The 144,179-nt window shown below is 42.2% G+C and overlaps 1 protein-coding gene across 1 annotated transcript; it reads left to right on the plus strand.

Annotated features, from left to right (window-relative positions):
* Positions 1 to 23,470: 23,470 nt before the first annotated feature.
* On the plus strand, positions 23,471 to 117,057 carry FOXO1 (forkhead box O1). The gene is made up of 3 exons (XM_066380967.1): positions 23,471 to 24,533; positions 113,254 to 114,609; positions 115,061 to 117,057. The coding sequence occupies exons 1-2, from the start codon at positions 23,901 to 23,903 to the stop codon at positions 114,589 to 114,591; spliced, it is 1,971 nt and encodes a 656-aa protein (XP_066237064.1). The 5' UTR covers positions 23,471 to 23,900; the 3' UTR covers positions 114,592 to 114,609; positions 115,061 to 117,057.
* The last annotated feature ends 27,122 nt before the right edge of the window (positions 117,058 to 144,179 follow it).

Genomic DNA, 144,179 nt, shown 5'->3' on the forward strand with positions numbered 1-144,179 from the left:
CAAAGTGCCACATCTGGCTTGCGAGCCATAGGTTCCCAATCCCTGCTAGCAGATGGATTTGGGTGAGACTTTGGCTCTTAAATTAGTACTTTATTTTCTTAATTGCTTTTCTGAGTAAAGGCCCCTTTTGTCTCTCAACGGAATGTTAAAAATCTAACCTAACCTTTGAAAAAACATAACTGATCCTTTAGTCAGTGTATTAGTGTCCCAGGGCTGCCACAACAAAATACCACAGACTAGATAGTTCAAACAACAAAAATTAGTTTCCTCACAGCTGTGGAGGCTAGAAGTCCAAGATCAAGGTGTCAGCAGGATTTTTTTTCCCCCCTGAGGTCTCTCTTCTTGGTTGGCAGCTGGCTACCTTCTTGATGGGTTCTGACACTATCTTTCCTCTCTGTATGTACTCTTGCCCTTGGTACCTCCATTCTTTACAATTTCCTTTTATCAGGACACCAGTGAGATTGGATTAGGGCCCACCCTAATCTTACTCCCCCTATTTTAACTTAATCACATCTTTAAAGACCCTATTTCCAAACACAGTCACATTCTGTGGTTCTGGGAATTCAATACATGAATTTGGTAGTGGGGGGGGGGGGTGCACATTTCAGTCCCTAAAAGTCAAGCCCCTTAGTCAAAAAAATCTAGATGTTGCCTGACCTGTGGTGGCGCAGGGGATAAAGCACGACCTGGAACGCTGAGGTTGCTGGTTTGAAACCCCGAGTTTGCCTGGTCAAGGCACATATGGGAGTTGATGCTTCCTGCTCCTCCTCCCGCTTCTCTCTCTCTCTCTCTCTCTCTCTCTTTCTTTCCCTTCTCCAAAATGAATACATGAATTTTTTTTTTTTTTTTTTTTTTTTTTTTTTTTTACAGGGACAGAGAGAGTCAGAGAGAGGGATAGGCAGGGACAGACAGACAGGAACGGAGAGAGATGAGAAGCATCAATCATCAGTTTTTCGTTGCAAGCCCTTAGTTGTTCATTGATTACTTTCTCATATGTGCCTTGACCATGGGCCTTCAGCAGACTGAGTAACCCTTCGCTTGAGCCAGCGACCTTGGGTCCAAGCTGGTGAGCTTTTGCTCAAACCAGATGAGCCCGTGCTCAAGCTGGTGACCTCGGGGTCTCGAACCTGGGTCCTCCGCATTTCAGTCCGATGCTCTATCCACTGCACCACCACCTGGTCAGGCAATACATGAAATCTTAAAAGAAAAAATCTAGATGCACTAACATCAAAGAAAATGCAACAGGTACCATTTCAAGGGAGAGGCTAAGAGCTTGGGAACAGTCTGATGGTGCGTACTAGCGGGAGTGCCCTCATATGACTGGGTGTGTATGGGTATCAAAGTACACTCAGGATTTTAAATTGAGTAAGATCTTGTGATTTTAAGATTTCCTCTAGTTTCTCTCTCCTGCTGTTGTCCTCAGCTGTCTACAAAAAGGGGGAACTGAAGGGAAGTGAGTGCGGGCTGAGGAATTACTCCAGGACCACCGACGTCCCCCCACCTGGGACTAACTCAGGAACGGTTTGTGAATCTCTGGGAAACCAAAGGGAGCATTTTACTCATTATGATTACTTTAATGATTTCTCTATTATGACCCATTTAAAAATATTTTTTACCATTATGACTGCTTTTCTGATCATAAAGAAAAGGAATTTATCAGCAAAGTTAGCTAAGAAGATCCTTGGTAATAAAAAAAACTTTTCCACTTTTAAATGTTTTTTGGTAACATTTATGTTATAAATTCTTACCTTGACTGTGTAATTTTAGCAACTTCTTTTTTTTTTTAATTTCAGGTCCTCCTGACTTATAATTTAAGAGGTTTCTATAGTTCTTATCAATTTTGTTAGTGACTAAATTTGTTGCAAATTTTAATTGGGCTGTGAAAATAAGGTGAATCTATGATATTTTCATAAAATCCTGGTGTGTAAACATAGAAACATGAGGGCATGTGCACCAAAGTGTGTCTGTGCGTGCAGACACACACACACACACACACACACACACACACACACACACACACACACACACAAACAAATGGACACATGGTTTTACAGTACAACTGCCAAGAATAACTAATCTAGGAATGACCATAGAATCTGATAATACACGTGGTTTCATGTATAAATAATTTATCTACACAAACAGACATGAATCTTTTTTAAATTATTTTTTATTTATTATTTATTTTTAGATTTTATTTATTCATTTTAGAGAGAGGAGACAGAGAGAGAAGGGAGGGAGGAGCAGGAAGCATCAACTCCCATATGTGCCTTCACCAGGGAAGCCCGGGGTTTCGAACCAGCGACCTCAGTGTTCCAGGTCGATGCTTTTACCCACTGCGCCACCACAGGTCAGGCAGACATGAATCTTTTAAAAAAAAAAAAAAAAAAGAGTTTTTTATTTGCCTGACCAGGTGGTGATGCAGTGCATAAAACATCAGACTGGGATGCGGAGGACCCAGGTTCAAAACCCTGAGGTCACCCGCTTGAGTGTGGGCTCATCCAGCTTGAGCGCAGGCTCACCAGCTTGAGCATAGGCTCAACAGCTTGAGCGTGAGGTCGTTGGCCTGAGCATGGGATCATAGATGTTACTCAATGGTGGCTAGCTTGAGCCCAAAGGTCATCTGGCTTAAGCGAGGGGTCACTTGCTCTGCTGTAGCCCCTGGTCAAGGCACATATAAGAGCAACTAATGAACAACTAAGGAGCCTCAACAAAGAATTAATGCTTCTCATGGCTTTCCCTTCCTGTCTATCTGTCCCTATCTGTTCGTCTCTCTGACTCTTATCTCTGTCTCTGTCAAAAAAAAAAAAAAAGGTTTTTTATGTATTGGTTTTAAAAAGAGAGAGGAAGGAAGGGAGAAAGAGAGAGAAACATCGGTTTGCTGTTCCACTTATTTATGCATTCATTTGTTGATTCTTGTAGGTGCTCTGACCAGAATGGAACCCACAACTTTGGCAAATCAGGACGATACTCTACCAACTGAGCTATCTGGCCAGGTCCAGACATAAATTCTTTTTAATTTCAAAAGTGAATATTAAAATTAAGCTTTAGCCTCCTTCCTAAATTAATGTTTAAGTCATTTTTCTTTTTTTTAAAAAAAACCAAACCTACAAAACAATAGATCCAGGATTTAGAAGTCATTATATTCTAATTATCTTTAAATGGAATACTTATTGTTGTTTCTATTGTCTGTATGTTTTGCATTGTTTTTAATTTTTTGTAGAACTTTGTGTTTTCTCTTCATAAGGAAGTCACTTGTCTCCAATTTTTATGTTTTTGGAAGGCAACACATAACTCTTGTAAGACATGTTGGGGTGTCTGAGTGGGTTTAGTTCTTAAGAATTTCACCCAAAAGAAGAATCACAGAAAAACCAAAGAATACATTGTATCAATTCTCTTTTGCAATTGTTTTAGAGAAATTTGCTCTCTTGTTAAAAAGTTGTTGTGCTGCTTTCTATGATAACATTATCTGTTAAATTGAAGCTGTCAGTAACATCATTAGCTAAACTCCCCAAATGAGTAAGCTAACTTTATTTTTAACTGCTTTTTAATTGTCTCCTGAGACTATCAAGAATAATATAGTATAAGAGCATTTTTAAAGCCGTTAGAGCAAAGTTTTGGTCTATCAAACCATATAAAAACTTGGGCCAAAGGTTCAGAATTCTCAAGTCATTTCCATGTGTTTTTCTTTTAAAACTCAGCCGTAGGGCATGGATAGGTAGTAAAAATTCCTGAGCTTGAGACTTTTCCTAAATTCTTGCTATGACATTCCATGCATATTATACACATTATCTCTGTGAATTCACAAAGAATCAATCACTTGGATTTGGCAAATAATGTGCATAATACCCACACAGGAAGGAGCCCTAGCAGCATTTTGAATAATCAGGTATTTAGAAATCAGATATACCTAAGTTAAAGTAGGTCTTTTTTTTTTTAATTTTTTTACAGAGACAGAGAGAGTCAGAGAGAGGGATAGACAGGTACAGACAGACAGGAACAGAGAGATGAGAAGCATCAACCATTAGTTGTTTGTTGCGCATTGCAACACCTTAGTTGTTCATTGATTGCTTCCTCATATGTGCCTTGACCGCGGGCCTTCAGCAGACCAAGTAAACCTTTGCTCGAGGCAGTGACCCTGGGTCCAAGCTGGTGAGCTTTTTGCTCAAACCAGATGAGCCCGCGCTCAAGCTGGCAACCTTGGGGTCTCAAACTTGGGTCCTCGGCATCCCAGTCCGACGCTCTATCCACTGCGCCACCGCCTGGTCAGGCAAAGTAGGTCTTATAGTAACAAAAAACCTACCCAAGAGGTTGTACCCGTGTCAAACAATAAGTAATTCATCCCTGATTTCAAAGCACTTTAAGACATTATTTTAATCCTTTCAAAACCTCTTCGAGGAATGTAGGTGGCAAGTCGTACCAAGATAAAATTCAGAACTCAGAATAAATTGAATACCGCTTAGGGAATAAAAAAGCTTCTAGCTGATCACGCTTTGCTGGTGTCCTGACTGTCCTGTAAGATAGATCCACTGGTGATTGTACTCTTACAATATTTTGAAGGTAGAGCTCATATCGTGGCATACTGGTTAAAATTGCTACCATAATCTGTCAGAAAGCCACTGTCATCCAGGACCTTCTGTTCATGCGAGTCTTGGCTGGAGACAACTGAGAGATGACATAGGGTGGGCTTACACACCCAGGTGAAGGCGTCCGACTCTTCTCCTCCGCCCTTTTGCCAGGCCTGTCAGGCTTCTGATAGGACTGTGTCTGCAATGAAAAGTGAAAAATCAGCCCTGGCCGGTTGGCTCAGTGGTAGAGTGTCGGCCTAGCGTGCGGAGGACCCGGGTTCGATTCCCGGCCAGAGCACACAGGAGAAGCGCCCATTTGCTTCTCCACCCCTCCGCCGTGCTTTCTTCTCTGTCTCTCTCTTCCCCTCCCGCAGCCAAGGCTCCATTGGAGCAAAGATGGCCCGGGCGCTGGGGATGGCTCTGTGGCCTCTGCCTCAGGCGCTGGAGTGGCTCTGGTCGCAACATGGCGACGCCCAGGATGGGCAGAGCATCGCCCCCTGGTGGGCAGAGCATCGCCCCTGGTGGGCATGCCCGGTGGATCCCGGTCGGGCGCATGCGGGAGTCTGTCTGACTGTCTCTCCCTGTTTCCAGCTTCAGAAAAATGAAAAAATAAATAAATAAATAAATAAATAAATAAATAAATAAATAAATAAAAGTGAAAAATCAAATTTAGTATCAAATATATTGGTGTTAAAGAAGAGAGAGAGCCTGACCAGGCGGTGGCACAGTTGATAGAGCATCGGATTGGGATGCCGAGGACCCAGGTTCAAGACCCCGAGGTCGCCAGCTTGAGCGCAGGCCCATCTGGTTTGAGCAAAACCTCACCAGCTTGGACCCAAGGTCGCCGGCTCGAGCAAGGGGTTACTCGGTCTGCTGAAGGCCCATGGTCAAGGCATAAATGAGAAAGCAATCAATGAACAACTAAGATGTCGCAATGCACAACGAAAAACTAATGATTGATGCTTCTCATCTCTCCATTCCTGTCTGTCTATCCCTGTCTATCTCTCTCTCTGACTCTCTCTCTGTATCTGTAAAAAAAAAAAGAAGAAGAAGAAGAAGAAGAGAGAGAGTAGATTTGGGTGATTAACTGATTTTACTTGGTTATCACACAAAAGTTAGCATTAATCCTCAACATCTGCTTGTTGCAGTGGGGAAAATGAAAACAGCACCAGGTGTTAGACCGGTGGGTTCAGACCAGACCTTGCTTCAGCAACCTTGGTGCTTGAGTTCTGGCTGGGAAAGAATTCAGAGCCAAGACTCAAACTACAGTATAAGAGAAAGTTTATTTAGAAAGTCACAGAGGTAGAAGAAATGGGCTTTAGGAAACAAGTTACAGGGGAAATAGAAGGGTCCCTGGAGCTTAAGAAAAAGGAGCATAAAGGTAATGGGTCTGGGGGTGGGGGAGGAAGGGCAAGGGTAAGGGGTAAGCAGGCATGTGTGCTCCAGGAGGGAGAGTCTGCTGGCGCCTAGGTCCTACGGGCTTTTAAGGGTGGAGATTTAAGGAAGAACCCAGGGGTAGGTCTCAATAGCATATTCATTAGCTCTCCAGGTGTGTCCTTTCAGGGTCGTGACCTCCACTGAAGGGTTGGCACCAGGGCAGGAGGTGCTTGGTCAGTGCAGCCGGTCCTGAGACCCCTGGAGTTGCTTGTCTGTCCTCGCTGCCTTCCTGGGCCTGGAGCTGAAACACAACCAAGGCCGGGCCTACCATCCTTGCTTTGGTGACCTTCTGTACCTGACCCATCATCCTTGCTCTGCTCATGTCTGTCTAACTGCCTATCACATGCTGACTCTCATATCAACTGGGTGCATTGGATAACATTCATTAAATGTCCAATAAAACTAGGACATCTCCTGGAAATGGGAAAACACCAAGGAGTGACTTTCCTTTCATGATTCACTGGTAATTTAAATTGTTCCTGGCTGAAAGAAAGGTAAGTAGCCATAGGTAAGCTCTTCTGACTAATACTGGCCTCTAGTCTATGGTTTGCAAAGAGGCTGCCTATTCTTTGATGTGAGGTTGAAGATGAAAGAACATAGCCTAAACTCTTGGATGAAGGTAGTTTTATCCGTGTTTTTTTCATGAAAACTGGGGTCATTCCGACAGCAAATTTTTCTAAAGATGCTTTAAAAATATTTCTGATGTCTTATGTTCATGTGGAGGGGTCACTTTCCAAGTCACTTTGTGGTAGACTTCAAAAAGGCGAGGAGCCTGACCAGGCAGTGGCGCAGTGGATAGAGTGTCGGACTGGGATGCAGAGGACCCAGGTTCAAAACCCCAAGGTTGCCAGCTTAAGAATGGGCTCATCTGGTTTGAGCAAAAAGCTCACCAGCTTGGACCCAAGGTCGCTGGCTCGAGCAAGGGATTACTTGGTCTGCTGAAGGCCCGTGGTCAAGGCACATATGAGAAGGCAATCAATGAAAAACTAAGGTATCACAAAGAAAAACTGATGATTGATGCTTCTCATCTCTCTCCGTTCCTGTGTGTCTATCCCTTTCTCTGATTCTCTCTCTCTGTCCCTGTTTAAAAAAAAAAAAAGGCGAGGAGCATGAGGGTTTTGTTTCTTTTGTAATTTTTTTGTGTGGCAGAGACAGAGAGAGTCAGAGAGAGTCAGAGAGAGGGACAGATAGGGACAGACAGACAGGAAGGGAGAGAGATGAGAAGCATCAATTCTTCATTGTGGCTCCTTAGTTGTTCATTGATTGATTTCTCATATGTGCCTTGACCGTGGGGCTCCAGCAGACCGAGTGACCCCTTGCTCGAGCCAGCGACCTTGGGTTCAAGCTGGTGAGCTTTGCTCAAACCAGATGAGCCCGTGCTCAAGCTGGCGGGCGATCTCAGGTCTCGAACCTGGGTCCTCCGCATCCCAGTCTGATGCTCTATCCACTGTGCTACCGCCTGGTCAGGCTGTTTGTAATTTTGTTTATTGTCTCTTGAAAGTAAACCTTCCTTATAGCTTGGACCAATCATCAGCAACTTCAGTAATAGAGCTGGATTAGAAAGTGATGAATAAGGCGCCTCGTGTGAACTGTAAACTTATTCATTTGTGTAAGGTCGGTGGGTAATGAGGAAAGGTCAAGCCTGGGAACTTTGGCTAGGACTGCCCACAACCAAGCGCGCCAAAAGAAACTTCCAGGAGTCCTTTGGAAAAGAGCGACACCTCCGTCAGCCAGTGAGATTTCACCACGTCATATTAGCTCAACCACCCTAGAGACCCTTTAAATATCTCTCACGCGAGTCGCCCCTTGCGACTTGCCTAGCCTCTGTCCCGGGGCTAGGGAACCTCGTCGGGCAGGAAGCGCTCTGTACTCGATAAAGCCTTTTATTATTCCATACTTTGTGGCTCCAGCCTTTCCCTTCCTTTTTTCTCAGTGGGGGGGAAAAATACCTTACATTTTGGTGCTGAAACCCCCCCCCCCCCCGGGACCGCTCCTCTTCCTCATCCCCTCCGAGAAAGAACCAGGATCTCTGACCTTCCACCCACTTCGGCACACGGTGCGGTAAGTCCCCTTTTCTGCTGAGACTCCCTGTCTGGAAACCGTAGCTGTGTCAGGGACCTCTTTCCGTTCTGAGTGCGTGTGTGCCCGTGGAGACGTCCCAAACACATCCACTTTACCTATCCGTCCGTGGCCAGAGCTTGAGATTTGGGATGCCAGTTCTCAATTCTAACCACTCTGAGGACTGAGGGCGGCTGTGGGGGCACAGGAATCTCCCTCCCTAAAGAAGAAGAAAATGTTCTTCTTCTCCGCTATGGCCAGGCCACAGAACCCACTGAATTAGCCTCCTGAAGGGACTTTCGGTTTTAAAACCCTCACCAACTTAACTATCGCCAAAAAAGCTGGGAGCTGGTTGGAGATCCCTTACATTCACGGCTTCTAGTTATTTATGTGCCCGTCCTTAATCTCTGTGCCCTTTTTCTGGCCAGAGAAACCTCACCTAAAACCTCCACTCTTGATCTTTCCTTCTCCACAGACTCCCAACTCTCTCCCCCTCCTGCTTGACCCCCGGGGGCACCCCTCTCTCGGGACTTCTCTCTGGTCCTTCTGCAGACCTCTTTCACTTGGGTCTCTTCCCTCCGAGAGCCCCCTCCCCTCCCTTCGTGGATCCTGTTTCTTTTTTTTTTTTTTTTAGTTTTTTTTTTTTTTTTTTTCATTTTTCTGAAGCTGGAAACAGGGAGAGACAGTCAGACAGACTCCCGCATGCGCCCGACCGGGATCCACCCGGCACGCCCACCATGGGGCGACGCTCTGCCCACCAGGGGGCGATGCTCTGCCCATCCTGGGCGTCGCCATGTTGCGACCAGAGCCACTCTAGCGCCTGGGGCAGAGGCCACAGAGCCATCCCCAGCGCCCGGGCCATCTTTGCTCCAATGGAGCCTTGGCTGCGGGAGGGGAAGAGAGAGACAGAGAGGAAAGCGCGGCGGAGGGGTGGAGAAGCAAATGGGCGCTTCTCCTGTGTGCCCTGGCTGGGAATCGAACCCGGGTCCTCCGCACGCTAGGCCGACGCTCTACCGCTGAGCCAACCGGCCAGGGCTGGATCCTGTTTCTTATTCACCACTACCAACCAGTCTCTCTTTCTCCTCCCCTGCTGGCCAGGAGCCCCTCCCTTCTCCACTGTGTTCTTAAGCCCCTCCTCTGTTAGGCCATTCTCCACCTACTATTGGCTCTTACACTGGTTTGCAGGACCCCAAGGCCTAACCCCAATTTTCTTGCAGGAAGTTCTGGTCCTGTCTTGCCTTTGGCTCTGGCGTTTCTGGCAGAATCTGGGTGCCGGGCTCCCCATGAGCCCCACTCCTCTTATTCCCAACCCCCAAACCACTATCTGAAACCTGTGAACACAGCATTTAAAGGTTTTAATGGTCCCAACTAGTAGAAACAGTCCAAGGCTGTTCGCCAGGCCCGCATGCAGCAGAAGGTACCGCTCCAAACCCAAACTCTTGTGGCAGCCCTGAGGCCGGCAGAGCAACAGCAGCAAGGCACAGGAAGTGCCCAACCCAAGTCCACACTGCAAAGAGGAATCCCACCAGCAGCTTGCTTTAAGTGTGGCAAGCAGGGTCACTGTCCCGGTAGGCTACCCACTGAGCCCTGCCCTGACTGCAAGCAGTCTGGTCACTGGCGGAGCGATTGCCCCTTTGGGCAACAGGCTTTTCCTCAGTGCCTCTATGTGGAGGACAAGCCACCTGAATGGGAGGCCAATCCAGCCAGGTGGGCATATTGCTCAAACTCCTGGGTCATGGCCTGGACTCGGAGAACCCAGGGTATGCTGCAACTAGTGGGTAAGTCCATCTCATTTCTTGTGGACACGGGGGCTACCTTCTCTGTTTTGCCATCACACTCTGGACCTCTAGTTCCCTCATGGGTCTCGGTTATGGGAATGGTTGGGATACCCCTTCTTTTCCCCTTTTTACACCACTCCTGACATGTAGTTTTGCCTCGAGCTTGCTTCCATACAGGACCATTGGCAGTCGGAACCACTGGACTCCATCCATTTCCAGCTTACCAAAAGGCTGGACCCTACAAACCCCCCTATTACTCCTCTTTTTAAAAAAATCCTTACAGGACTACATCTGCGAAGTTTCTCAACTCATGGTCAAACAGATGTTCCTCCTGACACCCCTCAAAGCCACCACCTTCTGATCTCCCCCTCCCCATGATGCCCCTAATCAGCAGGAAGTAGCCAGATGAATAAACGGTGCCCCTATTCTATTTAACACAAAAGGTCAGAATGTAAGGTCGGTGGATAATGGGGAAAGGTCAGGCCTGGGAACTTTGGCGAGGACCGCCCACAACCAAGCGCATCAAAAGAAACTTCCCAGGAGCCCTTTGGGAAAGAGCGACACCTATCATCTGGTGATATTTCACCTGTCATATTAGCTCAACCACCCTAGGGACCCTTTAAATATCTCTCACACGGGTCACCTCTTGCGACTTGCCTAGCCTCTGTCCCCAGGGCTAGGGAACCTCATTGGGTGGGAAGCGCTCTGTACTCAATAAAGCCTTTTATTATTTCACACTTCATGGCTCCGGCCCCTCCCTTCCTTCTTACTTGGTGGGGAAAAATACCTTACAATTTGTTCTAACCTAACTCCAAGCTTCTGAAACTCAGATGAGAAAAAGCTTTTTTAGATAAAAACCCAATCCTAATCACTGTCTTTGATGGGGATAGAGCTTAATAAAGCTGTTGAACTTGACTGGATGTGCCAGTAAAGAAAGTTTTGGAAAGATGTTGGTTGAATAAGTTTGTAAATATGATATATATGTTTGCTCGCTTATAGTTTGCATTGGGTGTAGGGGACAGGTTGTAAGCAGGCAGGGTCGTTATAGCCTAAGGCTTAGTGTTTTTTTTTTTTTTTTCCTAAGGCTTAGTTTTAAGACTAAGCCTTTCCACCCTAAGTGACTTTGTATCAGAGACTTCCTTGTTTGTTTGTATACTGGATTAAAGGTTTTGATTTCTACACTATAAAATGGGGCAGAGGAGCCCATGCTGGAAGAGAGCAGAGAAAGGCCACGTGGAAGAGAGGAGAAGCAGCCAAGATGGTGGAGTGCTGAAGGAGAAGCCAGTTTGTGTAGAGAGGAGATGAGGAACAGAGGTGAATAAGGCTGGTGAGGTAGAAACCTTTGATTCTAGGAAACTCAGATACGTCAGTGGCTTTGGGAGCCCTGAATAGAAAGAGAAGTGTTTTCCCATTGTGTATATTTCTTGCCTGCCAGGTACAAGCTAGGATTAAAGCCAATGGCTCACCAATTCTTGGCTCCATTGTTTCATTACCGTCTGTCCGAATCAAATTCGAACCTGCATGGGCCAGTTGGCTGTGATGGTGGCCATGGCTACTGGCCATACAAAAGAGTTCCAGATAAGCCAACCATTCTGTTGTAGAAGGGCAGGTTGCTCTTTTGATGTAAGGCAGGGGTCTCAAACTCAACTCAGCATGTGGGCCACAGAGCAAGATCACAGCCGTTCGGCAGGCCGAACTAGGTCTACAAAAGGCAACTGTTACGCAACACTTTTCAGTGTCACAAAATGACCAGAAACTGTAGTTCGCATCACAACTGCTGTTAACTAAGCTAATATCTAGCTAGGATGCTAGAGAAATGAAAAATACAAGTAGGCCCCTAGGCTTACTTAATTTTATCCAAAATATTTTGAACTTCGTGGATTAGTCTGCGGGCCGCACAAAATTGTTTGGCGGGCCGCATGCGGCCCGCGGGCCGCGAGTTTGAGACCCCTGGTGTAAGGTCTGAAGCTGCCAATTCAAACAAGCCAAAACTGCTAATGACTTGAAATCCCCTACATCCTTTGTAATACAAATGCAAATATCAGCATTATTGTTGTTATTTATATTCTACCTCTAGGCGTCTTTCATTAACATAAACTAAAGTGGTTTCAGGCAGAGCTCATTGCTGAAAATGATTCCCCTCCCTATACCCCCCAAAAGTACAAGTACCAATTATCTGGAAAAAAAAATTGAGTCATCAAATTCTGTATGTTTAATTTCTAGTCCTCTAGAAAAATCCCAACATTTAATGTAGGCTGAAAGTATGATGCTAAAGAGGAGATGAGCTCTGGCTTTTGAGAATGGTAGCTTCATAATGATTGTACTTAGATAAGCTTCTAAGATAAGACCTTAGGTAAGTTTCTTAGTACTTTGTACCTCAGTTTCAATTTCTGTAAAATGTGAATCATAATAACTCCTATATTTTGGGTAGTTTTGAGGACTGATTTAGATGATAACCATTAAGTGCTTGTTTACTGTTGAAAAAGAGTCACTTTTATTAACAGTGGGGCATAAAAAACTTTTATGTGTATATTCTGATTCCGTGTAAAAAATAATTTATGGCCTGACCAGGCAGTGGCGTAGCAGAGCGACCGAAGGACTGGGATGCGGAGGACCCAGGTTTGAGACCCTGAGGTCGCCATCTTGAGAGTGGGTACATCTGATTTAAGCAAGGCTCACCAGCTTGAGCCCAAGGTTGCTGGCTCGAGCAATGGGTCACTTAGTTTGCTTTAGCCCCCTGGTCAAGGCACATATGATAAAGCAATCAATGAACAACTAAGGTGCCACAATGAAGAATTGATGCTTCTCATCTCTCTCCCTTCTTGTCTGTCTGTCCCTCTCTCTGACTCTCCTCTGTCTCTGTCACACACACAAAAAAGTAATAATAATTTATCGTTTAGAACTGAAAACAGATATATACCTATATTTATCAATGTACACATTGTCTTGTTTCAGATGATATATAAATATGGAAAACAGGAGGAAGAGCTCACCAAGCTTAGTCTTGGATTGTGGAAAGTTTTTCTAGGTTGGAATCTTTTAGAGTGCAGGCGTGCAATGTAGCTGTCAAATGTTCTGTTTTCAGCTTGCTGTTCAAACACAAAATTATTTAAAGGTACAAGAAAAATAAAATTTTCCTCCAGCACGGTGTTACTGATCAGCTAGTTAGTAATTTCATTTTAAAAATGTTAAACCTTAGAATGTGTCAGTGTGTTTTAAAGTTTTTTTAACCACAAACTAGAAACCTGGTATCATGGAGAAATAACTCTCTGTTCATCTCTGTTGACTCTCTAGCACAGACGACTTTGCATATGGGTGAGCCCTGTGAGTCAGACATATCTGACATTTGATAAACTCTTACCTCCTGTTTCTACAGCGTAAATGACCCAGCCAGTGACTAGAGCTAACTATTAAAAACACATGTACTCTAACTACACAGTCATTACCTCTTATTATTGATTTTTATCGACAAATGACAAACAACATGGTTAGTTACTATACAATGCTAACAGTTTCTTCTTCCTTCATTCTTTCATTACTGGACTCTTAGGGATTTGTTTATAATCACATTTGACTCCCTTTCCCTGTTATAATGTTATGAAAATACAGTGTTTTGATTTGAAAAAACAAAACAAACCTGATTATTGTACAATAGCATTTAATTTTTTTTTCTTTCAGCAATTGATTCTTACTGCTTAACTTGAACATTCATACATATTAGTTTTCCTTTCTGCTAAAAAAATGCACTACCATCTGTGTTCTACATGACAGCATTTTAAAATTTAATACATATGTCCCCCTTTCTTGGAAGCATGTTAACAGCTTTAATATGACATGAAACAGACATAAAATAGTGAAAACACGTTGTGCTTCAAGCATGAGTGGAAAATTCAGATTTGTGACATTCTGAGAATTTGAGATTTCACAAGCCACCCATTAATTTTGTGGCAATTCTCTAAGTCCTTTATGTTAGAAAAATCTTAATTGTAATATGTTTATAGTTTGGGTTATTTTACTGTCCCAAAGGTAAAGACCTAGTACTATTTAAATTAGGTTGGATTTCCTCAAATAATCTGAAAACTTCCGGTTAGAAAAGGTAATGTAGAAAGCAATGCAATAGAAGGCAGAAGGTTTTGGTGAATGAATTCCACGAGGTCCAAAATTCTAATCCCTGCACCTCACTCACTGTAGAACCTTGGGCAAACCACTTACTTTCTCAGTGTGTCTATTTATTTACCTGTAAAATGAGGGGTTTTTGTTAGACCAATAATGATTACTTGTAAGTCTGTCACTCAGGTACCACTACTGTTAACATTTTCAGCTGAGAGTAGCATCCCACAAGCTTTTAAATACCGTATCCACCAGCATTGTTGCAATTTCATTACAAATGCTTTGTCCACTTTATTTCAATAGATTAAATTTTTTTATTTATTGATTTGAGAGAGAGAAGAAGAAGGGGGAGAAAAAGAGACATTGGTTTATTGTTCCACCCATCTATGCCTTCACTGGTTGATTCTCACCTACCTGGACTGGGGATCAAATCCACAACCTTGGCCTACCTGCTTGATACTCCAGCTGAGCCACCTGGCCAGGGTTGTCCACTTTATTTTAGATGACTACATACGATTCTACCTTACAGATAAACCATTCTTTATTTGACCATTCTCTATTTTTTGGTCATTTATATGATCTCCAAATATATGTTAGACTTCTCATAGAGACCCAGGTGGTTTCACTAACCCTGAAAGTGAAGGAAGAGTTGACTGAAGCTGAGATTGGCTCTTCATAACAAAACTGCAATGATTGAATATCTGGTTCATAACTTGCCTGGGGCTTCTCCCCAGCTACAGATTAGTAAGCATTATCCTTATTTGTCATAGACCAATAATATGATGTAGCCTGTGTCTTTTGTCCATTTGGAGCAAGATCATCCCAACTCCAAGGCTTGGTGGCCAGAGTTCACACTCCAAATCCCTGGGGATGGCACACTTATTTACATCTTATTATTATTTCAAGATGATTATGTAACAATACTTGAATATTTTTTCCTGCTTTAGCAGTCCTTGTATCCTTCAAATACATTTTTTGGTGTGTAATTGCTAAAAAAAATATTTCAGTATGCATTACTGATCATTTAAGAGCAACACAGTCTTAATTTTGACATCAAATATCATATAAAGAAAAGAATAATTGATAAACTCTAGGAATTTACTATCAAAACAATATACTCTAAGATGTATGACATCTGGCATATAATAGTAGGCACTCTCTATATATTTGCTGAATTAACAACAAAGGAAATTATCCCTCAAGAAGAATGAAGGACTTCTTCAGATATTACCGTAGCACTTAATATGCCAGCTTTCAGGACATAGGTTTAAGAACCTAAATGTTGGGCTGATAAAATATATTATGCCCACTTTGTTAAAGATGGCGCTGCTCATGTGGAAGCCCATCGCCCAGGTGATTACTTGGGATGGACGTGGTTATGTTAATATGTGTTGGGGGAGGACTTTCACACCAAAAGGTTTTATAAGGAAGAGAGATCACATTGTTCCGAGAGAAGAGTGATTATGTTCTAGGAGGAGCCCATGCTGTAGGAGAGCAGAGAAAGGCCACGTGGAAGAGGCCAGGAGAAGCAGCCAAGATGGTGGAGTGCTAAAGAAGAAGCCAGTTTGTGCAGAGAGAAGGAGGTGTGAAACAGAGGTGAATAAGGCTGGTGAGGTTAGAAACCTTAGATTCTAGGAAACTCGGATAAGTCAGTAGCTTTGTGAGCACTGAATGAGTGGGTTTTAGAGCCCAGTGTGTGTTTTTACTTGCCCGCCGAGTTCAAGCTAGGATTAAAGGTAATGGTCCACCAGTTCTCGGCTCCATTGTTTCATTACCGTCTGTCCGAATCTAATGCAAACCTGCATGGGCCAGGCTGCGGTGATGGTGGCTATGGCTACTGGCTTTACACTAAAGCTGTGTTTTTTCAGATTATTATTTTTCTTTCTTTCTTTTTTAGCAAGGGAGAGAGATGAGAAGCATCAACTTGTAGTTGCAGCACTTTATTTGTTCTTTGATTGCTTCTTATACATTTCTTGACCAGGGGCTCCAGACAGGCCAGGGACCCCTTGCTCGAGCCAGCGGCCTTGGGCTTCAAGCCAGCAACTTTTGGGCTCAAATCAGCGACCATGGGATCATGGGAACATGTTGATGCCACACTCAAGCTGGCGACCATGTGCTCAAGCTGGTGACCTCGGGGTTTCAAACCTGGATCCTCAAGTGTTCCAGATCAATGTCTATCCACTGTACCACCACCAGTCAGGAAGATTATTATTTTCTTTGTGCATACTGAAGAAAGGCTGTTTTAGGTTGATAGCAGTACCTTTTACTAATTCAGACAAAATACTGGAAATGAGCAGTTTTAGGGAAAAGGGAATGTGAAGTATGATTCTGTGTCATAACTGAAAAATAAGCATTCAGGCTTTTCACTTACTCATTAAACTTGATTTAAATCATCGTGTGTGTGTGTGTGTGTGTGTGTGTGTGTGTGTGTGACAGAGACAGAGAAAGAGACAGATAGGAACAGATAGGCAGAAAGGGAGAGGTGAGAAGCATCAATCCTTCGTTGCGGCTCCTTAGTCTCCTTAGTTGTTCATTGGTTGCTTTCTCATATATGCTTTGATGGGGAAGAGGGGCTGCAGCAGAGCAAGTGACCCCTTGCTCAAGCCAGTAACCTTGGGCTCAAGCCAGCAACCATGGGTCATGTCTATGGTCCCACGCTTAAGCCAGCAGTCCCACGCTCAAGCTGGTGAGCCTGTGTTCAAGTGGGATGAGCTGACCTTGGGGTTTTCAAACCTGGGTCCTCCACATCCCAGTCCAATGCTCTATCCACTGCGCCACTGCCTAGTCAGGCTAAATTACCTATTTTGATGAGTAAGAACTTAAACCAGGGATTGGTGTATGGCATTTTGATAGTGAGGGGTAAATGTAGAAATTTCAGCCTGGGTATTAATCAAAGGGAACCACCTCTGTCTCCCTGAAAAGAATAATACAATAATTACTCTGAAAACCAGGCAGAGAAAAGAATGCCTTACTTAAGGTGGTGTGGTGGGTAAGGCATTGACCTGGAACACGGAGGTCGCTGGTTTGAAACCCCAGGCTTAACTGGTCAAGGCATATGAGAAGCAACCGTGAGTTGATTCTCCCCTCTGCCCCCACTTTTTCTTTCTCCTCTCTCTAAAATTAATAAATAAAATCTTTTTTTTTTTTTTTGTATTTTTCTGAAGCTGGAAACGGGGAGAGACAGTCAGACAGACTCCCGCATGAGCCCGACCGGGATCCACCCGGCACGCCCACCAGGGGCGACGCTCTGCCCACCAGGGGGCGATGCTCTGCCCCTCCGGGGCGTCGCTCTGCCACGACCAGAGCCACTCTAGCGCCTGGGGCAGAGGCCAAGGAGCCATCCGCAGCGCCCCGGGCCATCTTTGCTCCAATGGAGCCTTGGCTGCGGGAGGGGAAGAGAGAGACAGAGAGGAAGGGGGTGGGGGGTGGAGAAGCAAATGGGCGCTTCTCCTATGTGCCCTGGCCGGGAATCGAACCTGGGACTTCTGCACGCCAGGCCGAGGCTCTACCGCTGAGCCAACTGGCCAGGGCCATAAAATCTTTTAATTTTTTTTTTTTTTATTAAATTTAATGCAGTGACATTGATAAATCAGGGTACATATGTTGAGAGAAAATATCTCTAGATTATTTTGACATTTGATTGTGCTGTATACCCCTCCCGCAAAGTTAAATTGTCTTCTGTCACCTTCTGTCTGGTTTTCTTTGTGCCCCTCCCCTCCCCTAACCCCTCTCTCCTTCTTCACCCCATCCCCCCTCCCCCAACCCCCCACCCCTGTTGCCATCACATTCTTGTTCATGTCTCTGAGTCTCATTTTTATGTCCCTTCTATGTATGGATTCATCTTAGTTTTTTTTTCTGATTTACTTATTTCACTCCGTATAATGTTGTCAAGGTCCATCCATGTTATTGTAAATGATCCGATGTCATCATTTCTTATGGCTGAGTAGTATTCCATAGTATATATGTACCAAAGCTTTTTAATCCACTCGTCCTCTGACGGACACTTGGGCTGTTTCCAGATCTTCGCAATTGTGAACAATGCTGCCACAAACATGCGGGTGCATTTCTCCTTTTCAAGCCGTTCTATGGTGTCCTTGGAGTATATTCCTAAAAGTGGGATAGCTGGGTCAAAAGGCAGTTCGATTTTCAGTTTTTTGAGGAATCTCCATACTGTTTTCCACAGTGGCTGCACCAGTCTGCATTCCCACCAGCAGTGCAGGAGAGTTCCCTTTTCTCCACATCCTCGCCAGCACTTATTCTGTGTTGTTTTGTTGATAAGCGCCATTCTGACTGGTGTGAGGTGATATCTCATTGTGGTTTTAATTTGCATTTCTCTAATGATTAGTGATATTGAGCATTTTTTCATATGCCTATTGGCCATCTGTATGTCCTCTTTGGAGAAGTGTCTATTCATCTCTTTTGCCCATTTTTGGATTGGGTTGTTTGTCTTCCTGGTGTTGAGTTTTACAAGTTCTTTATAAATTTTGGTTATTAACCCCTTATCAGACGTATTGTCAAATATGTTCTCCCATTGTGTAGTTTGTCTTTTTATTCTGTTCTTGTTGTCTTTAGCTGTGCAAAAGCTTTTTAGTTTGATATAGTCCCATTTGTTTATCCTGTCTTTTATTTCACTTCCCCATGGAGATAAATCAGCAAATATATTGCTCTGAGAGATGTCCGAGAGCTTACTGCCTATGTTTTCTTCTAAGATGCTTATGGTTTCACGGCCTACATTCAAGTCTTTTATCCATTTTGAGTTTATTTTTGTGAGTGGTGTAAGCTGGTGATCTAGTTTCATTTTTTTGCAGGTAGCTGTCCAATTTTCCCAACACCATTTGTTAAAGAGGCAGTCTTTACTCCATTGTATTTCCTTACCTCCTTTGTCAAATATCAGTTGTCCACAGAACTGTGGGTTTATTTCTGGGTTCTCTGTTCTGTTCCATTGATCTATATGCCTGTTCTTATGCAAGTACCAGGCTGTTTTGAGTACAATGGCCTTGTAGTATAACTTGATATCAGGAAGTGTGATACCTCCCACTTTATTCTTCTTTTTTAAGATTGCTGAGGCTATTCGTGTTCTCTTTTGGTTCCATATAAATTTTTGGAATATGTGTTCTATATCTTTGAAGTATGTCATTGGTATTTTAATTGGTATTGCATTGAATTTATAGATTGCTTTGGGTAATATAGACATTTTAATGATGTTTATTCTTCCTAACCATGAGCACGGTATATGCTTCCACTTGTTTGTATCTTCCTTAAGAAAAAACACCATATTAATTTGTGAGATGGCTTCTGTGAGAATAAATTTCCTTTTTCATTTTAATTGTCCTTATCTGACAGGAAACATTTTTCTCCTCAGTTTGGCAATGGTTTACCAACTAATAATTGATAACCATTAGTAAAAGCCTTCAAAGCAAACAGCTACCACAAAAAATACTAAAGAAGAAAAGAAATGAACTTCTTTTAAAAGTAGAACTAGTGTCAACCTAAATACTTTGGTAATCTTCAAAGAGAGAAAACGTTTACATTTTTTACTAAAAAAATCCACTTCTTTTGTAATCTTTTTTCTTTCTTTATCTTTCTATCACCATCATTTTGTGTCTGCTTTTTAAATCTTTTAAATCAAAACAATTCCAGTTAGTGCAGAGCACAGTTTAATTAAAATTAGTAAAATCTTGGAGAGTAACACATAGCAAAGTTATTTTTCTTTATTGATTTTAGAGGAAGAGAGAAAAGGAGAAAGAGAGAGAGAAACATTGATCTGTTTTTCCACTTATTTATGTGTTCATCTGTTTATTATTTATTTATTTATTATTTTTTTACAGAGAGAGAGAATCAGAGAGAGGGATAGACAGAGACAGACAGGAACAGAGAGATGAGAAGTTTCAATCATTAGTTTTTCCTTGCGTGTTGCAACACCTTAGTTATTCATTGATTGCTTTCTCATATGTGCCTTGACCGTGGGGCTACAGCAGACCGAGTAACTCCTTGCTTGAGCCAGAGACCTTGGGTCCAAGCTGGTGAGCTTTGCTCAAACCAGATGAGCCCACACTCAAGCTGGCAACCTCGGGGTCTCGAACCTGGGTCCTCCGCATCCCAGTCCGACGCTCTATCCACTGCACCACCGCCTGGTCAGGCTATTTGTTTATTTTTGTATGTGCCTTGACCAGGATCAAACCCACAACTTTGGCATGTCGGTACAATGTTCTAACCAACTGAGCTACCAGGCCAGGGCCATAACACAGTGTTTTATAGTGGTTATTCATATAATGAGATTACAGAGTATAACTTTACATCTGTGAATTGAGATTATTGATGAGAAAGCAAGAAAACAGAGTGCTAGCCCTGGCCTTGGGCCATATGGTCTTGGACAAATCAGTTAGTCTCTTTGTGCCTCAACTTTCAGATTCTGTGGGTGTAGCCGAAAAGAAAGTTTAGCTTGCCCTGGCCAGGTAGCTCAGTTGGTTAGAGGGTTGTCCTGACATGCCAAGGTTTCAAGTTCATCCCCATCAGGGCACATATGAGAATCAACCAATGAATGCATAAATAGGTGGGACAACAGAGCGATGTCTCTCTCTCTCAACTCAATCAATCAATCAATCAATCAAGAAAAAGGAGAAAGTCTAGCCCTGGCTAGAAAGCTCAGTTGGTTGGAGCATCATTCTGATGTGCAAAGGTAGTTGGTTCTATCCTCAGTCAGTGCACATACAAAAATCAACCAATGTATGCATAAATAAGTTGAACAGATCAGCGCTTTTGTCTGTCTGTCTTTTTCTAAAATCAATAAATAAAAAATAAAAAAAAGAAAGTTTAGCTTAATACAACCCTTATGGAGGGCAATTTTGGCGGCAGTCTTCAAATTTAAAAGTGCTAATCCAGTGACTGCTTTTCCAGAAATTCTTCCTATTGATATACTTGGACAGATGCAAACTGAGTTATATGAGGTTATTCATTACAGAATAGCTTATGGTAGCTAAAGATTGGAAACAAGTATGCTACAGTTCACCTGCTTCCTACAGTTCAGTAAATTGATACATACACCACTTACAGTAGGCAGCTATAAACACCTTTTAACATATATTTTTAGTATTTTGAACCATGTGTTAGGGACATTGGCCCTGTAGGTACTCTGTGTCTGTTTCAAGTCAAAATTTACAGAAGAGAAAAGTAAAGCAAGCGGTGACAAACAAAAAAACAATTAGGCAGGATGGCACAGAATAATTCAAGGATCTGGGCAGTCCGTCAGAAAACTCCCTTAACCAAACCCTCACCCGATTGAGGCCCTGAAAAACCGTAATTTAAATGAAGGCATGGCCAAATTTGCAGCTGGCTTTGGTTGCCAAGAATGACCCACTAGAGCACCGCCTATTTGTAGGGTGCGGCCATCTGGATCCTGCTTCTGCCTCTGCAGAACTTAATTGGAAGGTTGAGGGTAGCAGCAGTTTGACTTGGAGACCTTCCTTTAAGCTCATCATCATAGTTACTGAGGTCCCCTAGCGGCTGGCAGAGGAGGCCTTTAAGTTCAAAATTGATAACCAACGTCAAGAGACCACAAGAGGAAGAGGGTGTGAACCAACGCTATCCTCAATCCACCCGGCTCACAACCATACCCCCCCCCCCCAACACCAGTAGGAAGCTGTTGTGATAATGGATTATAATTATATACGGGTGTATACTAGGGAAATGACAGTGCGAATGTAGAGGAAGAAATAAATCTCTTAAATCTCCAAACTTTGGCAAAAGAGGCCTAATTTCCTTAAGATGCCATTTTTTCAATTGTAGTTACCTGTAAGAAAAAGTTTTCCTTCCTTCCTTCCTTCCTTCCTTCCTTCCTTCCTTCCTTCCTTCCTTCCTTCCTTCCTTCCTTCCTCCCTCCCTCCCTCCCTCCCTCCCTCCCTCCCTCCCTCCCTCCCTCCCTCCCTCCCTCCCTCCCTCCCTCCCTCCCTCCCTCCCTCCCTCCCTTCCTTCCTTCTGAATAGGGAGCTGTCATTTTGGACAAGATATTTAAAACTCTACTGTCAATCTTTCATTCTAAGAGATCCCATCCCTCTGAAAGGAAATGCCTTCCATATTTCTCCTAAAAAAGCAAAGCAAAACAAAACAAAAACTCGAAAACTGTTTCTTTTGCTCCCTAAGACACAAGGGCCATTGTCTTTCACTGTTTGGCCCCACTGATCTCGACTGGACGTCCTGAACCTGGAGCCCAGTTGGGGAAAGGTGGGGTGGGGTGAGTGGGTTGATTGACGCACGTGGCAAGCAGCCTATATTACGATCGGGGGGTGGGGCAGGGTTGTGTGCCCCAAGGCTCTTGAATTTTTACTAGTCAACACCTCATCACTTCTAGTCTAAATAGCAAAGAAATTACAATCAAACAGTTAAATTTAATTAGGGGTAAGTAATAAAGTGACAAGTTTCTAACTAAACGCGCTCCTTTTCTCCCCGCCGTCCCTAGACCAACTCTCTGAACAGCCCGAGGTTCCCGCCCAGGAGTGGAGGTTCCTACAGAGGGAATGAGGTCTAGGATGCCTTTGGGACTGTCTGTGCGTGTGAAATAAGACTATATTCGCCCTTTCCCCTGATTTCTGGCCGTTTAGGTCAAGAATAGAATGAGTAAACCTGGCTGGTGGGTGCTGGGCCGGACGACTGGCCCCGCACTAGACCGAACCGCAGAGACTCAGCTAACGGGTGCGGACAGGTGGGTTCCGGGCACGGGAGTGGTGGGAGGGTGCTAGACAAGTGGGCTTGAACATTACAACCCCGGCGCCGGGGGGCGTGCGCGGCCCATTAGGGGCGGGAGGACTTGACAGATCGCGGAGAAAAAAACTCCCAAAACACCAAAACAAAATCTACGGCTGCCCCACGTTTCTTTGCAAAGAAATCGTGGGTGGAGCTCAGAGCTGGGCGATTGAGAATTCCGCAAGGCCTCCTCCGCCCGCCCGCCCGCCCACCCAGGGCCCCGGAGCGCAGCGTGTCCCCCCGTCCCCGGCTGGGTCGGGAAAGGAGGTCGAGGTTAGGCGAGCGACTCGTTCTTCTGGTGCTTCCCGAGTACACTCGGCTTTGCACCTTAGTAGTAAACAAAGTGTCGCTGTCGCCTACACGCTCGTTTGCCTCCTAGCAATCAAACACTGAGAGAGCGAGAGACTCACAGAAACACTTGAGAATTATCAGAAAATCATAACAGATCCAGAGAGAGAGAAGAGGGGGGGGGAGAGAGAGAGAGAGAGAGAGAGGAGCGAGGGAGGGAGGGAGAAAGAGAGGGAGAGAGGGAGGAACGGAGGGAGGGAGGGAGAGAGGGAAGGAGAGAGAGAGAGAGAGAGAGAGAGAGAGAGAGAGAGAGAGAGAGAGAGAGAGAGAGAGAGAGAGAGAGAAACACCCCACTGCTCCCCACCAACCCACTGCCGCCTCCCGGTGGAAAACCGGCCCCCACCCAGGCCAGTGTCCACTGGCTGCCCGGGCGGCGGTGCCACGCGCTCATTGGCTTCTTGGGCTGTCAGTCAGGGGTGGGCCGGCGCGCGCGCCGCCGCGGGCGGGGGGTGGCGGCAGATCCCGTAAGTCGGGCGGCCGCGTAGTAGCTGCAACCTCCGCTCCCGCAGCCACATTCAACAGGCAGCAGCGCCGTGGTTGCGCCGCGGAGGAGAGCGAGCGGCCCGCGCGCGGCGTCTGTCAGTCCTCCGGTCCGCGGCGCCGGTGCTTCCTGGGCCCGGCGACCCTGGCCTGCCGTCCCGTCGGTGCAGCGGACCCACAGGAGTCTAGATGTTGAAGGACTGGTGAAGTTAAGTTCTGGGCTCGCGCTTCCACTTTGCCGCTCCCTCCCGGTTTCCGTCTGCTCGCGGTACCGACCTCGTCCCCAGTCTCGGACGGGTCTTCGCGCCCTCTCCCCCGTGGCCCCCAGTGCTGCGCTCTACTTCTTAGCTTTCTCGCGGCTGGGGGAGGGGCGGGGGTCACCATGGCCGAAGCGCCCCAGGTGGTGGAAATTGACCCGGACTTCGAGCCGCTGCCGCGGCCGCGTTCGTGCACCTGGCCACTGCCCAGGCCGGAGTTTAGCCAGTCCAACTCGGCCACTTCCAGCCCGGCGCCGTCGGGCGGCGGGGCCGGGAACCCCGACACCGCCGCGGGCCTGCCCTCGGCGACCGCTGTCAACGCCGACTTCATGAGCAACCTGAGCCTGCTGGAGGAGAGCGGGGACTTCCAGCAGGCGCCCGGCTCTGTGGCGGCGGCCGCGGCGGCGGCCGCGGTGGCGGCGGCAGCTGCCGCCACCGGGGGGCTGTGCGGGGACTTCCAGAGCCCGGAGGGGGGCTGCCTGCACCAGGCGCCGCCGCAGCCCCCGCCTCCCGGACCGCTGTCGCAGCACCCACCCGTGCCCCCCGCCGCTGCCGGGCCGCTCACTGGGCAGCCCCGCAAGAGCAGCTCGTCCCGCCGCAACGCGTGGGGCAACCTGTCCTACGCCGATCTTATCACCAAGGCCATCGAGAGTTCGGCGGAGAAGCGTCTCACGCTGTCGCAGATCTACGAATGGATGGTCAAGAGTGTGCCCTACTTCAAGGATAAGGGCGACAGCAACAGCTCGGCGGGCTGGAAGGTGAGTAGCCTCGGGGCGCACGGCCGGACCAGAGAGGGGACGCGGGGACCCCTATCTGCGCCTGAGGTCGCGGTGGGTCAGATAAGTGGCGGCAAGTTTGCTTGTCCTGAAAGTGCAGGGCACACGTGCAGGGAGCGGGCGGGAATTGGCAAATGTGGGTCGTGGGCTTGCCCGGGATCGGTTGCGGGGACGAGAGTTGGAGTGTGACCGGGAACGGGCTTCTTTAAAGGTAGTGAAAAAAGTACGCCAAGAGGTGGCCATCAGAGCAGGCAGAAAAGTTCGTCAGTGAAAGAAGGGGTTCTCTGGGAGCTCCTCCGTCACCCACGGCCCTCGCGGACTTCCGCAGCTGCTCCTTAACCTCCAGAATCTCGGGGGTGAGGGTGCTCTTCTCCGCCCCACGGCGCGCGACCTCCCAGCCTTGGGGGCGCCGGGAGCCGTTTCCGCCGCGCTAGGCAGGTACGGGCTCTGCAGGGGGCATCGGAGCCCCGCCAGCAAGGATTTAGGCTTGCAGGTGGAGGGCATAGATAGGGCGCGAGTTTGTCTGTGGGGGTTGGCCGCGCAGTTTTTGGTGGCTGGTGTGCATTTTGCATTGTTTTGATTTTAACTGAAGGGGCTTTGAGTGCAGGAAACCCGGCGCGCCGAGCCCGAGGTCCGAGGTAGCGCATCTGACACGTGCAGTGGGGTGGCCACGGCCTGTAGAGCTGTGGCGCCGGCTGGCGTGGGGAGAGCTAAAGTTCAAGTGTGACCCTTGCGGGTGGAGGCGGGAGCTGGCGACAGCGAAGGAGGGGCTGAGGGTGCAGGAAGCGAGTGCCTTTAAAGGGCCAGCGCGGCTTTCGGCCCGGCCGCGGAACAGTGCGGCGGGCATTTCTCTACGCGAAGAAGTACTTGGACACTTGGCCTCGGCCATGGTCCCAGGCCTTTAATTAGGCATGGATAAGCTCCACTGGGTGTCCCGGGCTGGGAACGTGTGTACCTTCTCTGTCGTTTTGCCACCTCAGTGTTAACACGGAGCACGGAGGTACAGATCCGAGGACCTCATACTGACTGTACAGCATAATAAAGATAATCATAATTTATATGTACAGTTTAATCTTTGCTGCGCAATTGTTACATCACGGTTGTTTTACATACAGTCATCCCTTGGTTATTGTGTGTCAAAAAGGTTAAGCTATTCACATCGTGATGAAGAACCTGGAGAAGGAAACAGGACTTTTTATTTTTTCCAAACTGTTTTGACGTTATTACTTGTAACCCCATACTAGGCATCCATGCAATTTACCAAGTGTTTCAAAAAGGTGAAGTGGCTCCTTAGTAGGTTTACAGTTGTACTTGAAACACCGAGTTTATTGTTGTATTCTTATTAATGTATTATTTTTCATATGAGCAACTGTAAATACTTTTTCCTCACCCTGTTATCTTTTAAGGTCACAAAGTGAGGATTGTCTGCCAAACCTAGTTTTACTTAACATTTGAGTTTAACTATTTACTTGCTTATCTATGAATCTTACTTGAGCTTTGATAAAGCATTTACCATTTAAAAAAAAGTCTTTTTTGCCATTTAAGGTACAGGTTGTAGTTACACTGTTCTTTTACTCTTCTTTGGAAATGGCTACAACCTATTAAACTTGCTGCTGTGCTTTTCTTGAGCAAAGTTTTGGGATGATTTTTAGTTTAGCCTTTCAAATGGTAAGTTAGGGTACAATTAAACTAATTTAAGTAATAGAACTTAAACTTTTAAGATTAATGGTTTAAAAATAGATAATAAAGCTAAATCATCCCTCAACCATTTTGTTATTTTTCCCAAGTGCAATTATAATTTGATTATTTTTTTAAATTAAAATTTTTTTATTTTCTAGATTTTTTATTTATTTATTTAGTGACAGGAGAGAGCGAGAAAGAGAGAGAGAGAAAGAGAGAAGGAGGGAGGAGCAGGAAGCATCAACTCCCATATGTGCCTTGACTAGGCAAGTCGAGGGTTTCAAACTGGCCACCTCAGTGTTCCAAGTCGATGCTGCGCCACCACAGGCCAGGCTGATTATTGTTTTTAAATTGATTTACCAGAGCTAGCAGATCTATTAAGTGGTAGGATTATCTGTCTAAACTTGGAGGCCCAATGGCAGCTCCCAGTAGAAACCTAGTGGGGCGTCGGGAGGGAACAGCTGCCATTCTCAAGTGAGTCAATGTTTCAGGTGAAATGAAGAGTCAGTTGAGCCCTGGTGGGATAGCTTGGTTGGTCTTCCTTCCTCCTCCTCCTCCTTTCTCTCTTAAATCAATCAATAAAGTAAAATAAAAAAAAATGTCAGTTTGTGCAAATCAGATTACAGCAAGTGCATTTTCACTTTGAGTAAAAGGGTATTTTAAGAAGAAAAGAAACAACATGAAATGTTCTAACTCATATCTTGTTTTCTGGTTAGAGTTTTCATAAAAATGAGTTACTTGTTAAAACAAAATTTCACTCAGATCTGAAAGACTCTTCTGTTTTAAAGATTCTGAAAACGGAGAACTTCAGTTCTAAAATGCAAATCCAACCAAAAAACTTAACAGTTTTATGTTTTAGGACTGAGGAGAGGCTGCTTTGGAACACTTAAGTATTTCCTGTGATTTACTACTGGGAATTAGAGACTGAATCTTTAATTAAATATAGTTTCTTGTGCTTTTTACTTCCTACGGCCTGCCTGAGAATTTGAAAGTTATTTGCATGGACAGAGTAGTTGGAAAGCTGTTAGCTTAAAAACTTCTAGTTTCTTAAATACTGGTTATCTTTTGGGGACATACTGGTACCTTTTGTATTTGTAGGGATGGTACCTTAAATTTACACTTGTTTAGCATTGGCTAAGACTGTCGTAAGGTTACACACCACAAAGTAGAAGCTAAGACTTGGAAAACCTGGGATCTTTTAAACCATGTGCAGTATTTATAAATAGTGAAACTTCATTTCCATGACCTGTTTTTTTTTTTTCACATAGAAAGCTTTCTAGAGTTTGGGAGTATTGTGAGTTCTGCCCCCCCCCCCCCCCCCCCAATAAATGGCAGTTTTGAGTTGACTCTTATTTTTTGTTTTTTATATTATTTGGAACTCTTAGTTTAAAAGAATGCTTCAAATAAGGCTCAACACATGTTTAAAAAGATGTAAATTTAGCTTTTCCGTCGTTTGGGTTTTTAAGCTGTAGGTGAGTAATTTAATTAGCCACAGAGATTCCCTGGCAGAAGATGGCTGCTTTCTTGTTGCAGTCACATTTGACTAAAAGAATCCTGGTGAGGCTAACGTCTAGTTTGTTACTGAAATTACCTTAAGGAAAACCTTTTTTACAGTCCGGTGAAATTTGTAATATGTGCCTTTGAAGGGAGCATGAGGAAAAAGAATTAAAATTGGGTAATGGGATTATGCAGCCAAGCATATCTTATTTGCTAAAGGCTGAAAATTGTGTGGAACTGATGCGAACATGTCTTAGGATGAGATATTTTGTTCAGAAATTCTAAATTAGGTGCCAAGTATAAATGCCTTAATTGAGACTCATAAGAACTTTATTTTTATTGCACTTTTTTTTTTTTTGGCAAACCCTTGGGGAGATGTGGTGGGAGGGGTGGCTTCTATTTTTGAAGGATACCTAGCCTTTTTTTTTTTTCTTTTTAATGTGGCAAACTTTTGAATATTGGAAAAGAATCTTATGTAACTTTTAAAAAGGTTAAAGTTGGTGGAGACCTGAAAATTACTGAAATGCATCAGACACAAATATTGCTAGGTATCATGCGCTCCTTGCCCAGGGAATCTGAGCAGACTTTTGAAAGGAAGAAGAGGGGAAATAATACTGATTGGCTAGTTAGAATTCCTAATAGGCTGGAAATATTTTTCCTGTCCTTGTGCTTGCTCTTCATTCAAGCTCCCAAATTGCATTCCTGCATGACTTTAAGAGAGCAGCTGTCTGTATTTGCATGGAATTTCTTTGGGAAGCCTGAACTATTTGTATTTTTCTGGAACACTCTGCCCTTGGAAACTACCCAGTGCCCTGGCTTCATGGGAATTTACTGGGTCATGGTGTTTTTTTATTTTTATTTTTTAATTTTTTAAAATAGATTTTGGAGAGAGAGGAAGCGAGAGAGAGACAGATAGAGGGCCACAGAGAGACCAGAGTACTGATCTGTTTTTGTATGTACCCTGAGTGGGGATTGAACCTGCAATCTTTGTGCATCAGGACAATGCCCCAACCAAAAGAGCTATCTGGCCAGGGCAGCCTTTTGTTTTTGTTTTGGTCTCTGTGTGTGCCATAACTTTGCTTCCTGGAATACTCTTGGAAAGGCAACATAAACCCTATGGTTATTGGAGAGCAAAGCAGTCTGCAAATGTAAGGAGCATCAATGAGCACAGAGTGGATTCAGTCCTGCTTCTTTGCAGATCAGGATTTGCTTTGGACTTCATAGGTACAACTTGCAGACTTACCCAAAATCCCCTGGGGCCTCCCTGGGTCAGATAACCATCTTTTTTTTTTCTGTGCTTACAAAATTCTGAAGTTGGTGTGGTGGTTCTCAATTATGAAACAGTGAGGACCAGATGAACTTAAAAAAAATGATTATTTTGGTGTCTAAAGGATGCAGGTTTGTATTCTAATGGATATACAAATCTATTATAGTGTGGAAGAATTCTCCCTTTTTGCTAATTTCTGATAAGGACTAAGAAAACATCAGTGGCACAGAAATTCTTTGCAGAGAATTTGTGGTCTTCAAAGGAACATGAAATAATAGAATACATTTTTATATGCTGGTGATTTCATAATGGTTCAACCTTATAGTAAAATTCTTTTTTTCACTGGCATTTTTACTCCCAGCTCAATCTAATTATGGTTTATCAACCTATCTATGGGTAAAGCACTCTAAATACTGAGTCTTCAGTTGAGTTATCTTTGCCACATGAGAGGCATTTGGGCCACCTTCCTTATTTAAATTTCCTTTTCATCAATTATATAGCTTTGATATAAGCTAAAGAAAATAAAAAGTTTTGCTGTTAAGCCAAGTAAAATTAGAATGCTAAATCTGTAACACCTTTTCAGTTTATTATTTAGTGAATTTTCACTTAAATGCATTATTTAAGGACAAAATTCAACATATCCTTTATTTCAAGCTGTATTCATTACAGAAAAAAAAAAAAAATACAGTGAGACAGAACTGTGTGCTGGGCTTCTGTAGTCCCAAAGTCTGTGTTTGGATGATTGCCGAAGCCGCACTCTTTATGGTCAGTAAATCATGAAGGCTGGCATTGATGGGGCTGAGTCTTCCTCTTTCTCATTTTCTATTGATGATCCCCTTTGTAGAGATATTTTCTTTTCTTGGACTCTATTACATTGTACTGTCCTGATCCTTACCCATCATTCTGACTTCTCTAATTGGTTTACTCATGATTTCCCCCTCTGTGCTCATCATGAGTATACCTTGGGGTTAGTTGTGGTCTTTTCCTCTGGTTCTCTTCTAGATGACTTACCCCTCTACTGTTCTGTGTCTCCAACTAAAGGCCATAAATGTCCCACTTTCACCTCAAATTCAACATGTGTAAACCCAAGCACACTGTATTTCCTGTTCCTCTTAGATGAGGTTCCTGTCTTGAGTTCTCAGATTTGGTTAATGGTCTGCTTAGCTCTTCCCTAGTTTTCAAACCTGGATGTTATCTTCAGCACTCCGTTCTTACTGGTTCAGTGCCTGCTAGTCTGCTAACTCTTCTTTCTTCAAGTTTTTCGAGACTTTCACATTCTAGCCTATAACCATTCCCCTAAATTAGCTCTTAATTCAGGCTTAGACCATCCTGTTCTGGGTCTTCTGTGCTTCTACTGGAAATTCCATAAATTTTGCTTAGTTTTCAAGGCTTAAGTTCCACCAACTTTTATTCTTGGCTGTGCTGGAAGGCATTTTTGCATTCCCTGAGTTAATGCTTGGTAAACTCTTAATTCATACTGCTGTGTATTATAATTTAACTTAAATTCCTGCATGTTTTAGTGTCTCAGTTACATTATAAATGTATGGTTGGGGGAAATTTTTTTCTTGAAACATGGGCTTTTATATTTCAGCTTCCTGTGTGTTCTACATGAGCATAATGTCTATTGTGTGAGAATAAGTCTATTAATATAACTAAAGAACAGCAATTATGTTTTCAGAGGATGGTCAAAATATATTTTTCCCATTTGTTGAATGATGATTGTGTATAAGATATATCAGATGCATTTGAATAACAAAAATTATTCAAACTTGTACCCTTTAGGGAGATTAGTTGTGACATGTAAGTAACTATGAATCAAGCAAGATAGAAAGAGTTTAAGTGCCTTCGAGAAAAACGGAGTTCTGTGTTGGCCATTGAGATGGGCCTTGAAAATGAAATGTTATTCTCCCAAGATTTTATTATACAATATTTTATACATTCAGCAAAGTTGATAGAATTTTACATTGAACACCCATATACCTACCACCTAGTTTTGCTACTACCATTTTGTTGTACTTGCTTTATCATAAATCTGTCCACGGGCACATCCATCTTTCTACCCATCAGTCCATCTTACTTTAAAAAATTTAATGTTACTGACTTGAGAGAGAGTAAAAAGATCTGTTCCTGTATGTGTCCTGATCAGGGATTGAACTGGCAACCTTTGTGCTTGGGGATGGTGCTTTAACCAACCAAGCTATCTGGCTGAGGCAGTTCATCTTATTTTTTAAATTTATTTTTGGAATGAATGGACTGGCATTCATAAAGACATGAAAACAGAAAATGTCAGTTTCTCTGAGTGATGGATGCATTAAATACAGAAAATTTGAAAAGTACAGGTAGGAGAGTCTTGTCAGACTGAATTTGGAATTTATTATGAAAGTAGTATTGTGGGTGGTATAAGACCACATTTTCCTATGAAATTATCTGTTTTTGTAATAGAAGAAGTAAAAATAGGATTACATTTTAGTTTTTTAAATGCAGCTTCTTAGGAACACTCATGTGCAAACATAGAGGCCCATGAAATGCAATCTAAAGCCAGTAGTATACTGAATTTTTAAAAAAATTATTTTTCAATTTCAGTTTACATTCAATATTATTTGGTAGTATACTGCATTTGATTTAAACTGACTTATAGAATTTGGTAATACATGGAACAGATTATGTAATAATATGAATAGTAGGCATTTACAAAATATTTGACGTTTTGCTTAGTTCTTTAAGATTAACTTTCATGCTCTGGGAGTGAATGATTCACACAAAGAAATCACTATTGAATATAATTGTGTTTTTTTTTTTAAATAGAAATGAGAATTCCTGAGATTGAAGTTAGTTAACAATCTCAAAATATAGTCAGGGCAGTTGTGAGAGAAAGTTATATTGACTTAAGGTGCTTTAAAATTTAAATTACCAATTTTAATATTGCATTAGGTAAATGTTAGATATCATTGATATATAATAGATCTTTACCCACTAACCCAAGTATGGGAATAAAGAAGATTATAATGAGATGTTCCATTGGATCCAGAGGAGGCTAAATTTGGGTGGGCTGAATCCAAAATTGATGCCAAGCAGCCCTGGCAAAACCGAATGTATTCAGAGTACTTTGAGAGGGTCTGACTAGGTTATGGTGATGGGTTTATGCAGTAAAAACTAGTATTGTGGTATGTCAAAAGACACAAATACAGATTTATGAAAACTTATTAACTATTTTGGAAATAACAAGTATTGAAGAAATGTAGAAGGCTAGTTTACTATCAGACTGTATTTTATTTAAGACAGATGGTGGGGTTGGGGGACAGTGGAACAAAAGTAGACCGAATAGCTCACTACTGTACGGTTTTATTAAGCTATCCTCTTTGTGGACAAAATACATTCCTAAGCACACTTGTGTCATGATGTCAAGGTAAGTAAACTAGTCAAACCTACTAGAAAGTAGTGTGGAATGTGCGAATCTAATTTTTTTACCATTATTGTTTGGAGATAGAGTGAAGTTCAAAATTGCAGCTTGTCATTGCTCTTCATTCCATAAGTAGAGAGAAAGGTAAAACATCATCCTTCAACTTATATCTCATTTTGGTTCTGATATCGAAGGGGAGATGTTTAAGGTCTTGTCTCCCTTTAGGAGGAGGCGAGGCAGAGGTCAATTTGTAGATCTTTGGGAGGACAGATTATTTCTATCAAGGTAACTTGTCCCTACTGACAGTCCCATGAGTTTAATTCTTAGGGACAGTGGATGGTACATTTGTCTTCTCAGAAGAGAATGCCACTTACAAAGCATGTGGCTCATTGGTCTGCACTGTGGCACCTGTGACTTGGCTCCCGGGTCACCTGCAGTAAGCTCTGTTCCTCTTACACACCCCTGCAAGCTGGAGGTGCTATTTTTATTTATTTATTGATTGATTTTAAAGAGAGAGGAAAGAGAGGAGAGGGAGTTTAGTTAGTTGCTTCAATTTAGTAGCTTCCCTTTAGTAGCTCCCTGATTGCTTGTCATATGAGCCTTGACCAGGCAAGCCCAGGGTTTTGGAGGGGGGGGACGGGGGGGGGGACGGGGGACACTTCAGTGTTCCAGATCCACACTTTATCCACTGGGCGGCCACGGAACAGGCTGGAGGCTGCTACATTTTTTTAGTGTGACTCAGTTTCAACATCTCTGGATCTTTGAGACCTAAAAGGAAAATATTTTTTTTAGCATTTTCTTTCCAGATAATATTTGTTGTCTTAATTACAGTGTCGTTCTTTGTGTGATTTAAGTTACAGAACTGGTCTTAATACTAAACCCCATGATCCTAAAGTCTTCAACGCTGCCCCACTCATCTGATGAAAGCAAAGCTGTGAAGAGTAAGGGGGAGGGGAAGATTTGAGTAAGCATCAGAGTTGAGAAAACCTGTTTTTCTGTTTACAACCATGATCCTGAAGTTGTTACAGAGTTGTTGCCTTTCCACTGTTTACAACCATGATCCTGAAGTTGTTACAGAGTTGTTGCCTTTCCACTGCTGGTGAGGGGCCTCCCTATTGTTTGTTGACTTAAACATTTGAAAGTAACTAAGGGAACCTGACATCAGGAAGGGGGAAGGCTCAGTAGTTGCATTAAAAAGAAATTTTTTTAAAATGTTTATTTTACTGATGATTAGGGAGAGAGCAGGAGACATCTGTGCCCTGACCAGGGTTGAACTGGCAACTTCTGTGCAGGGCTCAGTGATTGCATTTTGTAACTGCAGTAAAAAAAAAGTCTCCAAGAGCGTGATGATAACCCTCTAAGTCTTATTTGGACTCTAGCCAGGAGGAGGAAGTTGGGAGAACCAGTTTGGATTACGTGGGAAGATAAGGAAGATCTTGTTATTAGCTTGTTATTTCTTCAGTAGTTTTATCTGAGGCGTGGAAGCACTTAGTTTTGCCTCTTCAGTTTCCCGGCACCAAACAGTTTTCCTTTTTTAATCTAGAAAATTAGCACATTCGTCCACCAGTACCTTGTCCCAGAAGCCTGTGTAAAGTGGATTGAGGGAAGATCAGTCTTGCCTGAGTGAGAAATCCCTGCAGACGGAATGGGAGGCAGGGTCTTGATCTTTGCAGAGGTGGTGAGCCTAAGGGAAAAGAGAAAAGGGCTTACCTGTCATTTTGCGTCTGATAAGAAATGCATTTGCGTTTCAAATCCGTTTGGAGAGAGAAGTGATAATTGGGTTACGTAATTCCTAGGTTTGGAAATGTGCCCTTCAAAGCTTGAAAACAAAATAACCACATAAATATCTGGGAATGGTCTATACAAGTAAATATCAAATACTTCAGACTGGTTGTGTGGAAGCAAGGTTAAAGTGGTCTGCATACGGTTTAACTAGAGACTCTTATTTTGGCAGATTCTTGAGGTAGTGACCCTCAAATGTGGATTTTATTGCACTATTTTGACGGGAAAGGGCTATTTTCCAGCTATTCTCATGTAATTTTAAGTGTAGGATTGCATTAAGATAAATACATCAAGACAGGTGCATTCACTCACCACAGTTTGTATCAGAGATGATATAGCTTCTTGTCTCTGTGAGGCTTAATTTGCAGAATCACTAATTTGTCACACTAGTGAGGGTTCAGTGTCAAGTTTCAGCCAGTGGTTCTGTAATTTGAATAGAAGAGAAGCCCAGCTACTGTAAGGTAAGCATTGCATCACCTCTCTGCCGCAGGGATCTCCTTCTCTAAAGGAGGTTGAGGGGGAGGTAGCAGGGGGAACTTGAAGTTGTGCGCTCAGCAGCAAGCTGGGTGTATTTCACTAAACTTTTCCTAAACCTTTTCTCTGGATACAAGCCATCATGAAATTTACATACAATGAATGTGAAAACTTCCTTTGGACCAGCCTACTTTTATATAATGTGTGACTGAAGTCTCTCCTTTCTTCAGTCTTTGAGAATTTAACTTTCTTCTTGGTGGCTCATTATGACATTTGCATACATTGAATGTGAAAGATTCTTATACTCTTATTCTGTTTCCTGTGTGCCAAGGTGGTTTTTTGAACCCTTTTTAAATTCATGCAATAGAATTATGTAGTGCTTAGATTTCTACTTATATATATAATACATATACTATAATACATTAATATAGTTATGTGTATTTGTATTAACATCCAGGCTTTGATATTATAATGTAACATTGATTTTAAACGCAATATTTGATGGTTTTTACATTTTAGAAGAGGTCACCAAAGTGGTTTTTGTTGCTATTTTTGTTCTGAAGTACTTTGGATAATTTAAAAATTAACACTAAAGAAACTTATTAGGGTTAAAAATTTCTGTAATAAGGTGTGTCTCGATTGGTGGTTCTGTCATGAATCCTTCTCCAGCTGTGATCCCATTGCTCTGTAGTTAGGCCTGTAATACTGTACTCCTGTATTTCTGGGATGTTTCTTTAAGGTGCTTTACATTTCTTTAAGTTACATTTTAACACCTTTGATAATGACTGAGAACACAGTAAAGAAAATAAATAAAAGGAAAGCAGAATTGAGATAATTAAAAAAAGAAGTTAAAAACAATATTGGCTGTAAAGCCAGTAGCCACGGCCACCATCACAGCCGCCTGGCTTGTGCAGGTTTGCATTTGATTCGGACAGATGGTAATGAAACAATGGAACCAAGAACTGGTGGGCCATTAGCTTTAATCCTAGTTCGCACCTGGGAGGCGAGAAATACACACAGTGGGAAAACACTTCCCTTCCATTCAGGACTCTCAAAGCCACTGACTTATCTGAATTTCCTAGAATCAAAGGTTTCTACCTCACCAGCCCCTCTGTTCCTCATCTCCTCTCTGTTCAAACTCTACCCAAACTGGCTTCTCCTTCAGCACTCTGCCATCTTGGCTGCTTCTCCTCTCCAATGCTAATTTCAGGAACTGAGCGAGAAAACTCCTGGTCTGCCCCATTTTATAGTGTAGAAATCAAAACCTTTAAACCAATATACAAATAAGGAAGTCTCTGATACAAAGTCACTTATCTGAGACATAAATGGGATTCCTCATAAGAGTGCACCACCCCACATCATGCAGCAGTCAAGGGTATGGGGAATGTGAGGTCGGTAGATAATGGGGAAAGGTCAGGCCCAGGAACTTTGGCAAGGACCGCCCACAACCGAGCACGCCAAAAGAAACTTCCCAGGAGCCCTTTGGAAAAAAGCAACTGTCTGTCAGCCAATGAGATTTCACCACCTCATATTAACTTGACCACCCTAGGGACCCTTTAAATCTCTCTCACACAGGTCACTCCTTGCGACTTGCCTAGCCTCTGTTTCCAAGGCTAGGGAACCTCCTCAGGCGGATGCCCGCTGTACTCAATAAAGCCTTTTATTATTACACGGGTTGGGGCTCCGGCCCCTTCCTTCCTTCTTTCTCGGAGGGGAAAAATACCTTACAGGGAAAAAAGCTTAGTTTTGAAAAGATCTTAGAATTAAAAGGGTGGAAAAGGCTTAGTCTTAAAACTAAGCCTTAGGCTATAATGACTTTGCTGGCTCACAGTCTGTCCCCCACACCCAATGCAAACTATAAGTGAGCAAACATATATCATATTTACAAAGTTATTTGACCGACATCGGCACAGACTTCCAGAATTACATTGCCCACTGTTTAGTGTTGAAGGACTAGCTCCCCACTGTCTGTCTCTCCCTTTCAGAGATGGCCCTTGTTCATGATCTGAATTTCTCACTGTGGTGGCTAACTCAGGAGTAAATATTTTTAAAGCACTCTGTTCAGATTAGTTGAGTTTCGCGACCTTTAATAAGTAGTTTGAATATTGAAGTTCGTGTCATTGCATTTCTTAGTGCGATTGCTTTATTTTAAGCTAAAGGAGGTGAATATGTGGGAGATACAGAATAAAACAATTTTATATTGATATACAGTTGTAGCCCACATTTATGTTGAGTACTTTTTCCCTCCACAAATGATGGGCAGGTGAATATTTGAAGTTAATTCTAGTATTCATTACTTTTTTTTTATTGACATGTGTGAGAGAGAAAGAGAAACGTCAATTTGTCGATACGTTTATTTATGCACTCATTGGTTGATTCTTGCATGTCCCTTGACCGGGATCAAACCTGCAACTGTGGTTTATCAGGACAGTGCTCTAACCAACTGAGCTACTGGGCCTTATAAATTATATTTCTAAGAAAGAATTTAAAAGTAAATAGTGTGCCAAGTGATCCTATTTAACAATGTAAGCGATCTGGGTGAAATCAGATGTTGAATGTATTCATAGAAAGACCCTACTTAATTTCTTTTGTGATGAGATTGTGGTGTCATTTTAATTAAAGACAAGCTGTTTGTTGATGGCTATGGCTTTTAGATTAACCATGACTTCCACCTGTGCTTATATAAAAGGCAAGGAGAGAAAAGGAAAGCACATTAACTCAAGGAAGTCCTGAGCTGAGACCTATTCTACTGCTATTGACAACCCAAGGTCCTCACTTAAGCCTCATTTACACTCCCCGCCCTCATTTGTGTTTCAAACAACTTTTTTAAAAATTGAATTTATCAGGGTGACACTGGTTAACACAGTTCTACAGGTTCCAGGTGCCTAATTCTACAGCACCTCTCTACAGCGTGTTGTGTGCTTCCCACCTCCCACCCTCCCCCACACCTCCCTGCCCCCCATCGAGTCTTTGTCCATCACCATTTATCCCCCCACACCCTCCTCTACTCCTCCACTCCTAATAATATTTCAGATTCTAAGATAATGAATGCATCTGAAGGATTCCTTCTGTGACTAATTCTGTGATCCTTAACTGTCAGTACACCTCTGGGATTCAAAATGGAGATTTCCTCCACCCCCTTTAGTTACCTTCCTTATTAAATTTATTTGTTTGTTTCAGTGACTCACTTAAAAAAACCCAGATGTTGAATTTTATTAAGCAAACTGTGAACTGCCTTTTTTGCACAAAAGTGCACCACTTTTGGTGAGGTGTTCCTGCTGTCTTGTTACTTTGGCCTGAAACAAGTCAGCAGCCACCTTCCTGCAGGGCCTGCACAGGGCACATCACATCAGGATCTCACTGATCAGAGCATGACGACTTGCTAGACTATGTTTATTGTGCAAATGAACTTGAATGTCACTAGGACAGCCTGTGTAGACCTAAAAACTTTTGAATTTTAACGCCCCTTCCATGTTTTTTATTAGGTTATAGTTTTTGGATTTATCATTACTTATTCTGACTATAAATATGTTAATAGTATTTTTGTTTGGCCAATTATGGGGCATGATCTTTGACATCTTGCTTGGCTCTGCCCAGGAATTTGACAGCCTTCAATTTAAATGGAATCCCCTTGTTTTGTTTCCTGTAATAGTGTGGGGAATACACATTTGGCTGTTTGTACCAGAGGTGGAGGAAGACAGGAAACAAGTAAAATTGGAACACACAAAGAGGGCATTAATTATTTCTGCTGGGTGTGGTTTAATTGGCATGCTTTTTATAGGAGTCTGATTGCTTCTCAGCCTTTTGGCTAAGATATCAAGTGTTATAAGAGTCTGAGCCTTCAAGAGTGCAGAAAACTAAGAAAATGCTGTAATACTTAGTTTTTTTAAATCTGAACTTAGTTTTTTGACTAACTTGACATTTTAGGGCCTTTGAACTGTTTGCCTTTACGTACACATGGTAGAAAGAACTAAACTCCCTTCATGTCTTTTTGTGATGACCTTCCCCAGTCCTCTAAGTGTGCATCAGCCGCTCAGAGAGCTGCAAAAGGTACCACATTTGCACTATGACGGAAAAGAGGAATTTGCTGCTAATGACTAGAAGTTTTATATGGGTGATTATGTTTCCTGAATGTAATCAGAACCACCATAAAAAAAATTAACCCTTTTGCATTGTTGTGAAATTCAAATATCTGAAGTTTGATGTAGAGCAAAATCTTAAAGCCAGTCTTATAGTATTTCCTTTTTAAAAGTCACAAAAGTCAGCTTTCACTTTAACTGCTTTAAATAGAAATCATAATCCCTTTCCCCCCTTCCCTTCAACCAGTCATTAACAGACTTGCTTTTTGTTCATTGGTTTTTTTCATTTCGCATCTAAGGCTAATACCCAGAGTACATTAGTTAAAAATGTAGGCTTGTAGTCTTTTCTGTTCTCAGTTATCTACTAAATGAAGACTGTCAGATGTAGCCTTCTGCATTTTTGAGGGTATACATCTGAATGGCATCTATTATAAGGTCACTTTATTCTGATCATCTTCTATACCCCTCTGTACTTTTTCAACTCCTCCTTTGCTTTTTCCTTCTAATTTTTAGCACCCTCATTTAAAATAGTTGATTTGAATAAGTTTCTCCCACCTATTAATGTAAATTAGGTGAAAAGTTCCTTTAAAGGTCCTTCATTGTTGGCTCTCCTTTATCACAACCCTGTTGTGTTTACTGCTGCTATTGGGAATGGTCACTGAATTACTAATAGATCTAATCCCATTCAGAAGTATTTACAAGTAGAAGATTTACTGTCTGACAAGCTGTCTGTATAGGAGTTATCTTAAAATGTTGGCATTCCCCTTTAGTTCTTGGGTTTTGGCTCAAGGCTAAGTTTATTTGTGTAAAAGAATGGTGTGAAGAATTGTGGAGTAAACACGTTGTAAAACTACCACTTGATATAGGAACCATTTGGGTGTTTTGAGACACTACTACATCTCACACTGCTGAATGTTGATTATTTTTTTTTATTGAATTTATTTAAGATGACATGGGTTAATAGGATTATATATAGGTTTCAGGTATACAGTCCTATAATACATTATCTGTGTATTGTGTTGCAGTGGTTTTCAACCTTTTGTACATTTAGGGACCAGTGAAAATAGAATTGTTTCCGGGACTGCTAAGGCAGTAATCACCCTGAGCATAAGCGAATTCGACTAAAATCCTTGGGTCTATAATCTTCATGTAACTTTACGGTGATTAACTCTTTTTGGGACCAGGATGAAATTTCTGGTGGACCAGTCCACAGACCAGTGGTTGAAAAACACTTGTATTATTACTGTGTTCCCTATACCCAGTTCAAGTCTTCTTCCATGACCATTTATCCCCCTCTTTAACCTTTTCTACATCTTCACAAAAGTTTATTTCTATATTGAGCCTGTGTGTTCACCTATTATTCCTTCCCTCCCACATAACCAGCTTGTTTCTGGTTCTAGATTTAGGAACTATATTGAATTAGTTTATTTTCAGGTACATGAAACAAACTCCCATCATTGTTCTTTTCCCAGGTAACCAGTCCTAACACCTTAATGAGTCCTTCAGAAGACTTAGTTTCCTGTATGTTGTCAAAACCCAGAACCCCAAAGCAAGTCTGTTTTGGTGGGGAATGGCCAGTGAAGGACACAGTAGGGTTGGTGGTCCAGGGACAGCGTGCTTCTGGTAGGGTTGGATGCTGTGCCACCCTTTGACGTAGAAGAGAGGTGAAAGGATTTGGGACCAGCGTGGCCTGTGTGGAGTGGAAGCAGTGTTTGAGGATGGTGCTACTGTATTTCACACTGGGTATGAACGAGCTACCAGTCCCACATTGAGCAGGCCTGTAAATGGAAGCAACCCTGTGTATTCTATCTAGTCCTTTAAGATAAAAATCTGTAAGTACTGTGTTTGTCTGCCTGTCTTGAAAGATACTTTTGTTAACTTCGGTTTATTGGTAAGTAGGCTGGGAAGTGAAGAAAACAGCTTTTCCTGTGTTGGATCATCTTGATGTATAGATGTAAATTTGCCCTGATCTATGGTGGCACAATGGATCAAGCATCAACCTGGAGCACTGAGGTCGCTGGTTTGAAACCCTGGGCTTGCCTGGTCAAGGCACATATGGGACTTGATGCTTCCTGCTCCTCCTTCCTTCTCTCTCTCTCCTCTCTAAAATGAATAAATAAAGTTTTTTAAACAAGGTGTCAAGCCTGACCTGTGGTGGCGCAGTGGATAAAGCGTCTATCTGGAAATGCTGAGGTTGCCGGTTCGAAACCCTGGGCTTGCCTGGTCAAGGCACATATGGGAGTTGATGCTTCCAGTTCCTCCCCCCTTCTCTCCTCTCTCTCTCTCTCATCTCTAAAATGAATAAATAAAATAAAAATTAAAAAAAAAAAGTGTCAATTTGCACTGAATTGCACTCCCTGATCCATCCCATTTTGTGATCTCTAGTTAACCTACATCTGCCTCTTGGGAGGAGAGAACCATACCAGGGTGCAGAACCAGTAATCACAGCCATATTAGCATTACTATGGTGTGTAATGTCACCAGCTGTTCTCACTGAGCTAAGAAAAAGTGTCTTTGTACTTTCCAGTGGTGAATTTTGAACTCTGTCTCTAGTCATGGTCAGCAAATTCTGCAGCCTTCCTGCTCCATCTCTGTTTAATGTGGAAATTATTAACTTTGAGATTAATGGTGTTGACTGACTTCACATTTTGAAGTTTTAAATTTTAATTTCTGTCTTAGAGAATGTGAAATCATGATCTAGAGTAGTCTGTATTAGTAAAAGACGTTAAAACCAAAGGATGGTATGACTTTGTGCTTTAATAAGGATGAGAGAATGCTGCTAGTCCCTCCTCTCCCCCCATATTTTGGGTGAATAATTTTATAGATGAATAATTTTATAGACATTTTATCTGTTGTTTACATAGATTTGAGCCAGTCAAACCAAGTTTTAGGGAGTTGAGATCTCCAAGGCTAAGGTCTGTACCTCCTATAAACCACTTGGGAAGGGCCCGAGTGAACGCTGAATGTGTAATCGGGCACATTCTTGGGGGCTGTGTGGGATCTCACATCATGAAAGTTTCTCCAGCTCCATCAGCTTTGACTCTTAATTGGTTGTCCTTTCATCCCCCATACCACCTCTCCCTTCCAGTAACTTTTCCCCTTCTGTTGGAGGCAGCAATGTTCCTATTCTGTCAGTCCACAGAAAGCTGTATCTACTTGATTCCCATTGGGGTGAGCTGAGTAGAGAGAGGATAAGGGTCTGTTTTTAATCACAGATTGATGGGGATGTGTTTCAGTTTTCTTCTGTCTTGATTTCCCCACCTGTAATTGTGGTCAGTGATAATTGGCCAGCCAGTGCCAGTTATCTACAAAACTTAAGATCCTTGTTTATTCTCTCAGACCCCTAGAAAGATGCCCCTATCGCATTAGGGTGTTCAGAACTGATGTTGGGGTCATTTCAAAGCTATCAGACTTCTGTACAGCATTTGCTTTTTACAACACCCTCATAAGCCTACCCTAGGCCTGTAATTCTGCAGTGAATATTAGGAGTCCTGGATTCAGTTTCTAGATTGGTAACCTGATAATTCATATTTAGAGAAGTCTTATCACTGCTCTACTAGCTTCTTCATATGTAAAATGAGGTTAATGATACCACTGGAAAGTACTTGTAGGGCAGGTTGAGGTGCTCAGAGCAGGAAGCTGTATAATTATGCCATAATATATGTACATTTTAGTATTAGCCAATGGTAAATACTTGGCCATAAACTTGGACTTAAAATTCAGAGTAGTTGGGAGTCTGGGGCTTTCATTTTTTGTTTATGGGTTATATGGAATATTTTTAAAGTAAAAAACAGATCAAAACCAAAGAAAGAGCCAAAACACCAAACTAGACCAAACTTTTTTTATTAATTCTGCAGCAGGTTTGATAAGGGCATTCTGGAAGACTCGTCTTATATTTAGGAAAAGCTTCTGATGATGTGGAAAAATACCTGACAAAATGAAAGAGTAGAATACAAAATTGTATATAATCTGATTCAGTTGTATGAAGTATTTTTCAATTTCCAGTTATGTGAAATATCTGGAAAGAAATTCTGCAAATATTGGTGGTTGGTTTTTGGATTGTATAAACTTGGATAATTTACTTGTTCTTGATAGTTTGCCTTACTTTTATTAGAAGCACTAAGATTTTTGAAATGAAGTTTGTGGTTTTCTGCCCTCTTCTCCCTGAGAGAATATTGGTTCAAGCCAGTGTTGATTAGTTACACTGTTATACTGTAAAGGGAGGATAAGAGAATTGGAATTAGGCTTGATATGTATTATTTAACTGCATAAGCATATAAGGTAAATATCATTAGTATTCCCGTTTCTTACATGAGGAAACGGGGACACAGTGTTAAATCATTTGCCCAAGGTCACACAGTAAGTAGTGGAACCAAGATGCTAGTGGGTCCTTACTGTATATCTCAGACTCTTTAACCACTTCCCAAGATGCTAGTGGGTTCTTACTGTATATCTCAGACTCTTTAACCACTTCACTTTGCTACATGAGAGAGATGATTATCTTTGGAATCTTGGAGAGAAAATAGGAATTTAAATTTAAGTTGGAAATATGAAGGCAAAATAAAATTAATAGGTTAGATACTCAATTATTAACAGAATCTAAACAATTAATGCACATGTCCACAATCCTAAGACAGAAGCTTTGCTGGCTCATCCAGCTATAGGTAGTTAGACCTTTAAAGATGAAACACTACTTTGATAGTCTTTGGGTTAGTGACTTTTCTTGACCTCTGAGGAGGAATATGTTTGTATTGATGACTAATGAGCAGTTGGGAGAAGTTGACTCAAGTGACCCAGTCATGGCTTACAGTGTGGCAAAAGGGAGTTGCTCTATGTTTTCCTTACCAGAGAAATGGGTGGGCTCTATCTGTTTTACTCTGGGCTCTGTCATTCCTCCACATACTACATAGAAGGAGGAAAAGTACTTGATTTGGACAGGAAGATGGACTCAGCTTGTTGATGCTTTAGGGGCTGACAAATAGAACAAATACTGGCCCCATTTAGACAGAAAAGACTGTGTCCTTGGTGAGCTTAAGCTTCACGAATGCTATTGAGCCCTTATTTAAGGGACAAGGATGAAGTAATGTACTCAAGCTTTCATCCAAATTTTATATGAAGTGCTGTTGTGTTACCATTGGAAATGTCTCCAAAAGGAAACTGAGGCCAAGGGAGGCTATGTAACTTGCTCCAGACCTCCCTCTTGGAATTGGTGGGAGTTTGGGGATGTCAATGCCGCCCTTTTTGCTAGTCCATCAGTTGGCCTGGATAACTCCCAGGATTCCCCTGCTGAGAGAAAGGCTTTGGCTTGGCTTTGAAAGAAGCATGAGGAGAGAAGTGTGGTACAGAGGCAGTGATAGCCCTGGCTTCAGAGGCAGGTATTGCTTGACTTTGGATCTTGCTTCCAAATTTGTTCATCTTCCCCGTCTCCCCATTTTAGATTTTAAAAAATTACGTCGGCGTACAGCAATTCTTTCAACTGCTTTTATATATGTTGCTTGTATGAAGTATGGTACATTAGATTTTTCCTGAACAAGTAGTTCGTAATGGACAGGATTTGTGTCATTTTAGCATGGGATTATGTAGGAGGTTATTAATACTTGTTTTATTAAAGTAATGGACCTAAGTTTACCTAAGTAAGAGGGCTCCTTGGGACAGTGGTGTTTATAACCTGGAGTACTCTTACTAAATCCATTCAGGCTTGTTGAATTTAGCAGAAGTTTGGACAGGTCAACATTAATTACATATAGGTTTTGTCATCGGTAAAATGAGAATAATCCTTTTGGGATTGTTGTGAGGGTTGAAAGATTGGGGTTTACCACATAAGAAGACAAAGTTTATCCCTGTTCTTGGTCCATTTTATCTGCAGAGATTTTTTTCAGATAGAAAGGAGCAAGAAAAGAATTCTAAGTAGTTCTACATTCTTCCTGTGCAAGACTAGGCCAGAGATTCTAGTTGGCTCAGGGACATTTGACAATCTGGGTAACTGTCAGAATTTGGTGGTGGTGGCGGAGTGATTGGTTCCTGGCATCCAGAGGGAAGACCAGGATTGCTGCTGAACATACAGGAATGCTCAAGGTGCACTGCCGACAAAGAATTACCTGACCTCAAATGTCAGTACTGTTAAGGTTGGGAAATCCTGCTCTATGCAAACAAACTAATCCTTTTTTTTCTTATTAAAAAAAAAAATTAAAATTTATTTAGAAATCCCTTGATTTTTTTATCTACTAAATGACTTCACAACTTACAGAGAATTCTTATGCCGTCTGGCCTCAGCCTACCATGAATATAGAGAAGCCTCAGTTGTTCTCATCACTGTCCTAAGAGGGCATGAATTGACTGCCTTCTGAAATCCCAGGTGCCTGGAACTCAGCCCGGCCCAGCCCACTGCAGTCCTACACCTCTATGGAGTGGCTGTTGGCCACGCCCCACTCCTGCTGTGCTTCCTTTCTTCTGCCACGTGACCTCTTGCCTTCTGCTTTGGGAAGATTCCCTCCCAGTTGAATGGGATCTCTGCCTTTCCTTTGATTCCTCATAATGGCTGTAGTTTTTCTCATAGGACTTTGGGATTCTTCTCTCCTGGGACTGCTAGCTCTTGAGGACAGAATTCTTCCCTTTTCTTTCCTGGCCCCAGGAAACACCTAAGTACCTCAGATAATGGGTATTACATAGACATTTAGAAAATAACATGTAACATTTTTCTTGACAAGGATATAAAAACAATTTATTTCATAATTTGTCTTCCTTATATCACTTTGATATTCCTCTGTAGATGATGATGATATTCATGTTCTCATCTAGCTTGACATGTTTTTCTAGAGCAACCTTATAATTGTCCAGGCTTTTAAATCATCTGGTTCACTGTTATCATTGTACTAACCTAAGTTAAATCAGTTCATGATATTTCTAATATTGGAAAGGAAGAGAATCTACCATAGTGTTCCTCTATTCTCTATCACTGGACCATGCTGGCAGAAAAACAAATTTTCAAGAATTAAAAAAACGGTTAAAACACCCACACCCGCACACACATACACACAGTAAAATGGGCAGACATATCATTAAGTAATGGAGGGTGTGTAAAAAGGTATATCACAACTTGGAGATGATCCTAATCTGTGGTGCTTCAAAAATATTTACTCTGATCTTTAGTTAATGTATTTCCCCATGTATAAGATGCACCTTAATTTTGGGGCCTGAAAGTTGGGAAAAAAAAGTATCACACAAGTTATTGAACTCAGGTTTTATTTGTAAAATTCATACAACTCCTCACGCTGTCAAAACTCCCATCCGTTAGCTTGTCTTCATCTGTGTCTGATGACGAATCACTGTCTTCATATAATGCCCCGTCCTCAGTTCCATCTATGGCATTTGAAGTGCCACACTTCTACAACCACTGTATGAGATGCACACAGTTTTTAAAACTCAAATTTTTCCAAAAAAGGTGTGTCTTATACGTAAGGAAGTACGGTAATTTATAGATTAAAAATAAAATTTTTCTGAAATTCGGTAGTATCGGTTATCTGAACCAAAGATTTGATAGTTAATTTCATAAAGTCAGTAGTTGCTGAGGAAGTCAATATTCTAGAGTAGTTAAGAGCTTGGATTGAATTCTGTCTTTTTAAAATTTATTTTTTGACCGAGACTGAGAGAGACAGGGACTGACAGGAAGGGAGAGAGATGAGAAGTCTTCATTGCAGCACTTTAGTTGTTCATTGATTGCTTTCTCATATGTGCCTTAACCTGGGGGCTACAGCAGAGTAAGTGACCCCTTGCTCAAGCCAGCGACCTTGGGCTTCAAGCCAGTGACCCCACGCTCAAGCTGTTGAGCCTGTGCTCAAACCGGATGAGCCTGCTCTCAAGCCAGATGAGCCCGCGCTCAAGCTGGCAACCTCGGGGTTTTGAAACTGTGTCCTCTGCATCCCAGTCAGACATTCTATCCACTGCACCCACTGCTTGGTCAGGCTGAATTCTGTCTTTCATACTTAGCAGCTTTGTCAGTTAGGCAGTCAACCTTACTGTTCTGTAAAAAATGTAAATAGTAGTTCTAAGTTGTAATAATTCAATTAAATATGAAATGTTCTAGTGCAGTGTTTGGCATGTAGGAAGTGTTTTATAAATGGTAGCTATTATTACTTTAGCATAGAACAGAGTATATAAAAGGCAGAAAATATGAGACTGACATTTTTTGAGTTGGTTTAAATTTGATAGCTGGGAAGGGAAAGACTCAGGTCAAGAATGAAGTCCCAACTTGGGCCTTTTGTAAGACTAGACGGACTGCTGTCTAGTTGGGAATTTTATGTCTGATTTTAGAATCTAGACTTCCTTTACTTGTGAGTGAAATTCTTGTCTATACTTGTTTCCTCATTTATAAATTGGGGTAATAATGATTGAGGTTTGCTGTGAGAACTGTATAAGTTAATAATACATATAAATTGCTTAAAGAATAGTGCCTGGCACATAGTCAGTGTTCCAGAAATGCTATTGTTTGTAATTACTGTCCTTTATTCAGCTTATACTTGGTGCTTAGGCTTGTAGGTGTTTCATTCTCACAGCAACCTTTCAAGTACGGTAGCTTCTTCCTAGGAGGAATTGAGAAAACAGATATTTTCAGAACCGATATTTTTCTGAACTTTTATTTTGTTTACTTAATATGGAATTGGGCTGAAAGGGTCTTCTGTAAGCATTTCTAGTGTCTAATACTTCATTTCAGGCAGATAGAAAAATGCCAGATGCCCCGTAACATAAATGATTTATTTGCTTAATTGATTATGACTCATAAACATTGTGAGTTAGATTTAGGGGCTTAGATTTTAGTGAATGATGTTACATTGCTGTCAATTTTTTTTAAAGACATTGAGACCAAAGCCACTTTTCTTAGTAATATACTTAGAGTGACTTATAAATTAATATATTTTCCCCTGCAGCTTCTTAGGTTTATATTCAATTTATTGAACATGGGACTGCTCATTTGTTAATGTCTTAAGTATAGTGAGACAATTATATATGCTTGTATGTATGTGGTTGTATAGACATGAAACAGTTACTTGCTGAGTCTTATGCAAATTAGTCCAGCACAAAGCAAGGCTTTGTTGTGTCATTGGGAAAACTAAGGGGACTTTGCCACTGGCATTTTTATTAGAAAAGTGAAGCTTCTTTAAATTTCACTGTAAAATCACATAGCTGTAGAATATCAAGCCTTGGTATCCTATCACATATCTATTTATCATGTGGGCCAACAGTTTGATGTTCAAGAGCTATTGTCAGGTCCTAGATGGTAAAGGAAATTTAATAACTTCATATCCAACCTTAATAGTGAGTGTTTTACTTGGTATAGGACTTTGTAACTTCTTTTTTACCCTAAGTGCTTGCACAGCCAGGCGTGTCTACTGATCTTTGCCTGATTTGTGTTACTAAGGGAGCTGCTGAGGAAATTGATTATAAGGATAGTTGTGAATTTCTTTGCTGTTCAGAGAGTTACTGTGACTAGGGTATCTAGGTATGGGATGGATAGATAACCATCATATTTTTTCATAATAGCTTAATTGAGATATATTTCACATACCATTCAGTTAACCCGTTTAAAGGATACAATTTGGTGGCTTTTTAATCCACAAAATGATGCAACCATCACCTCAATCAATTTTAGAACATTGTCATCTATTCCCCCCACCCCCCCAAGAAAACTGGAACCATTGCCAGTCACTCCTAATTGCCCCTACCTTCCAGCCCCGGGCCACTAACTAGCCATCTACTTTCTGTCTCTTCATTGTGGTTTTGTTTGCCATTTTTCTGATGGCTGATGATGTTGAGCATCTTTTTGTGGGCTTATCGGTCATTTGTATATTTTTGGAGAAGTACTATTCATATTTTTTACTCAGTGTTCATTTGTGTTGTTTTTATTATTGAGATTTAAGAGGTTTTTATATGTTCTAGATACTAATCACTTACCATAAATGATTTGCAAATAATTTTTCCTCTTCTGTGGGTTTTTTTACTTTCTTGATGTGCTTTTTTTTCCTTTTTTTTTTAAGTTGTAGTTAAAATATATATAAATTTGCCATTTTAACCATTTTTTCCCCATTTTATTTGATTTTAGAGAGAAAGGGGAGAGAGAGGGAAAGAGAAACATTGATTTGTTGCTCCACCCATCCATGTATTCATTGGTAAACATTTTTTTTTTGGTATGTGCCTGGATTGGGTATCAACCCACAATCCTGGCGTATAGTATGGGACAGGGCTTCAACCAACTAAAGTACTCTTTTAAGCTACACACACACAGACACACACACACACACACACACACACACTCTCTCTCTCTCTCTCTCTCTCTCTCTCTCTCTCTAATAGCATTAGGGAACTGTTATCATCCATGTCCAGAATTCTTTTCATCTTGTAAAACTGAAACTGTTTTTGTTGAGCGGTAACCCCGCATACCCTCCTACCTCCAGTCCCTGGGGACCACCATTCTGCTTTCTGTCTCCGAGTTTGGCTGTTCTAGGTACCTCTAGGAGTCATACAGTATTCGCCCTTTTGTGACTGGCCTGTTTTACTTAGCATTCATGTCTTTAAGTAGATAGAGCATTTAGCAGTATTTTCTTCCTTATTAAGGCTAATACTTCATAGTATGTATGTACCACATTTTGTTTATTCATTAATGGATACTTGAGTTGCTTCCAGGTTTTGGCCTCTGTGTATTACTGCTATGACCGTGGATGTAGAAATGGTGGTATTCTTTGATGTACAAAAGTTTACAGTTTTGATGACATCCAGTCTACCTAGTTTTTTCCTTTTGTTGCTTGTACTTTTGGTGTCATGAAACTTGCCTAATCCAGTTTAATGGCATTAGTTGTTACATTTAGGTCTTTGATCCTTTTGAGTTGCTTTTAGCATACACTGTGAGGTCCTTTCCTATTTTGTGGAATGGTAGTTCTAAACATACCTTCTGTTGTTTGGTCTGCTTTAGTTACGCTGTGAAGTTGGAACATCGTCTTTCCCAGGGAGCCCTTGACCTCCGCAGTCTGCGCCCATCTATAGGACCCCAAGTCTGGCCTTTCTTGGCCTCACTGGATTGAGAACTCTGAAGCGAAAACTTTGACGATGATTTTTTTTTTTGTATTTATTTTTCTTTTTCAATTATAATGGCTTCATTCTTTCTCACTTACCCTCTCAACATCATTTACATTAGGCAGAAAATCCCCCTGAGCCTCACTCAGTAAGCCTCTTTGGGAATCAGGAGTCACACCTGTGTGGGGCAACGCCTCTGCCTCTCGCATTCCGCCTCTGCACTGCGGTCCCACGGGGTGCAGGAGGGAATCTGGATGCTGCCCCTTCAGGCACTCGCCTTCCATTGGAGAAGTGTAAAAGATTTAAACAGAGAAGATGACAGGGTGTTGTTGCCCAAGCATGTAGCCTCACAGTTCTTTCCCTGTTGACCACCGCCATCATCAGATGGCAGGCCTTCCCTGGTTTTCCCAGTGTTGACAAGTAAGTTTTGCTTTTTAGTAAGAACAAAACAAAAACAGCTTAGACTGTTTTAAAAGAATCTCCCTGGCATGCATGTGTATAAACTACACGCAGATTTTCTATATAATCAGGGATTCTCAGGGTATTACTTTCCCTTGCTGTTTAAATGAACAATACTTGAATTCCTAGAACAAAATGTCTTGCATTTTGTCAGATCTGGGGATCTTGGTTTTAGCTCATTGCATTTTAAACCCCTTTATATTTTGGAGCTATAGAAGGGTGGAAAGATATGCTTTTAAAAAGTGGTGAGCATTATTTAGTATATTAAAAATAATGTGATGTAACTTAAAGGTCTTAATACACTATGTGTTACTGGGCTTGAGTGCTGAGCATGAGAAAAGCATGAACCCACGTACTTGTTCTTTCTGGAGCCTTCTTGACCACTGGTTGCATCTGCCTTCTAGGTCCTCTGGTTTCAGAATGCTATACACTCACTCCCCTGGCTCTCATTTAATCACTCTAAACCTTACCTCTTTTGCTTCCTCTTAAAGAACCCAGTGCTGGAGAAGGGGCCACATGGAGCCAGGTGCCCCCCAGGGAAACGGGATTCCTTTGGCTCAGGCCCACAACCAAGTATGTGAAAGGAGGGCCTTCATGTATTAATAGGCTGTGAACGGAGTTGTAGGTATTCTGAACCTATCATTATGAGGCCTCTTCAGTGATTATGGTCTAATTGTAGTTAGTACACTGTTGAAGTCAAATATTGAGCGTTCATGGTGTGCAAGGCTGGCACATAAAGACGAGTCTGTCACACTTGGGGACATAGGATAGCATAGGTGATCTTATTCACAAGGTGCTCTTGTGATGAACATGGGAGACTAGAGGCGGCCTCACAGAGGATCTGTAATTGGCGCGGTGTGAGTTCAGGGGAGAGGTGAGTCTTTTAGAGAAGGGGCTGGAGGCGGCTTTGGGGAGTAGGTGAGCTTGTGGAACTTCAGATGTGTGGAGGAAATGACCCTGAACTCTGTATTATTTCAGTTTACAAACCACTCCCACACTTTCTACCTCAGTTAACTTGCATCTTAGTCACCCTGCCAGTTCCCATGAGCATCTTGTCAGTAGGTGGCCAAAATCCCCATTTCACAGATGAGGAACTGGGCTTTTAATTGAGCAGTGATTTGCTAAAGCTGGAATTTGAGTCTAAATTTTATTTATCCCCTTTCCAGGAAGTAATAGTAGAGTTAGCAAAAAAGCAGAAGAAAGACCAGCTCATACAGTACGCTGAGTCTTCAGGGTTGTGGCAGGGAGTGGGGAAGAGTGCAGGCCCCGATGAGAGGGCCTCACAGTTACCGGGTGTGTGGAGACAAGTGGTGAGAGAGTCCACGAAGACGCTTTGAGCATGTGTGTCTTTAAGAAATTGCTTTGTTAAGGTACTGACATACATGAATGACACATATTTAAAGTGCACAGTTTGAAAGATTTGACATTAGGTATGTACTTGTGAAACATTACCACAATCAAGATAATGAACATCCATCGCCATGAAGAGTTTACTTGTGCCCCCTCAAAGGGCTTTGTTTAAAAAAACAAAAACTTCTTTTGAAATATTTTCATCAGATACGCTTAAAGAATAATATGAAGAACTTCTATACAGCCTTTATCCAGATTCACCAGTTTTTAACAATGCCATATATGCTTGCATTCTTATGTATATATATGCATGTGTATGTGTCCGCTGTAATGTTTTCAGTGTGTATTTCCATAAAACAAGAGTCATGTGTATCCATGGTACAGCTATCATTCTGGAAACAGCACTCATACAGCAGTTTTCATTCCATGCTCCATTTTTGCCAGCTCCCCAGCAATGTCCTTAATCGCAACTTGCTTTTTCTCCTGGTCCTGGATTCAGGGCAGAGTTACACAGTGCATTTAAGCTTTACCTTTCATTCATCTTTTTTGATTGGAACAGTTCCTTGGTTTTCATCTTTCATGAAGCTGAGAATTTGGAAGGATACACAGCAGCGGATGGGTGGATGCGATCCGTCTAAGCTTGGGGAAGATGAACAGGTGTGAAAAGAATGGGGGTGGCTGGGAGAGTTGGAGGCAGCGGTTCTTGCTCTGATTACGAGAGGCTTAGGTGTGTGGAGGAAGTACTGACAATTGCTTGGCTGTGTATAGAGCTGGAGAAGTGCAAAGGTGATTGTAGGGTTAGAACACTCATGATCTGGAAAATTAAATAAAGAGGAGCCTGACCTGTGGTGGCGCAGTGGATAAAGCATTAACCTGAAATGCTAAGGTCGCCGGTTCAAAACTGCAGCCGTGTCTGGTCAAGGCACATGTGGGACTTGATGCTTCCTGCTCCTCCCCCCTTCTCTCTCTCTCTCTTTCTTTCTCTCTAAAGATTCATAAATAAAATCTAAGAAAAAAGGAGGGAGGAATAAAGAAAAATTGGCAAGGGCAATTTTATGTCCCCGAGTTGTTTGTGTGCGTGCGTGCATGTATACATATATGTATATATGTGTTTCTTCATTATTACTGGACATTACAACTTTTAGAAAGGTGAAATTATAGAAGCTTTGGATCTGTGGCCAGGTGATGAAGTTCATTGCACGGTTGACAGTGAAGTCATCTCTGAGATCATGTTGATAGCTGGTACCGTTTAACTTTAGATGGAGGAAACTATCTTCTTTTAAAAAATTTTCTCATTAATTTGAAAGGGGGTAAAAGAGGTGGTGGGGGGGGGGAGAGAGAGAAAAAGCATCAACTTCATTGTTCTCTTTGTTGTTCCACTTAGTTGTACACTCATTGGTTGCTTCTCGTATATGCCCTGGTGGGGGATTGAACCCTTGACCTTGGTACACTGGGACAACACTCTATCCACCGAGCCAAGTGGCCAGGGCTGTCCTCTGGCTTTAAAGAATTAAGGCTGATGCTAACTTGGGCAGTCTTGGTGTGCCTAGTTTAGGGAAAGTCATGGGTCATTGTCTGCAAATGAAAGTAGGCATCTTTCCCCAGCTGAATGAGCATACGGAGAGTTTCGTATTGAGATCTGGTTTTGGAGAGGGAGAGGTATGGGTGGGATTTACAACTTTGTTATGTAGCCTAGTTATCATTTCTGTGGGTGCTTAATAGTTCACTAAGTGCATGGAGTTACCCCTCTGTATCTTCCATCTAGTAGATTTCAAGGAAATTTGGAAATCTTCATTGACATTGAATTATTTTTTTATAACCCTTGTGATATAAACAACATTGCGCAAAGTGTAGAGCAGGAGATCTGACAGTTTTAAAAAGTGTTAGGTTTTCCGTTTTCTAAAGTGCTTATCATTTATATTAAACCATTATAATAGCCTAAAATCAGTTATTTTACTTGGTTCCTTTGTCAGTAGTTTTGAGAATATTGTATCCTTTAAAGTTTTCACAGTGTTTTAAGTAGTGGATTAGTTAAGAAGACATCCTGTTATGAGAATGTCTGCTGGGTAGGCTTTTCTTTTTTTCTCTCCTATTGAAGTATTTTCTAAAATAGTCTTAGGTTTTAAAAAAGAGGAGGGTAGTCAAGATGAAATAGGCTTTCTCCTTGGTCCCTGGTCCATGGTCCCTGGTCGGTTATAATTTAAACTTTTTTTTTCATTTTCAGCATCTGTTAAATAGAGATGGTAATCTGTACTGTCCTGGATTGCTTTCGATAGTGTTCATGCTAAGGCCTTTTTTCAAATGAATATAGAAGGTTGTTATCTTTATAATGTACCTATCATGAACTGTGTTTCCTTTAATTTGTACCTAAACTATTTTAAAGAGGTAGTTAGTTGACTATATGAGCTTCCCTCTTTGTGAAAAATTAGACTATCTTTTTAATTGAGTCTAAGCTAATGGAGATTTAAGTAGTATTATAAACTCTGTTTATAGAATTTTCTGTTGGGCCACATATGGAATTTGTGCTCTTATATGGACACTTACTGAACAATAGTCAGAATTTGCTGGATTTCTTGGAAAACGAATTCATTAGAATTGGAGATTATAAGCAGTATAAATTGTTGGTAATCATATTTATTTTATTTAATGGGAAGGAAATCCCTTGAATTATGAGTTTTTGGATGACACATTTAGTACTTAGTCATTAGAACATTTGTGCCATGTCAGAGTAGTTTGAGGTAAAAATAAACACTATCAATATGCCATATTTATGGTCGTCATGGTAATGATTTTCTTTTGGGGGGGGCTTGAATCTAGATTACCATATTTCCCCATGTATAAGACATACCTTAATTTGGGGGCCTGAAATTGAGGGGGGGATGTATTACATAGTTATTAAACTTAAGTTTTACTCATCCTAAAATTCGTACAACCATCCACGGGAAAAATTAAGAAATGCAAATAAAAAATATACAACCACTGTATAAGACGCACCCAGTTTTAGACCCCAAATTTTTTGAAAAAGGGTGCATCTTATACACGGGGAAATACGGTAACTTACTATATTTTGTTCCTTTTAATTTTGTATGGTAATGCCATTGCATTAAAGTTTTAAGCAGTTTTGTCTTTAACAGCACACTTTATCACAGGAAATGGTACTCTTGATTTCTACTCAAATCTATCCAATTAAAACTTTATGGCCCTGGCTTAGTAGATAGAGCATCTGCCCAGTGTGCAGACGTGATCTCCTGTCAGGGCACACAGGAGGGGTGACCATCTGCTTCTCTTTCCCTCCCTCTCCCCCTTCTCCCTCTCTCTTCCCCTCTTGGGAGTCAGTGGCCGGTTGGTCCAGTGTGTCAGCCTTAGGCGCTGAGCCACAGACAGAGGTCTGTCTCACAAAGACAAAAACAAAAACAAAAAACAAACCTTTATATACTACTAGACTTTTTGTTACTTTTTAGTAACATTTGAAAGCATGCTTTGTAATTGGTTGACAAAGAGTTTAAGAATATAAGCTCAAATCCTCAGTGCTGAAACTGATACTGTTAAATTTTCTACCTAATGGATTGCCAGACATATTCTTTGTTACATACATAAATTTTTGTTTTTTAACTTTTCCATTGGAGGATTAGAGGAAAGGTGAATAAATGCAAAGTAAGTGTGTACAGACTCTCAGTGAGATAGTTATTTCCATTACTGAAGCAGTCTCACTGGAATTTATAATAATATGTTTCTTTACACATTTACAAAAAAAAAAGATATTAGATTGAGAGAATGGGTAATTCTGTACACTTTGAAAATTTCCAAAAAAAATTATAGTGCTGTTGATAAACTTTAAAAGGTATTAAACTCATATACAGTGTCTCCCTGCCATGTGCCTAGCTAACCAGCGTTTAATTTATGGTGAGATGGTTACTCTGGTCCTGATTCCCAGACACCTCCTTTAGTCAGGGTACCATTCCCACAACATGAATCAATAGAATTTTATAAGTGATAGGATAAGTGGACAATACCTGGGAAATTATATATTTGGCAATGGTACAATTTTCAGATGTTCTAAAACAAAACATTACTGTAGGTTCTTGTAAATTTTTATAACCCTTCTGTAGTGCAGTATTTCTTAGGAAGTTTATGAGTGATATATTTTGGCAGTAATATTATTTGCTAACAGCTTTGATCTTATGACTGATCTGTTTTTTGTTAATGGCACTGATATAGTAACAATTCCAAAGGTGTACAAGATCTTACAATGGAGACTAGGTCACATCACACCCCGTTTCAGCATCTCCTGCAGAGCAGCAGCTAGTCTTTGTTTCAGTCTCAAGAGATGGGGACCTTCTTGACTAGTTTGTAGAACTAGCTTTCATTTTCTTTACGGGATGTACTCTTGTTTATTAGTATCCTTCTTAAAGTGTGCTGGCAAACAGCTCACCTAGTCTTCTAGCTATGATATGGACAGTTTTGAGCACGGTGGAACTTTTAATTTCCTGTGGTCTGGAGATTGTAATTTGGCTAATGAAGCCTAAGACCCTAATAGCATGTTCACTGTCTCTCTGATGGATCATACAGAACTTGCAGTCAGCAAACATTTTTTTGACTACTTCCAAACATACTTTCCTCAGTTTCCTACGTATTTTTTTTAACCCAGCATTCTGATTTGTCAATGTAATCTTATTTTTTATTTTCTTGCTTTTCTCATTTTGCTTCTTGTCACTGGCAAGTTTGTTGGTCTGCCTCCTCGCTATTCATGTGCTGCACAGAGATATACATACAGAATAAAGAAGGTTTATTAATAATAGCAACAGTAAGAATTCATGCCCTGTGTGATTCCTGCTGTCACTTAGAAGAACCTATATTCATGGAGTAGCCTATCAATGGACTAATATCTTTATGGTTGTGTATATATATATATCTTTTTTTCCTGAGAGAGAGAGAGAGGTGCATCAACTTGTTCCACTTAGTTGTGCCCTTGATTGCTTCTTAGATCATATATGCCCTGACCAAGGCTCCAACCAGCGACCTTGGGGTCAAGCCAGCAACCCAGGCTTGAGTTGGCAAACTCAGTGCTCTGGGATGATGTTCTATCCACTGCACCACTGGCCAGGAAACTATGGTTGTATTTTTGATAGTGGCGAAATGTATTTCAATATAATAGTTGTGTTATTTTTCAAAAGTCAGTTACCCTTTTACCTTTACCTGTATTTTTTGTTTTTTAACTTTTCCATTGGCGGATTAGAGGAAAGGTGAATAAATGCAAATTAAGTTTTGATTTAGTAGTACTCTTAATAAAAGGTATGGTTTCAGCTTAGAATTTGACTGTGTAACTGTGTTACCATTAGCATACCTTAAAGGCATGTAAAATGATTGGTGTAGGCTTAAATCTTTGAATTTAGCTCTGGAGGCAGATAATGCCCTGGGGAGTCTCCTCCTATCTGAAGAAGTTTCTTAATGAGCTCGCTTCTTCCTCCATGCTTACTTATGGCTCTAATAATTCTTCAGGAATGGGCAAAATAGGAGGAAACCAGAAAATAATTTTTGAAAAAAATTGCTGTTTTTAGAGATACAATGAGAGGAAGGGGGGAGAGAGAGAGAGAGAAAAGAGAGAGAGAGAGAAGTAATCATTTGTTTCTTCACTTAGTTGTAGACTCATTGGTTGCTTCCATATGTGCCCTGACCCAGGATTGCACTCACAACCTTGCTGTTATGGGAGGGCACGAACCAGCTAGGACCTGAAAGATAATTTTCAAAGGATTGAAACTTACCAGTAACAGTAATAACAAAGAGCTAACTTTTTTTTAAATCACTTTATATGCTAGGCACGGAGCTGTGTGCTATCTGTGCCCTGTCTTTCATCATCACAACAATCCTGACATACCTCCCTATTAACTCTGTTTTACAGTTGTGGAAGGGGGCTCAAGAAATGGTGGACTTGTGTGGAGTTGGCAGAAGGCTTGGCTAACCTTTGAGATATCTTAGACTTGGGAAAGGCAGATTTGCCCTTGCCAAAGAAGAAAGACACTGCCTGGCTGAGCTGGCGTTGGGGGTGGGGGGTGTATGTTGAGACTTGGCCAGTGCAAGCAATGTTTTTTTATTTTATTTTTAAATAAATACCTCTTCTGTACATCTAGCTCTTTCCACAGCTATGAAATTTGAGGTTTTTATTTTAGAATGAAGGATGTGTCTTTAATGGGATATAGTCTTTTAAGTAAATGTCAAACTCATTAATTAATAAGGAGAAATTATACAGATCTGATGTTTTTTAAGGAGTGGGAAGAACCCTGTTTTGTACTGCTTTCTACTCCTGGAATGCCAATGGAAATAAAAGTCAAGCTTAAGGTGTAGATGAGCTAATGAGATAACTACCTTTCACCGAGTACTTATTTTGTGCTAAATGGGAAGGTATGCCCCATCTATACAAGGTAAGTAATGTAGAAATTAAGGTTTGGATATTTTAGGTAGATAATGTAGTTAATTAAAAATATCAAACTCCATGTCTGTCTTTGAGGCTCTTCCTCTTTTTTTTTTTTTAAAGATTTTATTTATTGATTTACAGGGGTAGGGAGGAGCAGAAATCGTCAACTCCTAGTAGTTGCTTCTCATGTGCCTTGAGCAGGCGAGCCCTGGGTTTCAAACCCGCGACGCCAGCATTCCAGGTCAGCACTTGGTCCACCGCACCACCACAGGTCAGGTTAAACCTCTTAGTTTTACGTTTATTTGACTATTCTCAGATTCGTAACTCTGCTCTTCAATAAAAAGACATTTACTCTTCTTCTGCCTTCATCACCTGACAAAACCTCATTCTATAGTATGAACCCAGCTCCAGCTCTGGGGAGCTTGGAAGAATGAAGAGTGTTCATTTTATCATGAATTGGTATTTATACATGTACGTCTAAAGTTCTTAAGTCTTGGAACTACTCTGGAAAGAATACTGAAAATGCAGATGAGGTAGTTTTGACAGGCATGTCACATGTTAATTTCTGTTTTGCCAACAAAAGAATGAAGCTGAGGTGGTTGATTATTTGTTCAGTGGCCTAAAGTCTGTGTGAGAACTAGATTTCTTCACTTCTTGCTCATTATGATCCTAGGCTTGACACTCGAGAGCTTTTCATTCTCTCCAGAGACTTGAACCTATAATATATCTCATTTGTTCTGCCTGTGTTTGGCATAGGAGGCCCATGCTTTGATTGCTTAGGAACTCTGGAATTAATTAAATCCTGTTTATGCTTTTGCTTTCTTCTTAGTTATGTTTTAACATTGTTAAAATAACTCTTTTTCTCCTCTTTTCAGGTCCTGATCTTTTCCCCTTCTTTCCCCCTCAACTCATTTGATATTTTCCCTTTGTTCCTTCACCCAGATATGAGGTGGTGGGATGGCAGTGGGGTTGTCCTTGAGGCCTGTGTGCTGTGACTCGGTCTGGGCTGGAACTGACTTCCCTGTCTTGCCCTTGGATACCAGGGACCTTTTAATTTTTTTTATTTATTCATTTTAGAGAGAAGAGGGAGAGGCAGAGAGAGAGAGAGAGAGAGAGAGAGAAAGAAAGAAGAGGGGGAGGAGCTGGAAGCATCAACTCCCATATGTGCCTTGACCAGGCAAGCCCAGGGTTTCGAACCGGCGACCTCAGCATTTCCAGGTCGACGCTTTATCCACTGTGCCACCACAGGTCAGGCCACCAGGGACCTTTTATCTGGTCTTCTTTGCTGTCAAAAGAATCTGAACTCTGCTAAGTCGCCTTTCTTGTCTTTTTAGTCATAAACATTCTTAAGACCCTTTCATCTTTTTAATTCCCTTATTCATTAGGGGTAGACTGTTCCTTAAAAATACTGTTTCTCCTCCTATCGTCCTATTTGGATTCTATGCAGGGAACGAATACTTTTGTATAATATCTTAAAGGTCTATTCAGTTATTTATTGCTCACAAAAATTAGGGGATATTTCAAAACGAATATGAAGCGATTAAAAACATTTGTTTTTTTTCTTTCTATTAAACGAGATCATCAGAAAAGCAAACAAGTCAAAGAAAGTTGTTTGATTATGCAAATGAGATGCAAAACCAACTTTTATTTCATTGGTGGAAATGCACAGTACAAAAGGCTGAAAGTACTGGAGTATCTGCACATCCCCTGATCCCCTGATTTTGTGAGCAGTGTTTTCTTGTAAGAAACTGCCACCAATGAGTTGAAGTTGGCCCTCGGGGTTAGTTGCTACTTTTTCCACCTGTTCCCCCATCTAACTGCCACTTAGTGCCAATTTATTCTTTTCATTCCATAGGTCTCCTTTTCAGATCTTACTATTGTGTTTCTTTCCCCTGGCATCTACCCTAATGGAGCATGGAAACAAAGCTTCATCTTCCCCCTGCACTTCAATCTGGTTCTGCCCCCTGTGCTAGCTTCTTTTTATTTTTTAAGTTTTATTTATTGACTTATTAGAGAGAGGAGAGAGAGACAGAGAAAGGGGGTGGGGGAGAAGCGGGAAGCATCAACTCGTAGTAGTTGCTTCTCTTGTATATGCCTTGACCGGACAAGCCCTGAGTTTCAAACCTGCGACCTCAGCATTCCAGGTTGGTGCTCTATCCACTGCGCCACCACAGGTCAGGCTGTGTACTAGCTTGTAACACTTAACCTGTTGTAATAAGTAACATTTCTCTCATAGTTTTGCGGTGCTACCAAGTAATCCCCATTAGGAAATGACCTTTCTGCTGCTCCTACCAGTCACTCTACTGATGGACCTTTTGCACTTCTCCATGTGCATTTTGCTCTTTACTGAGCCTCTTCCAAAATTCTTCCCCCCAGCCTCTTCATAAGACCCACACTGTCTCATCTTCAAGACTCATTTCCCCTGCAGAACTTTCTAGAGGTGCCTGTTTTGACTCGTGTCTTTTTTTAATCAATGTTTCCATCTTTCCTGCATGTTTTCTTCAAATCTCTGCAGAGATCTCTGACAATTTTTTGTTGTGTGTGCAGTATTCTTGTTTCAATACGGGCTACCAGATATTGGTGTTCCATATAAGTACATAGTCCAAATAACTTTAAAACATTTTTTAATTCAGGAAGACCTTTTTCTTTTCCTTTCCCATCCAACATACTACTTAATCAGGAAATTCTGACTTTTCTACCTTTAAAATATATCCAGATTTCTTTCCACCTCTCACCTTCTTGACTGCTGCCCCTGGTCTGAGCTGTACAGTTTCTCCTCAGTTATTAGCCATGTCTTCTAATTGGCTTCCTGCTTTGGCCCATTGCTTCTCTCCAGCCTGTTGCCTGCAGGGCCAGAGATTCTCTGCTGGGAGCCTACCCCCGCTGCCTGGCTCCCTCAATGTAAAGGATGAGGTTGCTCCAGGGGCTTAGGAGGCTGCCTGGTCTGATCCCCGGTCATTTCCCTGATCTCCTTCCCCTCTTTTTCATAATCCTCTGATCACATTGACCTCCTTGCAGGCAAAGCATCCTTCCACCTTAGGGCTTTGGTTATTCTTATTATCATTTGCCTCTGTTTTAAATGCTCTTCTGCAGGTATGTGATTGGCTGACTTCCTTCACCTCACCTCCTTTAAGCATATGTCACTTTTTCATGTGTCCTTCTCTGACTGCTCTGTTGATAGTGTAGCCCTAGCCATCGGCAATATGTCCCACCCACTCACCTCTGCTTTATTTTTCTGCTTGTCATCTCCCCTCTAGAGCATGAGCTCCACAAGGACAAGAATTTTGTCTGGTTTGTCCATTCCTTTGAACCAGGACATAGTAGGTGCTCAGCAAGTGCTTTTTGCATGAATGTATTTTTCTTGTACCTCTGAGTTCACTGTTGCTTTCTGCCTTACTAGGGTGACTCCAGGGGCGGTCATTGGGAACATCCTCCTTTTCTGTCTTATAATGCCTTCTGGAGCTATTGAAATATCTCTTTGTAACTGTGTATTGGTTGGTGTCCTAGACACTTAAAAATGGTCTGCAAGCCTGGATGGAATGAAGTTCTCAGGAGACCCTGTATAACAGAGCGTGTTGAATAACTGCCCTTATTTTGTACAACGTTAAAATCCAGTAGGCTCTACAGGAGGGTCTGAGGTGGGGTCTCTGTGCTGCATAAATTAGTACTCTGCTTTTATCATTTCCTTTGGCTCTTAATTTCTGATTCATGTTTGTCCAAATAGTCTAAATGTTTTCTAAACAGCTGAGGTTGTTGGCAGACTGGCCAGCAGACAACAGGGTTGTTACTATATATGTGCTTTTTCTCCGCAAGGCCTACGGCCTGGGTCTTCCACTAACTGAGTTCTTCCAGCATCATTTTCACTGACGAAAAACCCTCTGTATAAGAATTTGTCCTTCAGTTCTTAGTTTTCTTATTTATTTGCAAAATGAGGTGGACTAACTATAGTTTCAACTCCTTGTACTTTGGGTCTTGATAGCATGTTCAGAGGAGGTCAGTGTGGTACCATCACGTTGTAGGATCGTGCTTTGAAACTGAGGGTCATATTCCTGGCAGCGCTCTTGCCTTTCTGAAGTGGACTCAGCGTCTAGTCGGCACTGATCCTTGTGGTTAGTATATATCCAGCCCCGACATTTTCAGTCACTGAAGGCTGTCGCTGGTGGGGACCGAGCATACAGTAAACAGTTTGACTTTTAGAAGCGTCCTAGCAAGGCCCAGGGAGCTTTCACTTAACCACTGGCTCCAAGTTCGTTCCTTGGGACTTTTCCAACATTTGTCTCTGTGTTGAATTTTGTTCTTATTCCTGAAACAGAGTGGCCACTGAAATCAGGAACTAGAAGTGCTGGAAAATACCTTTGGAAACCACTATGGTAGAGAAGAGGTAACTGCCACTAGTTCAGATGCTGAGTTAGATGCTAGTTTATTTCATTCTCTTTTTTTTCCTCTTAAGGAAGAACTTGTTATACTTTCTCTTCTGTCTGTTAAAGATCTTCACAAGCTCTTAGAAAAATGAGCCATTTTTACCATGAAGGTCCAAGTTGACTTCTTATGAACTGTCCTGCCAACCCTGGCTGCAGGATCCTGACGAACGACCACAGAACTGAGAAAGCGGCTCCCAGCAGTCAGTCAGGTGGTTCTGCTGTGGCCTGAGCTCATGTTTGTTCAAGTGACCTGAAAGTGCTTCCTCTTTGGGGACCTGTTTTAAATGCAGATGCTTACGGCCCACTAAACTCAACCAAGTGAGAAGCAGGAAATTCAAATTCATAGTGCCTGTGACTTGGCCGCACTGCCCACACACGTATCAAGGTCTTAAATCAGAGAGACTACCATATACAGTAACACTCCAGTTGCCGATGGGAGCCGAGTTGCTGTTGCTGTGGGAACTGCCACTTTGAAGTTCTAGACTTTGATGTGACTAGAGTCTCAGACTTAAAGTTCTTCTTTGTGTGGTAACTTCGTTTTCTTTAAACACCAAACTGAAAATAAAAATGGATTTAGATTGGGGAACAGTTGGAGGAGATTGTAAAGGGAGGAGGAGGTCTCTTGCAAACCACATGTAACTATTTAACATCCTTCTGTGTCTAAGGAGGAGAGAGATGACAGGCCACTGACCTTTCACTCTCTCTACTACTTATTTTTTTGAGACAGAGACAGAGAGAGGGACAGATAGGGACAGACAGACAGGAAAGGAGATGAGAAGCATCAATTCTTTGTTGCAGCTCCTTCGTTCATTGATTGCTTTCTCATATGTGTCTTGACTAGTGGCTACAGCAGAGCACCTTGTTCAAGCCAGCGACCTTTGGGCTCAAGCCAGCGACCGTGGGGTCATGTCTATGATCCCACGCTCAAGCCAGCGACCTCGGGGTTTTGAACCTGGGTCCTCTGTGTTCTAGTCCGGTGCTCTTCCCACTGAGCCACTGCCTGGTCAGGCCACTCTCTCTACTGCTAACTGTTCCTCACACAAACCCTGCCGCCAGCACACATGCTGCCCCACAAAAGACTGTGTTTCATTGACCTAGTGATAATTCTGATGGAGAAATAAGAGTTTACATACCTAGGTGTTCTTTTTAACCAGAATCTCAAAGTTCAAATACTTGGGATCATCTAGCAGATTTCTTAAAATTGTGGCTGGTTTTAGTTCATTGGCTTTGTGTTGCTGACAAAAGAAGTATGGGGAAAGGGAAGTAGAGTTTGTGGGTCATTTCCTCTTTAAAAAGTTGCCATTAAGAGTCAAGATCAATTGATATACCAGTAATGGAATTGACTTAAGAAAACTGATGAGAAATTTTTTGCCTGGGACTTTAAAATTTTTTGGCCATTGAAGTTGTAGGGTCAACTCATTTTTCCAAAGAAATCTTCTTAGATGTACTTGAACTTGTGTGTGTGAATGTATGTGTAACACACATACATATATAGGTATCAAGAATTCCTTCCATTTTTTTCCTTAAGATTGAAGGCCTAAGTTATCATCCTGATACTTAATTTCAAAGATGCATGGAGGCCCTAGGACATATTTTTCTTCATAAACAGCACATTCTTTTGATATTTGAGTGTCTGTGCTGTGCTGTGCTGTGCTGTGTGCCTGTTATACTCTGTGTGGTTTGAGCTTTACAGAACCTTACTGGAGAGGTGCTGAAGCCCAGATTTTGTCTGTGAGACTCCAGGTCTCCACTGTACGACAGTGAAGAAACTGAAGATGGCGACTTGGAACTTGAAGTGCAGTGCCTTCTCTGACTGGCCTCTAAGAGCCTAGGATAGATCCTGTCCTTGGTAATGACCTCAGCAGGCAGAATAAAACTTTGCCCCCAGGTTTTAGTTGTTTTTTTTTTTTTTTTAACTGTTGATAACGCTAGAGCTGTGATGGGGGGGGAGGGGGGAGAGGAAGATAGGGCTCTTGAGAGTGCAGCGTTTCTGCTTTTTAAACTCATTAGTACTTGAAAAGGAGAACACCACCACACTAGAATACAACTTCTGTTTGCCGATATGTGTTCTTTCCCCATTAATGCTTAGGGGCACAAGAAGAGTCAAATGAGAAGGGAAATGGGGAGGTAAGTCAGTGGGAACTCCTAGCAGGTTTTATTACCTGTCAGCACTATTATTTCACAGAGATAGGAAAGAAGGATGGCTTTAATTCTCTTCATGTAATAAATCGACAGATTTTTTTTGTCTTTGTATTAAACACCGAGAACCTTATATGCTAAGTTAATTGGTCATATTCTGAAATATATACTGTATGCACCTAATATAGGCTACAGTGATGATGTCTTGTTAAAACAGTTTTTATTTTTAAATGTACAGAATCCACAGTATCACAAATTTGGGTACATTCTGAAGTGGTCTTTAGAACCCGTAAGGTCCCGTAGAATGTATTTAAATAGCAAGAACAAACTGTTCTCTATAACTTCTCACTCATTCTAGTAATTTTATCTGCGGACATGAAGGGTTTTGTAGTCTACGTGCAAGTGTAGATGTCAGTGAATAAGCATTCATTTTTGATGATGTCCCTTTCCCCCTAACTTTTGGTTGAGAGCTTATAATAACTAAGACTTGGAATTCTGGAATATATGTATGTATTTTTGTATAAATATGTTTAGTTTTAGAAAACGTGGCAACTTAACAAAGGACAGTGAAAGATTCTGGCTGTCATTAACAGCATTATCATGTGGTTGACTGTTTAAATAAGCAGTACTTTATCTTGAAGTGAATGTATTTAATTGGTTATCTTGACCTGCCAGGGTGTTTGTTGGTCAAAACCTAATTTTCTTTCTGACTGTTTATATTATTTTTCCTTCTAGATATTTGTGAGGTATTGTTTTTATAGTTTATATTGAAAAACATGCTTTTTCTTTTCAAAGTGGATTATAATACAGAGCTTTGTAAGGAAAAAAAAGTCAAATTAAAATGGTAAGGCAGGATGACTTATTTTTATATTTTCCTGTAAAAACAGCCTCAGTTAAGTGAGCCACAATGAGCTATGATGTATTTCCTCCATCAGGATGGAAAATAAGCCATTTATTATTTCAGGTCTGACTCACAGTGAACCTGCTGACACTGGGATGTTTTAAAATCATAACCATAAGGAGCAGGTTAGGGCAGGGACTTGGAAGCTGGGTTGAGAATTACCTGCTTATTACTGTGTTTTACAGCATGGATGCTTTAGGTTTTCTGGCACAATGTCCTTAACCTCACACATTAAATACCCCCTTGTTGTACAATTATTACTTGCCAGTTTTAGATGGTGCCAAATAGACAGATGCCTCATCATAATTACCACTTTTTAATTCCGCCGTTACAGACATACATGGTCATCTCCTACCCCTTTCCCCAGTGTACTGCTCTTCCTCCCCACACCCAGCAGTTAATAGCAACATGTGGGATTGCAGAGAAAACCAGTTACAGTAAAGGACAGTGGTCAGATTTGTCACACGGTAATAGATGTGCTTTCTTTATCAATACAAGATTAGTAGTGAGTCAACGTAACTTTGAGGTAGTTAACCATCATAAGTAAGTGATATTTTGAATTTTTGACAGCAGCTGTGTTGTGAAGGTGCCCGAGTTCCATTGGTGTGGAGTCACAGGTGTGGCTGACACTGCTACATGGTCGGTTTTCGTAATTGAAAGACATGCTAGGTCCAATGAGAAGTTAGTAAAAATAAAAATGTTTGGCTTTTCCCTTTACCTGAGTTTACTAAATCCCTTTAGTTCTATCCATAGGCTCTAGGTTAAGAACTCTGGGCCTTGAGGGATTTTTTTCCCCCGAAGACTATCTTCAGGCATCAGTTTGGATATATGCAAACACAGTCTTCTCCACAGACAGTGCTATTCTACTGGTTTGGGTTCAAAAACGGGGGAATGTTTGATTTGGTTTTCTCAGTCAAATGCTGGTTAACTGTCTGTAGTCCAAAATGGACAGATCAGCCTTTATATTCCTAAGGAGATAGCACTAACTTGACATCAAAAGATAGATGCCTTCAAACCTGTGTTTTCTGTAGTGTTGCCAAGTGGACTCAAACTAACAGGTATTCACGCATAATTCTGTACATACACCAGGCATATAATACTGATATATGAAACATGGAAATGGCATACTTTCAAAAGGAGTGATATCCTTCTCATTTCATAAGACAGGAGAATAAAGAAAGGGAACGAAGTACCCTTGCCATGGCAAGCAGAGGAAAAAGAAGCCTAGGTTCCCAGTCTGTCCTTCTCCCCTCCAGGTGACGGGATTGCATGTGCTTTTAAAAAACTTTTATGCCACCAGTCTTGCAGTTTTCTTCCATTAACCATTTTATTTCTTTTTTTAAATTGAATTTATTAGGGGTGTTACTGGTTAACATAACTGTACAGGTTTCAGGTGCACAATTATTCAACACATCTTCTGTACACTGTAATGTGTGCCCCCCAACTTGTCCATCCCCATGTCATCAAATGTAATATTATTTCAAGTCTACCGAGCTTAAGAAATTACAGAAGATATTGATAATTAAATCAGAGTAGTTTTTAACATTAAGTTATATGCTAGAATAAGGAATTTGCTAAATTGAAGGATATTTACATTAAGTAGAACTTTAAAAAGATAATAAAATCAGTGTATTTTATTTTTTATTCCAGCTAAGGGTATTTTAAGGCAGTCTATTCCCTGCCTATCTGAAAGATCCATTGTATAAGCTGAAAATGATCTTTAATAAATGAACTATGATTGTGAGAAATCTTACTGCTGTGACGGGAGAAGGTGGCATTTCGTGAGGTGATACTGAAAGGCTTTATTTTTCTCTCACATAATATCTAACTTCAGAATCGGTAAAACACTTAGAGATGACATTTTAATTTGGAGTCATGTTCTTTTTGGGAGATAATTCAAATAAAAGAAGGTCTTGAGGCCCTGGCTGGTTGGCTCAGTGGTAGAGCGTTGGCCTGGCGTGCAGAAGTCCCGGGTTCGATTCCCGGCCAGGGCACACAGGAGAAGCGCCCATCTGCTTCTCCACCCCTCCCCCTCTCCTTCCTCTCTGTCTCTCTCTTCCCCTCCCACAGCTGCAGCCGAGGCTCCATTGGAGCAAAGATGGCCCGGCGCTGGGGATGGCTCCTCGGCCTCTGCCCCAGGCGCTAGAGTGGCTCTGGATGCAACAGAGCAACGCCCCGGAGGGGCAGAGCATCGCCCCCTGGTGGGCAGAGCGTCGCCCCCTGGTGGGCGTGCCGGGTGGATCCCGGTCGGGTGCATGTGGGAGTCTGTCTGACTGTCTCTCCCCGTTTCCAGCTTCAGAAAAAATAAAAAAAAAAAAAAAAAAAAAAAAAAGGTCTTGAGAAATTAGTAAAACAGAAGTGAAAAAGAGTAAGTTTTTGTTTAACAGGGAGCTAACTAATCCTCTGAGGGGATACAATAGTGACAGATGACCAGAAATTAGCACTTTTGACTTGAAGAATAGGACGTCATATTAGTCAGCTTTTGCTGCATAACAACCTCAAAATCTCAGTGGCTTATATCCCTATAAGCATTTGTTTTTTGTTCACATGTACTGCACGAAGTTGCTTGGGGAAGCTCAAGGTTTCTTACTTGGAGGCCCAGCCTGGAAGTTAAGTAGTGATCTGTTCGTCTCATGGTGGTGTCAGATGTGCAAGTTCCTTTTAAGCTCTGTTGGTGTCAGTTCACTAACATATCTCAGTAGCCAAGTCTGCAGTGGAGGGGGGCGGGTAGGAAGTGTACTTCAGCCAGCCAGAGGCCACGGAGATACCTACATGGGAACAGGCAAGACCGACAATTCTATTTACCACAAATGCTGAAAATGTTAGCAGCTGAAGGAAGCATTTGGTAATGAGATTATATGATACTACCTTGTTGCCTTTGGTTTTTCTCATCTCCTCTGTCCCAAGAAGCACGAGCTCAGCATTTCGTATGACTTTGGGCTGAATTGAGCATGTCTTGGGGCACCTTACTTATCAGGTAAGGGGCAAGAGAGAAGGAAAGAGAATGGAGCTGAGATTTAGGAGATCTGGATTTTAAATATGGTTCAGCTGAAGACCTGCTGGGAGCCCTCAAGCAGTTCACCTAATTTGTCTCTTGGTCTTGGGTCACTTCTTCTATAAAATGAAGATGTTGGCTTAGTCTATTGCTATAGTTTATTCTACCACTAAAATTGAGATTTCATTTATTGGCCCTTCTGGTTCACCCTTATGTTGCCAAGTATCAGAAGGATATAAAACTTGGAGAACACCCAAGGGCAACAGATATGACTTTAGTAGTCAAAGGAGGTCAACTAGTGGATGAAAATAAAAGCAATGAATGTGTAGGGACTTATGATCTATATGTATTGTAAATAATGTGGAATGAGGACGTACTGAATTCTGTATTTGGGGTTATAGACTCCTTCGCTTGATTTAAATTTGCTGAGAGTGGAGGCAATACCAACTTGATCTCTCCCTTTCCCATCTATCCACCCATGCATTCACTTATCCACCCACCCACCCACCCACTGTGCCTAGTACAGTACCTGACATTAAAGAATAATGTAGGTTTTCTGGAGCTGGTATGTAGTGATTAGGATGGATAGTTATCTGCCTCTGTTACAGTAGTCCAGAAATTGCAGCACTGATGTAGGCATCACATTGTATGACTGCTTGCGGCGTCTCCAGCATTGTGCTAGCTACTCTGGGTGGAGGGCAAGGAAACATGGTCCTTGTTTCTCAGTTTTAGATTCCTTGCAGTTTCAGCACCATATGTCTCCTTCTGAGACTGAAGCTTGGCCAGGCACAGGGGGGACTTGCAGGAGGCAAGAGTGACCTCTGGTCAGGAGAGACAGGAAGACCTCACTCAAATGAAGTTTGAGGGATTAATGGAGCCTGTGGGCACAGTATATTTTGGGAGCCTGACTATAGAGTCTGAGGGAATGGCAGGATGAGACAAAGCTGCAGAGGTAGGTGGGGCTCTGATTTGAGTATCTTGTATAAACTTGAGCTTTACCTAATGGTAAAAGAAAGCCCCCAAGGAGTTAAGCAGGGCCGGGATGTGATCAGATAGGATTTTTTTTATCAAGTGTAGATGAAGGAAGGACACTAAGATGGAGCATGGCTTGGGAGGGACGGAGGGACAGGGGAGTACTGGCAAGGACAGAGTCTGGCATGGACATTTATTTCCACACCTTGCCTCAGGTTTTTCTCACCCTATCTCCTCCCCTGTCCTTCCGAAGAGTAAACATAATATGTGGTCAGTTAAAAACTTCCTTATCATAAGCTGACAGAATCTGCAGTACTGCTTCTGAAATGTTGCTGTTCTTTGAAAGTTTTTTTTAGGCTAGATAGCTTCAGGTGACAGGATGGGTGTGGTATAGTCTCGGTGTTGAATGGTGATATAACCTCAGTTTGGTAAATAGTCAATTTGGTATGTTTGAAACCACGTTGGTTGTGCAAGTGTAGATGCTATTTTGTTCTTAAGTTTTTACAGTTTGTCTTGCTATCTAACATTTGGAAAAACTGTTTTTACAATGTTTTGGTTAGGTAGACAGTGCCTTTCTGTAAATTCCACTGTATATCATGTCAGAATGTCTTTTCTATTATTCCAGAACATTTTATTATTGCTCAGCCCGTATACATATTCGAGATCTGCAATTTTCAACCCTTTTCATCTCATTGCACACATTAATTACAGAAATCCTGCGGCACACCAAAAAGTATATTGTAATTTTTGCCGATCTGACAAAAAACATAGGTATAGTTTTGATTTACCAAAAAAAAAAAAACAAAAAAAAAAAAAACAGCAGTTACCCTTTTTTGCTTCAAAGTGACTTTTTAAAAAAATCAGGTGACTAAACCTGTATATAAAGATTTCTGGTGACAAGAATTAACGAATCAGACGCAACTGTATTATGTGATGTGACCAATAAGATGCAACTCTGTTCTAATACCTATACGTTTGTGGTTCAAGAGAGGGCATTCACATTGCACGGCTATTGTGTTGGCTGTTGTCATTTTTAAATTTGACCACCTGAAAGAAAAGAGGCCAGTGCCCTAAACAGTCAGGTATTCAGGTATTGCATGTTTGAAAATGTTTTGTGGCACACCAGTTGAAAAATCACTGTTCTAGATTAGGTTTTGCGTACCAGCTTTAAAACACTTGTCAGCTGAGGTTAGGAGACATCTCTTAGTGTTTAATGTTGGCAGCACTTTTGGTATAATTTGTGACATCTTTTTACACATTTGGTTATTTTTGCCAGCCCTGCATCTCCATTGGTCATCAGTGATGTTATTCCTTCAGTAGTTATAGTCGATAATGACACGACCACAGTCTCTCCCTTAAGAGGCTAACAACTGATATTTAAATATTATGGGCAAGTGAGTAGAGAGGAATGTAAAGGGCATTGATTACCTTGGATTTCAGGGACTAGGAAAGTGACATTGGGTTGGAAGCACTAGGAAAAATATGACCCATGCATAAGAGGAGCACTGAAGTCCAGGTAGAATTTCAGCAGGCGGAGGCTGTATTTTGGGCCAGGCAGGGAAGAGATTCAGAGTGGTAGGCGCAGCCTCCCAGGGCTGGCTGTGGGAGAGGATGGTGTGTAGAGGAAAACGGAGAAGTGCTGTCGCTGGAATTGGATCATTGATAATGCTGGAAAGGTGGAGGCCCTGTCCCCATCACTTCCACCTGAGAGGAGGGAGCCGTCGAGCCAGGGAGTTGTTCATATGTATACTGCTGATAGCAATACTGTTAAGTTCGCAAGCACCAACTGTGACCTGCTGGACTGTTTAGACTTGTAACTGAGCATCTGCAAACAGATTGGTATTATCTTAAAAATATCCTGAAAAAGATCCACTGGTTCCTTGATCAGGAGTTACAATCATACGATCAAGCAGTGAGTTTTATTTTTTTTAAATTTACTCCTATAGACATGTACTGTTGACTTGTAGAGCTTTTTTCTACAGTGTGGTTTTGTGACTAAAATGAGGACTGGCTAATAGTTGATAAAAATATTAATAAGCACTGGAAAGTTTGAGTTGCCAGTTTTGTTCATCTGAAAGCATGTTAAAACTAAACATAATCTCTTTTCCTGGGGATGCCTGTTCCTTGACTGTTACAAACTCAGAGTATACATTTCAGTTTTAAAAATGTCAAATCACATTTTTTTTTGCGAAAGTGATGAACATTCTACCCAGTTTTGTTTATCTGAGTTTTAGTAAATCAAGAACTATGTCCCAGTTTTTAACTTCTGGAAACAGACCCCAGGTTTCTATGGCATTCAACAGATGTGATTATTCGTAGCAAAATCTGCATTCCTGAAGCAGTTTCAGAACCAGGGCAAAGAGTTTGTGTCAAACAGGAACCAGTTGGATTTTAGAAAGGCGTTAACTTATAGCTGTTTTGCTCTCTGTGATGTTAAATATAGACACTTTTGGTTTCTGTCTGGAAAAAAATAACATCTTAATGCAGTGGGGTGTAGTTTGTTCTATGTAGGACTGTTTTTAGGGATGACAGTAGTACTATATTTACAAATATGTGAGCAAATGAAGAGCTGTCTGGTGTAGAGCCAGTATTGCCTGTTAGGACATTTCAAAGCACTTGTGGTGTTTAAGTAGTGTTACCTTTTAGGTATCTGCAGTATAGATTGTGTGTCTGTCTGCCTTTTTATTGATGCTGGGGGTTTGGTGTCCTTGCCTAGTATCAGTATGACTCTGGGCTGAAGGCATCTGAGTCAATTCTAATGTAGGTAAAAAGAACACAAAGGGAGATGAATATACTAAGAAAACTACATACAGACTATAACATGTATTCCAAAGCCTAGGAGAATGAAAATATCTGGCATCAAGCTAATTAGGAGATAATTGACAGTTATGTGCGGTCATACGTGCAAATTAATTAGCACGTATATACATGCATATATATATATATACATATATATATATATATATCACTATTTAGATTTTCCAGAAGATTGACCTGTAGGAACAAGTAACATTCAACTCTTACACATTTAAAGTGTTAATATTAGTGCTTCTTGGCTGGCAAGTCTTTATTTTTTAGTGGAAGTTGCAACAATTCAGGTTTATTGTATCTCATTCAACATAAACCAACCATTTACAAAATCCATCCCATATGTAGTCGTCCCCTTTGGCACGGGAGGTTGTGGTCACCTTGGTCGCACCGGTGTCTGCTGGAGCGGCTCTGCCCCAGTGCACACGCTCACCCGGCTCTTCGTTCTCTCAGTGCCTCGCGCTCTGGCGCTGGGACTGCCCGGGCCACTGTCAGTTCTCAGAGCGTCCGTTTTATTTGTATTCTTCTTGGAAGTCAGTTGTGTTCTTTCAGATATGTTTGTGTAATTGTACTCGTTTTCCTGATTAATAAAAATTAGCTATTAAGTGAACCCATTAAATATCAGTGAAATAATTACAGGAAAACTAAACTGAACACTTTGGAAAGACTTAAATTGCTGTGGTCAGACCCCTCTACAAGGTTGGAGGAAAGCACGAAGAATTCTGTAGTTGGATCGACTCTTCCTGCACTCTAAAATCAGAATTGTAAGTTTTCGGTGACGGTGCCTCATAGGTTTATAGGAAAGGCCTTGCCTCAATGGAAAGGTTTTAGCCCTGACCGGTTGGCTCAGTGGTAGAGCATTGGCCTGGCGTGTGGAAGCCCTGGGTTCGATTCCCAGCCAGGGCACACAGGAGAAGCGCCCATCTGCTTCTCTACCCCTCCCCCTCTCCTTCCTCTCTCTTTCTTCCCCTCCCGCAGCCAAGGCTCCATTGGAGCAAAGATGGCCCAGGCACTGGGGATGGCTCCATGGCCTCTGCCTCAGGCGCTAGACTGACTCTGGTCGCAACAGAGCAACGCCCCAGATGGGCAGAGCATCGCCCCCTAGTGGGCGTGCCAGGTGGATCCTGGTCGGGCGCATGCGGGAGTCTGTCTGACTGCCTCCCCGTTTCCAGCTTCAGAAAAATACACACACACACACACACACACACACACACACACACACACACACACACAGAGAAAGGTTTTACTTTATCTCAAGCACATTTATATGTAAAATTTTAAGGTAAATGGTTAAGGCATATATATCACTTTAAAATATTCTGTACTTTAACATTTTATTTTATTATTATTTTTTATTTATTTTTGATTACTTGACCAGTTAGGGTTTTGGTCTGGTTTGGATTGGATTGGATTGGATTAAATAGCAAACATGTTTTGACCTAATGGCCATTGACATTAAGAGCATTGACTGCCAAAAGGCACATCTAACCTACTTTATTTGGGAATAGATAATTTCTTCTCATTACCTTCTAGAAATTACAGCTTTATCTTAAGCATGTGCCGGGAGAAGTCTAAATGCAAATAAAAGGCGTCAGCCTAGAAAGAAGTCGAGAGACATAAAGGTTCATAGCTAATACCTTCAATTAAAACTGGGGAAATGGCCTAACAGTTGTGTAGCTGAGTCACTGAGGAAGCAGAGTGTGAGTGGGTGAGTCAGTGTGTGTGGTGTGTGCTTGTGTATGCAATGTTCACAGTCACTCCTTACTCATCCCACACACAGTTACCTCTTAATTGGGACCTTTGCTTATCAAATAGATGAGTTTGGTAGTACGGCTTTTTGTTTTGAATTTGGACTGTCTTTTTTTACGTATGTCAGCTAAGAAGGATGAAATGTTAATCTACTCCCAAATCTCTGGTACAGACCCTGGAAAAGCCTTAAAATGTTTGGCACCCAGTGGCCAAAGGTGGTGTGTTGGGGCTGTGTAAATCATGCCCGTGCTTTTAATTGAGATGACATTAAAAGAACATTTAGGCCCTGGCCTGGCCAGGTCACATCCCAGGTTGGATTCCCAGTCAGGGCTCACAGGAGAAGCGTCCATCTGCTTCTCCACCTTCTCGCTTCTCCCTCTCTTTTCTCTCTCTCTCTCTCTCTACTCCTCCCCTGCAGCCATGGCTTAATTAGAGTGAGTTGGTCCCTGGACGCTGAGGGTGGCTCCATGGCCTCCACCTCAGGTGTTAATAAAAATGGCTCTGGTTGCAATGGAGCAAAGGCCCCAGATGGGCAGAGCATCGCCCCCTAGTGGGCTTGTCGGGTGGATCCCGGTCTGGGCGCATGCGGGAGTCTGTCTGCCTCCCTGCCTCTCACTAAATTTAAAAAAATAAAAAAAATAAAAATTTTAAATGATTTATGTAGAAAAACATGAGTGTTAAAAAAGCTATATTAGTAATTGAAGATCAGTATCCCTCCATGGGTGTTTGAAATAATCCTTTATACGGCTTATGAATTTCATTGTCTTTTACATTTGCCATGAATATTGCTTGTCCATCTTCCCTCATCCAATTAATACACTTAACCCCTAAGGGATCTGTATTAATGAGTTTTATGTGTTGAGCTTAAATTCTTTTCTTGTCCCTAGAAATGAGACTAGTCAGAAAGAGAAATGGCTTTTCAAATTTTCTTTGAAATCTTTTATTTTTCTTATATTCCTTTCAAAAGTTTCTCTGTACAGAGCTTTAGTTTTTTTGCAAATGACTACTTTAAATGCTAGAGAATATGTTCAGATTCACTGTCCCTTGGTTGTTTATGTCCCTGTTTCTTTGCCCAGATTCACCTTTAGAAAGTGAGGGAGAGGAAGCATAAGCTCCCTGCAGTTAAGGAATAGGTTGGTTATTTAATTTGTAGTTAGTAAATACAAAGTTTTTTTAATTCTTTATTTTTCTGAAGTGAGAAGCTGGGAGGCAGACAGACAGACTTCCACATGCGCTCGACCAGGATCCACCCTGCACGCCTACTAGGGGGTGATTGATGCTCTGCTCCTCTGGGGTGTTGCTCTGTTGTGGTTGGAGCCATTCTAGCTCCTGAGGCAGAGGCCATGGAGCCATCCTCAGTGCCGGGGCCAACTTTGCTCCAGTGGAGCCTTGGCTGTGGGAGGGGAAGAGAGAGACAGAGAGGAAGGAGAGGGGGAGAGGTGGAGAAGCAAATGGGCGCTTCTCCTGTGTGCCCTGACCAGGAATTGAACCCAAGACACCACTGAGCAAACCGGCCAGGGCAAAAGTTTAAAATTTTTTATTAAATTTATTCATACCATGATGGGACTTAAAATAGATTAAAATGAAAACCAGAATGCTTGTCCTTTTTGCTGAGGTTTATGTGAATTTTTCTGTGTGTGATTTCTGCCAGTACCTCTTGGCTTTGAATGCTGTGTGTGTGTGTGTGTGTGTGTGTGTGTGTGTGTGTGTGTATATGTATGTAAGTGTATTAACAATAACATACATAGCCCCATAGAGTTCTAATTACCTCATTATTACTTTTAAGTTTCATTTATTGACTTTTAGAAAGATAGGGAGAGAAAGAGACAGACAGACATGGACCTATTGTTCCACTCATCTTGTGCATTCGTTGGTTGACTCTTGTATGTTCCCTGACAAAGAACCCACAACTTTGGCATTTCGGAACAATGCTCTAACCCAGTGGTCCCCAACCCCTGGGCCGCAGACCATTTGGTACCGGTCGGCAGAGAAAGAATAAATAACTTACATTATTTCCGTTTTATTTATATTTAAGTCTGAATGATGTTTTATTTTTAAAAAATGACCAGATTCCTCTGTTAAATCCGTCTAAGACTCACTCTTGATGCTTGTCTAGGTCACGTGATACATTTATTCGTCCCACCCTAAAGACTGGTCCGTGAAAATATTTTCTGACATTAAACAGGTCCATGGCCCAAAAAAGGTTGGGGACCACTGTTCTAACCAACTGAGCTTCCAGCCAGGACTAATTACCTTATTTTTTAATCTCTAATATTTTGAAAATGTAGCTAAATCTACTGGTACTTTTTTTTCTAGATTAGATAACAGGTCTGAACTGAAGATCTTTGGTGATACTTCCTTTTCAAAGTATTTATCAAATGAAGGTGTTACTCATAAAATTATGCTTGCACAAAGATAAGCTTTTAGTTGTTGCTTTTTTTCAAAGGAATGGGAAAGCAAGAATAACATCTTTGAAAATGTGTACCAAAAAGTACAGTCTGGCCAAAAGCCAGACTTTTTAATAGGAATTCCAAAGTCGCATTTTAGTGAAGTATTAATGTTTAGTGCACTGGGCAGTTCAGGAGATTGGTTTGTTGACTTGCTAGTTTTGATGAGATCACATTTGACTTTAAATTTATATTATAGTCAAAAAATGATCATTAAAGAAAATTTGAAAAATGGAGTAGTCAGCTATATTTCCCTTTTCTTTCCAGTTTTACTGAGATATAATTGACATTGCTATATATTTAAGGCATACAACATGAAGGTTTGATTTACATACATTGTGAAATGATTACCACAGTAGGTTCGGCTGACAGTCATCTTTTCAGCCATATTTCTTTAATGAAAGAAAATTTACTCTTTTAGCATACTTCCATGTTCTTTTCTCTCTATTGTTTTTTAAAAATCACTACTTAATGCTACATATAGAACTTGCAAACTTGCTTTTTATTAATAGAGTATGTTCAGTCAGGAAATAATATAAAATACCATTATTGATAACACAATGGGCAGTGACTTGAGCCAGTAAAAACCAGCCTCAAGTTAAAAGCTCCATTCTTCCTTTAATATTATCCTCACCGTTTAGAGAAAACAATCATGCTTCATCTTAAGGATTCTTCTCATTTAATATCTCCCAAAGACTGGGTTTTAAGCAATTCAGCAATTGTCATGTGGTGGAAGTTATAGTCTGGTGAAGGGGGAAGGTGAATGCAAAGAAGAAAAATGGGGTGATTGAGTTATAATCTCAGCTGGTGGGATAACTTACTACACAGACCCACAGGCTCATGTTTTCAAACACCCTTATTGTCCAGACATTAATCCCAGGGGTTCTGGTTTTCTTTCTCTTTTCAGGTTTTGTTTGTAGTGGATTTCTTGAGGAAGGACCACTGTGAATTGGTTGTTAATGATCTAGAATTTATGATGGTGAGGAATGCTAAGTAAAAATCTATTAGACCCAGTTTGTACAGAAATTTGAATGCTAGGTGTAATGGCTTGCCTTTAAGTCATCATTGATGATAGGCAATTGTGTTAGAGCCTTGAATATGAAAAGCACTTTTTAGGAGTAAATTAGATGGGTTGGAAGCTCCATTAACTCTTTCAAAGTACTAGGCTACTATTTAGTTTCCCAAACAATAATTTACTAAGCTTAGCTACCCAGACAGTAATTTGTAAAGTAATACCTTGATGATGCTAGGAGTCCTCAGTGAAGCTTCTGAAGTTACCTTGTATTTTCTTGGAGAATTTAATTTAGTATTGACCATGTTCTACATGTGAAAGGTGGCTTTTAATTGAATGCCTATTGCAGGAATTGCTGCTAAATTCATAGTAGGATCTTTTGGTTGTTATCCTACTCCTGTTCCTGTCTCTCTTTTTTACATACTCATTTTTCTTATTTTATGTGAGTACCTAGCAAAGTTCAGCCCTGTACTTTGTGCTGTTTCTTGGTGGTTTCTTCTCTTCCCGCTGGTGTCAGCCAGTTGCTTTGATGCAGATACGTGGTTTCTGGAGTCCCATGTAGTTCTTGGTTCTTGACCTCCCTTGTCTACCTCTCCACATCTTTTCTCCTGAGCTTTAGTTTTAATTTGTCAACTAGCTGGTGACCAAAATGGCTAGCTCACTGTTGCCTTGAACTTATCTTCCTGCCTGAAACTGGCTTTCCTTCCTGACTTCATTATTTTTTTTGAATAGAACTACCGCCATTCTTTCAGTAGTCTCATCTTGGAGCCGTGGGAAACACTCAACTCCCACCTCCATAGTGGAGCATTAAATTGAGACTCCCTCAGAGTTTTGCCTCTCTCCCCTTCCCTGTGGCCCTTAACCCTCTCACACCTGGACCACTGCCTGCATTTGCCTCTAGTTTCTTCCTTCATTCTCCTCTTGCAAACTGTGTTGTTGAATTCCTTGACATACCACTTTAGTTCTATCATTTCCCTCCTCAAACACCTCCAGACACTCTCTGCTGGCAGTCAAGGCCACCCATCATCTGAAAGATCCATCTTCCTTTTTCCTTTGAGAGAGAGAAAGACAGGAAGGGAGAGAGATGAGAAGCATCAGCCTGTAGTTGTGACACTTTTTAGTTGTTTGTTAATTGCTTCTTATATGTGTCTTGATGGAGGGGGGCGCTCAAGCCAGCGACCCTGGACTTCAAGCCAGTGACCATGGGATCCTCCTGATGATTCCACAATCAAACCTGTGATCTCGGGATTTCTAACCTGGGTCCTTAGTGTCCCAGGCCAACGTTGTGTCCACTGTGCCACCACTGGTCCAGCTGGAAGGCCCACCTTTCCAGCTTCCTTTCCTGTAAGTCCCCTACCAGCCCACCTTTCATGCTCTAAGGCAGGGGTCAGGAACCTTTTTGGCTGAGAGAGCCATGAACGCCATATATTTTAAAATGTAATTCCGTGAGAGCCGTACAACGACCGTGTACGTTACGCATTATCTAATAAAAATTTGGTGTTGTCCCGGAAGACAGCTGTGATTGGCTCCAGCCATCTGCAACCATGAATATGAGCAGTAGGAAATGAATGGATTGTAATACATGAGAATATTTTATTTATTTATTTATTTTTGTATTTTTCTGAAGTTGGAAATGAGGAGGCAGTCAGACTCCCATATGCACCCGACCGGGATCCACCGGGCATGCCCACCAGGGGGTGATGCTCTGCCCATCTGGGGCGCAGCTCTGTTGCAACCAGAGCCATTCTAGCACCTGAGGCAGAGGCCATAGAGCCATCCTCAGTGCCCGGGCCAACCTTGCTCCAATGGAGCCTTGCCTACAGGAGGGGAAGAAAGAGACAGAGAGGAAGGAGAGGGGGAGGGGTGGAGAAGCAGATGGGCGCTTCTCCTGTGTGCCCTGGCCGGGAATTGAACCCGGGACTCCTTCATGCCAGGCCGACGCTCTACCACTGAGCCAACTGGCCAGGGCATGTTTTATATTTTTAATGTTACTATTTTTTTTATTAAAGTTTAGTCTGCGAGCCAGATGGCAGCCATCAAAAGAGCCACATCTGGCTCGAGAGCCATAGGTTCCCGACCCCTGCGCTAAGGCACTCTCCTCCATCCAATTTTCCTCATTCTGTTTCCCTAGCAGGGCATTCCCTTTCCTCTGTCCACATACATCCTCTAGAACTATTTAGTCTAAAGGTCAGGCTCAGAAAGATACATTCTACACAATTTCATTTCTGTGAATTGCAGTCAACAAGCAAAGCCAGTGTATGTGCTAGAAGTCAGAATAGTGGTTACCGTTGGGAAGGGGCTGACTGGTTGGGAAGCGCTCTGGGTAGTGGTTTACAGGGATGTATACAAGTGTAAAAGATTCATTGAGCTCTCCTCAGCAGCTTTCAGCAGTTGGCTATATGTAAGTTAAACTTTAGTAAGACATAGATTTAAACAGTGTCCTCTTACAAGGATTGTGATAATATTTATAAAATGCCGAGCACAGAGTCTGGCACCTGGGGAAAGTCCCATTTATCTTTCAGTTAGACCAGGGGTCGGGAACCTTTTTGGCTGAGAGAGCCATGAACACCACATATTTTAAAATGTAATTCCATGAGAGCCATACAATGACCCATGTACGATAGGCATTATCCAATAAAAATTTGGTGTTGTCCCGGAGGACAGCTGTGATTGGCTCCAGCTACCCGCAACCATGAACATGAGTGGTAGGAAATGAATGGATTGTAATACATGAGAATGTTTTATATTTTTAACATTTTTTTTTATTAAAGATTTGTCTGCGAGCCAGATGCAGCCATCAAGAGCCACATCTGGCTCACAAGCCATAGGTTCCTAACCCCTGAGTTAGACGAAAGTAGTTGTTCTCACTCTGAATTGTGTAGTAGATATTCCACAGCAAGACTAATTTTACAAATAATTTGTCCCTGGAGACTATTTTTGTACATTTTTTAATGTTTTTCACTTGAATCTTATTGCCATGTTTATTGCTCAGTTACTGTTGTTTATTTAACATGGGTACCTGCTTTTATTTTTGTTTGTAGTGTACATTATTATTAACAGAAATAGTGACTGTGGCATGTTAGAAAGCTGATAATGAATTTAAAGATTCTCCCCTGCCCCCAAATATTGCACACATCAAAAACAAGAACTTCGAATTTTTTAAAAAAGTATTTATACACCAAGCTTAAGATTGGAGTTATTTCTGAGAGTATTCTATCTAGTTACCAGGGAAGCATTCATAAATGAGACTTATGAGAGAGAATATTACAGCTCAGTGTAAGGAAGACTGAGAGCTGTTAAAATGGGCTTAAATAACAATAGTAATAATTATTATTATTTTGAGCGAGAGGGAGAGAGAGCTCGTTGCTCTACTTCAGTTGTTCACTCATTGATGGCTTCTCATATGTTCCCTGACTGGGATTGAACCGGTGAGTTTAGGATCAAGTTGGTGACCTCTGCACTCCAGGTCGATGCTCTGTCCACTGTACTACCACTGGCCAGCTGCTTGAATGATTTTTAAATAAAACATTTTATGAGATGGTGATTAGCAGACTTGAATGTACATGTGAATCCCCTGAAGATATTGTACAAATGTAAGTCTGACTCGGTAGGTGCCGGGGAATTAGGAGGTTCTGCATTTGTAACCAGATGCTAAGTGGCATTGCTGGTCCTCGAGCAGTACTTAGAGTAGCATGGAGTTAGGGGTATACTTAGTTTTAGAGATGTGATATTAAGGCAAAACAAGAGCAACTTAGCCTGTAAAAACTCCACAAATTTGGGGTGGACAGGGACCATGTGAGCCACATTTATGTACCTATTCCTGAAAGAATGCATTCAAGAAAGTATTAACTCTTCATTTCAGGTGTTGGTGCCGTGTGTTCTCTTTTTATTTTATTTTTTTCTTTCCCATGCTAGTGGGCGAACCTGGTTGATTTCATTAATTTTTGTTCCCTCTTGCAAATAATTCTATTATCAGTGGAAATGGTTATGAATTCAGTGAATTCTTTTAGGGAAGGAGCTTTAGAAATAAGTTGGAACCATTTGTGAATGCCCTGATTAAAAAAACAAAACAAAAGAAAATAGACCAACCACGCTAAAAAATACACCAGCAACACTCGGCCTCTCCCCATTTGTCGCTGCCTGCAGTGACAGCGCTTGAGAAGAGCCGCTGCTGTTACGGGCGTCATCTGAAGATCCGTTTCACCACGCAGGTTCTCCCACTTGCTGCGGGTCAGTTTCTTTTCCCCCTTTCTAAACTGCGACCTCTTTTATTGTTGTTCCTTTTCACTTGTCACAGTCTGGGCTCAGTAGAGGATGGGTTATACCCTGTCAATCTTTAACCTCTTGTCAGCCTATGATTTGAAACTGAGAAAAATCCAAGTTACAAATTGAAGATGAGATTGTCCCCTTTGATGCTGGGAAAGCAGCGCTGGCAGAGGACCCGGCCCAGAGCAGAGCAGAGCCTGCACCCCGCCCGCCTGAGCCTGCACCCGCCCGCCTCGCCTCGCAGGCTGTCAGGAAGAATGTAGCTCTGCCTGCTGGCTGCTGGACGTATTCCTTTCAGTTTGGGACTAAATTACCACACACACACATTATTAAATTACTTAATGATGATTATTGTAGCTCACCTCTAATCCCTTTGAAAGAGCCCATTCAGTTCGAGAGGGGTGTGTGGGCAGAGTCGTCACACTGGTGAACAGGGGCCTCAGATACTCCTTGGGACGTGGGCTTCAAGGCTGGCTGCTTCTAGTCTGACCTGATTCAGCAGAAGAGTCATATGGAAGCTCAAGGGACTGGTCTTTGTAGGGCAGGACCCTTCACCACGGAAAAGAGTAGGGTTTCGGCCTTGCTCCTGACTCAGCGTTGCCGTTTACATTCCTACACAGGAGACCTTTTTGTAAAAGCTGTGATTAAGGGCCTCAGATGGTAGGCTATAGTTTCAGAGTGGCACAGCTCAGACTGAGAAAAATGGGCTCCATGTTCTCTGCCACAAATGTAATTGAGCTATGTAAACGGTTCAGGTAACAAAGAGACCCGTCTGTTATCCCCCCTCTTATTGGGGAGATCTCTGCTTTAGAGAATGAGAGAGCATGCAGGAAGGCTGGTGGCCATTAACTTCTTTCTAATATCAAAACCTGTGAGACGTTACCTGTAATGAAAATAAGAATAGCATTCCTAAGTACTTCACAGGGTTATTGTTGGGATTGATTGAGATAGTATGTATGGAAAGACTTTGGAGTTAAGCGTTAATCACACCTACTGATTTGTTAATAGTGGTTTTCCTCCCCTGTGTGATTGGGACTCAGCCTGCAGAGAAAGGGGCAGTGACTCCGCTTACACCGCTTACACCGGGCTGGAGGAGGCGAATTGCTGTTGGCTGAGGAAGGGTGTGTAGTGGAGAGGTGGGATGCGGGGATAGGCTCCCCGCCTACTCTTTGCGGTACTGTACTGGTACTGTGATGTCTTGTTTTTGAAATTGAGTTTATTGGGGTAACACTGGTTAACAAAGTTACAGAGGTTTCAGGTGCCCAATTCTACAACACAGATCAGTGCAGCATATTGTATGTTCAGCCCCCTAAGCCAAGTGTTCGTCTGTCCGCATTTATTCCCCTATGCCCCCTCTACTCCCCTGCTGTGATATCTTTAGACAGAATGGCTACTTGTGGTGGAAAGGCAAGGGAGGATTGATGGTGAGATGGCATGGGGCGGTGAAGAAAAAGGCTGGACATTTCCCAGACTTTCTTGAATATCACAGTGCTTAGATGAGTACATAGGAATTGAGAATTATCAGTGATGGGAATTACATATGCTGCTGGCATATGAAATGTTAGCTTGCTGAGAACAGAACCTACCCAGTGATATATATACATATTTAGCACAGTGCAAATTGGGATTGGTTGGCTCAGTTAGAGGAGGTGGTCCTGATGGTAACAGTAGTAATCCTGCCTTTGAATCTCAGTGGGCGAGCCACTGAGCTGCTGGGCACTTGTAGTAGTACCTGACCTTACTCTAACCTCACTGGGTGGGTATTGTCTTCATTTTACAGCTGAGGGAAACATATTTAGAAAGTTTACGTAATTCGCCCAAGGTCACATAACTAGTAAATGGTAGGGATTTGAATCAAGACCTCCAAAGCCCCATACGCTTCATAAGACAACTTTAAAATTATTTAGTCTTCAAATGTAGAATAGCCTGCAAAGACTGTAAACCAGTGTTCAGGAAGCTTGCATTTCTCCTAAAGCACACAAGGGCACGGGAAGAAATGGTGTCAGGTATTACTATTAATATCTGCCTGGGTTGAAGCAACCCTACTCCATGGCCTTGGCCCAGGCTTTTCTATGGTGTGTGTGTGTGTCTCTCTCTCTCTCTCTCTCTCTCTCACACACACACACGTACACACACACGTACACACACACGTACACACACGCTTACCCACCTCAGGACTCCTGGAAAACAACACAGTGTCCATTTGATAGAAAATTGGCATGGGTTTCCTTTTCATGTAAGGAAAGATTAGTTTCTATGCAAATGAACACTGGTTTCCTTTGGCCACTGATGAGGAGTTACATCAGGCTCCATAACTACAGCCTTTACTATCTGTCCCTTTGTTGTATAACAGACACATAGGCTGAAATTTTCCTCCCTAAGCCCATAAGAAATTGTTATATTAACCACCATGCCTTACATTGAATTTTTTTTTTTTACTTATTTATTGGACGTGAACCTCTCCCCCCACCAAAAAAAAATATTGTTGATATTTCTACAGAGCCTGTCACTCACCAGCAGGAAAAACATGTCACTATTTTGTAGCCAGCAGTCCAAGTTGTGAAATAAACATATCTTGAGATGTGGTTTTTGTACCTCATGTCTTTAATGACCTTGTTACTTTTAAAGCATGGTTTATGGACTGAGCTGTGGCATCAGCACCTCCAGGGAGCTTCATCAGAATCCAGGCCTGATCCCAGGGGTACTGAACTGGAATCTGCATTTTGACAAACCAGGGTGATTCCTGTGTGTGTTTAAGTGTGTGAAGCACTGGTTTTTTTATGGTACTGGTTCCCTCCAACTTAATAAAGCTTGTTGAGTGGAGACTTTTTTTCTTCCCCACAAAAATTGTTTCATGAAAAAAATCTTAGTTTTAGAGGTAGGCCCTAGAGAATAGAAGTCTCAAGTGTAGCTGGTTAGCACTGAGGGCTGTTTTGCCATTTCTAGCCAAGTCTGACTTTATTAAACTCCTGAGATTACGTCACCTCAGTTTTCTGTTTGTCCTGCGCTTGTACTCTATTTTATTTGCAGTGCAAGGCTAGTAGTGTGTTCCTTTATCTGGTCTCTTTAAGAGTATAAAAATTCATCACCGAGTTCAGACTTACAGTAATATATCTCATGTTGATACCATGAAGAGGGAAGCCCGTGAACCATCTGTGTTACCGAGATGGCTCCTCTTCTGCTGCGCGCCCTTCTCTCCGACCTTCCTCTTGTGCTCCTTCTCAGGGAGAGGGTGAGGTTAGCACGAGGCAGTGTGAACCTCTTCATTTATAGCCAGTGCATACTGCCCTCTCAGCAGCTGGATTTGGGCAACTTAGACCTGATTCCTGTCACTTACTGGCTTTGTGACTGTGGCCTCCGTACTCCTGAAATGAAGGGGCTGGATTTCAACACTCCACAGCTCCCTACCAGCTCATTTCTACCCTGTTCAGCCAGCTCTTTTTTTTCATTTATTTAGACAATTTTAATGGGGTGACATTGATCAATTAGAGTACATAGATTCAGAGAAAACATCTCTAGATCATTTTAACATTTGATTATGTTGTATACCCATCATCCAAAGCCAAATTGCCCTCTGCCAGCCAGCTCTTAATTACCGTGGCCACCTCTGCCCTTCCGTTCCTTTTTATTCCTCCACCCTGTCTGCCCTGCCTGCCGCTGGGCCCCTCCTGCCCTCACGGACCCCCTTAAAGTCCAGAAGAGCATAGAGGCGATCCGTGTAGGTTTTCTGTGCACTAACCATTAACTGTTCAGTGGGGTAGAGTCCATGTTTAAGGACTCAAAGGTGAACTTGTGTATTTATTTTGAATATTATTCACCACTTGACTCTCCAGGTCTCTTGGGGCTGCTTTAAGCAGAAGATACCCTTTATGAAATATTACCTCTCTTTTCCTCCCCATTTTTAGGGAGGAAAGTTACTAAATCTTTTTCACAGAAATTAGGAAATCTTGGATCATTTTACTATTAACTAATTGTCTGTGTGTTTGTCAAGTCAGCCTTTGTCTAAGGAGGTTTGTCATTAGGCAGTGCTTTGCAATGGTGACAGGGCAGCTTAAAATATTTAATTGAATATAAATTATTGCCCTGACCAGATAGCTCAGTCGATTAGAGCAGCATTCTGAAGAGCAAAGGTTGTGGGTGCGATCCCCAGTCAGGAACAGATTAGTGTTTCTGTATCTCTCTCCCTCCCCTCCTCTCTCTCCAAAATCAGTAAATAAATTTAATTTAAATTATATCAGCCAATTGAGTTTCACTTGAAAGCCAATGAAACATCTAATTAAGGAGCAGAGAAGGATCCAAAGTACTGACTTTTTGTTATATTGGGATAGATTTTACTGGAAGCCAGAGCATTCTTTTTTTTTTTTTTCCTTTAAGATTAAAAAAATAATGTTATTGATTGATTTGAGAGAGAGAGAGAGAAACATCAATCTGTTGTTCCACTTATTTATGCATTCATTGGCTGATTATTGTATGTGCTCTGACCAGGGGTCAAACCAATAACTTTGGCATATTAGGATGACACTAACCAATTAGCTACCTGGCCAGGGCTTACAGAGCATTCTTTGTAAAAATCTGGAATGATAGGAAACAACAAAAGACTAAATCTTCCCTATTCTTTTTGCCTGTCATAGAAATAGAACCAGCTCCTATGTTGGGGTATTTAGTAGTTTGTATTATTTATTCTTAGGGTTCAAATTTGAAATTGATATAACTTTTTAGGGGGGGGAGTTTTTCCAAGTGAGAAGCTGGATGGGAGTTGGGGGTGGGGAGAGGCAGTCAGTCAGACTCCTGCAAGTGCCCAACCGGGATCCACCCGGCATGCCCACCAGGGGCAAATGCTCAGCCCATCTGGGGCGTTACTCCGTTGTGGCTGGAGCCATTCTAGCACCTGAGGTGGAGGCCATGGAGCCATCCTCAGCGCCCGGGACAACTTGGCTCCAGTGGAGCCTTGGCTGCTGGAGGGGAAGAGAGAGAGGGGAAGGAGAGGGGGAGGGGTGGAGAAGCAGATGGGCACCTCTCCTGTGTGCCCTGGCTCGGAATCGAACCCGGGACTCCTGCACGCCAGGCCAACGCTCTACCACTGAGCCAACCGGCCAGGGCTTGAAATAATTTTTTAAGTGCACTGTGGTAATAGTGTTTCTTTGCAGCACATATAATCATTTTGCTAAGCTTTGTCACATTACTTAAGTAGAAAACAACGATCGTAAACTGCTGTTGAAATGTGGGAGTTCACTGTTTTCTAATTATTCTGTTACGTGGGTGACCCAAGGTTCAGTACCCCTCATCTTTGAGTCTGAGATTTTTAAATGGCCTCATTCAAACTGTTTTCTTCTATTCTTGAGACATAGATGATATTTTAGCAGTGTTAACTTTTTTATATACATCACTGTTATGTAGGCTGCGGAATGATTGCTTATTAGATTAATAATATCATAAGCCATATACCTTTTTTATGTTTAATAATGTGAAATGCTCCCATACACTCCTTTAATTTTCATGCTAGACAACAAGGGTTAGAAAATGGGAAAATTTGAGACTGTGGAAATTGAAAAAAAAGGGAGTAACTTAAAATTCTTTACAGTGATTGGAAGTCTGGTTTCCTAACTATGCTAAGTATTACAGAAAGACAAAAAAAGGTAAGGAGTTTCAGTTCTTCAGAAGCATACTTCCAAGTTCTGGTGGTAGAATTGGGGCTATTCAGAAAATGTTCCTGAGGAATGCAGTAATCAAGGCACCCTCTGGTTTAGTCTGTCTGCTGCCCTGCCCTCATTGCTGTTCAAAAAGCCAGTGTTCTTTGTTCTAAATCTTTGGAATTGACCTGATGCTTTTAAAAATTAATGCAACTGCCTCAAAGACACTGTAGGTCTAGTTCAAAAAACAAATTGTGCAGTGAGAAGGAAGCAACTTTCTCTGTGTCCTGAGTTCTGCTACCATGCAGAATAGTTAATACCTACCGTATTTCCCCATGTATAAGACGCGCCCTTTTGGGAAAACATTTGGGGTCTAAAAAACTGGGTGGATCTTAATACAGTGGTTGTAGATTGTTTTACTTGCATATCCCACTTGTTTTTGTGCTCGTTGCTGAAGACAGTGATTCGTCATCAGACACAGATGAGGACAAGCTAATGGATGTGAGTTTTGACAGTGATGAGTTGTATGAATTTTATAGTGAATAAAGTATGAGTTCAATAACTTTATGTAATACTTTTAAAAAAAGTTTTGGGCCCCAAAAGTAAGGTGTGTCTTGTACATAGGGGCATCTTATACCTGGGGGAAATATGGTATCCTGCAGAGTATTTTTAGATCCTTCTGTTGCCTCCAACTTGGTGGTTTACCAATATGGGGTTCTGTTTTTTTAGACTCACAGAAATTTTCCTGATTTTATAGGAGTTGAAGGATCTTTGAAGGAGTCTGAGAAAGCAAGGTTGAGGCTGTGCCTGAAGTCGCCAGGCTAGTTAGTGACACCAGGTCGAGCAGAGTTCTTTGGCTGCCTGCCCACTTCGTGCCCTCGTACACGTGCCTCTTCCCAGCTGCCCCCCTCAAAACAAACCCAAGGCAGGCTCTGTCTCCACTCTGCACCTTGACGGATGAACATTTCTCTGAAACTTGATTTACTTTAACTCTGGAAGAGGTGGGCATTTGGATAATGGTCATTTTGGAAAGAAAACTCTTTTAGGAATGGTAACTGCTCAGGGTCTTTATATAAGAAGGAATCCAGGTGTCTCAGCAAGTAGTGGATTTCCCTATTTGGGGCATTTAGGCCATGGTGTAAATTTCTCTCATGGTGGTTTTTTTTTTTTTTTTTTTGCATCATAAGGTGTCATTAGAGGTCACTAGGTGTTACTAGTTGTTAAGTGATAGTAGTCTAATCCAATTTCTTGTTTTGTGAAAATAGATTTTTTTGTTTATCCAAGCGGGCTTCCTTTTCTCGCTGTGTTGGAATAGTCGTTCTTGGACAGAAATGATGGCTCTTAAATCTCTCTTGTTACATTTTCAGACTTACTGTGAGGTTGTAAAATAATACTGTTGTTACTGGGAGGAGTAGGGTAGGGACCACAAGCAGCAGGGAGAGATAGGAGAGATGCTGCCATGGAAAGAAAATGCAGACTTTTACTAAAACTGACTTCTTAATTGCCAGTTACAGCAAAAGAGTAAAAGCACTGTAACTCTTGAAGGTACTGGATTTGTGTCTCCACGTTGTTGTTTCTGAGCACCCTTCCAACATCTGTTTCAGGTATTGTTCTGTTACGCTGTAGTGACCAGCCTGGGAGTCTGACTGCTGCTCTTCCTGGCTCGACTGCTCTTCCTGGCTCGACTCCTCCGGGTTTGGAACAGCTGAGCTCCCAGTACAGGGGAACAATGGGACTCCTGAGAGCAAGTCTAGTTTTGCCATGCAGAAGTTGCATTTCCTCTGTCTTAACTTCAAGACAGTCACTCTGCGGCTTTGAAATTTGTACTGACACAGAATAAGCTCAGAAGATTTTGTTAATCTCTTCTGATTTATTTAGGAAGCAGCAGAGTTCATTACTTATGTTAATGTTAATGGTTGTTAAATAACAAAACTAGAACATGTCCCTCCCTCCCTCCCTCCCTTCCCAAATTGAATGCTATGAGAAAGTAACAAAGACCAAGTATTTTGCAACACAGATCCTTGAGTTTGACTCCACAATACTATTATTTCATACTGCTCACAAAAATTAGGGGATATATATATATATATATATATATATATATATATTTTTTTTTTGGTATTTTTCTGAAGTTGGAAACAGGGAGGCAGTCAGACTCCCGCATGCGCCCAACTGGGATCCACCTGGCATGCCCACCAGGGGGTGATGCTCTGCCCATCTGGGGCGCAGCTCTGTTGCAACCAGAGCCATTCTAGCACCTGGGGCAGAGGCCACAGAGCCATCCTCAGTGCCCCGGCCAACTTTGCTCCAATGGAGCCTTGGCTGCGGGAGGGGAAGAGAGAGACAGAGAGGAAGGAGAGGGGGAGGGGTGGAGAAGCAGATGGGCGCTTCTCCTGTGTGCCCTGGCCAGGAATCGAACACAGGACTCCTGCACGCCAGGCCGACGCTCTACCACTGAGCCAACCGGCCAGAGCAGGAGATATTTTGAAAAGAATATGAAGTGATAAAATATCCCCTAATTTTTGTAAGCAGTATATTTTGCTTTAACTTCAGGTTTTAGTGTCACTTAAATACTGTTTCCATTATTAGCAAGTTTTAAATTTTAAGTAAATTGACGTGCAAATGAAAGTTGTTTTTAAAAATAATACTGATTGTGCTTTTGAGGTTTTATTTATTTTTTAATTCTGTGTCTTTGTTGGTGAGGAAGTCTTGATTAGTGAGAAAATACAAATTTCATGCTAGTTTGTTTTTGTTTAGACTTGATGGGATTGGACTGACCTGTTAATAAGAGCAGACGGGAAATTTTGAGGTTTCTTTTGGTGCAGAGGTTTCTCTTGTCATTACTTGGTGCTCCCTCTTGACTGTCCCGTGGGCAGTTTGCCGTCAGTGGCACTTCTAGTTAATAACTGTCTTGTTGACTCAGGTTTTGTTGTCTTTGTGAGGGACCCGCCTTTTCTTCTACCAAGGAGGGTTCCATTCCGACTTCCCTGGAGAAGATAGTGTGTTTGAGGCCTGCTCTGAGGAGGCTGGTGCCTTCTGTAGGTGTGGGCTGAGGAGATGGGTGGATAGCTGAGGTAAACATAGCGTTTCCTAGCTTCCTTTCAAGTGGGGTCTTCTTAGGATGACTTTTTGACTTAGAGTAAATTTCCTTCCAAATTCTATACACTCTTTAAATATAAAAATGAAAATGTATTCCAAAGCATAAAAACATTTATTTTCCCTGGACTTTGGGATTGCTTCTGTTAGTGGAGGGTTTAAAGACCTCATTTTCACTTAAGTTTTTTTCACTGACTCAGTGGAAAATGAAAAGGTAGGCAGGAAATTTTATTTCACTTGTGATATCACCGGGCTTATTCAGATTCACGTGAAATGGAAGTTGAAGTCCGTCTTCCAGATACACCTGACTTTCCTGGGAGGTGAAGTTCCGGGAATTACAGCCAGCGCCTGTCGTAGGAACATGCATGCATTTGGAGAGGAAAGGGGGTGATTAGCCCTCCCTTAGTTCTCCACTGTCAGTTTCTTTAGGATAAAACTAACATTTATGTAAATGTAGGATTTTGTTTGTCTGAACCCCTAACCTTTCATTGATTTCCTCTTGCGTTTTAGGAGATAACGGGGATATGAGCATAATGCAGTATTCGGTACTCTGCATTTATGTAATTTGAAGGTTATTTGAACAATCACAGTTGTATTCTGAATAAGTTGGTGTTTTGGTTCTCTTTTGTATGGAAGATGCCATAGTTTATTTAGAGGTTGGCCGAGGGAGCACAGATGCAGAGACCCATTTCTACAACCAAATCATGGCCGTTTTCAAAGGCAGGAAAGGCTGCTGTGAACACCAAAGACAGTACTGTAATCGGAGGGGTTTCATAACTAACGTCTCCTGAAGTGAAGACCTCTGGTCACTTGCCGTTCCAGACCATTTGGTAGGGATGACAGAGACACAGGAGGAATGGCACGCCTCTGTTGGCATCCAGAAGAGCACGCAGGGCAGTGCCGAGTCCTTTGTTTACAGGTGGCCGTTTTCCGCAAGCACTTGGTGGAGGTCGGGGTTTTGTCTCCTGAGCTGGCTGTAGGGCCAGCACTGCCTTCAGAACAGTGTCAGTAACCATCAGGACGAGCCCTGAGCTGGCTGTAGGGCAGCACTGCCTTCGGAACAGTGTCAGTAACCATCAGGACGAGCCCTGAGCTGGCTGTAGGGCCAGCACTGCCTTCGGAACAGTGTCAGTAACCATCACGATGAGCACCGTTTTCTCCGTCCACTCTTGAGTCTTTTAGCCACAATGGCTTTTTATTTGACCAGCGTACTCAGCCATGTAGAAGGGATGAAATTTGGATAAATATTTATTTTTAATTTGAAGGGAAGGTGTGAAGTTTACGTAAAGAACTCTAACTTCTCTGATGTTTCCGTCAGTTTTGTATTCCCGCCTCTGACGGGTGCCCCGGGAACTTGTCCCTCTGGTTTGCTCTCCTCTCTTTCTTCACTGACCTGAGCCCTTCTCCGAGAGGAGGGTAGGCAGGCGCACGCGCTCTGGGCAAGGAGGCGGTGGAAAGAGTACGGAATAATGAGCCTTTCCGACTTTGGGTTCAGCAGCTTAGCGTCGGTGCAGTAGGTGGAGTTATTTTTGGAGTCCCACTTTGAAGATTGCTACTCAAAAACTCATCTGTCTTGCTGGTTGCCAACATTTCTGGTACAAATATTGTCATTTGCTCTTGAGGCAATCTGCTATTTCAGTCCTAGATGCAGTTTTGTAATATGCTGGGCAGAATAGTAGAGAAAAAATATCTTAAGCAATGGTATAATCTTCAGTTTAAAAACACTTCAGCAGTGTTTCTAGTAAGAGGATTGTTCGGCGTGTCTCCTTTCCTCCTTTCCTTGGCTGTAAACATAATCTAAATTCATTTTTTTCTTATTCACTCCAGCCATGATTTCTTGTCCTGACTCTGTGCTCACCCAATGGAAGGGTGGAGGGCATGGTTAAAAGACTGAAGGAATATTTCTTTAACATTGCACCCTATGAAGGTTTAGTGCACTATGTTCCATCTGTTGATAAGAGAGTAATTTGCTCAGAAGTTAGTTGGTAAAAAAAAGTGGTCGAACATGCTACTACACATCCTTTCTCACCTGGGTCCTTTCCTCTTCTAGGCGGCAAGGGTCACATCTGCCACGCAGGGCACCTATGTTGCAGGTGCAGAAGTGGGAGCTCCCTGAAGGTTACGAGATCTCTCCAGAAACCCTGGGGAGGAAGCTGTTGCCACTGTTCTGTTGGGCCTTATCAGAAAGCCTTTCCTAGAGAGGGGAAGCTGGTCCTTAGGGAGCTGTACATTTCTTTCTGTTTCTGTTGCTTTCTCATTGTCTCCCCAGCTTAATGCATAGCAAGAAATCCATTTTACAGTATGACTCAGTGTACTTGCGCACACGGTACAAGAGCCTTACAAAATAGTACTGTACTTGTATGCGAGCCATGCCCTACTTTACTAATTTTTAAAAATACTGGTCTCTACTCTGTCTTTTTTTGACAGAGACTGAGTCAGAGAGAGGGACACATAGGGATAGACAGGGACAGACAGGAAGGGAGAGAGATAAGAAGCATGAATTTTTTGTTGTGGCACCTTAGTTGTTCATTGATTGCTTTCTCATATGTGCCTTGAGCAGGGGGCTACAGCAGAGTGAGTGACCTCTTGCTCAAGCCAGTGACCTTGGGTTCAAGCCAGTGACCTTGGGCTTTAAACCAGTGACCTTTGGTCTCGAGCCAGCGACCATGGCGTCATGTCTATGATCCCACACTCAAGCCAGTGACCCCGTGCTCAAGCTGGTGGAGCCTGTGCTCATGGAGAAGTCCGCGATCAAGCCAGGGACCTCAGGATTTTGAACCTGGGTCTTCCACATCCCAGTCCAATGTTTTCTATCCACTGCACCACCACCTGGTCAGGCTCAGCTCTCCTGATTGACTCATTTTTATGGATCGTAATCCAGAGTGTTTAACCTGGATTACAGGTTAAACCTCAGGTTAACCTGAGGGCTTTCACATTTATTCTTTTTAGACCACAAAGTTATGACAATGGCCTTGGAGTTAGTAGCGCAGAGATAGATGCGTCCATATGGAGGAGGCAGGCCCACGGTCTTGGAATAAAGAGGAGGGAGTTCATAGTTCCCCAGACACACGCTGAAGGCTTTGGGTTGGACTAGGAATGAGATGTAGCCCCTCTGTGGACTGGTCTCCAACACGGAACTACTCTAGTTAGAAGCTGTGTACTAGATAACCCTCCTTGGAAGATGTCTGATGTGCTTCGAGCCTGCAGCCTGGTGTGACCGATCAGCCAGGAGAGTTCTGCAGTGGTTTGGATATCTTTGTCATTTAGGTTTTTCCTTCAGCCCTTGGGAACGTGGTAGCTGCTTGGTGCACTCTGCTGGGTGGCTGGGTTTCATGCTCTCTTCCTCTGCATCACCTGAGTCGGCTGGAAGACCTTTGACCCCATGAGAAAGTGCATGCCATTCCTCACTTTCTCAGAGCAGGTATGAAGTCCACCTGCACCCGGAGTCAGACTGGTGTCAGAAATGTAAAGAAAGTTTAGGTGATACCAAGAAATTCCATAAGAAATTATTGCCCTTTCTCTGCAAAACAGGAGTGGTTGAAGCATTTGTGATTGGGCTGCAGTTTTGCTCCTCCCACTGAGCCCCTGACTGGCCTGCTGGTGTCTGGAGCAATGATCTCGTGAAGACGTTATGTGAAATGGGCTGTGTGTATGTCCAAAGGAAATACTAGATATTAAAGGGAAAAGCGGGGGAGGAAAATTTCAGGAAATTGAAAGGTGAGGGTGATCAGTAATGAGGCTTTGGTTTTTGTTCTGTATTTTTTTTTCCTGAAAAACAATTATGATTTAAAAATTGGTCTCAGAACAAACTATGTTGTATTCATAACTTTATAATTATTTTAAACATTCTTTCCTAACCATTTATTAAGTAATGTCATGCCAATAAGTTACCTTTTATTATATGGTGTTAATGACTCCACATATCATTAACAGCATTTCTCAAACTTGCCTGTTATATGAGATACTTGTTAGAATATTCTGGGACTTGACCCTCTTCCTGTTGAATCAGAATCTATATGAAATAACAGTTGAGCTATTTTCTTAGTATATTAGAACTAAAAGAAATGTTGGATATGAAGCTATTCCAGGTGTCGCCACACCCGGTGACCCTCAGTATGGTGGCTTTTACACAGATCTCTGGGCCTGCCACTCCATACCGAGTCCTAACCACTGAGCCCAGGGGCTTTGGTGTTTCTGTTTTCAGCAGGCTTCCTTACCAGATTTATTAGTCTGAAGTAGTAATCAGTCATTTTTTATTCAAACTCCTTCAGCAGAGGAAAATTGACTTAATGGTGCATGGTTGCTGGGCTAGACAATAGCAGATCAAGAAACTCTGTTCTGATATCTATTGATTCATTCAAAGAATATTTATGTCTCAGGTACTAACTAGGTAAGCGAGCGTGGGCAGTTTCAAGATGAGTGAGCAGGTTCTCTGCCCTTGAGCATGAATTGTTACTCAGCCTTTCTCAGAGGGTAATTTCTTTGGGGGGTAGCATGAGAACCATTTGGGGAGCGTCTTCAGACTGTATGTAGTCCTATGGCAGCTACCAGACGGACCTGTGCCTGCTTGGTAGAGTCAGCAAGTAGAGGGTGCCAACTCCCTTTCTTCCCTTGTTTATTGCCCGCCAGTTTTTCTGTTGTATCTTTATGAAATATTCCAAACATCTAGGAAAGCACAGAGGCATAGATACATAGTACCCAAAGGCCACCACCCGGTTTTAATAAAGATCACACCCCTGTTGCTGTAGTTTTAGACTTGGTGTGTTGGAGGGCTCTTTTCCTTTGAGAAGTCTGCCCCCTGGTTGGGCTAATATATTTGGGTCCATAAACCCTACATAGTAACTCCGACCCTTTAAAATTTACATAAATGTTGTCAATTAACATAGGTATCATCTGCAGTTTCTTTTTTTTTAAGTCAGCATTATGTTTTTGAGATTTATGCATTGTTTTTACATGACCTGACACGGCCTCATATTTTACAGTAAAATCAGAAAGCTGAAGCCACACAGCTTGAAAAACCTTCTTAATGGAATAAAATGCAAGAAGATGTGGGTGGGAGAGAGAGAGCGTCTGTTGAATTTTTAATCCTGGACATTATCATCCGTGGGAAAACTAATTGGAAGCATCCTATTTTAAATAGCCCCGTCTCAGCTTAGTGAAATTAATTGCATGCTGTATGGAAGTTGTTTTTATTTACTGTAGGTGTGGGTTATTGCAGTTTGGTCCACATGGGCGAAAGTAAGATCTGTGGCATGAAACAGGAAGCAGATGGGGCTAATTCAAGTTCTGTTGATGAAGAAAGGATGACCGATCAAGGAGCAGGTGGTTTCCCAATTTAAACACAATCTGTACTATGTATAAGGACAGCCCTCTGTCAGTTTTTGTGCCTGTCTTTCAAAGGTGAAGGAATGTGTTTCAGCCACAAGTGTGAAGGCTGTTGTGCTCGTGTTTTGTTCACCTTTCTGCCTTTAAGCAGTGTCTCCAGGGTTTATCCAAGAGGACGAAGGGATCACAAAACCAGCGTGCTCCATCCCAGCGGTGCTCCGTCAGTTAGTTGCCTGTTAGGCCCTAGAAAAGCCTAAAGCTCTCTGTGCATTCTCCAAGAAAGTGCCCAAACATTTGATTTGATTTTATTTGTACTTTTCTGGTGCTCCCAGCACCTTCTTCTGGTGGATTTTAAAAGGTTGGTGGCCAGGTCTTAAGCCACGAAGGCTTGTGTCTGCATGTTGGCCGGACTGAGGGGAGTGCTCTGTAGAAGGGTGTGCAGGTGAGTGCTAAGAGGTGCTGTGGAAGCAATGTGAGGTGAAGTGTCTGAGCTTAGGGCTGAACTTCTTTGGCTTGGTTGTGCCCTGGATGACTTTCACCTTCAAGTGACAGCCTCTCTTGTTGCTACTGCTAATAATGGTTGGATAAACATTAAGACCCAAGTGCTCTGGACATGTTTTGTCTAACGAGTATACCATCACGGGGTTCTCTGGGAGTTTCTGCTGGAAGGTGACGGGAGGTTTGCCTGCCTCTGAGGCAAGACCTTGGCTTGACATTTGGTATGTATAAGGACTTTGTGTGATAATCTCGTTTTATCCTTATAAAAGCCCTTTGAAGTGGCAGCTATTGCTGCCATTTTGCTGATGAGGTGATGAAAGCATGGGGTGGCTCACTGACTCAGCCAGCGTCACATTAGGACTGGGTTTGAGTCCAGGTTGGTCTGAAAACAAGCCCATGTTTCTTGGCTGCTATATTCTACTGTTTTGTGTAAAACTATTACAAAACTGTGTGTGCGCGCGCGTTTCCCTTCCTGCTTAAGGAAAGAGCTTATTGTTTCCTAGACAAACAAAACTCTTAGGATATAGTTTGAACTTCCATCTTATTTGATTATACTTGTGTGTGTGTGTGTGTGTGTGTGTGTGTGTGTGTGTGTGTGAGAGAGAGAGAGAGAGAGAGAGAGAGAGAGATGATACATGTCCTCGTACTCGGTAGGAAATCAATTTTATTATTTTTAATGAATGCACTGTTTATTCCCCCCAAAGGAAGTAGCTTCATTCTGATTATGCAAGTTATTAGTGCCTTTCTTTCAACAACAGCAAAAAAGACAACATGTAAGGGTGAACTAGAAAGTGAAAATCCCCATTACCTTCACCACTCAGAAACATTATTTGTTAGGATTGTCGTGTAAAAGAAATAACAGCATAAGGCCCTGGCTGGTTGGCTCACTGGATAGAGCGTCAGCCCAGTGTATGGATGTCCTGGGTTTGATCTCCAATCAGGGCACAAATAAGAGGTAACCATCTGCTTCTCTTTCCCTCCCTCTGCCCCTTCTCTCTCTTTTCTCCTCAGACAGTGGCTCCTTGGTTTGAGTGTTGGCCTCAGTGCTGAGGATAGCTTGGTTGATTTGAGCATTGGCCCCAGAGCGAGGTTGCTGGGTAGACCCTGGTTGGGGCCCATGTGGGAGTCTGTCTCTCTCTCTCCCCTCCTCTTACTAAAAAAACAAAAACAAAAACAAAACAAAACAGCGCGCAGACCCCTTATAACTGGTAATAAAAGGCACCATGGGTCAGTGCTCTAAAAACTGTGCCAGCACCAGTCAGCCAATGAGGTAGAATTTTTAATCAGAACATAGGAAAGTTCTAAATCAACAGGATCATTCTAGGACCAGTTGTCAGTGCTGTTAGTGAAGATGCACGAAGTGTAGCCTGAGTGACCGCTGTACTGTTTGGCAAAGGTGAACGTGAGGAACTTGGACCAGACAGCATGCTGCTGCGTCCTTGTGGGTGTTTGACAAGGCACAGCCCCTGAGTGAGGCCGTCTGCATCAGCAGCCCTCTGCCCAGCTTTTCTAGAGTATTTGATGTTGGCTTCGTTTGCATTTGTTGTTCCCCTTAGATTGGCCTGTGATGGGGGGCGGGGCAGGGAGGGCGGTGGTAAAGGTGCAGTTGGCAGACTGGGAATTCATAGCATTGATCACCTTGCCTTCCTTTTAGCAGAAGCAGAATTTTCTTTCTTTTTTAGTGAGAGAGACAGGAAGGGGGAGAGAGATGAGAAGCATCAACTCACTTGTAGTTGTGGCACTTTAGTTGTTCATTGAGAAGCAGAATTTTTAAACAAAACTCTTTTATATATTTTGAAGTAAGTTGTTCCACCCAGGCAGAAATGATTGATTATATTTTGCATCGAAATCTTGAACTAAGAAAGCAAGTCCAGCTTCTTAGAATTGATATTGGACATGATACTTGATGATTTTTCTTTTGTTTCTCTTTCCTTCTCCCCCACTTCCCAGAGGATCTACCTGCTTTCTTCCTTACCTAAGCCAAACTGTTGTAAGAGTTGAGTGGGTATCACAGATTTACATACAATATTTTAGAATCCAGAAGATAGAAATTGAGTTCACAGAAGTGCTTTGTTTGCTGTGGTATGTTTGGTGGGAGAAGAATCGGTTCCAGCAGGAGGAGGGAGGGAGTGGGTTTGGAGAAAGTGCTGGGAAACATGAGGAAGGTACTGACCACAGGTGTGATTTCTCTCACAGGTGTTCCTTCCTCAGCTGGCTTCCAGAAAGATGATCGCAGTATTAAACTTGGTGACCTACATTTTACAAAATCTTTGAACCATCTCCTGTTCTTTCTTTAATCACTAGTAATATAATGACTTTTAAACTTGGTTGCAAGTTGTATAGCACTTATTTTGCAACAGAAGGAAAGAAGGGAGGTAGAGCCAAGGCATCTGGACTGTGGAAGATGAATGGTGAGGGTAGGTTTACACCCACAATCAATCTCTCTCTCTCTCTCTCTCTCTCTCTCTCTCTCTCTCTCTCTCTCTCTCTCTCTCTCACACACACACACACACACACACACACACACACACACACACACAAAATCAAATTCTGATGTGATAATCAACCATAAAAAGTTGAGTGCCCAAGATTTAAACCTGTTTCCTTTGTGTGAATGTGTGGTGCCTTTCACGATGACAGGTGTAGTGGGTTATGTATGTGTGTGATGGGGGGAGTGTTGTATGTAGAATTATGGGGGAGCCAAAGGTCATGTCCCTTTATCCTCACACCAGTGCAGTCCAGCCATGTGTCAATTTAGTCCCGGATCATAAGCATCTACCTGAGTACTGACTCCTGGGCTAACTCGTGAGTAATTTGTGTTATAGTTTTCTCCGTGTTTATGTTGAACAGTGCATGGCTACATTTAAGGGCATTATTTTCTTTAATTTCCCTTTAGCTGTTTTGAAAAAAACAACTTGAAAGATATTTTGGTTGATCCTAGACAAGGACCTCAAGAAACAAAAATAAACCATTCAAAAAGTAAGGATTGAATTTGTTTGCCAAATGTTGTAAATGATGCATGAAGTATGAAAAAACCCACTAGACTGTGCAAAGGGAGAATTTTAAAATCTGTTTTAGAAACAAATGGTCCCTGCTTCAGCATCTTGCCCTCCTCTGACTAAAAAATCAGAGACTTTGCCATGAGTTTCAAAATAAGCAAGTAGTATTCAAGTCATGAGGTAAGAGCAAACAGTGGCTTTCATTGAAAACTCTGTGATTTTCAGAGGGACGGTAGCTGTTTCTCGAGGCTGCCCTTGCCCATCACTCTCTCCACGTGAGCCACAGAGTCATCCTGTGCATGGGTGGAGCCACGCACACCTCGCCTGGTGGGAGGAGCTGAATCAAAAGATGGCGCCTCCCTCAGATGCTCTTGCTTATCAACAAAAATTTCTTTGCACAATAATTCAGACATCCACACGTAAATTTTTGAATAATCAAAATACCTGCTTTTCTAAGCAGAGCACAAATTGTCCTCTCCTACCATCTCGTGGGAAGTCAGGTCAGCTCGTCCCTCTAGGTTCCAGGTTATAACTTGATTCTGATCTCTCAGTTGCTCTCCTGTGCATTACATGCGGGATAAAATACATGCTCCTGCTTTGTTTTTTGAAGTCTCCTTCTACCTTATTCCCCCCTCTTTCTGAGTCTGAACTCAGATACAGTCACTTTTACCTCTTCTTTCTTCTCTAGACATGTCTTGTTAGTTCTCCCCCCCCCCCCCACAAACTAACAGCTAATCTTTATTAGGCACTCCACACACCGAGCAATTAGTCCAGTGATTCAATATGGTAAATATTCTAAAATTGCACACTACCCAGCTTAATTTATATTTACTTTGAGGACTAAAATGGTTATCCAACATATTCAGTGTATTAATGAATTATTTGGTGAAAATTGTAGGACTTTTAAAAGACGGTTAGAATATATAACATTTTATTTTTGGCGGTAGGATTGCATCAAAGAATGATTGTTTCAGACTGTGTTCAGCCACTAATAGTTCTTCATTACAGTCTTATCTAGGTTGTCAGAATTCATCTAAATTTCTTAGTAATAAAAAAGTGAAGACAGTAAATTAATACTAAACATTGGTCATAGTTGTTTATATATCTTCACTAATGGGACTAACAACTTCTAGAAAACCTTGCTTTTGTTCCTGAATATCAAGACTTTCTAAAAGATTTCTCTAATATTCTTGAAATTATCAGCATCTTTTACATTTTTTAAATATGCATATGTAGTTTCCAAACATATTCTCATTTAATCTTCACACTGCTCCTTTGGGTTATGTGATGGGGAGGTGGACATCACCTGACTTGCTCAAATTCACATATGGAATAAATTACCTTGGACAGAGTACAAGACCTTGACTTCTGGGAAGATCCTCATACCATATTGGCAAATACATGTTTTTAAGAAAGTGGAGAAAAGGCAACCTGAATATACTAATGTACATATCGTGGTAGAAATTGTAGCTGGGGTTCAGAGTATCCTTGAAAGCAGTAGCTTGGAAGAGATATAAGCGTTTGTACTGTGTGCAAGAATCCACTTGTATTGTGTGCATTTAAAAATGATATTCATAACTACCAAAAGTAGCTGTGCAGTTATTATCTATGAGGACTTAAAACATAGTTTTGTACTTTTAATTTTTGGCTACACTATTATTGATGTTTCCGAAGAGGACATGAGTTCAAACTGTAGCATTAGACTAAAAAGTTTAACACAAGGGAAATTTTCCAGATGGTAAGGTTTGCCAATCACTCAAGTAAGGATCCTTTTTGTCTTGACTTTGCCTCTTCTCTCTGGACTGTGGACTAGCCAAGCCTAGCCCTGGGCTGAGCTCAAAAATAATGAAAACCAATGGCTTCATAGTGGGATGTACCCAGGTCATCGAAATCTGGTTCCAGGGCTGACTCAACTTGGAGCCTTCCAGCATACTCTGAGCCCAGGAAGGATCTCGGCAGGAGGCACATTTCTCCCATGGTGGCCTTAGTCTTGACTGGAGACCTGACTTAGGCTTCAAGTCCTGGTGGGCAACATTAGCATAAATGACTTCCTTCTGGTACAGTGTCAATGACAACAACGGAGTTGAGATGGACGCTTCTCAGGCTGCTTTTCTGTTCAGTGGATGCGGATTTCTCAAACAGGTGGAGATGCTGCTCCCAGTGCTTACCCTGCCTGGGGAGGAAAATGGTCTTACAAATAGGCGCAGCACTGCACTGTGGGAGGCCGTGGACAAACGGTGCTAATGAAGTTCATCACAGGCCTCTGGTGTAGAGGTCTGTGCTGGTAGGGAGGTGTGGTTTAGCATGAACACATGGAAGACCTCGAGGGTCATGATATTTGTAGGCTTTTATGTAACTTAAGGGAAGCTGAGTTCCTGAAACATTTCTTTGGGGTTCTCTTGGAGTTGCTGAAGTGGGCTCCTGGTGGTGCTGAAAGAGTCTTGGTTGTTTGGAATGAAGGTGTGGGAAGTAGCGCTGTTACAAGCATAGCCATTGTATTGCACTTAGCCTCATTACATTTCATAGGTGGACACTGTCTGTACTGCCTTTTTTACAAACTGAAGGTTTGTGGCCACCCTGCATTGGGCAAGTCTATTGGTGCCATTTCCCCAACAGGTTCAGATAGTATTTTTTAGCAATAAAGTATTTTAAATTTAAGGTATGTACATTTTTTAGCCATAATGGTATTTCACACTTAATAGTATAGTGTAAACATAACTTTTAACTTTTGTGTGCACTGGGAAATAAGAAATTGTTGTTACTCACCTTATTGTGAATTTGCTTTATATGGTGGTTTGGGTCAGCCAGTGAGTTTTTATAGCTAATTGACTTGGGACCAGCTCTTAAGAATTTTTGGTAGGTAGCCACAAAACAGTGTATGCTAAGCAGTCACAAATCATTGTTGCATTAGGCTCCTTAGCCAGAAAAATGGGCAAACGAATTGGTTTTAAGATTCTGTATAACTAGGAAAACTACATAGCAAATATAAGTAATTTAGAGCATTATGGTTTTATTGCAATTTACTGTTCTTTTTGTATTCTGGATTTATTGTATTTGAGTTCCAAAACAGAAAAAACACATAAACCTAGATTATACTTTTTAATTCTGTTGACTGAGTTTAGCAGTTCTTGGTAAATAGATGATGCATTCAGTAGATCATTTCCCCTAGATTTTCCAGACAGCAGATTTAGGGTAAAAAACAATTCTGGATAGTACATCCTAAAGCGAGGAGATAATTCTAGAGATTTTAGGCTAAGTTTCAGTGTTCTTGCCTTTGAATTTATATTCATGAAGGCTTTTTTTTTTTTTGGTTTTTATAAATAGTTTGGGCACACACCATGAGTAATATTTATCTAACATGAACAGGTTTAATGGGCTCATCACTAACTGACAAAATACTTTAAAATTCACTTTAGTCCTCCAGTAACTTTAGAAAATGTTAAAATTGATCAAACTATTGCTGTGATACTAAGGTTTTTTTATATTAAGTGAGAGGCGGGGAGGCAGAGAGACAGACTCTTACACGCGCCCTGACTGGGATTCCCCCAGCAAGCCTGCTACAGGGCGATGCTCTGGCCGTCTGGGCACTGCTCCATTGCTCAGCAACTGAGCCATTTTAGTGTCTGAGGCAGAGGCCATGGAACCATCCTCAGAGCCCAGAGCCAACTTGCTCCAACCAACCCAGGGCTGTGGGAGGGGAATAGAGAGAGAGAAGGAGGAAGGGGAGGGGCGGAGAAGCAGATGGTTGCTTCTCCTGTGTGCTCTGACTGGGAATCGAACCCGAGACTTCCACACACCAGGCCAACGCTGTACCGCTGAGCCATCTAGCCAGGGCCTAAGTTTTATTTTATGCCTAATTTAAGTTCTTCATCAGAAGAGAATAAATTCTATTCTGTTTGTTTTTTATTTTGTTTTCATTCGTTCTTCTGATAGCCAACTACATAAGATAGTTAATTGCATTATAAAGAGGTGCATTTGTAGAGCCATTGAATATTAAAAGAAATGGGATGGCCTGTAAAATAGGCAAAGATTTTCATTAGGAAACATCAGACTCATTTCAGGAATAAATGGCCTCTTATTATTTTGTTATAGTGGAGCCCTATGTGTGTGAGATAGTCATAAGGCTAGGGTAGCAGAAGTCTGCATCTAGGCTGTTAATTCAATAGAAGTTTCAGCCTGACCAGGTGGTGGCACTGTGGATAGAGCGTCAGACTGGGACGCAGAGGACCCAGGTTCGAAACCCCTAGGTCGCCAGCTTGAGCGCGGGCTTATCTGGCTTGAGCCCAAGTTCGCTGGCTTGAGCAAGGGGTCACTTGCTCTGCTATACCCCCCCCCCCCAGTCAAGGTACATATGAGAAAGCAATCAATGACCAACTAAGGATACTAAGGAGCTGCAATGAAGAATTGATACTTCTCATCTCTCTCTCTCCTGCCTATCTCTATCTGTCCCTCTCTCCATCCCTGTTACTAAAAAGAAAGAAAAAGTTCCAGAAAGGATAGACTGCTTTGGGTCACCAGACTGGCAGGGCAGGGAGTTGTGCTCTGTTCTATGGACTTGCCAATGGCTGGTCTATCTACTGCTTGGACCTTACTAGCCAGGCTTGATGACACTCATTGTAGAATTGGCCTTGTTGGCTTGTGCGGCAACATCAGGCCCAAGTGTATGACGACATGAAGAGGTCTGTTTCCAGAGTTAAACAGGGGTGGGCATTAGCAACTCGAATGGAGGTTATAGAAGGAAAAGGATTAAGACAAATGACTCATGCATGATGTGGAAGAGAGGAAGATGCTTGTATCAAAGGTTTCTGCCTCGCCTGGATTGTCTGGGGTTTTGTCTCTTAGGTTCCTTGTTTCTGACAGTGTCTAAAGCACATGGCATTAAATGGTGTAGGAAAGACTTCCACTTTTACATTTTGAAAATTAAGGACTTTGCCATTCCTTTTATAAAATAGTGACATTTTTTGAAATGGGCTTTTCCTGTAGGACATAGCAAGGGAAATCACGGCTTTTTAAATTATGACCTGAGAAGCAAAAGCTTGGGATAGTTTAGTATCGTTAAGTGAATTCTCTGTTTCATTCTTCCAAGGTTTTTTCCTTAAATCCTATGTGTACGAGTTTATTGGCTGATATGTGACTCTGAGACATTTAGGCTTTGGACTGATCTGAGAGTTAATTCCAGATCAGGCTGTGGAGCACAGGACTGCCTTCCTTGCAGGGTTTCCTACTTGCCCCTCCTTCTAGGGAAAGTGTTTGTATCCTACTTCCACAGTCCTGTTTATTTCTTACTCACCTTTTTATTAAACATTTTTTGCTACAGTATGTTTCTGAAATCCCCTACCTCTTGGGGGTTCTTTGTGAAGTAAATGGTGGTGGATAACTAGTGTGTGAGAAGAGATGAGAGGTAACTATGTTCTAATAATAATTGCTGTTCTGGATATGATGTAGTCAGTCAGTTGGTATAACTACCTCTGGAGTAGCTTTTTGGACACACATGTATTCTAGCATAAGTCACCCCAAAAGTTCATAGAACATGCTAGTTAACCATCAGATTTTTAAATTTAAAAGCATAAGAGGAGAAAACGTGTGTGTGTGTGTGTGTGTGTGTGTGTGTGTGTGTGAGAGAGAGAGAGAGAGAGAGAGAGAGAGAGAGGGAGAGAGAGGGAGGATTGCAGCTCAGTTGCGAGGACATAGAAACAAGCCTGAGGAAGGGTTTTTAATCCAGTTGTAACCATTCATGATGGCTTAAAAATTCCTGTTTACATATCTCTTTACTTTCTGTCCTTAAGTAATCAACCTTTATCTCCGCAGCTTTGTGCTAGGTTATGGGCACTTTCCATAGTGGCGATGCCCTTCACACCCTCATGGTCCTGTAACACTCTTCTCTTTCATGGATGTCAAGACTGAGCTTGAGTAAGAGCAAACGGCTCCCGTAGAGTGGCCCACAGTCAGTCTGGTCTTGGGTGTACTGTTTTACATAATCTCCCACTTTTTTTTTTTTTAAGTAGAAGCTGCTTTAATGTATTATCCTTCCTTTGGAATGATCTGAGTCAGAGATAAAACTCTATTATATCTATCTCTCTACCCACCCGCCCACCCACCCACTAGGGAGCTATAGCTAAGACTTGGCTTGGTATGACATTGCCTTTTTTTTTTTTAATTTAGAGAGAGAGATAGGAAGTGAGAGAGATGAGAAGCATCAACTCGTAGTTGTGGCATTTTAGTTGTTCATTGGCTTTCTCATATATGCAAGCCAGGGATCGCATTGCATATTCTTGATTCTAGTTTTACAATACATTCTTCTAGGAATAAAGCCCCATGTGGTTCTGTTTCTTTGTAAATGAACACATAAGCTTTCCATCTGCATTTTAATCTTTCTGAACTCTGTCTTTCCTAATATAAAATAAGGGTGTTAGGCCAGATCTCTGGTCGGCAAACTGCAGCTCGCGAGCCACATGTGGCTGTTTGGCTCCTTGAGTGTGGCTCTTTCACAAAATACCACGTGCGGGGGGCGCTACCTCGATCAGGAATGTACCTACCTATATAGTTTAAGTTTAAAAAATTTGTCTCTCAAAAGAAATTTCAATCGTTGTACTGTTGATATTTGGCTCTGTTGACCAGTGAGTTTGCTGACCACTGGGCCAGATGACCTTCCCAGTGCCTTCCTGCTTGACAGGCCTCTGTCTATCATCCCGGGATTACTGGAGAAGCCCGAGTCCTCAGTGCAGGTATGGGGGAGACTGAGTCCTCAGTGCAAGTATGGGGGAGACTGGCCTTTGTGGAACAGTTGATGTTTAGGCTAGAATGATAGGTTTCTGGGAAATGAAGTCCACGTTGTGTGTAATTTATACGTTATGTGTAAAATACCAAATTTTACAACACTTTAAAGATGAATTTATATGCTATAGTGATAACGTGTGTCCCTTGATATCACTTGTAAGAAGAACTATTGGCAAAAGGTCACATTTTCTGTTTGCAAGCAAAATGGATTATTTTGCAAAGTTATTTTGTTAGCAACTCTAATGGGAATTCTTTTGAATAGAGACTATTCTTGCTTTCTCCTTGGTTTGTTTTCCCTTGTAGAAGTGCAGGAAGAGATGGTGTGAAAGAGGAAGCAGGAAGAGGGAGGAAAGTTCATATTGGGCAGCCGCAGAACAATCACACACATTGACAAAGTTCACAGAAATTAGAGAAAATACTTTTGGAAAAGTCTAGTTTATCTAGCATTTTGAAAGAATTTCTAGAATCTCTAGAACAACAAATTCATTTAGTCATGTGTTCCAGTGTCTTGGAAATTCTCTTGTTTGACTTGGTGACCCCACCCACACTCTCCCAGAGCGACGAGCAGCTCCAGGCCATGGTGGCCTCGGGGGGCCTTTCCATTCTCCTTGTGGGTCCCCACAGCCTCCTTATACAAGCTTTCCTCAGGGCGACAGTCACTTCTGAAATTCACACTTCAGCTGCTACCACAAAGAATAACCATTAGAATTAAAGCAAATTGTGTTTTTTAAATTTATTACCCACTGAGTCAGAAAATGAGTTTTGTAAACTAGTGTTTGTAAATAGAACTGTTTCTACTCCCACAAGACGCACACCTCAGTCCTCGAAACCTCGGTGAAGGCAAGGAGCCGGTTTCCCCGCTGGTGGGGTAGCGTGCGGAGCGCGCCAAGCTTGGTCTCAGTCCTTGCGTGCGGAGCGCGCCGAGCTTGGTCTCAGTCCTTGCTGGGCAGTTTGATGTTCTGAGCTTGAGTTTTCCTTTTTATGAAACTGAGCCAATAATACCTGTCTTCCAGGGGGCTCCTCCAGGGATGGAATGAGATGGTATATTAAAAGTAGTTTATAAACTGTGAAGTAATCCAGATATAAAGGGTGAAGGCCGAGGGTCCTTGAACAGGTTGTGTTCATTCAGGTGCTGGTTTGGTTTGGTTTGGTTTTGGTTAAACACAGAGACCAGAGCAGTCTCATCACTGCTGAGCAGGAGGAAGAGTGGAGCGCAGCAGTGATGGGTGGGAAGGGCCAGGTCTGAGAGGACCAGATACCCACGGGCAGCTATGGGACAGGCTAGATCAAAAGATAGGCCTGGTTATAGCTCCGATCAAAAGATAGGGTTCAGGAAGGCAGGGGTCCAGGGACACCCAGGATAATGAGAAGTGTCAGAGCAGGGCAGGAGAAGAGGTGGGCAAATCTAGGGCTAGACCAGGCCATTTCTACAACCCAGGATGGGGGGGGGGGGAGAATTTGCTAGACTTGACTCTGGGGTTGTTTTTATACCCTTGGTTTTCTTTGTTGAGGCTTCTAATCTACTAGCAGTTGACAGTAATAGGCTAGTGGTCTTAAATGTGTTTGTACAAATTATTACCCTTTGGATATTACATTGTTCATTCATACTATACCAATATAGTGAGTATATTATTTAACATTTGCAAATGTAAACTTTTAAAAAATGAGATATAAAGTAAATGAAAGGTATAAAGATTTCTTTTTAAACTTTATGGCTTGTCTGATTATTGCTTGACAGTGGTGGGTGCGAAGACCATCCTGGGGGAGGGGCAGTTCTGTCTGGTTCCTCCAGGGTCTCCAGGGGTCACCTTCTTCTTCAGCCATAACTGTCCCCTTAGAGATGCCAGACTGTGGCCTGTTGAAGTAGCCTGGCTCTAATACCTGCCAGTTCTTCCCTGTAAAACGTTGGCTCATCCAGAGAGCCCACAGCTATGTGTGATATCCACACGCAAGGCTTGGTGGCAGCTCCTTAAAAAGACGTGAGTGTTCTGACGGCACCGAGCAGCGTGTTCACAGACCAGCTCTAGTACCTGAATTTCTGTGTTCACACTTGTGCACCGCATCTGAGATACTGTCTAGTGCAGAAGTGCTTTTCAGCTGCCAGTTCACTGTTTTAATTCTTACCTCCAAACTGGTCTCTTTTCTAGTTACTAACAGTAGAAGCCTCATACTAGTAGAAACAGCAAGGTATGGTTATAAAGAAATTATACTAATGTTTATAATATTGACCAATCTCTAGAATATAGGCATGTTATTTTATAGATGCCATCATGCTAATAATAAGAACATTAGCTAATATTGACTGAGGTAAGCACTTAACTTGTGTTATCTCACTTATCTTCACCACAGCCCTGTAAATGTAAGACCTGTTAATCCATTCAGCAGATAACCTGAGTACCGCCTTGGTGTTGGAGCTGGGAGAGTACATTGTGCAAGAAGACAGACCAGGTCCCTGAGCTCATGCAGCTTATAGTATAGTGGGGAGCCAGACATGTCCCAAGGGACCAGATATAGCAGAATCATAATTGTGGTGAGTAGACAAGATCCTGTGTTAGAGAGCTGCAAGATGGGTTGGGGTTCTCAGGAAATGCTTCTGGAAGGAAGGGACACTTGGGCTGAGACCAAAATTGGGGGTGTGGGGGGAGGTAGGTTTGTGATTTGGGTGGGAAAAGTCGATGCTCCTGGATAGTCCTTTGTGAATCAGTTTCTGTCTTGACTGTGTATTTAGGTGGACTTGTTCTTTCCCTAGGTAGATCATAAAACACCTAGAGGGGAGAAATCTATATCTAATTCCTTCTTTTGTCCTTTGCTGCACGTAGCAGAAAATAGGTCCCAATAAATGTTACTTGGCATGAATTGGTCCATGGATGGATGGATAAAAGGTGTGTAAGACATTACATATTCCTTCTAATGTCTTTGAGATGTTAATCAGCAAACAGTCATTGACTGTATCTTGTGTGTAGAGCATGTTAGGGAATTTGAAATTAGGAAATAAAAACAAACTTTAGCCTCTTGCCCTTTAAAGAGCTAGGAATCCAGTCTACAGAGCACATAAAACAAAACACCTGAGAGTTAGAAACAGCCAGCAGAGCAAGTTGAACAAGCAAGTGCATACCGTGTCCAGGATGGCCCCCCACCGATGCGAACCCTGGAGTTGATTGGACCAGGCTTCCTAAGAAGAGTGAACTGCACTGCTTGGGGTGGCCAAGCGTGCAGATGGCGGGGTCGAGTCGGGGAGCAGGTTGCAGAGGGGGAGGTACATTCATGGGGAAAGAGAGCCAGCCCTGCATTTGCAGAGAAGTACAGCTAGTGGAGAGGACATTTCTTTAATGGCGTCATGCAGAAACTCAGGATTTGGGGTAAGTGCTTTGCAGTTGGTGAGTTCTCTGTCCTCACACCCTGCCTCTTTCCTCACATACTAGTTAGCTGTCATCGTTCGAGAGCTGACTCTCTCAGAGCACCAGCGGTGCCTGTAGTTGCTGCACGGCCCCATGGACGGACCATGCTTTCCTCTGCCTTGACCACTCTGGGCAGAGACTTCCAGACATAACATCGTTAAAGAGCAACACGTACTCTTACAAGATTTACCTATTCTGCACCCCCACTGCCCATCCCCCTGGAAATCCTAGCTGCTTTAGTGTCCTGCCGGCTGTGTGAAAAACAGGAATTTATGTAACAAGCCCTACACAGAAAACCTTTTCCTGATCGGAAATTTTTTTTTTAATTGTTGGCAGAGTTAAGAGACAGCTCTGTTACTCAAAGAGTGACCTCAAATGTCCTCTTAGAAAAATATGTGGTATGATGTTTTGATAAGTAAGGACTTCTGTGGGACCTTTTTGTTTTTTTTAGTCTTAATGACTGAGTTAATGTATGTCTCATTTGAGTTGGTGAATGCTTTCTGATTTTTGTGTGTGTGTGTGTGACAGAGACAGAGAGAGGAGAGAGAGGGACCAGACAGACAGGAAGGGAGAGAGATGGATGAGAAGCATCAATTCTTCATTGCGGCCCCTTAGTCTCAGTTCATAGATTGCTTTCTCATATGTGCCTTGACTGGAGGGCTACAGCAGAGCGAGTGACCCCTTGCTCAAGCCAGCGACCTTTGGGCTCAAGGCAGCGACCATGGGGTCATGTCTATGACCCCGCGCTCAAGCCGGTGACCTCAGGGTCTCAAACCTGGGTCCTCTGCCTCCCAGTCCGATGCTCTATCCACTGCACCACCACCTGGTCAGGCTGCTTTCTGAATTTTTAAAAAATATGTTATTGTCGTGTATTCTGCAGTCATATTTAATATGTCCCCCTATTTCATTTGCAAATGATCTAATCTAATTATAAATTTGGAGGAGTGGTGCCACCCCAGTCCCCCAGTCAGTGAACACAGTCTGGAAGCTACTACTTAGGAGGGTCTTTCCCCTTTATCACTAATTCACTGTGACAGGGACAGAAGTCAAGCTTCCTTTTTCTTCATTGTATGTTATCTGTGTGTTTGCTGTGTTCAAACAACAAGGTAGTCATGTTGGAATAGTGTATAAATGCCCAGACTTTCACCATATAGAACGTGTCACAGGGTCCGAGTACTAAGCTCCATTATGGCCTGACCCAGGGACAGGCTGGCTTCTCTGAGGAGGAATCTGGAACTTGGTTTGCTGGTGTTTGTTGGCACTGCAGGTGAGGCTGTGTCTCTGGGCGAGTGCACACATGCATTCAAGTAAAACCTTCCCATGAGGGAGTGTCCAGGTAGTGGAATAGGACATTAGAGAAATGCAGGGCTCTGCCTCTTTTAGGGAAGTCTTGAAGTGGATAGATCCATAGGTGAGAAGGAAGAGGAAAGTCTTTAGAACAGAAGGAGCCTCCCTGTCAGGTGACACACCTGCCCAGCATCCAGGCGGAAGACCCCGTTGAGGGCCATGTCCAACCCGCACTCTGTGTGCCCTGGCAGAGGGCCTGTCACATAGCTGCTCTGTCACAATCTGTGGGTGGCATGTACTAGATACAGTAAAGAAGGTCAGAAGGCATTCTGAAATGTGGATTTCTCGGTTTTGACTGGCCTCATTCTGGCTTTTAAATCTCCTTTTAGAAAAGTGAGACCACCTTTTCTGCCTTCTTTTAATAAGAAAAGCCTTGAGCTTATGGTTTGTGTTAGAGCTCCGGCCTTGTCCTGCCACACACAGGCTTTGTTCTGGCTCAACAATTGTTATGTCGATGGCATGAATTGTGGGCATTGTGACTGCATCCCTGGGTGACCGCAAATCCAGAGCCTTATGGTCAAAGGGGCCTCGGGTCCAGGGGCTAGGTCCGCTGAGCCTGGCACCCACGTGGCAGAGGAAGCCGGGGAAGTCTGGGAGCCATGCACTCAGCCCTGCCCCCAGGGTTATCAGACTTGGAGAACCCCGCTCCTGGACTTGGGGTGGGGGCCTTGGTGGTGGACACTGCTCAGTGAGCGGGTAGTGAGTCTGCTGTGTGTCCTGTCCTGTGCTGCAGGCAGAATGCTGTGAGACAAGGTCCTCTGTCTCAGGAGCCCACTGTCCCTTTGCTAAACGTCCCAGAGGCTCCAGCTGCTGGCAGTCCTCGTGTCCCGTAGGGGAGTCAGATGGGGGCTTCCTTGTTTGCAGCCCAGCTTCGCTTCCTATGCTGGGATTGAGGCTGTCTCCAGCCCCTTCATCGGTTGTTCAGAGTTGTGGGTTTGTATCTGAACTACCTGTCAGCTCCTACTCACACCCCAGGGAATAGGAGGATGGGAGTGGGGCTCAGACGGATATGCGGTGTCCCCAGACTTGGGATCTACTACATTCTTCTCAGTGGCTCTTACCATGACACCGCTGAGCATTTTACATGCCATAACTCATTTAATTCGTATCACAGCTCAAGGGTCTATTATTTTATGGGAAACTCAAGGCCCATAGGCACCAAGCATTTTCATGAGGTTATGTAGCCAGTGAGTAGTAGAGCTGACTGTCCTAGGGGTATCTGGGCACTGACAGTCATGGAGCTGTGCTCCACAGGTTGAAGCTCCGCCCTCTGTACTCCACCCCGTACTCCTTTCCAGGTGGGGTACCTGGGCACTGACAGTCATGGAGCTGTGCTCCGCAGGTTGGAGCTCCGCCCTCTGTACTCCACCCCGTACTCCTTTCCAGGTGGGGTACCTGGGCACTGACAGTCATGGAGCTGTGCTCCGCAGGTTGGAGCTCCGCCCTCTGTACTCCACCCCGTACTCCTTTCCAGGTGGGGTATCTGGGCACTGACAGTCATGGAGCTGTGCTCCACAGGTTGAAGCTCCGCCCTCTGTACTCCACCCCGTACTCCTTTCCAGGTGGGGTACCTGGGCACTGACAGTCATGGAGCTGTGCTCCGCAGATTGAAGCTCCGCCCTCTGTACTCCACCCCGTACTCCTTTCCAGGTGGGGTACCTGGGCATTGACAGTCATGGAGCTGTGCTCCGCAGGTTGAAGCTCCGCCCTCTGTACTCCACCCCGTACTCCTTTCCAGCTTGTCTTTTTGGACAGAGAATAACTTTGGGTTCAGTGTCCTTATTTTAGTTGGTACATTGTGCTATGGTTCTTTTGGGGAGGTGGGGGTGGCAAATAACACTTGAATTTAAAATTTTCTTCTTTTAAGGAGTCAATTCAACTTTCTAAAATAAAAGGAGACTCCGTTTTTCCTTATATTGACCTGTATTTACCTAATGGACTTAAAGGATGAGTCTAAGTCTTAAACAGTTTAACGGTTTTCAGACTTTTAATTTTTGACCAAGAATATATGCCGCTTCATTTTTTTTTATAATCATGTAGGCCTAGAAGTGCAGAACTTCTGACTGTAAGTAAATGGCACATGTGTGCAGTCTAAAGAGAATTGGCAGTAGTTTTATGGGTAAGAGAATGGAAAGAGGGTTTGATAGTGCTTTGTTAGGAAGTACTGTTTGCATTGCACTGTCTGTAACTAAACAAAATTCAAGTGGTTTTAAAACCGGTTCCTGTAATATCTCTATAAAAGATAGTTACATAAACGGAGGTGTGTATAATGCATATTTAATTTTGTTCCCTTATTAAGATACAGATACTGTTTTTGAGATAAGATCCTATTTTGCCTGTACTTGTTTGGGCCCTTTTGTAGTGGGGTTCAGAACCACTGTGACTGTATGGATTGGAATCTGTACTTGATATAATTGGAGAAGTACTTGTATTTCTAACACGATGTTTTGCCTTACAGAATTCAATTCGTCATAATCTGTCCCTGCACAGCAAGTTCATCCGCGTGCAGAATGAAGGGACTGGGAAGAGTTCCTGGTGGACGCTCAACCCAGAGGGAGGCAAGAGCGGGAAGTCTCCCAGGAGAAGAGCTGCGTCCATGGACAACAACAGTAAATTTTCCAAGAGCCGAGGCCGAGCTGCCAAGAAAAAGGCCTCCCTCCAGTCTGGGCCGGAGGGTGCGGGGGACAGCCCAGGGTCTCAGTTCCCGAAGTGGCCCGCCAGCCCTGGCTCTCACAGCAATGACGACTTTGATAACTGGAGTACATTTCGCCCTCGTACTAGCTCAAATGCTAGTACTATTAGCGGGAGGCTTTCCCCCATTATGACCGAACAGGATGATCTCGGAGACGGGGATGTGCATTCTATGGTGTACCCACCATCCGCCGCCAAGATGGCATCTACTCTACCCAGTCTGTCAGAGATAAGCAATCCCGAAAACATGGAAAACCTTTTGGATAATCTCAACCTCCTGTCATCACCAACATCATTAACTGTTTCTACCCAGTCTTCACCTGGCACCATGATGCAGCAGACACCTTGCTACTCGTTTGCACCACCAAGCACCAGTTTGAATTCACTCAGCCCAAACTACCAAAAATATACCTATGGCCAATCCAGCCTGAGCCCTATGCCCCAGATGTCAATGCAAACACTTCAGGACAACAAATCGAGCTATGGAGGTCTGAATCAGTATAACTGTGCACCAGGACTCCTGAAGGAGTTACTCACTTCGGACTCTCCTCCTCATAATGACATCATGGCACCAGTTGATCCTGGGGTGGCCCAGCCTAACAGCCGGGTTCTTGGCCAGAATGTGTTGATGGGGCCTAATTCGGTCATGCCAACGTATGGCAGCCAGGCATCTCATAACAAAATGATGAGTCCCAGCTCCCATAGTCATCCTGGACATGCTCAGCCGGCCTCCGCAGTGAACGGGCGTGCCTTGCCCCACACAGTGAGCACCATGCCCCACAGCTCGGGCATGAGCCGCTTGGCTCCAGGGAAGACAGCTTTACAAGTGCCTCTGCCCCACCCTATGCAGATGAATGCCCTTGGGGGCTACTCCTCGGTGAGCAGCTGCAATGGCTACGGCAGAATGGGCATTCTCCACCAGGAAAAGCTCCCCAGTGACTTGGATGGCATGTTCATCGAACGCTTGGACTGTGACATGGAGTCCATCATTCGGAACGACCTCATGGATGGAGATACATTGGATTTTAATTTTGACAATGTGTTGCCCAACCAAAGCTTCCCGCACAGTGTCAAGACGACGACACACAGCTGGGTGTCAGGCTGAGAGTGAGTTAGTGAGCAGGTAAGATCACTCCAATATCAAAAGACCTGAAAACAAAACTTGAAAGAGAGGGACCGTGAGGACAGTGGCTTGCCATGCGTCTTCCATGGTTGGGACTTTTTTGATGTCAGTTGGCTGCCTCTTTCAGACACACCTTTTTGTCTTCATTCTTCACACTTTTTACAGCTTATAAATTTTCCTTTTGAGTTTAAGCATGAGATCTTCCTGTAACTGCTTTTAAGGTTTTCTTTTGATAGATGCTGCATCTTTTTAGTAGCTCTTCAGTAAATGAATACATTGGTATAAATCAAATAAATCCCCCATTGAGTGATTTCAGAGCTGTTTGAGAAAGCTCTGACTACTAACCCCCACCCCCACCCCAGTATGTCTGTAACTCTAATATGTTAAGTTGAACTGATTTTAATTTGGCTCTATTTTTATTGTGTGTATGTGTTTTTTTCCCGCTCCTTAGGCTACACTTAAAAGTACTTCAGATGGTCTGACAGCAGGAACTGAGAGAAGTCCAAAGATGTCCTTCACCCCATCTTTTCGTTTTCTCGGAAAAATAAAAAGCCAACCAACCAAAAAAAAAGAAGTTTTTTCTTTTCCTTTCGTCAGACTTGGCAGCGCGGACACTTTTCCTGTGCAGGATGTTTGCCCAGTGCTGGCAGGTTATGTGCTGCCGTAGATAAGGACTGTGCCATTGGAAACTTCATCACAATCAAGTGCCAAACTCACCACATAACTGCAGAAAAGACTTCTGGATCCTGGTGTGCTTTCAAGTTTTGTATATAAGCAGTAGCTACAGAATTGTATTTGTGTGTATTTTGTTTTTTTAAATATCCATTTGATCCAAGGAAAGTTTATACTCTTTTTGTAATACTGTGGTGGTCTCATGTCCTTGATAAGTTAAACTTGTTTGTACTCCCTGCGCTCTGCTGAACGGACGAATCGCAAAGAACCCAGCTCTCCGTTCTGCACCTCCACTGAACAGCTTTGGGCCTGTTCATGTCGCCACAAAATTCACATGAGAACCAACAACCTGTTACCAATCTGCTGAATTAACAGACTTGTCAAACTCCTTTGGGAAAAAAAAATCAAGTAAATGCCAGCCTTGTACAGGTCTTTTCTATTTTTTTTGTTTGTTTATTTTGTTACTTGCAAATTTGTACAAACATATAAATGGTTCAAATTTCCAGATAAATGATTTTTGATGTTACTGTTGGGACTTGAGATCATTTTTGGAATAGATATTGAACTGTAACGTTTTCTTAAAACTATAGTCTACTTTGTTACAGTATGCTTGTAAATTTGTGGAATCCCAGATACTTGATATAGCATCCTTGATTTTTGTTTTGTATTCTAACTGGATTAGTACTAATTTTGTACATGCTTAACTGGTTTGTACACTTTGGGATGCTGCTGGGTGATGTTTCTGACTAATGCTAAAAGCATTGTAATTATTACTCAATATTTCTGGCCCACTTATGGCAGGAGAGTGATGTATAGTTAAGGACATTCTGCGTTTCATGTTTAGGAGAACATGTTATGTTTTTATGTATGTATTTTAGAGAAATTACACCTGCTTCTGTTATTCTGTGAACTAAGTGTACTACAAAACATGGAGTGTCTGACAGGTGCCTCTCTGCCTGTCATTGCAGTTAGTCCTGGGGGTCCGTGGAATGTCTGTAGATCAGAATGGACGTCTGCATCTAAAACAGGACTCCTTTCTCCAGCGGGGGTTCTGATCAACAGCCATTTTAAGTTGAGCTTCAGCTGGAGCTTTTTTTCATAACTCCTTGCTCCTGTTTTGGTCTTGATGGAGGTTGGTTTTACCACTGCCTTGAAGGGTTATGTGAACATTCAGTCCTTCATCCCTCTTTCCCTTCTGTCCTGCAGATTATATACTACACCATGGAAAGCAAGCCCAAAGGGGGGATTTAAAAGTGGGACCTCAGTGATTTGTAGAATGCTTTGTGTTCATGAGTACAGATGACTACCAAATTGGGGCAATAAATTTGAGAATCAGCAAGCCAGCTGCTAGTTGTTTATTTGAATTCATTTCAAAAGCCTTTGCATAAGTTAAGGTTTTCTTTAGCCTTTAGCAACCTGAACTGTAATTCTGATCATTATGTATTCATACTTTACTGTTACCTGTAACTGACACACAAGTTAACTGGAGTTGTGTCCCACTGACAGCATTGGTATTTTCAAGCCGTGTGGATGCCCGAAGTTAGCACAATAAAAGGCACCGCCGAACAAAAGTGTTCCTATTGCCTGCTTGAGAAAGCTCTCATTTCTATGTACTTAGCCCAGATCACATTTGCTTTGTCCTGTCTGAATTGCATCTCTGTTTGCTTGGTTTTTACTACATGTTTAACAAGAACACAAGTGTCCCTGATCAGTTTCCTACAGGAGGCCAGCTCTATGGAAAGCTTCTCATTGTAATTTCTACAATTTTGAAAATTAGTTAAAAAACCACCTCTCACCATTTTCATTGTTGGCCACTCCAAAATCTGTCTGGTTTTAGAAACCCTAATGCCTCTCAGGAGTGCCTCCTGCGGGTGGAACGGAGCGTGTGGGTGCAGAGGGCTGGTGTCTCTGCTTCCCCGCCACCTGCCCTTCTCCTCCGTGAGCCTCGGAGACAGCTACAGCCAACATCATGGTTAAATTCTTACCGCCTCTTAGTGGGACTTTGAAAAAGATGTTTCTTCCTCCCAAGTCTGTGTAAATATCTTTTTTTTTCCTTTCAAATTTTCCTTTGTGTTGAAATTCTGACCTAATCCTGGGTAGCCAGCTCTCTGAGGTACAACTCCAGTGAAAGGCACCTTGTCTATTTTGAAAACGTTGTGTGACCTCTGGTGATTCTTCTTCTGTATGAGTACTGACTTTCTGGAGTAATTACTGTAGTGTATCAGTTATTGTACATGATTGCTTTGTGAATTGTGCAAATGATATCACCTATGCAGCCTTGTTTGATTTATTGTCCCTGGTTTGTACTGTTATTAAAAGCATATTGTGTTATAGAGCTATTCAGATATTTTAAATATAAAGTATTGTTTCTGTAATATAGGTGTATGGAATATATTTAGGTAACAGACACATTACATGGAAAGTTCTGCTTTGACAAACTGACAAAATTAATCAGCAAATGTTATATCCCAGTGAGCAGTAAATCATGGAACGTCCCAAGAAGAAAGGGACACTTAAAATGGAAACAGTTCTCCAGTACAGTTTAGCCTTGTCCAACTACTGCGTCTGTGTTACCTGTCCTCCCGCCTCCCCAAAAGTTTTATATTCAGCTCTTAAGAGTTCTTAATTTATAACTGACTTTTAGATGAGAACTTTATCTTGATTTTAGTTTGGGAGTAACCATTCAGTAAAAGGTAGTGTGGCTTATGCAGACAGCTGCGGGGTGTGACTCTTGGCCTCCTCCTGGAGGGTGGTGCGCAGCCTGGCACTGTGGCCAGGTGTGGCCATGTCGGTCCTGTCAGTCACGCCCTCCTGCGATTTGCTAGTTGAGTTTAGTAACAGTGTAGATTCCATGTTCCTGTCCAATGTTTTCTGAGAAGTGCCTGATGATGCTGATGTACTTAGAGACACAAGAACAATCTTCACTATTATTGTATAAAGCCATAAATGTACATAAATTATGTTTAAATGGTTTGGTGTCTTTTCTTTTCTAATTGTACAAGAATAAGCTTTTTATTGGGATTTAAAAAACATGTTTTGCTATCATTTGAGTTAAACCTTGTTGCCCACAGTGCCATGGTTTATTCATATCTGTTATTTCCTTTGGAAAGTGGGGAGAACAAATCTTCAATAAGACCATAGCTCCCTAGAGTTAAGAACAAGAAAATCCCTAAGATGAATGGCCCTGGAGTGTAGGTGTTTTACTTAGGATGTCTCAGAGCACAGTCTGGTACAGTAATCACTATAGACCGCGCTGAAGGGAAAACACTGAAGAGGCAAGTTGGGAGGTGAGAGCTAGGAGGACACTGGGCAGCTGAGGGGCGTGAGGAATGGCTTTCAGAGGCCACATGTGTTCCTGTCACTGCTTCATGCACCTTGCTTTTAAGTGGTTGCAGGCTTGAGGTTTTATAAGTTTGCTGTTTTCACACAATGCCCTGAGGAATGAGCCAGGATTAGATTAATGATGATTGAAATGCATTTTTAAACTGGGATGAAGGTCATTCTCTCCTTGCTTGACTCTCTTACTGGGCAAGTAAGAGTCTAAATGAGTTGGAATAGCAACAAGGAGATACATTACTGTCATGTTTGTCTGTTTAGACAGCAGAAGGTCAGTCAGTCCAACTTTCACAGTTTTTTTCCCCCTTGCAGCAGAACCCTTTCTTTAAAAGACATGATAGAATCTCACAGTGTAGAACTGGGAAAAACAAATTTAAAAAACCCATCTATTTCCAGACCCTGCAGCTCATAACATGGTCAATGCAAAAACTACTGATTTAGTCCAAATGCAGAAAAACACCTTGATTGTACTGCTAGAACAGGGGTTGGGAACCTATGGCTCACGAGCCAGGTGTGGCTCTTTTGATGGCTGCATCTGGCTTGCAGACAAATCTTTAATAAAAAATAATAACGTTAAAAATTAAAACATTCTCATGTATTACAATCCATTCATTTTCTGCTCATGTTCATGGTTGCAGGTGGCTGGAGCCAATCACAGCTGTCCTCTGGGACACCACCAAATTTTTATTGGATAATGCATAACATATACGGGTCATTGTATGGCTCTTACGGAATTAGTAGTTAAAATATGTGGTGTTCATGGCTCTCTCAGCCAAAAAGGTTCCCAACCCCTGTGCTAGAACTCTCATAATGCTCTTTGCATGTACACAAAACCATGCATCTGATGTCATTCATTGAGACCAGTTTCCAAGTTTTGTCTCACTTAATAGGAGAGGAAGCAATGTAGCAGGATCTATGGGGATTCTATGGGCAAGGCAGAGAATGCCTTCCTTGGATGGTCTCTGTAGTCTCCTGCTGTGACTGGAGAGTCAAGGCAGAATCAGGACGTGTACTTAGGATTGTTGCTTGACCCGTGAACTAGTCACAGTGAAGGACTTTTCCATGGCTATTATCTCTCGGTGTTTGAGCTGACCTGACGATGATGGCGCTAGAAAGACTGGATGGTGTGATCAGGTAAGTTGAAGATTGTTCCAAGAGATACATTGCACGAAGTGGCACTTGAAGCAGTCCATGTCACATATACACATTGAACCTTGTGTCTTCTATGGGTGCTGCTCATGATGTTATGAGCCTGCAGCCAGGCTGGGCCTCTAAAATAAGGGTGTGTATTCCTGGTAAGATTCCTTCTTCTAATTCACTAAATTATTTTGGTGTAAAAAATTATGCTGGCACCCTGGCTGATTGGCTCAGTGTAGAGCATCGGCCTGGCGTATGGAAGGCCTGGGTGTGGTTCCCAGTCAGGGCACAGGAGAAGTGACCGTCTGCTTCTCCATCCCTACCCCTGTCTTCTCTCCCTCTCCCTCTCCTGCAGCCATGGCTTGGTTGGAGCAAGTTGGTCCTAGGGGCCGAGGATGGCTCCATGGCCTCTGCCTCAGGCACTGAGATGGCTTGATTGCTGAGCAACAGAGCAGTGGCCCCGGATGGCCAGAGCATTGCCTGGTAGGAGGCTTGCTGCGTGGATCCCGGTCAGAGTGCATGTGGGAGTCTGTCTCTGTCTCCCTGCCTCTCACATCACTAAAGATGCACGCACGCGTGCTGCTGATAACAAACATGGGCTCAGCTTAAGTAACAAATGGGCGAAGTGTCTGGAATGGAAGGGAGGTGTATGCTGGCATGAGAGGAGTAGAAAGGTAGGAAACTGCAGAGTGGCATGGGCATGTAGAGTTCAGAAAAGAGCCAGAAGGTTCTGCAGGTGTCTGGGACAGGTGGCTTTCCGTGCAGCCCACTCGCTTTGGCAATATGGCTGTGAAAGGAGGAAGCTCAAACCACCTGTTACAGAAACAAGGACATTGGGGCAAACATTTCTTAGCTTCTCTGGTGACAGGAAACTGTCTTTGCTCCCTAGTGAGACCAAAGGCTGAAGGAAATACATCGACATTAGTACCTTTTATCAAGTTCACGTTTTCCAAAAGTGAAAGTCTCATTTTCACAGGAAGCCACTGGTGGAAAGTAGAGGTTCACATCCTCCAGGGAGAAAGGACAACTTTATGAGGTTTGTTATTCATTATGTCCATCTTACACGTTTAGTGAGCTCCAATCCCAGAGAAGCAACTCTCAATTCTGTAACACTTAAAAGTTACCTCAGATTGTAGCCTAGGAAGCCATGTGGGTTTCGTTTTTTTTAAATTTATTTAATGATCTTAGAGAGCGAGACAGAAACTTTTATCTGTTCCTGCATGTGCTTTGACCGGGGATCAAACCCACAACCTTTGGGTATCAGGCCAGTGCTCTAACGAACCGAGCTGTTCAGCCAGGGCACCGTGTGGGATTCTTGCTAAGAGTTTCACAAACACTCTTGGCGTTGTAATAGTACTGAAATTTCCACAGCAAGATGCTCTTCGTTGAGACAGCTGCTTGGACTAGGGCTCACCGTGGACCATTTAAAACTAGGTCTCCATTCTCTGATGCGTGGGGATAAAGAAGAGATCGTTTTGCATTTTAGTGCTGGGTTCCAGAGCAGGCCCGCTGCTCGGTCCATGCTGGTGGCAGAGACACTCGGGGAGTCGGCGAAGCAGGACGTCATTCCAGTGCTTGGGCAGGGATTTCCTAACAGATAAGGGAAGTCGAGGATAACTCCTGTTACCTGGGTAGATGTGAGATTAGAGGATGAGGTAATGTCTGCAGATGGCTTCCTGTGTGCAAATGAGTTACTGTCAGCATAGGTAATAGTAGCCTTAGGGATTTGTTTCCTTGTGGGACTTCTGGACCTGCGTTTCCCTGCAGGGCAGGTGGGAGAGCTGCTTGGTTCTCTCTCATTATTTCTCTGCACCCTCCTGTGCAGCCCTTTATCTCTCAAGCCTGGGAACGTGGGACAGTTGACCAGCCCCAAACTCCAAAAGAGTTGGCAGCCCTCTCTTTTCTTGATATTATACAAGTATTCCTAAGCTGTAAACCTATTATACAGGAGTGGGCAAAAGTAGGCTTACAGTTGTGCTACAAATAAATAATACAATAATAAGTAATAATACAGAATAAACTGTGTACTTTGAACTGTAAACCTACTTTTGCATGCCCCTGTATACCCAGTACAAACTAGTTGTGATAATCTGTTTCCCAAGAAGCTCTTCATGACCCGTACTAAGAAAATTTAGAGAAATAGACAACTTGGCCTTGACCTCACCCAAGTCATATTTACCCAGTAGACTGTGGGGGGACGCCAACACCGTGTGCCTTTTTTAGTCTGACTTGTAAGATTGGGAGAGGAGGAGAAAAGACTGACTGATGCTGAGGGGCTGCAGTGGGGTGCTGGAACCCAGTCGGCCAGTTCATAGGAATTGATGCTTAAATTTGAAGGAACTTTGTGAGCCGATTTTAAATACCATTATTTACAATTAAATTAGATTATTATTAAATAAGTTATATTAAAAAACTAAAGGTAGTAAATACTCAAAACCAATTACAACCTAATGTTCTACGTTTCATTCTTGTCTACTCCTGAGGTATTTAAGTTGGTTTTATATACCTCTGTGGTGGGACGGTCATGCAGTAAGTCCTCGCTTAACATTGTTGATTGGTTCTGCGACTTTTAAGTGCAATGGCTTATAACAAAACTGATGTTAGCGTAGGCTAATCGACATAAAAGAGTTGAGTGCCTATGGCACCTCATCAACAGTATAACAAAACAACATTATTTGTTATTCGAGCACCAGTTGTGTAATAGTCTGTGCTACTATCCGTGCTGAAGCTGAACAGGTTCAGTTTAATGTCCTTTGTACAAGGGTAAGAAATAGTTTAACAGTAAGTTACATCAGTTACATTTATGGAGAGATGTATTAAGAGAAGAGTTAGTGGGTTGGGGTTTATAGGGAAAACAGCCATGTTAGGCTTACTCACTGGTTTCTTGGCTGCAAGCGCTTTGCGCGATTAGTGCCTGAGCACATGGCAGAAAGCCACATGTGTGTCTATGAAGAGCTATGGGTGCTTTCCCTCCATGGTGATTCTCCCAGGTTGCTCTCCCGCCACCGTAGGGGTGGTGTTCCCTGACGCCCTCAGCCGCCACCGTGGGGGCGGTGTTCCCTGACGCCCTCAGCCGCCACCGTGGGGGTGGTGTTCCCTGACGCCCTCAGCCGCCACCGTGGGGGCGGTGTTCCTGATCCCTTGCCCTCCACTGTGAAGAGCAGGTTTTCCTTTGTTTATTCGCCCATCTGTCTTTGCGAGCCTCTAATAAACAGGAATGGCCTGACACCGGCTTTGCTGTTCTTCTACCGTCTGCCTGAGTCCAGAGTGAACCTGTCTGGCCTAAACCACCGGCATTACAGGGTGTAAGTCCATTTGTTAAATCCTGACCGAATTGCCACCAGCATATATGTTGGCTACAGATAAAAGAGTTTGACAGAAATCAATGAAAGCATTCTGTGGGAATTAGTTGGCCTGATGGAATTCACAGAGTAGTGTATATAATTTGTAAATTATATGTCACACATTCTTTGTATTATCAGTAAGTTTGTGATGAATGTTTGTATGTGTGGACAGGCATGCATTACTTCCCCCACCGAGCAGGTTAAACATCTGCGGAGCACTGCTTGGGTATAATGAAGGCACTAAAGGACTGGTGTTTGGGTGATGTCGAGGAACAGGTAGAATGGAAATAAGGGTCCAATGTGTAAGTCATGGCAGCAGGTGACGGAATCAGTGAGGTTTGGGGCCAGCCGTAGAGTGGAAGAGGTCAGGGGAAGATATGGCCTGAAGATTGCATGGGGAATGCAAATTAGATTTCAGAACCAAGGGGACAGACAGCCAGACCTCCAGTGAAGAGGAAATCTTCAATTCAAATGCCAACGCCTTCATTAGGGGAGAAGCCAGGGGCAGCTTGCTGGTAGAAGTCAGTGACTAGGAAGGTACACAGTGAAGTGGCTGGATGCCCCGCCTAAGCATAAGCATAAGGTCTTTTTGTTTTGTTTTTTAAATTTTTATTTATTGATTTTAGTGAGAGAGGAAGGGAGGGAAAGAGAGAGAGAGAGACGGGAACATGTATCTGTTCCTGTATGTGCCCTGACCAGGGATTGAACCGGCAACCTCTGAGCTTTGTGACGATGCTCTAACCAATGGAGCTATTCAGCCAGGGCAACAGAGGTTTTTTAAAACACAAGGGAAGAAGAGGAAGATTCCGGAGTTGGGAAAAGAATGCAAAAGGATGCTAGTTCTACTTTTGAGACTCCCCATGATGGGTCAAATGGAAACAATGACACTTAGTTACTAGAGTTACTGGGGGAATTGGTGACCTGAGAGTTAAGGCCCCATCTCAATGCCTACGACATAAAAAGGGCTCAAAAAAATAGGGATGACCAAACATTCTAGTTTGCCCAAGACAGGCTTGGGCAAATTGTGTCTGGCATAATTATTAATAGGTTCTCTTGTCACTCTGAAGTGTTTGGGTTTGAGTGGTTAATTATATGTTCACCCTACCAGCCTACTTTTCAGTTAATTACTCCCAGAGCCTTCACCTCTCAGTGGACACACCTCAAGCCCACACTGGATAAGAGAACTCGGGCCCTCTGAAAGAAGCTGTCTCTTGCTGGGAAGTTCTTTTTCGAAGGGAATGCTAGCCCCATGTCTGAATAACACAGACTGAAGTTTTATCTGTGGCATGCAAAGTCCTCCTGTCTTCCTCTGCTTTCTCTCCTCCACCTCACGCACCAGTCACACCTGACAGGTATTCGCTTTTATGTTTCCAGCTTTCCACATGGTGGACGTTTTGTTTGCCTGGGATGCCTTTCTGTTCCTCTTCTTATCAACAAGGTAAAGCTGCAAACATTCCCCCACCCTCCACACCCGAACCCGCACAGGCTGCTCCTGTCAGAGTCGTTACTTGCACATGCAGGCTAGCTGAGTTTCAGGCTTCCTTTCCAATACAGATGCATGTAGCCAAATAATAATAATTCTCTATAGTCCTCCCCAGCCAGCCCTATTGCCATCCTACTTGAGAAGTTCAGAGCCAGGCCTGACTAATTTAGGTCCTCACCAAACTCCCAGTGAGACTAAAGCAACTGGCCAGTGCACTTGACCGCTGGACGTGGCCAGTGGCATTCCTCTGGTGAGCCGGTCTGCGCCTGCCAACATTCCGACAAATTAAAAGCAGACCAAGAAGCCCAAGGTATTTTGACAAGTCTGGAGCTGCTATTCACTTTCTTCAACTAAGGAAAGTTCAAAGGCAAGAGAGGGGATATGGCCAATGATGAAATGCCTAAATGGGATGATTGGTTTCCTTCCAGCCGGTCATTCCCATAGGCCACATAATACTCCTTCCTGTAGACCTCTTCCCTGGGCCAAGGGGCCAGACCCAGTGCCTCTGACTTGGTTCCTACCTCCAAAGAAAGTAACCAAGTCCGAAATGCGGTTTATTAGCTTACCTCCCGAAGAGCTGCACATCTATAGAAATTCTGATTGAGCCAATCTGCAGTCATTGAAAGAGGAAAAAAAAAAACAAAGGCAGTTGGTCATTCTTAGGTAGTTGTGGATTTGATTACATAAAACCTCACCTAAGAAAGACAAAGTTTGTCATTTGTAATTTTTGCCTTAATGTTATGTCATTGGGTTTGTCTCCAACTAGGATTGGATAAAATACATGGATTTTGTATTCTGGTTTTTAAATGTTATTTTGAAATTATTAGAGATACTCAGATTTTTTAAATAAAATATTATTTTGAGAGGAAGGTAATTATTTTCCTTTACAAGACATTATTTTTTCCTATTTCAGTTCACCACACATACCAAAACAATGACTTTGTAAAAAGAAGATATTTTCTGAAGTCAGGCAATTCTTTTAGAAATTCTTGTGAAGTTATGATAAAACATTTTAAATAGGAAATTTCATTTATTATTGTATTTTATGAGATCTCCAAAGTTCTTCCAGCCCTATGGGCTATATGTTAAATTAGTGTTATCTTTCAGGGTCCAGTTTCCTTCCAACCCCCCTTTTCTGTCTTAATTGGTATACCATTAGAAGCATGAATAATTTTTTAAAACCCTGGATGGCTGGAAGCATTTAACAGCTGTATAGAATCTCATGTAACCATCATGTGCCTTTTTTATTTTTTGAAAACAACAATTGTCCTTGTCTTTTGCAAGAAAATCACATGTTTAAAAAAAAATAGATGACGAGCAATAATACTGTTGTCACGTGGTTACTGGCAGGAGTAGTAGGGTTAGGGAGGAGGACATAAGAAAAATGCGTTCTCGGAACCCTCCGCCACACCAATCTGTAAACCTTCCTGGAGTAAATTCCCTTTGTCATTTCGGGGTAAGTAGAAAAAAAAAAGGCTTCAAAATGATTCCAGCACTGGGCATTATGTTGTATAATGCTTTTGGAGTCTGAGTTACCTTTCTTTGCTCAAAGAGTTGGCTCAAAACCCAGCCATCTTCCCTCTGCTGGATCTGAGTGTCAGAGAGACTGATGTGAATGCAGTGAGTGAAAATTCAGTCATTACTATGGACAATAATACTCCCTCTGGGATTAGAATTTCTTAATATACTTGACAGCAAAAAGAAATTTGAATCAGCTTTGGAATCTAAAAATCTAAGCGTCTTGAAGTGAAGTTTGCCTCTGTCTGGTCGGCTTGCCACTGAGGGTGTGAGAGGGCCTCCTGTCACCTTTTGGAATCCAGGGAGTGCATGTCCCAAACATGAAATGTTTGAAAGCAGCAGGGCTGGCCACTAGAATTGAGTATTTTTCTGTGAAATGAGCCGATGCTTTCTCCAGGGCAGTTCTAAGTCAGACTTGTGGAGGAAAGACCATGATTTAAAAAGTGGATGGGTTATTAGGAAGTGCTTTTTATTCAAGAGGTTTTGTGATTATAGTAGCACTTTGCATGTGCAATATCTTCTGGAAGGATGCCAAATGTCTGCAGTGCTATTTCTTCACTGTCCCTGGGAAATAAAGATCAAAGCAGACCCACTCTCCATGGACCACTAAGGGAAACGTTTCCTGGATGGGTGGGGGTCAGTTCCTGGAGACCCGAGGAAATGTTTCTCATGTGTGGGCTACTGATGGTGGGCAACAGAACTATTTGGGAAGATTTGTAAAAATACAAGTTCTAGGTCTCCTTCCCAGACCTACAGGTTCAGTATCTGGGATGCAGGTTGTGATGGCTGAGAAATCTGCCTTTTAACTATCCCAGGTGATTTTTGTGGACTCAAGTTTGAGAACCACCACGTCTGTGGAGATGCTGTAACACTTATCACTTTTCCCTCATCCACCCATTCATCCAACAGGTAAATCTCTCCGGAGTACTTACTGTGTAGCAGGCCTGATACTGAGTGCTAGGCGTTCCCTGTGACAGATACATTACCCACCCTTGTGAGCTTCAGTCACCTTCTCTCTTCAGACATGTAGAAAGGTTTAACAGAAAGACACCACGGAGCATTCTTTAAGAATAGCCTGCTTGGGTCAGGTAAATAACCCAATGGGCCGATTGATAACTGGCCCTGAAACTCTAAAATTTCCACAGCCCATCAGAAGTTTTTACCTGCCTAACCTGCTGTGAGTGCTGAGTCAGCTGGCTGAACAGACTGGCCTCCTGCCCGCTAGTTGCGTCCAGACAGAGGCCTCGGCCTCTCTTCAGCTCGGGGTCGATCCCTGGATAACACTGTGCAGCAGCACCAGACGCCTTTAGCCAAGAGGCAGACCTGGACCGAGGTCGACTTTATCCATAGTGACCAAGTGACTGAGCTAAATGCTTCCAGGTCTGAGGACAATAAATAACTCAGTCCTTGTAGGGTCTGTTTTCCATGGAAATGAGGCTTTTTTTTTTTTTTTTTTAAATTTAACATAGCTGCAGGAAAGAAGCGGCTCATCTTGTAAGATTTGTGAGGACACATCAGCTGGGCCCAGTTGTTTCGTTGAGATGAGTTTACTGTGTGGAGCTCTGTGGTCCACGCTGGGCAGACACCACCTTTCTCCTGGCCTGCTGCAGCTCCAGGGTGAGGAGCCCCTTCCAACTCACTGGGGAGAGGCCGCCAGTCCAAGATGCCCCGGGGCAGGGTCACACTGCTTGGAAATGCATTGACACTTCATTTGGGTGGTGTCCTCAGGCTGAGCTCTGCTCTACTCCGGAAGTTGCTGCTCCTGCGGCTGCTTGGACTTTTTCTATTTTGTTTGATAAGTGACCCCAGAAGGAGGACATAAATATCAGTTGCATGAAGAGCTGTATCCAGTTCCACCTTTCCTGATGCCTCAGGGTCATCACTAGACTCTGACTGAGACAAGTTGTTGTCCAGAGATGTCCTCAGGGCTGTTCAGGTAGATCTCTGTTGTTGGGCACTTCATCCCTTTCTCTCTCCCTCCTCTCCTCCATTTTCTCTCTCTCTGGACAGCTCTTTTTCATGGAAAATTTAAAGCACAAGCAAAAGTAGGAAGAATAAAAAGTGGAATGGGCCTCAATATACTCATCGCCCAGGTTAAATAACCATCAACTCATGGCAAAACTTGGTTCATATATATTCACCCTGAACACTGGGTTATTTGGAGAAAACTCAAGGTATCCTATAGTTTCACCTGTTAAAAAATATGTTTCTGTGTGTGTACATGTAAAGTTATACAGATAAGAATTCTTTTGTCTGACCAGTGGTAGTGCAATGGATAGAGCATTGACCTGAAATGCTGAGGTCCCAGGTTCCAAAACCTGAGGTTGCTGTATTGAACTCAGGCTCCTTGGCTTGAGCATATATTGCCAGCTGAGTACAGGGTTGCTAGCTTGAGCAAGGGGTCGCTGGCTCAGCTGCAGCCCTGCCCCTGTCGAGGCACGTATGAGAAGCAGTGAACAACTGAAGTGCTACGAGTTGATGCTTCTCATCTCTCTCCCTTCCTGTCTGTCTCTTGTCTTGCTAAAACAAATAAGCAAAAAAAAAAAAAAAAAAAAAAAAAAAATCCTTGTAAGTTTCAAATATTTTTATTGACACATAGTTGACATATATTCAGATCTTTAGAACCAGTCAGGTAGTTTGACAGCTGCACATCAAGATGCATCATGTTTTTAGCATTTCATCCCTTTGTGTCCCTTCTTAAGTCATCAAACTACCATTGATCTGATCTCTATTGCTACTGCTTATTTTTCCTATGCTAGAATTCACAGAAATGGGAGCACATACTGTACCTTTCTGCTCCTGGCCTCTTTCCCTCAGTATTATTTTTTAAATTCATCAGTGTTGTTGTTGGTATCAGCAGTTTGATTCTTTTTTATTTTTGAGAAGTATTTTATTGTGTGAATGTGCCAGTTGGTTGATTCATTCTTCTGTTGCTGTACATCTGGACTATTTCCAGATTTTGACTAGGACAAATAGCTGCTGTAAAGATTCTTGCACAAAGTTTTGGACATATATACTTATATTTCTCTTGGGTAAATACCTAGGTGTAGAATTACAGGATCATGGTATATTTAACTTTTTAAGAAAATGCCAAAGGATTTTCCAGAAGTGGTTGTCCCATTACAACACTCTCACCAGCAATGTATGAGACTTCTACTGGTTCCACATTATCTGTAAAAGTTCGTAGTTTTCATCCTTTTAATGTAAGCCATTCTAGTATATGTAGTGGTATTTTTTTTTAAATAATTTTATTTTTTTAATGGGGTGACATCAATAAATCAGGATACATATATTCAAAGATAACAAGTCCAGGTTATCTTGTCGTTCAATTATGTTGCATACCCACCACCCAAAGTCAGATTGTCCTCTGTCACCTTCTATCTTGTTTTCTTTGTGCCCCTCCCCACCCCCTTTCCCTCTCCCATTCCCCCCTCCCCCCCGTAACCACCACACTCTTATCAATGTCTCTTAGTTTCACTATTATGTCCCACCTACGTATGGAATAATACAGTTCCTGTTTTTTTCTGATTTACTTATTTCACTTCGTATCATGTTATCAAGATCCCACCAATTTGCTGTAAATGTTCCGATGTCATCATTTCTTATGGCTGAGTAGTATTCCATAGTGTATATGTGCCACATCTTCTTTATCCAGTCGTCTATTGATGGGCTTTTTGGTTGTTTCCATGTCCTGGCCACTGTGAACAATGCTGCAATAAACATGGGCTGCATGTGTCTTTACGTATCAATGTTTCTGAGTTTTTGGGGTATATACCCAGTAGAGGGATTGCTGGGTCATAAGGTAGTTCTATTTTCAGTTTTTTGAGGAACCACCATACTTTCTTCCATAATGGTTGTACTACTTTACATTCCCACCAACAGTGTATGAGGGTTCCTTTTTCTCCACAGCCTCTCCAACATTTGCTATTACCTGTCTTGCTAATAACAGCTAATCGAACAAGTGTGAGGTGGTATCTCATTGCCGTTTTGATTTGCATTTCTCTAATAGCTAAAGAAGATGAGCATCTTTTCATATATCTGTTGGCCATTTGTGTTTCTTCCTGGGAGAAGGGTCTATTCATATCCTCTTCCCATTTTTTTATTGGATTGTTTGCTTGTTTGTTGTTGAGTTTTATGAGTTCTTTGTATATTTTGGATATTAGGCCCTTATCTGAGCTATTGTTTGAAAATATCATTTCCCATTTAGTTGGCTTTCTGTTTATTTTGTTATCAGTTTCTCTTGCTGAGCAAAAACTTCTTAGTCTGATGTAGTCCCATTCATTAATTTTTGCCTTCACTTCTCTTGCCTGTGGAGTCAAATTCATAAAATGCTCTTTAAAACCCAGGTCCATGAGTTGAGTACCTATGTCTTCTTCTATGTACTTAATTGTTTCAGGTCTTATGTTTAGATCTTTGATCCATTTTGAGTTAATTTTTGTACAGGGGGAGAGACTGTAGTCCAGTTTCATTCTTTTGCATGTGGCTTTCCAGTTTTCCCAGCACCATTTATTGAAGAGGCTTTCTTTTCTCCATTGTGTGTTGTTGGCCCCTTTATCAAAAATTATTTGACTATATATATGTGGTTTTATTTCTGGACTTTCTATTCTGTTCCATTGGTCTGAGTGTCTATTTTTCTGCCAATACCATGCTGTTTTGATTGTCGTGGCCCTATAATAGAGTTTGAAGTCAGGTATTGAAATGCCCCCAGCTTCATTCTTTTTCTTTAGGATTGCTTTGGCTATTCGGGATTTTTTATAGTTCCATATAAATCTGATGATTTTTTGCTCTATTTCTTTAAAAAATGTCATTGGAAGTTTGATGGGAATTGCATTAAATTTGTATATTGCTTTGGGTAATATAGCCATCTTGATTATATTTATTCTTCCTAGCCAAGAACAAGGTATATTCTTCCATCTAATTATATCTTTTTCGATTTCCCTTAACAATGGTTTATAGTTTTCATTATATAAGTCCTTTACATTCTTTGTTATGTTTATTCCTAAGTATTTTATTTTTTTTGTTGCAATCGTGAAGGGGATTATTCTTTTGAGTTCCTTCTCAGTTGTTTCATTGTTGGCATATAGAAAGGCTATTGATATCTGTATGTTAATTTTGTATCCTGCGACCTTACTGTATTGGCTTATTGTTTCTAGTAGTCTTTTTGTGGATTCTTTGGGGTTTTCGATGTATAGGATCATATCATCTGCAAAAAGTGATACCTTTACTTCTTCTTTTCCGATATGGATGCCTTTTATTTCTTTGTCTTGTCTGATTGCTCTGGCTAGAACCTCTAGTACCACATTAAATAAGAGTGGAGAGAGTGGACAACCCTGTCTTGTTCCTGATTTAAGGGGGAAAGCCTTCAGTTTAGTGCCATTTAATATGATGTTAGCTGATGGTTTATCATATATGGCCTTTATCATGTTGAGATATTTTCCTTCTATACCCATTTTGTTGAGAGTCTTAAACATAAAATTGTGTTGTATTTTATCGAAAGCCTTTTCTGCGTCTATTGATAAGATCATGTGGTTTTTGTTCTTTGTTTTGTTGATATGGTGTATTACGTTAACCGTTTTACGTATGTTGAACCATCCTTGAGATTCTGGGATGAATCCCACTTGATCATGATGTATTATTTTTTTAATATGTTGTTGTATTCGATTTGCTAGTATTTTGTTTAGTATTTTAGCATCTGTATTCATTAGAGATATTGGTCTGTAGTTTTCTTTTTTTGTGCCGTCCTTGCCAGGTTTCGGAATGAGGGTTATGTTGGCCTCATAAAATGTGTTTGGAAGTATTGCTTCTTCTTCAATTTTTTGGAAGACTTTGAGTAGAATAGGAACCAAGTCTTCTTTGAATGTTTGATAAAATTCGCTTGTATAGCCATCAGGGCCTGAACTTTTATTTTTGGGGAGGTTTTTAATGGTTTTTTCTATTTCTTCTCTACTGATAGGTCTGTTTAGGCTTTCTGCTTCTTCTTGACTCAGTCTAGGAAGGTTGTATTGTTCTAGGAATTTATCCATTTCTTCTAGGTTGTTGAATTTAGTGGCATAAAGTTTTTCATAGTATTCTACAATAATTCTTTGTATATCTACGGTGTCCGTGGTGATTTCTCCTCTTTCATTTTGGATTTTGTTTATATGAGTTCTTTCTCTTTTTTCCTTGGTAAGTCTTGCCAAGGGTTTGTCAATTTTGTTGATCTTTTCAAAGAACCAGCTCCTTGTTCTATTAATTTTTTCTATAGTTTTTCTGTTCTCTAATTCATTTATTTCTGCTCTGCTTTTTATTATCTCCTTTCTTCGGCTGGTTTTGGGTTGTCTTTGTTCTTCTTTTTCTAGTTCCTTAAGATGTGAAGTTAAGTGGTTCACTTGGGCTCTCTCTTGTTTGTTCATATATGCCTGAAGTGATATGAACTTCCCTCTTATCACTGCTTTTGCTGCATCCCATAGATTCTGATATGTCGTATTGTCATTTTCATTAGTCTGTATATATCTTTTGATCTCTGCACTTATTTCTTCTTTGACCCATTCATTTTTTAAAAGTATGTTGTTTAGTTTCCACATTTTTGTGGGATTTTTTTCCTCTTTTTTGCAGTTGAATTCTAGTTTCAAGGCTTTATGATCAGAAAATATGCTTGGTACAACTTCAATTTTTCTGAATTTGCTGATGTTGTTTTTGTGGCCCAACATATGGTCAATTCTTGAGAATGATCCATGTACACTGGAGAAAAATGTATACTCAGTCACTTTGGGATGAAATGTCCTGTAGATGTCTATCATATCCAGGTGCTCTAGTGTTTTGTTTAAGGCCACTATGTCTTTGTTGATTCTCTGTTTGGATGACCGATCTAGAGCCGTCAGCAGTGTATTGAGGTCTCCAAGTATGATTGTGTTTTTGTCAGTTTTTGTTTTAAGATCAATAAGTAGCTGTCTTATATATTTTGGTGCTCCTTGGTTTGGTGCATATATATTAAGAATTGTTATGTCTTCTTGATTCAGTGTCCCCTTAGCCATTATGAAATGGCCATTTTTGTCTCTGAGTACTTTTCCTGTCTTGTAGTCAGCATTATCCGATATGAGTATTGCTACACCTGGTTTTTTTTTGGATGTTATTTGCTTGGAGTATTGTTTTCCAGCCTTTCACTTTGAATTTGTTTTTATCCTTGTTACTTAGATGAGTTTCCTGTAGGCAGCATACAGTTGGATTTTCTTTTTTAACCCATTCTGCTACTCTGTGCCTTTTTATTGGTGAGTTTAATCCGTTTACATTTAGTGTAATTATTGATACTTGTGAGTTCCTTATTGCCATTTTATATCTTGCTTTCTGTTAGTTTTGTGTCTTGTTTGATCCTTCTCTTTCGTTTTTCTATCTTTTGTTTTTATTTGGTTGTATTCCATACATCTTTCCTCTGTTGCTATCTTCTTTATCTCATGTGCTTCTGTGGTGGTTTTTTCAATGGTGGTTACCTTTGAGTAATGAAAAGGGTCCCTACCCTGTTCATTGTAGCAAACTATTTTGTGAGTACTTTTGCACTCCATCGTCCTTTGCTACTGTTAATCTCCATCTTCTCCCCCTCTTTCTTTTTGTTGTTGTCACAGTTTAAATTTGGTTTTATTGTGTTCTTCTTGGAGCTTTTACTTGTGGCTCTGTTTTTTTTTTGTTCTTTGTATCTGATTGGAGAACCCCCTTTAGTAATTCCTGGAGTGGGGGTTTTCTGATGATAAATTCCCTCATCTTTTCTGTATGTGTGAATGTTTTTATTTCTCCTTCATATTTGAAGGATATCTTTGATGGTATAGTATTCGTGGCTGAAAGTTCCTCTCTTTCAGGACTTTAAATATTGGGGTTCACTCTCTTCTAGCTTGTAGAGTTTCTGCTGAGAAATCTGATGATAATCTAATGGGCCTTCCTTTATATGTTGTATTCTTCTTTTCCCTGGCTGCCTTGAGAATTTTTTCTTTGCCATTGGTTTGTGTCAATTTCATTATGATATGCCTTGGTGTAGGTTTGTTGGGGTTAAGAAAACTCGGAGTTCTGTTTGCTTCTTGAACTTGAGGCTTTAGTTCTTTCCACAGGCTTGGGAAGTTCTCATCTATTATTTGTTTGAGTATGTTCTCCATTCCATTTTCTCTCTCTTCTCCCTCTGATATACCTATTATTCTTATGTTATTCTTTTTGATGGAGTCAGATAATTCTTGTAGGGCTATCTCATTTTTTTTAATTTTTGAGTCTCTTTCTTCTTCTCTCTGTTGTGCCTCAAGTTGCTTGTCTTCTATTTCACTAATCCTCTCTTCTATCTGACCTGTTCTATTAGCTAAGCTTGTTACTTCGTTTTTCAGCTCGTGAATTGAGTTTTTCATCTCTGTTTGATTTGTTTTTATAGTTTCAATTTCCTTGGACATATATTCTTTGTGTTCATTGAGTTGTTTTCTGAGCTCCCTAAATTGCCTTTCTGTGTTTTCTTGTATATCTTGGAGGATTTTTAGGATTTCTATCTTGAATTCTCTGTCATTTAGCTCCAAGGTTTCCAATATATTAAATTTTTTCTCCATAGATTTTTCCTCATCTAGTTGTGTTACCTCTCTTTCTTTTGTATCCATGATATTCGATTTTCTCTTCCTTAATGGCATCTGAGGGTGGTTTTGTTGATAGTATTAATGAGATTTAATAAAGAATAAAAAGTTAAAAAAAATAATAAAAAAAATAAAAAATCGAAAAGAGTTGTTTTTTTTAAAAAATTAATAATGAAATAAAGAAAAATAAAATAAAATAAAAATTTTTAAAAAAGGAAATTATTCCCCCCCTCCTTTTTTCCTCTCCTCTCCTCTCCCCCCTTTCTTGAGAAAATCTTGTGGTGAACTGTGAATTATAACAAACAATGCCTGTGATGGAAGGTCTGAATTGGGGAAAAGTAATAAAGGGGCAAAAAAAAAGGAAAAAAAAAAAAAAGAAAAAAAAAAAAAAAAGAAAAAAAAAGAGCGTATGGACCCACAAAAAGCAAATAAGGAAAAAATTTGGGTCAAGAATAAAATGATTTTCTTTTAGGTGTTGGTTGTCTAAGAGTTATGATGAGAGGAATAAGAGGAAAACGGAAAAATGGGGGGACAAATTAAAAAATTACTATTGTATTTAGTGTAACAAGAACTAGATAAAATGGAGAGCCAGGGATGGGAGCACTACTAGTGAGTTAAAAAGGTGAAGTAAAAACCCCCCAAAATGCCAGAAACATAAGTTTGAGTCCCAGATAAGATAATTTGTTTGTTATTGAGGTTTGAATGAGAGGAGATGTAAAGGAAAAAGGAAGAAACTAATATAGAGCGAGAAAAGAAAGAGAGAGAGAGAAAAAAAGAGGGAACCACTAAAAGAAGAAAAAAGAAAGGAGAGAGAGAGAGAGAGAGAGAGAGAGTTAAGGGTTTTGGAGTGCAACCCTCATAGAGAGAAAGGAAGAGAAGAGAAAAGATAATGGGAGATGTAACACTTATGGGTAGTGTAGTTCAAGGAGAGGAGAGAGTAAGACTGGCAGAGAGTTAATCGGCCAAATTGGAGGAGGAAAAAAAGTATCAAGAATGAAGATAAGAGAAACAAACGAACAAATATAATAAAATGGGATAGGTTATAAAGTCTGCAGATTAATCTTGATTTTGAGAGGTTATCTTCTTGCTTTTTCTTTTCTCTCCCTCTTCCTGGTCGGTGACTCTGTACCCCGGGTTCTGCCCCTTTGGCACGCTCAGGTAGAGGTTTGCAGTTGATAAGTCTCTATGGCAATGTCATGTATTGTGCTTTAGTCTCGTTGGCAGTTGAGGCTCATTAGCATTTATAGGCTCCGAGAGTGAGAGAGTCCGTGTTCCTGGAGCCTTTCTCCTAGTCTTTCCTTCCTCAGTTAGTAGCCTGATAATCCAGCTATGGGGTTGCTGCTGCCTCTGCCTGGATAGTAAGAGGCTCAAAGAGCTGGCAACTCCCCACTCTATTTCCACTCAGCACAGGGCTCTGGGTAAGGCTCAGTCAGTCAGAGCTGCTAGCATAATCAGGCGGGCTTTCCACCCACTCAAAGACCTCTGGCTCTGCCACTCTGTCCGGTAACACAGGTGGGCGCCCACTTCCGGGGCGCTTGGAGGAAACTCTCACTCACTGGCTGCACGCGCAGACCAGTATATCCGGCCAGCAGCCTCACGCTCTGAGTGAAACCCCCAACCGCAGGGAAAAGTTGCAGCGTTGGAATTGAGTCTTGCTCCGTCCCCGTGTGCGGCTTTTGCAAGGCGCTGGGGCGGCCCGAGCTTCCGCTTTGGTCCACACAAAGGCCCCTGACTCTGCCCCTCTGTGCGATAACACGGGCGCGCACTGCCGAGGCACTCGGAGGAATCTCTCATTCACTATCTGCGCGCGCAAACCAGGATATGAGGCCGGCCGCGTTTCCCTCTGTGTGAAACCCCCTCCAGCATGGAAAATCTCCACCGTTGGAAATAGTTCTCACTCCCTCCCGTGCGTGGCTTTCCCAGGGCGCTGGGGCTGCCCAGAGACTCTGCCCTCGGCCCACAGAAAGGCCTCTGACCCTGCCTCTCTGTGGGGCAATACGGGCACCCACTCCCGGGGCCTAGGAAGAAATCTCTCGCCCACTAACTGCGCGCACGCTGACCAGGAGACCGGGTAAAATGGCCGCCCCGCTTGTCTTTCTTTGTTTGGGTTTGGCGCAAGTGTTTGCTTGTATTGCCCGGGTTGCCACAGTATCAGTTTTTCCTCGGCTTGGATCTCCGTGCCACATCCTGGTTCGGCTGTTTGTGCCACGGCCTGGATCTATTCACCCCCTTTTCCCACCTCAGTTTCTATATTCACAGTTACCAGAGAAAGCCGCCCTGTTTAGGTTAGTGAGGAAGGCGGAGCATTTCTTACTCCCTATTTCCTTCGGGGTTTGGTTATATATTTAGCCAATTTTTCACTCAACCATACCTTTGGGTGTATTGCGAAGCATCTGGAGGCTCCAAGTATAGGTTTTTCTGTTTCTGGTTGAAGATCTTGTTGAGTTTTGGGGGAGATTTATCTGTATCGCTTCCTACCCCGCCATTACTCTGACGTCATCTATATGTGTAGTGGTATTTCATTATGATTTTAATTTGCATTTCTCTGATGATTAATGATGGTGAACCCTTTTTCATGTGCTTATTGTACATTTGTATGTCTTTTGTGAAGTATCTTTTCAACTATTTTATCCATTTTTTAATTGGGTTGTTTGTCTCTTTATTATTGAGGTGTAGGAAGTCTTTATATATTCTAGATTCCAGATACAGATGTTGTCCTATCTATCTATCTATCTATCTATCTATCTATCTATCTATCCATCCATCCATCCAGGTATAGTTTTTGCACATATTTCTCCCAATCTGCTACTTACCTATTTTCATGATATTGTCTTTTTAACTAATTTTTTTTTTTCCAGAGACAGAGAGTCAGAGAGAGGGATAGACAGGGATAGACAGACAGGAACGGAGAGAGATGAGAAGCATCAATCAGTTTTTCGTTGCGACACCTTAGTTGTTCATTGATTACTTTCTCACATGTGCCTTGACCATGGGGCTATAGCAGACCGAGTGACCCCTTAATGGAGCCAGCGACCTTGGGTCCAGGCTGGTGAGCCTTGCTCAAACCAGATGAGCCCACGCTCAAGCTGGTGACCTCGGGGTCTTGAATCTGGGTCCTCTGCATCCCAGTCCAACGCTCTATCCACTGCGCCACTGCCTGGTCAGGCATGATACTGTCTTTTGATGAAAAATACTTTTAAGTTTTGATGAAGTTCATCCTAATTTTTCTTTTATGGTTTGTGCTTTCTGTGCCTTCACTGATAAATCTTTACCTACCCCTGTATTCTGTATGTTTTATTTTAATCACCTTGCTGTTTATATATGATGTCAACAACTATAACAAAAACATAAGCACAATACCTTATCAGGCATAAAGAATAAAAAAATTCTTAATATTATCAAATATCCATTCAGTACAATGTTCATATCTTCTCAGTTCTTTTTAAATTTTTTTCTAGTTTGCTTATACAAATCAGAATTCAGTATTTAAATATTGCTATTTTTAATATGTCTCTAAGAATTTTGAACTCTTTTGAAGAAACTGCATCATTTGTCTTGTGGAGTGCCCAGCAGTTTGAATTGTGCAGATGGTATTTTCTTAGCGTCGTTTAGTATATTTCTCATCTCCCATATTTCCTGAAAACTAGGAGTTAGATCTAGAAGTATGATCATATTTAGGTTCAATTTTTTTCAAGAATACATCATAATATTCTGAGAAAACAGGGAGAAGTACATGATATTTGATTGTCTCTCTTTTGTATGATGTTAGCAGACATTAATAATCATTGCTGTCATTATTTTATTAGGGAGATAAAATGGTAATTATTCTAATCCTATCATTTCTTCTAAATTCATTAGCTGAAAGCTTTTATGTAGCATCTTCCTTGAAAAAATGATTTGGATACCCTGTGCAATTTATCTTGAATAGTGCTTGAAATGCCAGTGCTGTTAGAGTTATTGATCTCCTTTGTATCACTAGTTTTAAGTTCTTGCCCAGCGTTAGGCTGAAGTTGTTGTTTATTAACATTTACAATAATAATAATCACTATATGCTGAGCACTCTGGGGGTAGGTTCCAACCTAAGCACTCGATGTATTTCACTAATCAGATACTCTGAGGTAGAAATTATTACTCATAGATCCTCATGGCTTCCACCATAAGATAATAGATTTATTTAATGATTTCTGCTCTACTTCTGCATGGGTTTCTTCCAGGCCACTGTCTCCACTATAGATATTTGGAAGACTTTCCTCCTCTTTTAACTTTCAAAGTTTGAAAAGATTAATACCATTAAATGCCTTTTCCTGTGTGAAAAATATTAATTCAAGATAAACACTCATATAATAGGATGTTGATTATTCCTATTAAAGTTGAAAGAGAAGGGTCATGGCTACAGCATGAGTAATCCCAACTCTGGGTGCTTCTGATTCAAGCCAGAAACTTAAACAGATCTTTTGCCCTTTACAAAGGCTCCATTTCCTCCTTGGTAGAATGGAAAAAATAATAGTGGACCATGACTTGTTGCCAAAGAGGTGTTTCCCACTACAGACCAACTGGAGACAACTTGGGTAGATGGTAGGGTCTGTAACTGCTTCCAAATAAATATACGTGAACAACATCCTAGAGAACACACCCTTCCTGGTGAGAGTCCCCATTTTTTTTCTTCATAGCTTCATGTCTTTTCAGAGGAAATGATCTAAGTGACTGGCTGTTTGAAGGAAATTATTAAGCAGAATACTTCAAATTGGCTTCGACTTGAAAGAAGGAAGCGTTTAAGAGTTGAAAGACAATTGAGCTCATGCTACATAGCAGTCCTTTTTACAGGGACGCACACCATAGCTCCCAGGCAGAGAGGTTCGCACTCTCTTTCTTGATTGGAGGAGGGAGATCATTTGTTGTGTACCAGGCTACTCATGACTCCTGCTTCCTGGACCTTGACCTCATTCCACAAAAATATCAACCACATGGCCAGCAGCTCTGTCTTAGCACATGTAACTCAGCTGTGAGACGATCTTTCTTCCCTCAAAACCTTACCAAGTGTTGCTGTGGGTTTTCTTGGAGTTACAGATACATTTAGTACAAGTTGACCAGTCTCTGTTGTTTTAGGTCGGGAATTGTCTTTTACGTAGAATGATTAGGCATCCCAGTTTTCCCAGTATTGCCTCAATTTACGCTTGTTGCTCATTGTCATTACAGTATTAATGGTACAATTAATATTTATTAGTAATTCGCTTTCAGATGTGTGCTACTTTTGCTGATGAATCATGTGGTCCCCCTGTTTATACACAAGCGCTACACATTTCCTTTCATCAGGCCTCAGGCATGAGATGGTGGAAGTGTGCACTCCAGGTGGAATGAACACAGAGACGGCAGCGTAAGCAAAGGCCTCCAGGATCCTCCCGGATGACAGAATCACTGGTGTTTCCATGAGGTCTCCCTCTGATATGGTTAATGAGACTGAGAGTGCCACCTTGTTATTTTCTGGACATGTTACTTTTGATAACTAGGAAACATTATTTTTCACCTGAAGTCACTCCAAGTCAACTGTGATGCAGCCCGCTAAAGCCATTTTAGCAAGACTGTAGCAACCACAATGTCTCACGTTAGGCTGTCCACATGTGCAGTGCAGTCCTGCAGAAGGAGGCGGGTGGTCATGGCTGGGTATAATATTCCAACAGCTGTCGTCCAGCCACTGAATGATAGTAAGAGCATGTGGTGGCTGAGGATGCTGTCCACTTCGGACAGGTATCTCAGTGCTCTGTGTCTAGGAGTGGACCAGCAGAGTCCAGACTAGCCAAGTGGCAAGGGAAATTTGGCTCGATTTGACACACAAACAAAAACAATCTAAGATTTACTCTTAAGAGTCCTGTATGGGATTAGCCTGAATCAGGAGCAGAGACTGAACACAGCTGAAATAACCAAGCACACGGCCTAACTGTGGCTCTGGAACCCAATAAGGAAGAGCAGATAAAGAGCTGAGGTCCTGAGTGAGCTCAGCTTAGGGACCGCTCTTGGATGCACATAATTATTCATGAGTGACTCTACTCATTATTCATATGTTCTCACAATGTAAGAATAAAGATAAATGATCTGAAAACATTTTTAAAACTGAAATGTGTATAAATATTAAGTATTATTGAGAGTCAACTATATTTGTGATACTATGTTAGGGGCTGTAGGAATGAAGAGACCAGTAAGACATGATTCTTATTTTCAAAAAACTTATAATCTAGGAAAGAAAAACACAGCAACTCAAAGGAGCCAAAGCAACAAAAAAAATAATGGTAGTATTTATAGTTAATATAACTTAATATCTAATACATTGTACATAATTTATAACAAATATAATTATATGTTCTTGGCATGTAATTATATAAGTATATAATTATAGTTAACATTAATTTTTATATAAAATAAATACCCTTGAGTTCATAATGATAACTATAAATGATTGAAATAAATATGTGAGAAGGGGGGATAACTACAAAAAAATTCTTTTTAAAACTTTTATTTTTTAAAAAGTTGACATGCAATATATTCATTTCGGGTGTATAATATAGTGATTAAACATTTATAAAAAATTCTAATGAATATACCCAGAGGGAATGAAGGGAGTAAAGGTTGCCATTAGTATATCATGGTAATAATTGCTGCAGGAAGACCCATGGATGGATGGTAAGTTCAATGGCAAAAGTTTAAGGAGGAACAGAAAATTTACATAGTCTCAAAGTATCTCCCCCTCCCCAAATACTTCCTAACTATAAAAAAGGGAATAGTGAGCTTAGTGGAGATTCCTGGCAGATACCACCTTAGCCAAGTGATCGAGGTTGACGCCACCAGTAATGAGACGTACCGACACCATGTATTGTTGACGTGATATGCTGAGAAGGGCGCATCCGTCTGTGGTATTATTACTGAGAATGAATAATAACCTCAACCTAACAGTGTCAGGGTCACAGAAGACAAGGAAACACAGAGGAACTGTCACAGATTGGAAGATATTAAGGAGGCACAACGATGGCAAGCAATGAGGGATCCCAGGTTGGATCTTAATGGGAAAAAAGGGCATTGGTGGAAAAAACTGGTAAAATCCAAATAAAGCCTGTAGTTTATGTAACAGTGTCCAACAAGTGTTGATTTACTGGTTTTGATGATTGTGCAATGGTTATATAAGTCCTTAACATTAGGGAAAGTTGGATGAAGCTTTTTCAAAAACTCTGTGTTACTTTAACAACTCTTCTGTATGCCTAAATCATTCCAAGATTAAAAAGAAAAACAAAAACGGTTAAAAATGTGTATGTGCCCAAGAGCTAAGAGTAAAAATAAGTGCCACAAGAAGTTTGAAAGTGAGCTTGATTCAGTCAGTGCCTCTGGGTTGGCACGGGGAATGAGCTGCTCCCCAGGGTGTGAGCTGCAGACTGGTATGGAGGATGCGGACTGTGGGTGGGCAGCCAGGAGTGCCTGCTTGGGCAGGGAGTGCCTTGCATTCAGCCAGGCCTCAAAGGCTAGGGGCATTTGGATATGCAGTTTTGGGCAGAGTAGGTGAAGTTTTAAGGTAGATGGTCTTCTAAAGGTCCAGTCCAAAGCACAAGGGCAGGAAAGAGCAGGAAAAGGATGAGTGGGCAGGTCCAGCTGGAGGTCAGCAGCCCTGAAGAGGGAAGATGGAGGCCAGGTCCCCCTTTGCAGCAGGAGTGTGGGAGCTGGAAACCAGGCCACGGTCGCTGAGGACAGTGACTGAGCACCCATGTGGGATTTCACTCACCAAAGGAATCAGGGACACAGAGCCTGAACCTGTTTCCATTGCCTCAAAAGCAAGTAAAGGTGTGTGGGAACAAATGGAGTCTTTTTTAAGGCCTTTGTGGAGGCTGAAGCCTCGGTAAGGAAATGACCAGGAGACCAGTAGAGGGGTGAAATCCAAATAGAGGCAGAAATGGATTCCCAGTCCATAAGGGCATTTGTTCTGTGAACACAGGTTATGGGGGAAGCCAGTGTGGCCTCCTTGGCTACTGTGTGCTCTGTGCTTCTCTTGTGGCATAAGGATTGCTGTTGTGACACGGAACCTTACCTGCTCAGAGAGAAAATAATCTTTTTTTGAGTATTTTTATGAAGTGAGAAGCAGGGAGGCAGACAGACAGACTCCCACATGCGCCCAACTGGGATCCACCTGACACTCCCACTAGGAGGCAATACTCTGCCCATCTGGGGTGTTGTTCCATTGCAACTGGAGCCATTCTAGTGCCTGAGGCAGAGGCCATGGAGCCATCCTCAGTGCCCAGGCCAACTTTGCTCCAGTGGAGTCTTGGCTGTGGGAGGGGAAGAGAGAGACAGAGAGGAAGGAGAGGGGGAAGGGTGAAGCAAATGGTCGCTTCTCCTGTGTACCCTGACTGGGAATTAAACCCGGGACTTCCACACGCAGGGCTGACATTCTACCACTGAGCCAAATGGCCAGCGCAAAAATAATCTTGTTAGATTCTTTCACCTCCTGGGAACCAGCTCCTGGGTCCAACAGGGTCACTGGTACCAGGGGTGGTTAGGAAAACTTCTATGGGTCCATTGAACACCTGGAACAGCCACAGGGATATAGGGTACTTGGCCTAATTCCTGTCACTCCCAGTGCAAATGCTGTCTCCTGTCTATAAAGCAGGCTGGGATTTGGTATGAATGCTCCTCTAAAAAAATGTGCTGGCTTCTTACGTCACGGCTAGACAGACCCCACTGGGCCTGTTTGCTCTGCCTTTTCCTTTGCTCCCACTTGGTGTCAGGAGATTTGGGGAACTTCTGACTCATCTTAGCAATGACTGTGGTCATTCTGCTGAGAAGCCATGTCCCAAAGGAAGAGGCAAAGGTAACCAAGGCGCTGGCGGGCCCTGGGATGACAAGCTCAAGTGGGACTTTATGGCTGAGTGTGATGGAAACCATGACATATGATTCTGGGGTGCCGGGCAGTGCTGGTGGGTGAGTATTTGGCCTGGCTTGTGTTTGAACAGACTGACAACAGCTATAAAGTTTAGCAACTATGAGGTTTATCAGGTACCGCAGGACTTTTGCACGTAGGTTAACCCTGGGGTCTCTCAACTAAAACTTCAGCTTTAAAGAAGTCAAGTGACAGCATGTACTTAGAAAAATAAATGCTTGAGCTGTCCACATATCCAGTTTTAGAGACTATTCTGAGAGTGAGCAGCCCTTCCATTCATTAATTTCTTAAAGAAATGGACATTAGATGTTTTGTCCATATTTCCCTTTTCAGGAGTTAATCCCTAGATGCTGGATAAATATTCCCTTGACCTTCCGGGGCCTAATGTGTTTACTTGAGCCCATTGCGTACAGTAAAGTGAAATCCTTCATGGAGAGCAGGTAGCAAGACTATGGAGAGAGATAGTCTGGCCTCCTCTCCCCTGCATGCCTCGGGAACTGGGAGAGGGATTCACCAAACCGTGGGGATTCATAGAGATCTAGACATCGTGTCCCAGCTCGTGTGCAGTCTTGACCTGTGTGTGTGTGTGTGTG

The sequence above is a fragment of the Saccopteryx leptura genome, chromosome 4, assembly GCF_036850995.1.
Source record: "Saccopteryx leptura isolate mSacLep1 chromosome 4, mSacLep1_pri_phased_curated, whole genome shotgun sequence".
Taxonomy (NCBI): Eukaryota; Metazoa; Chordata; class Mammalia; order Chiroptera; family Emballonuridae; genus Saccopteryx; species Saccopteryx leptura.

Bases quoted from the DNA above. Each gene is read 5' to 3' on its own strand.
- FOXO1 (XM_066380967.1), top strand. From the start codon at position 23,901: ATGGCCGAAGCGCCCCAGGTGGTGGAAATTGACCCGGACTTCGAGCCG. The intron at 24,534-113,253 runs GTGAGTAGCCTC...TTTGCCTTACAG, and splicing joins ACAGCTCGGCGGGCTGGAAG to AATTCAATTCGTCATAATCT.